The sequence below is a fragment of the Bidens hawaiensis genome, unplaced genomic scaffold (assembly GCF_021521415.1).
Source record: "Bidens hawaiensis isolate Kalapana, Puna unplaced genomic scaffold, B.hawaiensis_p1.1 tig00000888_1, whole genome shotgun sequence".
NCBI lineage: Eukaryota > Viridiplantae > Streptophyta > Magnoliopsida > Asterales > Asteraceae > Bidens > Bidens hawaiensis.
The window spans coordinates 36,536-180,714 of NW_027491051.1; the positions used below are offsets into that span (position 1 = coordinate 36,536).

Sequence of the window (144,179 nt, forward strand, 5' to 3'; positions counted from 1 at the left end):
ATGTAAAGTAACGTAGGTTAACCTACCTGTACAACGGGTCAATGATGCAGGAGGCTTTTTCTTGGGTACCAGTTGGGAAAGGCTGACTCGCAATCGCGTGCCACCAAACGTGCAAATAATCGTCCGGGCCCTCGATGACGCTCGCGGTGTAGATTGGCTGCCGGACCTCCTCCTCGGTGTAAAGGCTGATTGCCACTACGAACTCCTCCAATGAAAAGTATCGGTCAACCCCAAACATCTTGAAGCCAACCTCCCACGCATGATCCTCTGGGCCTGGAACTCTCATCTGCACATCTTGCGTCCCCGCCTCCCGTGGCCTAAAATAAAATAAACAATTTCTTATGAATATATTAAAGTAATGTGTAGGAGTAAACAAAGTTTGACAAAGTAAGTAAAAAGTAAAAAACCTGAAACGGAATGTTGAGTAAACCTCTAGCGTAAGCTCCCGGTGTGCGGGGTAGTTCATTGTAAACATCCTCAACCACGGCGTGTCGTTCCCGGCATACTCTGACAATCTGGTGGTCCCGCCAACTTTGTCCATAAAACTGAGGCTTAAGATGATATTCGACTTAAGCTTCATCAATCTGAGCTAGATGTACCGGTCGTGCTCGAGTGTCCCGAGAACAAACTGCGTGTGTGGGTAACCCACCAAAACATCATCCCCTTCAATTGGTTTTGGCGGCTTTTGTCTCCGCCGCCTCCGTCGTTGCCGCTGCTCCTCCTCATCTTCCTCCTACTGGTAGATGATCTCTTCCTCATGGATGTCCATCTGTTTATTATATATATATTAAAAGGCACATTTCAGTTATCTCAATAAACACCGTTGTTCATGGATATTACATACAAATAAGCACACTGTAAAATAAATCTGTAGAGGCAATATGGGAAATTTGAATTTGTATGATAGTAAAATGTAGACTATTTAACGGGTCAAAGCTACATGTGGTAAATAACAGCTGAAAACTGGTTAGGTCGGCTAATGGATCAAAACTGACTGCATCGGCTAACAGTTCAACATTGGTTGGGTTGCCTAACCAGTATAAGCTCCTTGGGTCCATTAACGGGTTAAAGCTGGTTGAGTTGTGAGTATATAGAAGGTTTGGGTCCACTAGCTGGTTAAAGCTCTTTGGGTCAACACAGTCATTTTGGCTATGGTACAAAATAGGCTCGGTGTAACTAAACCGTAAAATAACCCGATTACTAAACCTATATAACCGATTAACTAAACCATAACCCGATTAACCTAGATAACTTGATTATCAAAACCGATTGACGTACCTGTTGATAATGTGCCGCGGTCTGTTCGTTGTTCACGTCGGTGGTTACTGATGGCCGGGATTGTTCGATGGTACCGAAATCGCTCAATCAGACTCTGTGGTGGTTTGTGTTATAGGAGACGGGGTATGTGTATAAGAGGTTGTATCAAATCGAATTCTAGGGTTTATGAAATAAATTTTGAGATGAACATGTTTTGTATATTAATAATGGAAATTGTCTCCTAACGCACGTCGCCTTATGGCCTACTGGTTAACACTTGAAATTATGGGGGTAGAGGTCGCGGGTTCGAACCCTCTGCACCCCGTTTTTGTTGGAAATATTTTGTGATGAACTTTTGATGTATATTAATTATGGAAACTGTGACCTAAATCACGTCGCCTTATGGCCTGCTGGTTAACACTTGAAACTTTGGGGGTAGAGGTCGCGGGTTCGATTCCTCTGCACCCCGTTTTTTGTTGGAAGGATTTATGAACCAAATAATTAGATGAACTTGTTTTTTAATTTATAATGGAAACCGGTTCTCAACGCACGTCGCCTTATGGCCTGCTGGTTAACACTTGAAACTTTGGGCATTGAGGTCGGGGTTCGATCCCTTTGGACCCCGCTTTTTTGGAAACTTATGTCTTTTTATTTCTTTTAAGCCATAATTAGTTATATTAACAATAATAATAATGACTAAATAAGAATTATGTCACTAAAACCGACTAAATAACAATGATTTTTCTTCACAATGTGTGATTATGTCTTATGATGTTTGATTATGTTTAATGTTATGTGCTTTTTTTAATGTTTAAAATTTTATAGTAATTTTATTTATTTTTAAAACATATATACGATTTTATATTATATATAAATAGTTAATTAGTCTAATATATATATACTAATTTGTTATTGTTTAAGTAGTTGTGGTAAGTAAATCTGTATTTAAGCTATTCGTTATTCTATTAAGAATTAACGTTCGTGAACTTACTATCGTCGGTCGGGGTGTGAAATTTCCGCCGATTTTTGACTAAATTTATTCTAACTATGAGATACAAAAGATCAATTAGAACTATTAAACGAACAATTTCAACAAACAAATCAATTGTCGTTGATGTCCGTCTTGTGTAGATGCTATTTTGGACTACTTTGTTTTGTGTGTGTTTAGTTTGTAAGTACTCGCTCGTTCGATCTAATGTAATCGTAAATTATAACACTTTTATTGTATTTCACATTTTATATATTGCATTATCATTATAGTACTGGCTAAACTTTTGAATTCTAATATAAATTTTACATTACAAAATAACATATACACAACAACTATCTGGCACATTGATATCATCTTATCAAATAAAATTAGGTCATAACATTGCAATCCGTCCGTTGCTGGGTGTTTTATAATAGAAATCACCCAACATATATCCCACTTGTAAGATGGTAGAATTCCATGCGAGGTCACTTCATGCTTGTATTTTTGAGTGGCACCGAATTCATTAAGAGCCTCGGTCCATCTTCGTGAAGTAGTAGGTAGTTTGAGCCGGTCCGTGCGTGGTGTTCCCCACTCCAAGGTAGAATGGAGTTAAATGTGCCTGTAATCGGCACTAATGGGATTTATGAAGGTGGACTAATTAAGAGTTCCACCTTGCCACGGCCACCCCTATGACTACATGTCACCACAAAATAGCGTCTACACAACCACTATATGGTTTTAAGCATAATGGCTTGAATAATTTAAAAAGGGTCGTTGATTTTTGGATAATTTGTAGGTCGAGAAGGAAATATCATTGGTAGGAAACATGTTTGAGGGGGATATGGTAGACTAAAGTGTTTGTGTAAATGGTTGATGGTAGTTATTTTTATAGTCAAAAGTTAAGCGCCGCGTTAAGGGCTTAAGGTGACGGTAAGTGTTACCGACATTATCCTTATACGTCACGTTTGTTACTTAACTCAACGTTTGTCTCCGACATTATTTTTGCAGGCTTTGCAAACTCTTTGCAGTCGTTTCAGTCGTTACAGGCTTTACAGGCTTTGCCGTCCTTATACGCCACGGTAATGCCTCAACGCAACGTGATATACATCTATTTATACATCTCGAATCCCTTGTAAAATTATGTTTATTTAATGTTTTGAGTTCGGTTTAGTTTGTGTTTCGCTTATCTTTTATTAATTTAGGTTCTTGAGTCAAGTATTATATGTTTATCGTGTTTTATATCGTTCGGTGTCTTGAATGTTAAATCCAATTCTTTCTATCATTTTATGCGAAGTTTATGTTCGTTTTGCTCGTTAATGATTACATGATTAGTTCACTTAGAGTTTCGATTTGTTTTCATGTAGATGGTGGCTTGAGAGTTAAGGAAAAAAAGGCCTAGAAGGTTCTTATCGTTTCTTGGAGTTCAAGGAATAAATCTAGCATGATTTAGCAATAAATATAACAAAATAATAAAAAAAATCCGGAATTCCCCTCCTAAAGGGCGCCGCGCCGCGCGACCGGGGGAGGTTATTCCCGTTGTGGGGCGCCTAGGCCTTCTGGTCAACATATTTTTGCAAGTCCAAGCCCGTTTCTCGATATATAAACTTAAGATTGCAAACCTAGACGAATTGAAGCATTGTGGCAGCCGATTTTGAGAGGAGAACCAAGGTTTTGAAGGTGTTTTGAAGCTAGGAATCAAGGAGGATCGAGAGTTCTTTCATACGGGTGTTCAAGGATCAATTGCAAAGGGTTTTATCGCTCTAACTTTCGTTCCTTGTTCATTGTTTTTATCATGTCTTTCCTCTTTGTTTTTAATACTTGTTTAGGATTGTTTTTAATAATGGTTCTAGGCTAGACTTCATGTCTACCTAGGTTTGATGAACATGTTTTGACTTGATTCTTGCTTTGGACATATGTTTTGATTATGGTTTTGTTGATTTAATAGTAAAAGACTTGATTTTGCTTTCTTGATGCATATGAATGTTTATTATCTTGATTGATTATTAATTATTACTTCACATAGATCTTTTATCTTTTGATTGTGTTCTTTAGATTGAAGGTTTATGTTTAATCAATTACTTGGTGTTTTGTTATTATGGTTGAATGGGCCCATTAGATCATAGAAGCTTGTTAATCGTTGATTAGGATTTTAAATGTTTTGCTAAATTCCAAAAGTTGTAAGGTGAGGAGTTGTTCATGTGTCTTGGTCAATCGCATGCTAGGATAGATAGTGACAATATTCTTGCTTATTGTGTTGATCCTTGTTCATGATGTCATGTTTAGTTTATCAAGTTATCTAGGGTTTAGTGTTTCGTGAGATTGCTTGCTTTAGATACTATTAATTAACCTTAATTGATGACTGTAAGGAAATCAATAATACTGATTGCTTAATAATCTAATAACTGTTCTTTGGGATTTCGTTTGATTCAGTCAAAGGTCCTTAGGGTTTGTTAGATGAATATGTTTAGAAATCAGTTTCCATAATCATGTTATTTGTCCATTGCTTGATGATTGTTGATGCATGGGATTCTTACCTAGGTAGATTCCTTCTCTTATTGGTTTCGAACTTGTGTTCAATTGCTTGCTTCTAGTTTACTTGTTTATTTATTTTCTTAGTTTAATATTATTTTAAAAACCCCATTAAAACATTAATAATAAATAGTCGTATCGTAAGTCGAGTCTAATTAGTTAATTTACGTAATTTATAGAGTCCTTTGGGTTCGATATTCCGGACTTACTTAGCTTTAATACAATTGACCGGTTCACTTGCCGGTGTTTTGTGTAGTTGAGTCTTAGGTTTAGTTTTTATTACTTGTTTAATTTAGTTAATATTTAATTGACTGTTTTGAGCACATCACAACGGTAAGACCGACTTTAATTTTGCATGCTTTGCAGAGTCAAAAAATAATAACAGGTTGAATAAACTTTACACACTTTGTAGATTTCTATGTTACCCATATACGCCGAGGAGAGATCTTTACGCAGAGGTTAACACCCCTAGAAACCATCTATAAAGCATTTAATAAACTACAAGCTCGGTGCAAAACTAATCAATCTCCCACATCACCACACCCATACAACACGATTTAATTCCTTATCCTAGACATAATACCATGCCAAAATAATATAGAATATGGTTTCGTTGGTCAATCTAACTCGGTTGGTCCAGCGAGTATTGGTGGCTGTGTAAATGCTATTTTGGAGCCTTTCTTCAAACACATGAATGATGAACATGTTTATTGGTCAAAGATAGTCCCGAGAGAGAGATTGAAGGCATGTTGATAACATTCTCGGTCAGCGAGGAGCGACGATTGGTGTGTACCACGTTACTATTAAAGGAAAAAATCTGGTACACCGATTTCGAAATTGGAGCAGTGGCCGTTGTCTTCAAATTTGTGTAGATGATGTTTTGAAGTTGTTGTTAATTCTCATGTAGTTGTTTACTGTAACACTTTTATTTATATTTTGTAATTTAAAGATTAGATTATGATTATAACACATTACACAGGAACGCATGATGATCGGTTTCGATTACGTAACTGTAATTTTAAATTATTAATAACACCCTAACAATATTACATTCAAAAAATAGCTTTTACACAACAAAATTTCTCCCAAATTTCAAATACATTTGAAAGTTATCTAAAATTGTTGTTGACATCTACGAAAGGTTCTTCTACGCTTTCGGGTGGTTCTTTTGAATGTCGTGTGGAACCCCTCTATTGGAACACTAGTAGATGACGGCTGGCACGACCGAGGAGGAGAAGTATGACAGACAGGTCTCCTCCGTTGACCCGTCTATTGGAACACTAGTAGATGACGACTGGCACGACCGAGGAGGAGAAGTACGATAGACAGGTCTCCTCCGTTGGTAGCATTACTAGCTGAGATCTACGACGTCCTCAATTTGGCTGCTACGTTAGGCCACGACAACCCTCACCACCGCATGTAACTCCAAAATAGCGTCTACACGGCCAATATTTGGCTTTAATAGTAACCAACTTCATGAGTAAAACATGAAGGTGTTCTGAGCAATTCTAGGGTGCTGAGAGAAATGTTGTATAGAGGAAACATGGAGGGTTTTATGATAAACAAGGAGTAAGGGTGTGTTTTATGTTCAATTTTTGTGTTAGAAAAAATGGTGAATCCTAGTGGGGTTTTGTAGACAAAATTTAGGTGTCTCAATACTCCGCGTTAAGAGCTAAAAGCTACGTATTTATGCGCTATTGTGATTCCAATATCGTTATACGCCGCTTTGAAAACTATAGGCGAAGGATGTTCAACTAAAAATTACATTATAAGTTACCTAAGCAACTAGAAGACTCGCCATACCCATCCATATTTTCATCACCACGAATATAATATTTTCAACCGAAAGTCTATAATAGCCTCGCAACCCTACTAAGCAAAATATTGCCCATCCATATGGGTTTATGTTGGTTTGTGAATGTGGATGGGGTTAATCCCCCACACCACTCCACCCATACAACACGATTTAAGTACTTCTACTCAACATAATACCTTGCAACATAATATGACATTTTGCTGTGTTGGATTGGAATCTCCCCTTTATTATGACACTATTTTGTATATTATTTTAAGAACATCACAATAAAAAAAATTAACCATTACCGATTTATATTATACGCCACTTATCAACTTTATATTGGTTTATAAGATTTTTTGTATAGAACTTAAAATCTAAACAATCTAACATCATCTGATTATATAATTCGACATTTTCCTTATAAATATGGTATCATATCACTTTCATATCCATCTCCAATTAAACTCTTTCCATTAGTATTGTCTACTATGGATCCTTCAAATACAAATATTTATTTTAGTCTTGGAGATTCTAAAAATATTTTTATATTATATCTGTATTGTTTATTTTTAAATAAAGAAATTATTTTTTATATTTTTAAACACTTTTATAAAAAAACACAACAAATATTAATAAAAAACAATTAAACACTTTTATAATTGAAGATTGGTTTAGGGTTGGTTTGTGAATGGGGGTGGTAAACATAAGTCAATAAAATGAGAACATAATACAACAATCAAATACAACACCATCTATACAGTTGGTTTGTCATGTGATGACGGTATCTAACACAGGCCGCTTCAACGTCACCTTCTATCAGCATAGATTTGTTTCTAAAAAGGTTTTCCTTCATCATGCAAACAAAAACCCCGGCAGTAGAAACATTACCGTTATCCTGAGGAACATCTACCTCAACCAAACCAACAGACATGTCATACTTCATGTGATGACTAGACCTGGTCCAATAGTGAATAGCATCAAGAAACCACGCGAAAAACAAAGTTATAATCTCAATGTAGTACGCAACATAACGTCGTTTTTCATTCCTCCACCTCGTGTCGGTCCAATATTGGGTAATTACCATGGTCCGCATATCAATATGAACGAGGAGCCAGTCCGATTGTTGAATCCATAACGGGAGATAAACGTAATCAACCTCCCAAAATGGAGGGTATGGTTCTTTATCACCGGCCATCTCCCTAGCGGCTAACGAATTTGCATCTTTCATATGAACGTAGAAATCAGGAGGCAACACCGTCCAATGTTGTTCTTCACTTGGATATTTTAATAGCCTTGACTATCTAACACGCATCATTCTAACTTGTAAGATGGTAGCATTCCATGTGAGATCACTTCACGCTTGTATTTTTGAGGTTGCACGGAATTCATTAAGAGCCTCGGTTCATCTTCGTGAAGTAGTAGGTAGTTTGAGCCGGTCCGTGCATGGTGTTCCCTGCTCCAAGATAGAATGGAGTTTAATGTGCCAGTAATCGGCACTGATGAGATTTATTATGGTGGACTAATTAAGAGTTCCACCTTGACACGGCCACCCCTACGACTACATGTCACCACAAAATAGTGTCTACACAACTAGTATATGGTTTTAAAAATAATGGCTTGAATGATTTAAACACGGTCGTGGATTTTTGAATAATTTGTAGCTCGAGAAGGAATATCGTTGGTAGGAAACATGTTTGAAGGGGATATGGTAGAATAAAGTGTTTTTGTAAATGGTTGATGGTAGTTGCTTTTATAGTCAAATTTATAACACTATTATTATATTTTATATATTAAATATTACATTATCATTATAATACGTTACACAGGAACACTTGGTGATTGGTTTTGAATGCATAATGGTTATGGGTTTGAAATTTGAAATTACCCGGAAAACAATAAAAAGATAACATTAAAAATTTAGCATTCATACAAGAAATATTTCATATAAAAGTGTTGTTGGCAACTACAAAATGGGGCTGCTTGGGTGGTTCTTTTGGATGTCGTTTGTAACCCGTTGTCGAAACACAAGATATTAGCCGAGTATGAAAGGTTGGTTATTAGCCGAGTATGAAAGCTTGGTTAGAAAAAAGAGGTCTAATTCGCACCGGTTCCTCCTCCCCTGGTAGCATTTCAGGTTCCCAAATTTTATGGATAACTTGGCTGTTCCATCGGGGCACGACAACCCCCACCCTTGGATGTCACTCCAAAATAACGTCTACACAGCCAAACCTTTTTCTAATCTTAACCGACGCAATGACTAAAACAGGAAACATGGAATGGAGGAGGGGTGTTTTATGATAAAGTATAACAAGAAACATGGTATGGAGGAGGAGTGCGTTTATAAAAAATGGTGAACCCGAGTGGGTTTTAGTAGACAAAATCGGTGTGTCAGCAGCCGCGACGTTAAATTCTTAACGCGACGGTTATAGACGAGGTATATTTCGACATTTGGCAGATTTTAGTTTGATTTCATTACCTTTATACGCCTCTTAGAAGGCTCTAGGTGGCGGTTTAATGTCATCCAAAAATTATTTATAAACGACCTCAAGCTCAACAACCACCCCGAATCCATCCAAAGTTTTTGATCACCACAACCCTATCTTTCATTCTGTGAGTATTACCGAAGGGTGATGAAGGAAAATCCCAAGTCTGCAAATAGTAACGACATCTTGATTTATCACATTATGGTTATCAGGGAAAAAATTGTTCGGTTAAAGAGATTACGTTGGCTGTGTAGATGTTATTTTGGAGTTCAGATTGTACTCCATTGTTATCAACAGTGGGGTAAAACCCCTATCATAACGGTTATTTGTGGTGGCATTAACTTTGTAGAAGAACAACAACAAAAGAAGCACGAAGAGAGTGCAATGCCACCGCCAATACTATTAATTGTTGAACAAAAGGTTGCAGGCGGATTTCGAAATTAAAGCAATTGTCGTTTGACCCCGTCCTGTGTAGATGCTATTTTTGAATTGTTACCATAATGTGTATGTCATTCTTTTTTGGTTGTGTGTATTTAGTTTGTAGGTAGTCGTTCATTCTCATGTAATTGTTTACTGTAACACTTTTTTTTATATTTTGTAATTTAAATATTAGATTATGATTATAACACATCAAGAAATGGAATAATCGAGAATCCCGAGTAACAGGCCAGGCCGCTAAAGTAGCTAAAGTAGTGATAAATCCTGTTAATAAAATGGGTCCTATAGACAGCTCATCTATTCCTAATTTTCAACGGAAATCAAAAAAATTGATCCATTTATAGTCCTCTACTAGTTGGATTAATGGATCGTCCAATTGAAAATGATAACAGAATGCATAGGTTGTTAGAAGAAGTTCTAACATACATATACATATAGTATACCACTTAATTGCCCTATTTCCTTTATGGGTAAGGAAGAAAATTAAGAAACCTGCAAATATTGGTAAAACTACAATTATTGTTAACCAAGGAAATTTGTTCGTGGTAAAGACAAGATACACTTGGACCAGAAAAACCTGTGCTCAAAAATAATCTTAGATTATAATTTAAATATTAGATTATGATTATGACACATTAATATGTTCTTATGAAATATAAAACACAGAAACACTTTTAATTTAGAACACAGTAAAAATATTACATTCAAAAAATAGCATTTACACAGCAAAATATAAGTTTAACAGTGTTTTTGACATCTACAAAATGTTCTCTTAAAGGAATTCATTCATCTTTACGGCGCTTCTCGGGTGGTTCTTTTAGATGTCCTTTGGAACCCGTCTGTCGAAAGGCCATATATTAGCCTCAACTCTTCCCTCCATCATTCAATGGAGGTCAAAGAGCCCGTAAATAGCATCTAAAATAGCATTTACACAGCCAACAATTAGTTTTAATAGTTACTGACCCCATGAGTAAAAATAATTGTTGTTTTCAGCAATTTGGGTGTCGTGAGAGAAACGTCGTCAATATGGAACACGGTGGTAGGGTTTATGATAAACATGAATGAGGGTGTGGTTTATGAAGAAGTATTGTGTTTGAAAGAACGGGTTTTGTAGGCAAAAATTGGAGGTCGTATACGCTACGTTAGGGTCTTAACAGGGCGGTTTAGGACGACAGTATACTGCAGCTTCCCAGATTTTCAATGGATTTACTTCTCGTTATACGAAAAGTAGAGGACTATACATGGCGTTGTTTCACAAAAAATTCCATTATAAAATTCCCCTGAAACCTCACTAACCCTCTATCCATCCAATACATAGACCATTGTTATCATCACCCCAACTCTAATTTCCACGATTAAGAGGAAAAAAAGTGTCAAGCTAGAGAGATTACCTTGGCCGTGTAGATGTTATTTTGGTTTAGTTATCATTCTTGGGGATAACAAGCTGTCATTAAGATCAACAGTGGGGTGGTGGCGTTAAATTGTTGGAAGAACAACAAGAAAAAAAGAATGCAGAGAGAGCAATGCCACTACCCAGACTTGGCGTGCCATTTGATTATCAAGGAAAAAAGGTGGTGGGACGATGCTGCTTAGATGCTATTTTAAACTATAATATTATTTTATATATTGTTGTACTAGTTTTATCTAATGCAATCGTTTATAAATTTTAAGCAATAGTTGGGTTAATTTTTTAATAAACAATAGTTTATTAAATTTAAACAATATGCTTAACTCTTAAGATAACCTGCCTTTGATGTTTTTGTTGTGCCGACATCATACATTAGTTTTAAACAATATTTTTATCTAATGTAATCGTTGTATAAATTTTAAAAATATGTTTTTGTCGAGCCCGTTATAGTCAATATTATCGTCATCATCATATAATCATCTCCATCATATCATCATCATCATAAACCACTTCAATATACGCCACCTAAACCACTTCAAGTGGCGTATTATAACACGCCCATTTTGCAAGCGTTATCAGATTTACTAGATCTTCGCGAGATCTTTGCATAACCTTTATACGCCACGTTAATCGCGTACCGTTGGGGTTAACACGCTCCTGCTGCAGGCTTTTACAGTCTTAGTAGATTCCCATTTACCCTTATACGCACCTTAAAGCCTTTTACGTGACGGAGAGGGGACCCAGAGACCAACTATATAACAAATGATTATCTATATGCTCCATACAACAATATATTCATTTGTCCCCCACACCACTCTATCCATTCAGCACAATAATACCCTGGAAACTAATAACGATGGAGCCCAAAAATAGCATCTACACAGCCACGGTAATTTCCGTATGAAGTAAACGAGAAAATTGTGGCTGTGTGAATGCTATTTTGGAGTCCATTATTATTAATATATATAATATATAGTCATCGTTCAAAGATTTAAGTCTTTCTCCGAAAGATAACACCCTGGAAACTAATAACGATGGAGCCCGAAAATAGCATATACACAGCCACGAAAAATTCGGTCAGAAATAAAGAAAAAAATTGTGGTTGTGTGAATGCTATTTTGGAGTCCATTATTATTAACATAGAATACGGTCTCATCGTTCAATCTAATGCGGTTGGTCCAGCGGATATTGGTGGCTGTGTAGATGCTATTTTACAGTTTTTATTAAAATCAATATAAAATGAGGGGGGTAAACGTCTAGAGCGGGCCCCATCATAAATCCCAACAGTGCCGAAAAAACCCAATAAGGAAGTAAAAGGCATGATGATAACATCCTCGGTCAGCTAGGAGTAACGACTGGTATGTGCCCGAACTATTAATGGTTGACTAGAAACTTGCAGGCGGATTTCTAACTTAAGGCAATTGTCGCTTGTCTTCGTAATGTGTGAATCTATTTTGTAATTGTTACTACAATGTCTATATCATTGTTTAATTTGTTAACTTTGTATAGACTATTTTTTTCGTTGTGTGTGTTTACTTTGTAGGCAATCATTAATTCTCACGTAGTCTTATGTTATAACACTATTATTACATTTCACATTTTAAAGATTACAGTATCGTTATATATTACGTAAAGGTGGCAACTTGAAACGACGTCATATTCATCACCATTTATTGTTAGAATATATATATATATATATATATATATATTGTAATATCAATGAACGATATTGAAGAAAAATACAAATTTAGGGATTATCTAAATTTGATATATATATATATATATTTATATTGTAATATCAATGAACGATATTGAAGAAAAATACAAATTTAGGGATTATCTAAATTTGATACATCCACCACAATTGAGAAATAAAAAAAAATTAGACCTTTTCAAAGCTTTTCAAGGGGTCAAAATTTTCTTAAATTGTTATTTTACTCCCCGTTTATGTCCATACGCGACGGTTAAGGCCAACATTATTCAGAGTGAATAGACGATTGGCTTTTATAGGCTTTTCAGAGTTTGTAGATATCTACCTTACCTCTATACGCGACGTTAAGTGCTTCAAGTAGCGGTTAAAGATATTTTGTGTCTCAATTTAAATCAGCATCTTAACATATATCCAGCTTCAAATACGATTTATATAAAGTTACGTCGCGTTTACCTTTATACGCAACGTTGAGGCCCGACATTAACAAACCAAACTTCATTACTTTTTATTAAATAAATATAATTTATAATTATTATTTTTATTAATAATTGTTGTTTTATATTAAAAGTGTTTAGAATTATAAAAATAATTACTTTCTTTAAAATAAACTATATATATATATAATATTAAAAAATTTTAAAAAATCTATATTCACCAAACACACTTAATAAAGTAGATAACAAAATTACAATTGTAGCATTAAATATAAAGTGTCGGATAATAAAAATCATTACTGATTAATATTTTTTTTATTATCAAAATATTTTTTTCCAATCTAATGTTTTTTAATAAAATTATACTAGTGTGTTCACAAACAAAAACTAAACAATACTGTATTTTTAGATTTTTTTTTAAAAACTTATTAATTAATAGTTATTAAAGAAAAACATTTTTAGTGTTATAATTAATTAGTATGAAAAGAAAAACAAAAATAAATAAATGGAAACCAATAATATGGTGATGGGAGTAGTTTAACATGTTATAAGCTCAGTGCAACCAAAACAAACTAGTTAAACACACGACCATTCCGATGTGATAGTTTATTATAACTCTATTATTATATTCTAAATTTTAAACATTACATAACCATTATAATACATTATACAAGAACGCACATGGGTTTCAAATTTAAGATTACTTAAAACACAATAACAATATTACATTAAAAAAATAGCATTTACACAGCAAATATTACATTTTAAATTGTTGTTGGCAACTACAAAATGTTGTTCTGAAGGAATTCATCTTTATGGGGCTTCTCGGGTGGTTCTTTTGGAACCCGTCTGTCGAACGGCAAGCTAGTAGCTAAGCAAATCAGCTTGTATGAAGAACGAGGCGTAGTTCCTACTAGTTCCTCCTCTGCTGATAGCATTTCAGGTTCCCAAGTTTATAACCATAACTAACTTGGGTCTCCCTTTGGGCCACGGCAACCCCCACCCCTGCATGTAACTCCAAAATAGCGTCTACACAACCAAACGTTGGTTTTAATAGCAACCGGGTACATGACTAAAACAGGTTGGTGTTTTGAGCAATTTCGGCGGCGTCAGAGAAACGACATCTACAAACATGGTGGAGGGGTATATGATACACATGTGTGTTTTAAGATGAAGTTTGCTGCTATGAAAACAGCTGAAACGGAGTGGCTATTCGTAGACAAAATCAAGGGTTTCTCAAACGCCACGTTAAGTGCTCAACGTCGCGGTATAGACAAGATTTTTTGGCCAGCTTTTACGTTGATTGCATTACCTTTATACAACGGTTAGAGAACTTACGTAACGGTTGACGGTAAACCAAAAATCCTTTAAAAATGAGTTCCGTAGCCACAATAACCCCCTATCCGTCCATATTTTCATCACCGCAATAGATTCGTCAACTTGACATGATTCTAAGATCATCCCTATTCACCGAACAACCCAAACCATTCTTTTATTTTAATACCAATTCCTGTCTCTTTCATCTACCCAACCCAACCAAACCAAACTTTTATCACTCATTAGCAACCCAACCACACTATTTTTTCGTAAATAAATATAATTTATAATATCGGAATGTAATAGCTCTATTTATGTTTTTTAGGGCATTCTCAATACGGTGCATATATCGGAATGTAATAGCTACATGTATGTTTGATTGGGAATATGATGGTTTGTATGTTATTTTGACAGTTTGTGTTTAATGCTTTTAAAACGTGTTGTATGTAGTCAAGTAATGCAACATTACAGCACGTTTAATCATGTCAAATTCAAGTAACACATTACCATACATAAAGCAAGTCAAACCAAGTACAATACTACTTCCAATGACAATCAACATTTGACCAGTCAGAGTCCCACACTAGATCGTTTTCATATGGATCATGATAGTAATCTTCCTCTGGCTCACTGGTGTAGTTGAAAGCTGCTTTCAAAACCTCATGGTCATAATCATCACCCGGATCCATTTCATTCTCTACACTTGGTCTAAATAATTCATCCTCTTGCACCAAATAAGCCATCAACTCATCTTCTCCCAATTGACATTCTTTGTCTTCCATTTGACTTGCTTCATTGTCAAACTTCACTACATTCACAACATTCTCAACATTCTCAATTTGATCCTTCTCATTTTCATCATGGCTGCAACATGACTAATAATGTGGAAAGTAAGTAGATGAAATAAGAAACTCTAAACATTTAACAACAACAACAAAGATTACATTATCCCATACTACAAATACGATGTTAACAACTAATCAATAAACACAAACATAAACAAAGAACAAAAACCAACTAATTCCTAGCAGCATTTTCAAGCTTGTTACTTCTTTAGTTTTCATTCTCGCAAACTCATCTTTCTTGTTCATCATATTCACCATTGCTTGAATTACCTTTTCACAACTAGGGCATGTGGGATCGTCGGCCCATTTTAGCCATCCACAACTCCCCTTCTGTAATGGACTTAATATATCAACAAAAAAAACCCCTAATTCGATTAACAGACTAAGAACAATAACCCCTAAAATTTACCCAAGCCAAATTAAAGGAATCAACGTCGATTAACAGACTAGAACCCTAATTTGTGAGTAATGAAACACTTACACAGCACAAAAATCGACGACCAGGGTTTGCATCGGTCCTGGATATCCGGTAACATGTCGCGGCTCCAAATGGGCGTCTCACACAAAGGTCATCTGCATGGGAAGTCTTGAAAGGTGACCCCGGGGATTGTTGACTAGACTCGGATTGAGACATTCGTCAATCGGTCGTCGGAAGATGGAATAATACGGGGAAGAGGGGAATCGGTCGCCTGAGAGGGAATGATACAGGGAATGAGGGGGAAACAAGATTACTTACATGATGAATAATAATTGAACACTAATGTCAAGTAAAGGATTTTACGTGGGGTTATTGGTACTGCAAGATTCATGACATGTCGGAAAATAATGGAACAAAACCGTCATGGATACCGCTTAACGTGGCGGATATAGATTTTTTTTTATTAAATACACACCACTACATTTAAAGCATCTCAACCCCCTCCCCCCCCCCCCCCCCAACCAGCTAACAAACCATATATCACCAAAAACAACAGCGTATGCCACCTCTCTCCCAAACTCATTCACCAAAAGAAATACCAAACATTTCAAACAAACTAGGTGTGGATGTTATGTAAAAAAAGATTAGACCCGTCGAACATTGTAAGATGGGTGGGAAAGGAACTAATGGTGGATGTGTGGATGCTATTTTGGACAACTCTGTCATCGTCTTCGATTGTTCTTCATATTTAATGATAGTCAAGGCGAGACCGGGTTCATATCTGTCACAGTAGTTTAGCTCGTGGATATTTACGTATATAATCCATATCAACACTACTTGTAGACCCGACAGTTTGTTTATTTCATTCTCAACACGGTGCATATATCTGAATGTAATAGCTTATTGATTGGTGTTACATTAGTACATAAAATTACATATGTTTATGTTAACTTAATCGCAACATGCATATAACATATGGCTATGATACATCGATTTAAATATACAATCAGCCGGTTATATCAACTGTATCACATTCGACTCGCCAACTTGACATGAGTCTAACGTACTCATTTATACGATTTTCATAAAACGACCTCCATCCGTAAGCCTCTTCTTTTGCAAATCTCGCCCAAGTATAAACCGGCAACGGCACCGGGAAATCCCCTTCAAGTTGTATATATATCCAATGAGTATCTGTAACATTAGCAATGGCCAGTACCGGATGATCACGAAACCGATCTGGTCCCTCTCTCATCGGGAAAAAGTTCTGGCTACTATGCAGCTCGAGAAGTATCAGAACGCAATAAAATCCTTGAGCAACAACGTATCCGTGGGCGGGTAACTGAATCCAACGGTTGCGAGGCGCATCTCGAACCGTTTCAAAAAAATCTAACTGGCTACGGGCCCTCTAAAATACTTCGGATGCTCCGTATTTAATCTTACCCTCCACCAATCTGGGTTCCTATTCATCTCATTCTTCATGGCAACCCTAACCTCCCTCCAACTCTTTTGACCGTTTCCTAAACCCTCCGCAATTGCCCTAAAACCGCAGTTACCGTCAGGCTTTACGTCTATAATCCTTGAGATGTACGGATAACTCCAGCTGGGAACAAGGCCCTTATACAGATTTACCGCCGCAACATCTTTCGGATAAACCACTAACGGAAAACCTATGGCAGCTCCAGTCTCCTTTTTCTTAGACGACCATTTTGAAGGTTTAGGAGGGGGCATCTTAAGCTGTGAATGGGACTGAGACCGCGAACGCTCCAAGAATGAAGGGGTTTGCTCAATGTTCTGTGAGGACGAAGTGGGGCACGAGGAAGGGATATACGAGCTGTGCCTCGCGGCCTCGAGCTTTTTTGTTTGCTGGTTTATGTTTGGACGCCCGTGAGGGTCCTCCCGTTTCTATGGCTCTTTTTTATTTGAGTTGCCGGGAAGAACGGACCAAATCTTCGATAAAAGACTTCTTTTCTGTTTTCGATCTTTACGTATCAAAACCGTCTGTTTAAGCTCTTCCATTTCTGCCTCAAAGTCTTCTTCTTCTACCTGTGCGACCACTGGATCGAAGTCAAGCTTCCTCCAGAACGGGTCTATCGATATTAGTGGAATAAGTACGCATGTATTAAGGTGACGTGATGTGCGTGCTGCGTAGCTTGTATAAAATATGATAGATTGGATATTTAGCTTTCGCACAAGATCGCGTTTTAAATTTATAAAAGTGATGTCTACAAAGAATAAACACACACAAAATAGGCAAGTGTACCTATCGTATATGTAGAATAGTATTGGTAAGAACCAAGTATCGATCCGTTGACACAAAGGTTTCTAATAATGAATCATTGTTTTGCTTTAATCGGAGGTTTTAGTCATTTTAGGGTTAATTTTTAACTTTTTATAAAATATAAATACTTATATAATATATAAGTGACCAAGACAAGAAATTTTAAACGAGTTGTTCAATTATGCGAAGGTTACCATCTAAGATCAAGAATCCACTCCATTTTAACATTGATAATTAATATTTGGACATGTGATAAACTTGCCATAGCAATATATGATAGATAGCTCCTTAAACCTTAAGTGAGCATCTTTGGCACTAAGGAGATAGCATGCGCATTTTAAAGTCCACCCTTTCCTAATGTCATACCATCTCAATGATGTCAATGTAAGTTGGCAAGTAGTTTCGTAAAGTAGAAAGATAAGGATTAACTTCGATTTCTCAAATACCAATTCTAACAACTTCGAGTGGTTGTAGTTCATCACACAACCTCCCCTTGGTTGATTTATGTAGGTTATAATTACACATTCCGTTAACATATGATTTCTTTAACTAATTTGATATCCTAAGCAAATCCATTTTCGGATTACCAAGGTTTAGAAAAATACATCATAACTTATATCTCATCATTTCTAAGTACAATATAAGGATCCATGTTTTGATAATGTATCAAAGTATTTCTATCTTTCAAGAACATGAATCGATCATGAACGATTGCCAATGGAATTGACAACCACCAACTTTGAATTAGTGATTTAAGATGGTGAAACATTTCTCATCAAAAGATAATTGTAATATAACCATGTACTTTACTAGACTACATCACATGTCTTGATTGATTATCTAGTAAAACAAAGCTTCTTCATAGATTTTAGATGGTAAAAGGAGTTTAGCTCATAATGAGCATGATGATAGACATTAAGATGATTGATGATAACAAATACATGATTAAACTTGGAACAATCTAACCAATTATAGATGAATCTTCCTTCTTAATGATGGTAATGATGGTTGATGATGATGGTTGATGGTAATGATCTCCAAGCCTTCAAACTCTTCACTAGATCTTCAAAGTGAGTGTTAGTGTGTGTTTTTATAAGAGAGAACCGAATAGATTTCTTTTCAAGGCACACCAAATGAGTGCAACATGAGCCACTATTTATAGGCAATCTGGACAGTGAGGCACGGCCCCGTGCTTGATGAGCACGCCCCCGTGCATTTTTATGACATGTGCCAGATTTGTTTTGTCTTTTTTGTGAGGTGGCAACGGCCCCGTGGTTGGTAGGCACGGCCCCGTGGTTTTTAATGACATGTGCTCAATTCTTCTTTGTCTTTTCTGTGTTCTCGTCCGCAACCCGTGCTTGATGAGCACGGACCCGTGCTTTTGCTTCCAGATTTTGTCTTTTCTTGTGTTTAGAAGCATGGGGGCGTGTTTCTTGAGGCATGGGGACGTGTTTCTTTGTTTTCTTGTGTTTTCTTCTGTTTTTCTTCGTCTTTTTGCTTGTTTCTTCGTTTGGGGCTTGGCTTCTATAAGCTCAAGGGCATAAGCCGCAGGTGCGTGGAGGGTGTTGTTGGCCCCGTTAAGGTGCCTTTTCAAGTTCGCGTGCTGACTCTTGACTCGGTTTGTTGTAGTCTCGGCGAAGTTTAACCGATCGGCCATCCAGCAAGATACAAACTTTTCCTTGTCTCGTAATAGCCAGCTATGATGGATATAGTCTCATACCTCTGAAAAGGAAACAAAAATAAACTTATGAAATGTACTACTAGATTGACACTTATTGTATATTAATAATCAGAAGGACTTACTTTCTTTCCCAATATTGCATAACATTTCTTGCAACTTTAAGCAGTTATATTCGTAATCATCGAACGTGGGAGACTCACACAAGACCGACCATAATAGAGAGAAATCTTCTCTTGCCTCGTTGTCATAGATACCCTTCCACTTTTCTTTATACTCTCACGTATGTGCCACCGGCATAGGTTTCTGGTAGCATTCGGGAATACTTGTTTACAAGAATTCATCAGGGCGGAGTCTCTGTCGGTGACTATGATGCGCGGCTCAATAGAATCCTCGAGCATACCTTTGAGGTACCCGAGGGCCCATGTGAAATCCGTCTGGCGTTCCCTAAGTAGAACCGCGTGCACGATAAAGAATGACTTCGACGTCGACGTCACGCCAATATACTGAACAAACAACCACTTGTACATTTTGGTGTTGTACATGGTGTCAATCAGCAACAAATGGGGGGACACACGCCACATTTTATACGACGTGTCATGACAAAGGAATACGTTCTCTACACGGTTTGTGGCAGGGTTATCCCGTGTGTGATAAACGAACCCGTTATTAATCAGGAAGCTTTCAAATACCTGCAACCGGTTTTATTTGACGTTAATATATTTTTTTAAGCATCCATTGCAACAAATCAAATTCAAAAACGTGAACCTGCATTGGGGTATCGCCAACTCTATTTTCTTTTCTCCACTTCTCTATAAGATTGTGTATGTCCTTGTCAATAACGCAGGCTCCGGGAAACCGTTTGCGTAACAGCGGAGCTATTTTTTGCGTCTTCAAGCCATCCGCGTGTAACCTCGCAACCATATCAACCATCTCGTCGGACATTCTCCTTAGATACGCGTAACCCTCCTTAAAGACGAACGGGTCGTGATTGTGCGTCTCGTTTACGACCTCAAGTTTCCAAAAATTACCAACACGGTTGTGCCTTCCTTTTAGCTTAAACGGACAGCCCTTCTTTATACTGCATGTACGCCTGATTGTGGCGGTGAGTTTTGGTTCGCCGCCGCGATTGCATCCATGATCCACGGCGTTTGCCCTAGACCACTGGACAACAACAACATACCCATGCTCCCGATCACTTTTCTTCGCCCACTCCTCCAGCTCCTCACGGGAAGAAAATAACTGAAACAGTTATAACGTCAAATTTAAAACAAGTTCAAACTACTACTAATTACAAAATATTTTTATTAAACAAAACATATGGTTTCGTACGTTATCCGTTTTATATGACACCCTAGCCTCGCGAATGTAATTATCACCATCGTCGTCATGATCTTTGTAACCAGAATTATGTCTGCCGTAATCTTCGTCACTAGTCACGTGAGGGGTTTCAAGAATATGGTCTGGTATCGGTTGTGACCGATACGAGTCGCCTACTGGTAATAGGTACGAACGTTGACTACATGAATACGGCTCCTCGGTATTAAAATGGTACGAAGGCTGGGCAACGTAATGCGGGTCTCCTGATAAATGGTATGACGGCTGACCGTAATCATGTTCAGGCTGTGACCAGTACGAACTGCTGCTAGGCGCCACATCCCAATGCGGATGGTCGTGCACAAAATATTCCTAACAAAATATATTGTTAAGAAATCCAATTTCAGAAATTAATGACGACGGATAAACCAAATAAACATGTGACGATACCTGGTTCAAATTTGGTAACCCCCCCCCCCCCCCCGGTCATAATCTACAAACCCCGGCGGCACCTGATTCAAATCCGGAATACTGGACTCATCGTTTGTCCTCGACGGGCTCGGAAAATAATCGTCGAACATCCACGACATTTTCTTTAGTTGGGGATTTGGACACTTTGTATATATGCATATTTATTTTTGCATGTTAATATATACTACCACAAGTCTGGGAACCAATCTAAATAATTGAGAGGACTATATACGCCACGTTAAGGTCTTTACGTGGCGTTAATGTGGTCAACGACAGCCTTCGCCAATCAAATCATCCGACGACATCGATCAAATCAGTCACGTCAAATAAACCGTCACGGTTAGTGCTATACGCGGCGTCTGGTGCGGTGTAAGGTGTGGTTAACAAGACCCTAAATTTTTGGCACAATTAAATGCATGTTCGTTGTTTCCTTTGACCCTTTTGAAGTACAATAATTAATTATTGGTGTCAGGTCATTCCATGTTGGGTATGCGTCCATCATGATTACTTTTTTATTTCATGTGCTACGTGTTATCTGTTGGACAAAGTGCTTCTGTGAACATAAATTAGTCATGTGGGTACGGACATTGGACCCATTAATCATTATCATCGGCAAAAAGTTTGAAAAAGCAATGGTGGTTATTTTCTAGATTTTATTATGTTAGTTCTCATTTTTTATTTTTCAGCAATCACTTTACTTGTAACTCCTAAGTTTCGTTTGTTTAATCCTATGTATATGATTAGCTAAGTGTTCAGTCTGTTTTAAAAACCGGTTCAAACCGACCGGTTGAACCGGTTAAACCGGATTTCGAATAACATGCCGGTATTTTGAGTCCGGTATTATTGGCATGTTTGCTATAACATCGTACCGTCGGTTTTTGTCTAAAATACCGGTTTTTACCGGCAAACCGGTTTTATGTCCGAGATATTTTTGATATTTGCGGCCCATATTTTTTCAAATTTATTTTTAACCCAACAATTAACATTCAAACGTGTAACCTTTAGGACTATTTTTTTTAAAATGGAGTGCTTTTGCATTTTTTTTTAATATGAATTAACTTTTTGATTATTTTTTGTTATTGAATCATTTACTTTTGAGTTATTTTTGAATTGAAGTTACATTTATAGGAAATTATAAGATAAAATATTCAACCGGTTGAACCTTCCGGTATAATCCGGTTCAACCGGTTGTATCATTTTTTAGTCGAATCCGATACAAGTAAAATACCGGTTTTTAAAACATTGGTTCGGTCCACTTTGATTTATGAATCTTGACGATACCGATTTGGGCGCTCAATTTTTTTACTTGACTTTTACTTTTTTAGTGCCGATATCATAATGAATTTAACTCATGACAACCGAACGCATGTTGATGCACTGCTGCAACGTAACGACTACAAAACTTGTTTAAAATAAATTGGCTCTTTACCTTATAACAGTACCATATATTTATTACCTATGATACAACCATTACTGTAACAAGCCTTATTATGATTATTTTAAGATGCTAACTTAAAAAAGGGGGTTACGGTCATAGAAGGGTGGTTTGAGTAGAAAAGGCTAATGAAGCCTAACTGCTAGATTGTAGAGAACATGTTATTTTTATAACGTATACAATAAGCATCAACAACTTGTACTTTGATGCATAGTAGACGTGTGCATTGTAATTGATAAGTTGACATTGAGAAAATTTTATATCAAAATGTCGACAAAAATATGTACGTCGCAACATTAAGTTTGTTTTTTTATATCATAATATATTAAAAGATATAGAAAGTATAAGAATTTCAAATAAAGTTGTCACATTAATGGTTAAAAATGAGAGGGCAATCTTGTAAGAATTTTTGAAATTTACAAAAGATAACTGATGCTAAATAGTAAAATTATAACTATTTTAAATACATGAAAAAACACGTGATATTTAATGTCACAATGACTATTTTGTCATTCTTTAAGTTTGTATCATGTGCTTTATAAGTAGTAAAACTCTTAGAATCAACACTCTTACTGTTGACCATTAATCCTGCATTATATGTATGTATGTATATATATATATATAGTGCAGTTACTGTATGCTAATGCCTTAACGTACGATAGGTACGCGAGACGCTCAAAGGAAAAAACCTAAAACGCTCACAAAAAACTAAAATGATTAGCCAAAAACCTAAAACGCTCAAAAACGGTTTTCGTGAAAAAAAAAAGTGAAAAATTGATCGATTAACCATTCAAAACTGTTTTTTTTCGGAATTGGATATGTATTGATGATTCCGAGATGTTTGTATATGATTTCATAGATCGATTTCGTGAATAAATGGATTCGTGTACCTATTGTACGTTAAGGGATTATTGTATCGGATCTTTTCCTTATATATATATATATATATAGAAAAGGGGTTCAAATAAAAAACAATTGTTTTGTGAGAAGTGTGAGAAGACTTTAAAATAAAACACACCACCTAAATAGGACACTATACCATGTAAATAGGAAACTATACGGTTTTTAAAAACTATCAATCTCAGCCACTAAATCTTAGATCCAAGGGCTTAGATTTATTCTTATGTTTTTCACAAAACTATTGTTTTTTACGTGAAGGGTTTAAATAAAAAACATTTGTTTTGTGAGAAGTGTGAGAAGACTTTAAAATAAAATACACCACGTAAATAGGACACTATACTATGTAAATAGGAAACTATACAACTTTTAGAAACTACCAATCTCAACCACTAGATCCTAGATCCAAGGGTCTACATCTATTCTTATGCTTCTCACAAAACTATTGTTTTTTACGTTAACCCTACCCTATATATATATATGGGCATATCTTCATACTTCACCGTTATCTCGTCTATTGTCTAGCACATTGCTTAAAAAACAGTGGCGAAGCTTGGGCTGTGTGACATTCGTCAAATTCGGGTCTCGATTCGTATTCGTTTTGTAATCTTTTATTATGTAAACCGACCCGTTTTGTAAACCAAAGCTTATGTTATAATCAAAATGATGGATTTTATGTTACAATATTGTTTACACGTGTTGGGTCTTGAAAACATTCTTTTCGGTCCTTAAAACTCGTAAAAAATCACTTAAGTTGAACTTCGGGGGCCAAACTCTCATTTTTGAAACTTTGTAAAGTATCATTAGACCAACATGTTCCTTATGTTCCCTTATGTCTCCTTGTTGGTTTTATTGTCCAACGAATCCAAGTTTTAACTCTTAATCACTTGTTTAACCAAAATTAACTCTTCCTATTAATACAAGGTCATCTCTAACATAAATCCTTGTTCATAAACTCTTTCCTCACTCAAATTCAAGAATCGTTCAAGGTTATATTCATGTTTATGTCGGGTTTGACTTTCAAAGTCAAATTTATGTAGCTTTTACGTTTTAACTAACTTACTAACTCTTATTAATCCTTGAAACATATGGCACAACATATATATAATACACACCCCTTGTTACCTTTGGTAGTTATTTATTCGACCCCGGACGGTTAAGTTTCGAACTTCGTAAGGCAAGGCTTCATATAGGACTTTCGTGGTCCTTGATATATATACACTTATATAACTTGTTGCACATACTAACCATGACTAACTTCTACTCATTTTAGTTTGTTTATCATATTTATGAAGTTCCATGGTTATGGGTTTGTAGAGGCTCTCCTCGACTTAACCATAAATAGTCCAAACCGTAAACCGAACTTGTTTACTAGTTTTGTTAAAAATAATTGTTTAAAAATGCTTTTTGTTAGATTTAAATTTATAAAATCATTTTTATAAGTTCCATGATTATGGCATGTGGAAACCATCTATGAACTATATGTTAGGTGAAAACCAAACCATTTAAAGACTTTATTGCTAACTTTTTGGTTGTAAAACTTAAGTATCTTCATTTGTAAATTATTATACAAGTTCTATGATAGTTGGGCATGTGGAAACCATCTATGAACTATATGTGAGATGGAAACCGAACCAAACCGAACTAAACCGACTTTCACTCGCTTAAGACACACAAGTGTGTTTTTAGCTAGCAGTACTTGTATATTTCTTTAAAAATCATTTACAAACTAATTTTAAATATGTTATTAAAGTACTTGGAATGTTGAATCCAACTTGATCTTATAACAAAGTTGGACCGACAAAACCGAACACTCGCTTAACGTGCGTTGTTAGTTCTAAAACAATAGAACTACATACTTGGTTAAGTGTTATTATATTTTTATGAGTTATCTCATAACATTTAATATTTTGGAAAGTTGACTTTGGGTTTGACCATTTGTCAAGACCCGAACCAACAACCCGAACACTCGTTAAAACCCGTTTTAGTATCTTTATTATAAAGGGACTTGCATTCTTGCATTTTTACCCACCTTATTACTAAACATAGGTTGAGTAAATATTAAGGTTAGATACTTTAACCCGGTTTCGAGCAAACTTACGTTTTTAAAGGATTATTTTTATAATTTCTAATAGTTACCTTATAAACCTTAAACTTTAATTGTTTACATTTCTTGTCTTTTATTTTAAAGCTTTCCCAAAACAACCCTTCTAATTCAAGACTTTTATTTTTTATTTAGGCTTTGCTCGTTAGACTCGTTCTTCCATTTTCCCGACTTTTACCGACCAAGTTTTATACTTGAATGTGAGTACTTTCATACCCCGTTTTCCATCTTTCGGTTTGGGGTGACATTTCATCTTATCTAAACTAAATGCTTTACACTTGGGTCTTAAACCACAAACGTTACTGTATACTTTACCTAAATAAATGCTCGATTTTGTGTTCTATGCTTACATAGTTACATGCTTACGTGTTTACCGCTTTTGGTTGGTTGATCTATAAATTCTAGATCATTTGGCATCCCATTATGGCAAGGTGTCGTTATATTTGTATGCTAATAACGATAACTATTAAATCCTAGACTATTCGGCATCCCCTTATAGCTAGGTGTCGCTAACGTAATTCTATTAGAGATATCTATTTATCCAAGTTCATGCTTTTATTTATCGTTTCGTATACAAGTTTTGTGGTTTTTTATCACTATATACTTATATGCTCAAACTTATGAACTGCTCACCAACATTTGTGTTGATAAACTTTATTTTATGAAATGTTACGGGTTTGCATTTAGGTTGATTATGAAGCTTGAAGAAAAACGTCACAAATACCTTTAGGATATTAGCACAAATGAACAATATATTATTTGCTATGTTTTGTTTCGACTATTGTATGAACTTGTTATGTGACATCTTTTGATTTTGTGGAATTTAAATGAGTTGATTAAATATTAAACACTTTAATAGTGTCTTGTGTATTTGTCCAATTGCGTCGCATCCCGACATGTTCCTCCTTTGGTCGGGGTGTGACAGGCTGAGTCATAGGGGTGACCGAAGTCACTGAGCAGTGACCGAACTCAATGCATTTAAAAAATTTCAAATGAAATCAAGAAAATTTACCCCATAAAGCGAAAAACATGGGTAACCAAGGACACTCCCAACTCCTCATAAGCTACGCCCCTATTAAGGAATTAAGTTAATATGAGGTAAGTAAGAAGTCAGCCTTTTTGGATTTAATTATGTTAAGAGTTCAATTTTATTATTAAATTTGATAATTGTTATCATCGATGTGGTATAGTAGTAGAAAGCTTGGGTCTCTAATGAAGACTCATGTTCAATCTCTATAAACAACATTTTGGAAGGAGTATGAGTATATAAAGAAAGACTGAGATCTTTGTGATCTCCAGTTCGATCTCGACGGCGTCCGGCTTTTACAGCCAATAGGCTTTCGGGCGAGTGGATTTTTCCCGAAACTGAGATAATTTGGAGGCTTTTAAGGGCTCCGTACGGCTGGGTTGGACCAGCTGGCGGTGACATTTTGCTATTGAGTCACACCGTACGAGATACTTAGGCAATTTTTTGTTTGTTGACGGTAAAAAATATTTATAAATAGTGTATTGTTAAGCGTGGAATGATTTTCATTGATTACTTGCGCTCACAAGGTACATTTGTGTGATCAAATCAAATGAATGCAACATTTGTGAAGTCAAATCAATGAATTTTTTTTTTTTGAATGTTAATGCTTTCCTCCTACTATTTACATTAAACCGTTATTGCCAGAGATCGAACCCTGGACCTCTCACCCAAAGGCCAAAGCCTTTACCATCCCACCAAAGTGGAGATGGCAAATCAATGAATGCATCTAAATAAAAGATCGGTGGAGTCAAAATCAAATGAACGCATCTTACTAAACCATTGGTGGAGTAAAACCATCTTACAAAACCATGTTCTATGGTTTTCAATGTTGGATCGATCGAGCCGGGTTTAAAGCCAGGCAACATGATAAATAGTTTAAATATTAAAAACAATGTAAAGTTATATTTTAAATTAGTTAAAAGTCGGAGAACATTTCTATAAATTTAAGGATGACAATAAAACCTGAACCTAATGAGAATAGCCGAAATATTTGGGACGGGTAATACTCGCCCCACTAGGGTAGGGGTCGGGTTTCGGATTATTTTGAAGTTTTTCGTGTGTTTAAGACGGGTATGGATTTGTAATATGCTCGTTTACCCGACTCAATTAGCCTCATTTACCTGATTATATACCGGAGTAACCTGACATAACTTTATTTATTTTAAAAATCTAAAGTGTATATATACCCTAAAATCCTAAATACATGTTTCTTTATATCAAACTTAACCTAAAGAAGAATGAAATAGAAAAGAAAAATAATGTAACACGTAGATAAAATTTCCTTCTAATTCGTCAACTTTAATTATTATATATATTAGTTTCAAATCCATCATGTTGTTACATTGGTTTCTAAACCGGTATTCTGTAAACTAAATTTGTAAGGTATACTTTAGATCTCAGTGTTGGAATTTTAATTCTCTCTCATTCTGTTATGCTTTTATTGTGTATAACTTATACAATATAATTGTGTTTATAAAATGTGGTTTATTAATCTTAAGGATCAATCTTTGATAATATATTTTTAATCGATCAATAGTTAACTGATGTGATTGATTAGTTATATTTTGTAAAAACTCAATAGATACCCAAGACCTATCAGGAAAAATAAATATACTTTGATTAGATATATAAGATTTTATTGGAGATTTAAAATCGTTAGGTTTTTTTTGGTATAAACATATATCTAAATATAAAATGATATGATGGTTAAATTGATATAATTTTAGCTTCATGTAGGTTTTGTGTTCCCTCTGGCTTGTGGAGATCTGTTTGGTGTTCTTGGTTTGTGTTTATAAAAGTAAATCGTTCAAAAAAGGAAAGGTTTGATTCATTTTAAAAGGTGAGGTAGTTAAACAAGGTATTTGGAAAACTATACAGTAAAATATGACGTTAATTTTATTTGGAGCTTTTAAATAACTTAAGTTAAATTCATATAAACTTTTATATAACTTAGTTGATGGTTTTCCTTTTTCTAATTTTTTTTTAATTTGGCCCACAAAAAAAGTATTAGGGTTTACTTTATTCTTCTTCTTCTTCTTCCCGGGCATTTTTCACATTTTGTTGTTGGGTTGCCATGGAGTCCTTTAGAGGCAAATACAAAATTTTTTTGTATGATATGTCACAATTTGTGTTGACGCAAATTTTAAGTCATGGGACAGGTTGAAAACTCGTGTCAAATGGATAAGGTAAAAACATTTAATACGCATTTACTTAGAGAAGTTGATCTTGCATGAACTTAATAAAATATTTAAAAAAAATTTGAAAATCTATCAATAAAACCCATTAACTATCAAAACAATTTAACTAGGAATCACTAATATATGGTGAGAAATGTTTAGGTTTAGGATGGTTAAAAATTCAAATCAAATTAAATGGTTTAAATTGTAACATTACACAAATTTTAGGGGTAAATTTAAAAGTTTCAGTTAATACAGAAAGACATAGGTTATTCTCATACCACATAGGTTATTCAAACACGGATGCCCTTATACAAGTTGTATATGTGTTATACGAGCCAAATATGCCAAAATTATGTCATAATGTGTTGGAATGTGTTTCAGTCTATACAGGGTCATATAGACCTTATACGATGATTTATAATTTTCATAAAAACATCCACACAATTTACAATGAAGTGGCAGGTAAGCGGGCAACAAACTGCGCCGCAATATAGACTGAAAATGATGTCATAAAGTCACATTTGTCATTTATGCAGGGGCTATACGAGTAGTATAGCCCCTATACAAGTCGTATACACGTGTTTACCAACGTTGTTTATATTGTAACGAACGCTTGGTCAATATCGTTTATGTTCCTAATAGTACCTTAAATAAAAACAAAAAATAAACTAGTCAAATTAACACATAAAAAAGTAAAATATTTATACTGATGTTGATTCAATTAATAAAAATCGGGCATTTGTAAAACCTGGGCGTTATGATGGCGAGTCTATGCGAATTTCGTAAATAACAATTATGTTCGTTACAATACTAACAACGCTGGTAAAACCAATCGTTAAAACCCAAAAAAATCGTCAAATTAACATATAAAAAACAAAATATTTAAAATGACTATTTGGTCGGTAAAATTGGAGTGTTGCCGGTCCCCGATGTTGCGGCGATGAGTTGGTAAAACATGGGCATTGGTAAAACACAAACGTTGTCGGTCCAAGGCGTTGCAGCGGTAAGTCAACGTAAATTCGGTTGGTTTTTATTACGTTCGTTATATAAAAAAATGTCAATAAACCCGGGCGTTGGTAAAATTCGAACGTTGTCGGCCTCGGACTGTAGCAGTGAGTTATCGCGAATTTGATCAATTTCAGTAAGTTCGTTACGATATCATAACTCAAATAATATTAAAAAAAACATAAAAGTTGGTGTGACCAACGGTGTGGTACCACTTGGACTAATAGAAGAGCTAGCGGAACCAGACTATATGGTATGGATGCATCTTTGCTTCCCACTTCACACTGTCATGTCAGTGTTACCTCACTCAACTCCACTTTCTTTCACAATATCAAGGAAATGATCACCAATTTTTACACTTCTCTATGTTTTTAATTAAAAATAATAATACTTATATAACAAAAATTAAATTAAAATTTAACATAACTAAATTAATAGCACATCAAATATTACCAACTAAAAGCATTGATTAAACTAATAAGTATAAACATTAACTTTAAATAAAAATGAAAAGAAAATAAACAAACAAATATCAAGAATAAGATAGTCAAAATTTATAAAAAGAAAAAGAAATCAGCACATCTCCTACACAACATGATCCAAAATCTGAAAACATTCAATAATTAACCTCCACAGTACACTATAGAATTCTGTCTCTATCTGTCAACCACTCTTTTCCTGGCCGCCTTGCTTGACTGCCATGGACCCCCACCACAAATATTTCTCTCCATGTTTTTTTCATTTTTAACGTCAACAGGTAGGTATGCAAGCAGCGTCCATGGAAGTGATATATATATATAGGGATGGATCATGCGAGAAGTGATATTATAGCGAGAAGTGCGAGAAGTTGATCTAAACCATTGATTATCTTCTAGTTGTTCAAAGTAGGCCTGTTCACGAGCCAAGCTGAGCCCGAGCCAGAAGTTCAATCGAGCTGGCTCAGCTCGAGCTCGAAATTCAATCGAGCTGGAAATATGAGCTCAGGCTCGGCTCGATTTTAACTCGAGCCAGCTCGGCTCGACTCGAATTGGCTCGAACTTAAAAAAAATATGTGGCATTCAAGTAAACTGAACAAACAATCCATTAAAATCAACATCAACCTAATACATAATAAGTTTAATACGTCCAAACAACACCATTTAAAACAAAATAAGTTCAAAATGTTCAAAATAAAATCAAAAACTACATAAGCTCAACAGCATAGCCCGCATCAAGCCATCAACAATATGTTTCCTGTTAAAAAAATGAAAAGAAAAGAAATTTTTAGAATTGATTACAAATGGAAATTACAGCATGTATTTCAATACTAAATTGAATATAAATGTAAATTTTCATAGCGTCACAATCAGAATTCTACAAAACCAATATTAATGTTTTTTTACCTAAATAAAATTAGTAAAACACATAGCATAATCACGATATACCTTTTGTTAATTGGTTGTAAGACCATTCATTAGATAAATTGACAACGGGCCACATGTCGCCTAAGAGATGTCGTAGTATGTCCAACACTATAAAGGTATCTCTGTTTGCAATGTTTGCACATAGATTTCTTCACAATTTTGCCTTTGTACTCTTCTACGACAGCTACAAAATGCTCCCAGACGTCAAATAGAGTCCTACGTCTTGGGCCATCTCGATTGACATCATTTACTTCAAGATCATTAAACTCAAGTCTTACTTCATCAACTGAATCCACACTTTCTCCATCACTTAAAACAACATGATCATGACTTTCAATCCCACCAATTGATTCATTGTAAGAAGACATTCTAAAAATTTAAGCAAAATAAATAGAAGTAGTAAAAAGTTCAATTGATTGCAGGTCAAAACAAATAAATAACCGTATTAAGCAGGAATTATAGATAATCAGCTTACAAACAATAATACATTCCATTTAACAATATCTATCTCTCATATGGTAATTTTTACTAAAATAATTGTCATTGACTGAAATCATAAGTTAGCAAATAAGTTAGCAAAATGTTTAGAGATTGAAACAATTCAGATCGAATGGCAGTTCCAAACTTTGAAATTTTGGCTTATAATTCTTTTGTGTGATTGTTAGAGACCATTTGTTTGCTATCCTTTCCATTTAACAACATGAATGACCAAACCCTAGTAAACTCTTCTAGTAACTTAACCATTAGGCCAATAAGTTAGCAAATAAGCCAATAACTATCAGATTCATATGTTCACTCATGTTTCTCGTGTACATAACCATTAGGCCAAACAAATGTATAACAAATAGAAAATCTAATGAATCAATCAAAACGAATTAAAAGAAAACTAACACTAACACTGTGAGTTTGCTTACCTGTGATCAAATAATTAAGCAACAAACAAGTTCAATCGACGTTATGGTGAATTGGTGATTGAGCGGCGTAGCAGAAGATTGGGATTAGGGTTTGTGGACGATGGAGTGGCAGTAGAGGCGCAGAGCAAAATAGCAGATGTTAAGGCTCAGGGGTGTGGGGGGCTCTAATGGGGGCGCGAGTGGGGGCTCCGGCCAATAATATTGTGACGTGTGGCAGAGAGAGAAACTGGATAAGGGGGGTGTTGGAGCCCCCGTTGGAGCCCCTGGCCCTGGTGTGGAGGGGCTCCAGCAGGGGCTCCAGCGGATTTTTTTTTTATTTTTTTATAAATATATTCAAAAAACGTATTATTAAAAAAACTCATAAATTATTAAAAAAAACACACATTAAAAAAAACACATTAATATCTAAAAATAAAATAAAAATTAAAGTACTAAAAAAACATTATTCTTATTCTTCGGCTTGGTCTTCTTCGATCAACCTCTTTCAGATACGTTCCTTTTGCTTTTCCATCAGCATTTGATCGACCGGATTTAGGTTACTGAAGTCTCTTGTAAGGAAGTCCAAATCTCTCATTCGACTTTTTTCCTTTTTGTCATTAGAGACCACCTCCATGGTTTTGTTGAATTTATTGAGGGATTCAACAAGATCGACGATGTTTACGGCTCCCCCCTCAGCCGGTTTTTTCCCCTTGGTGTCCCTTCCCAATGGCCGCCTCCTCGGCGGTGAAGACGTTTCCTCCCCCGCAATGTTTAGGTCGAATCCAACGCGGCAATCCGACCCGGCGGAAGTGCTATACACTCCAGACGAACTAGTTTTAGTCCGTTTCGGCCCTACTTCCGCATCAAGGTCCGGCGCCACCAGCTCAACCCACTTGGAACACCTTTTCAACCTCTCCCACAACTTTAAATCGTCCCACGTCTTCACCATCACATACCTCCGCAAACACTTCTGCCTCCACTCTTCGACAGTGAAATTGTAAACCGCCAAATCATCACTGCCACTTTGTCTCATACGACCGGCGTTCCTGTTGAAAAGATTAGTAAACAAGCCGACAAATTTTCTGATTTCGGACCACCGACCCGAAATCATATCGGCGTTTCGCTCTGTACTCCCAACGAGCGTATAGAACGTCTCCCTAACCTTTGTCCAAAAAACCTTGCTTTTTTGGTAGTCGGCTGCAAAATGAATAATTAAATTAGATTTCCAGTTAACTTTTTTATTTAACCTTTTTATTAAAAATCATTTTTAAAAACGTTAAAACAATTACCGCAACGCCGATCCTCAGAAATGACTATCCAAGCCCAACACAAGGCTTCCTTCTCATCCGATGACCACGGAGTGGTTTTCCGTTTCGTCCTCGGAGTCGAAGCCGGTCCCGGCCCGTCCGTTGCAAGTTGTTTTTTCCGGTGGACGCGTCTTCTTGCTCCCGTAGCATCACCGTGTGATTCTTGTGTCTCTGGAACAACAAAGTTAGGAGACGGTTGTATGTTGGATGGTTGAAAGCCGGATGTTTCTTGCGGCCCCGAATAAAACATCGGTTGGTCTGGTGACGACCATAAATCGTCGTCAATATAATCTGAATCTAGGTTTGGGTACCAATTTCCAGACATTTTTGGGTATTATATAGGAGTTTGGGATATTATATAAGAGTTTGTAAGGTGAAATTGTGTTTTGATATGGTTGAAATGCGAGTAATTTGGGGTATTATATAGAGGTTTTAAGGTTTTTTTTAAAAAAATTCGGAGCTCCAACGGCTCTTTTGGGCGAGCTCAACGGCTCTTTCTCTCTCTTCTCCCGCGACCACACTCACGCCTGCCTGGGGGCTCGCGCTCGCGCCCCGTTCGCGCCCCGGTGGTGTGGGGTTAGCGCCTGGGGGCGCGAGCGGAGGGGCTCACGCGCCCAGGTTAGCGCCCCACACCCCTCAGCCTAATATGTTATGTTAATGTTTTGCAATTTGGTAGGTTTTCTTTTAAGTGGGTTTGTGTTGGGCTGGTTTCTTTAAATGTGAAAGGAAGCCCATATGTTAAATAATGGATATTTGGAGTTTGGACTAGATAATTCTATGTATACATATAAAAGTATATAATAAATTAAAATAAATAATTCGAGCCTATCGAGCGAGCTCGAGTCGAGCCGGGGCTAGCTCAGGCTCGGCTCGTTTAGATATCGAGTCGAGCTCGGCTCGGCTCGTTTACAGTCGAGTCAATTTCGAGCGAGTTTTCTCCGAGCTTTTTTCGAGCGAGCTTCGAGCCATGAGCTTTTTGAACAGCCCTAGTTTAAAGCATGAATTCCCCTAATTACTCCTAAATTATTCTTCATATTAAATCTTGTAGAAAGTTACAAATTTTAGAAAATATAAATTGACTTTTACATAAAAAATTCCTCTAGAATAATTTTAATGAAATATAATCAAGAGAAAATTTTTTACATTCATGGTTTCATAAGATTTATATGAATTTTCTTTTACGTACCTACATATGAAAATATATGTATATGTAGTTGAATTGTAATTAATTGATCACGTAGGTAAATACAAATGGGTAGGTGATAACATGAAGTAATTAAATTTGTATATATAGGTTAATATTGTGATTTGTGTAGGTTACCATGAACTAGTTATGTGTTTGTATATTAATATTGTGATATGTGTAGGTGATAATATGAACTAGTTTTTTGATGCGTAGGTTAATATTATGATTTGTGTAGGCATTTGTTTTTATGATAGTTTAATGTAATTTTTTTATAGTATGAGTATGGTGGTTTTGTTTTATGTATTTTTTAAAGATTAAATCAAATTAAAAAATAAAAATAAATGTATAGTTATTTGTAACTTAACATTAATTAGTATTAATTACCAAAGAAAACTCATTAAACTTTTTACTAATATACTTCTATAATTAAATAATCCAAAATGAAATAGAAAAATTTTGATTGGGTAAAATCTTTTCTCACACTTCTCACCATAAGAACATTTCTGAAATGAACCAAATCCTATATATATATATATATATATATATATATATGTGTTGGCATGCATGCATGCATGCAGGTGTCACCAAATATTCATTCATTCATACTAGAGCCTTTTATTTTAATTTAATATGAGCTGAGCTGAGCTGGTACATAATAAATCAATCAATCTTTTTGGATTTGATTATATATGTTAGGGCTCAACACTATTATCATATCTGATAAACGTGGCTGTGTATTGATCAGCACAGAAGGATATATAGTAATATTATATAATCCAAGACCGATGATTGAATATTATCCCAACTCGATCATGTTACCTTAATGGTAACTTAATTCTCAAGAAACAGCACCTACCACAACAAAACAATCTTAACATGACCCTTTACTTTAAACCATTCGGGGGATCTTTCAACCGGCTCTTTGTTGAGGAGATTAATAATCCCCCAGGGTAGTAGATCTATGCCCCAACCAAAAAGGGGCAATAATATAATATACTACTGTGATTAGTCTTGGTTAATTGACTAATTACTTCAACCAAGACCTTCACAGATGTACCTTCTCTTAGAAAGTGCACCAAATCCCTTACCATTTTAAACGGTCAAGTGTTGAACCTAAAGTTACAAGTTGGTTGCGTTAGTCTTCCTCCAACTTTTCCACCTAAATCGTCATCATATGTAGTTACAGAATTTACTGATTGCATTTTAGTGCACTCTTCGCTCGAAAGGTCTGGCTTGCATTGCACACTCGCTTATACGGTAGCACCAATCATTGTGCCAATGGCACCAATTATTGGTACAACCATACACGCGCGTGTGCAATGCAAGCCAGACCTTTCGAGCCAAGAGTGCACTAAAGTGCAATCAGTAAATTCTATAACGTACATATGATGACGATTAATTTTGGTGGAAAAGTTGGAGGAATACTAATGCAACCAACTTGTAACTTTAGGTTCAACACTTGACCGTTTTTCATATGCATGCTAGAAGCTTGAAGACGACCAATTAATAGTTGTCATACCGGAATCTCGACAAGGTGGCAAAGAATTTAAGAACGAGTTCTTGCATTGAAGCTTAATCACCGTAATTTCATGGTTATTGCATTGAAAGCATAGAGCACCTTCTAATTTATGACTTCTTGTAGCATGGAGGCTTGAGAGTTTCATCTTTGGTAAATTTAAAGAAAACCGAATTTACACTTGTGTCATAGTTGTTGATTTTTTTTAATTTTTTTTTTTTGGTGTAATAAAGAAAATCTGTCACATGTTTGAGCTTAAATATTGATCTGTTTTTCACATGTATCTCAAGGCATTGGTTTTTGTCTGTTCATTTGATGTAGTAACTAGTAAGTTGTAATTAACATCTCATGTTTTCAATAAAAGCTTTAACATGTTAAAATTAATTATTCAAGATGATTCGAGGCAAACGAAACTTATTCAAAATGATGATATAGCAATCTACGCATTGGTAACTTTTGTCCATGTTGACCTACCTTCGAACCTAAGGAACTTTTGTCCATGTTGACTTACCTTGGAACCTAAGGAACAAGCAACGTTTTGGGTATGTAGGCCTTCTCCTTACGTGTTTTAGCCCATAGCAAAACACATATAAATAATACTTTTTAGTTAGACTCCCACGCATATATAGTCAAACTCGGTAAATGAAGCTTGTGCGAGTTGGTTTACTAAAGGAGATCCAGTTGAGCGTGTATAAACTTCGTTCCATTCACACTGTTTGGCATTAGCAAGTCAATTTGAGTAACTTACAAGCAACTCAACTTGTTAGTTCACACCCATTATCTTTTAATTTTGTGTCACAGTTAACTCAGTAATGAGTGTTATATAAATGTCTGTCATTAACCACATTTCAATATTGTCTACACAAAATTTCACCTATACTCAAAGGATTACAATTAATTTCGACTGATTTAGGGTAATTCTAAATTAACAACTGAAAGCATTAAATAGATTTAAAAAAAACAACGAACTTCCTGTATAACAGGTTTTCCTCTTTTGTCTGGTCAAAGCTGTTCACAACGTTTATCTCCAGTGAAATCGGTCAGCAACAATATCTCATATTTCTTCAGAGCTTGTTGTAATCTTTTGGGAATTCTCGGCATGAGCCATTCAAATCACAGAAACCTCATGAATATATCAGCCTCCGTTTTCACTCTTTTCAACACTGCACGCACGTAAATAGTATAGAAGTTAGATGGCCGATCAACCCGTGTGACAACCTGATTCCTACCCGTCACATTCCGATAAAAGTAAAATATGTTGTTTGTTTTTCACATAAACTGATTATAACCAAAAGACACTTGTGTAGAATATCATGAAGAGTACCATTTGAACCATACTCATAAGCCCACGCTCTTAAACCGCCATCAATGCAAACTGTGTCATCAAGAGCCTTGAAAATGAAAAAGTGTGAGAAAGGGCAGGAGACAAAATCACTAAAACACTTAAGAGTTTTGTATTTTTTTTAAAACTATTTGCTCCTACCCCCGGTACTGATCAAACCCAGACCGAACTGGTTGGTTGGACCGATCTGACAGAACTCGTAAACTCAAGCGGTCCGGTTAGCCATTAATAACCCGTTTTCAATAGGTTGACTGACGTTGTAAGATAGCTCATTATAAAGTATTTAGAGTACATTCAATCGAAGATGACAAGTCATATTCCACTATACTGTATATTACTTGTATCTTAAGTTTAATTCTCATGACTAAACTTTTTTCTTAAATTCAATATAACTCTACTAAGCATTTCAAATTATAGAAAGAGATTCGTTAGTTTTATATATAAGATAAATCCTTATCTTTAGATGTTTTTTTAACTTATTTATACTTTTAAATATTAAGATTTATTTTAGAATCATCCGGTTCGGTCCAACCGATCCACCGGCTTGACCGACGAACCAGTAAGGCATCCAACATCGATATATTTAACCAAATTTTATTTAACCAAATTTTATTTAGCATTAAAAAAGAAAATACAACTTAGCAAAACCATGATGAACTGTTTTTATTTAGCATACCTTAGACTCCAATGTGGCCCATGCTCTCCAGCAATACCACAGGCTAAAAATAAGAAGAGGATCACATCACCAATGCCATTGATAGCACTTGCAACTTGTTAATGGTATTTTATGTATTAGGTTAAAAGCCCATTTATCATGTAACTAGCTAGAAAGCCCATGGGCCCAGTTTGGGTTACAATTAGGGTTTGTAACTTGTATATATAGGTGTACTATCTAGTTGTTTATTATCAATCAATATACACACCATTTCTTTATATGGTATCAGAGCTACGGCTCTCGATCCAAACCCTAGCCGCCACTTAATCTGAACCGAACCAGCCGGCCCTAGATCTGAAACAAACCCGTCTACCTCCTGTCCAGATCTCGTAATCCTTTTTCGAGATATATTCCGCCGTCACCGCCTCTTCCACTGTCACCACCACCCTCCGATTAGCCGACCCTGAAAATCCGACGCCGATCTGCTGCCGCACGCGCCACCCGAAGTCCGCCGCTGCCACCCACGCGCCGCCGCGTGACGGCGCGTGACACCACCTCCGGTCACCGTTTTTCTTCCAGGTTATTTCTTTATTACTTTCCCGACCTTCCTGTGCTGTTGGTTTTTCGATCCGGCAACTTTCTGTTTTCTGTTTCGGTACGACTGTTTGTATTCATTCGGTCAAGAAACTATCAGGTCCAATGGCAGAAAAAAAGGCTTCAGAAAATCAGATTGCTCTAGGTATTATTAATTATTCAGCTGTTCTTCGCATTCCGGTCAAACTTGATTCAAGTAATTGGGGTTCATGGAGCCTCTTTGTTCGGAAGGGTCTTACAAGAGTAGGCAAAGAAGACCATCTCACTAAACGACCCGCTGATCCAATCTCCCAAGAATGGCTCATTGATGATAGCGGAATACAGATGGCATTGTGGAATGCCATGGAGCCACAAATACTCACCATTACCCAAAATTTCCCCACCGTAAAAGATATGTGGGAACACCTTTCCTCATCATTTTCTGATAAGGAATCTCTCTCCCATGCATACTCGGTGGTCCAGTCCTACATCAGGGCTGAACAAGGAGACTCTTCTTTTACTGATTACTTTACCCGTTTTTCAACAATCCGAGATGAACTTCGCTCCATGTTTCCACCCACTACCGATTTGAAGGTCCAGGAGGAGCGAAACGCTAAGATGGATGTCATGACATTCATTGCCGGTATATCACCTAAGTACTCAAGTGCTCGCCCTTTATTGTTGAGTAACCCTGCTGCCACCTCTTCTATTGCATCAATGTACCATCTACTACGTGAGATGTATGGTCCTAATGAAACTCGCCCTTCTACTGATACATCCGCTATGCATACATCCACTGGTAAGGGTATTGGCCGAGGTTCTCATCAAACTCACAAAAGGGGAATCGGACGAGGTAGTGGTCTTATCTGTCACTATTGTAAGGAACCCGGTCATACGAAATGGGATTGTCCTAATCGTCCTCCTGGAAGTCAGCCACCTCCTAGACCCAAAGCTCGCATAGCTACTACCGGTGAGGCTTCTGATCCAAATGCTACCCCAGCCTACACGTTTAGCGAAGAAGATTATTGCCGACTCCAGCATCTTCTAGCTTCTCAGACAACTCCCCCTGCTCCAAGCGCCAAAGCTGCCAATTCAGGTACGTTTCCTAGTCTCTACCCATCTTGGGTTATCGATTCTGGAGCTACTCATCACATAACTGGGAACTCGGGTATCCTTTCCAACCTCCATAACGTTTCCCACCAACCAGTACGCCTCGCTGACGGTTCCTCATGTCCTGTCCTTGGCGTTGGATCCATCAATAATTCCACAAACCTAAACCTCTCATCTGTTTTGTTTGTCCCTAAATTTCCCGATAGCCTCTGTTCAGCTAGCCAACTCACAAAACAAAATAATTGTTCGGCTAAATTTTATCCTACTCACTGTATTTTTCAGGAACTAGGGACGAACCGTCTGATTGGCACAGGTTTTGAATCAGGAGGTCTCTACCGCTTATCTTTTCCGTCACAACCTACAGCAAATATATGTGATTCAAGAATCAAGGAGGAGCACTGTAGGTTGGGACACCCCTCTATAGCGGTTTTGAAGCAAATGAGACCAGATTTACCTTTTTCGTCTTTTAATTTTCATTGTGAGTCATGTCAACTTGGTAAACATACCAGGCATCCCTATCCCTCTAGAGTGTCTAATCGAGTCTGTTTTCCTTTTGAACTTTTGCATTCTGATGTATGGGGCCCTTGCCCTATGAAGACTACTTTGGGTTTTCAGTACTTTATTACCTTTATTGATGATTATTCTCGTGCTACTTGGGTTTATTTGTTAAAATCTCGTAGTGAGGTGTTTTCCACCTTTTGTGAATTTAATGCTTATGTCAATAATCAATTTAATACATCAATTAAGACTTTACGGTCCGATAATGCAAAAGAGTATTTTTCCACAGACTTCTCTTCATATTTAAAATCCCACGGAATTGTTCATGAATCCTCGTGTGCATATACGTCGCAACAATATGGTGATTCTGAACGCAAAAATCGACACCTACCGGATGTTGCTCGCACACTCATGTTCCAGTCCCATGTTCCTCACAGATTCTGGGGGGACGCCGTTCTTACTACCTCTTATCTGATTAACCGCATGCCCACACCTGTCCTTAATGGTAAAACACCATTCTCGATCTTGTTTCCTAATGGCACTCCTTTTCCACTCGAACCTAAAGTTTTTGGTTGTGTTGCCTATGTTCATGACCACTGTCCGAAAGTTACTAAACTCGATCCTAGAGCAATTCGTTGTGTCTTTGTTGGTTATTCTCGAGTTCAAAAGGGGTATCGGTGCTATAGTCCTTCACTTCATCGATACTTTACCTGTGCCGACGTCACTTTTGATGAGTCATGTCCTTACTTTCTTACACAGCCCACTCCCGTTGCTGAGCCATTCCCCGACCCTGATCTACCCACATCTACACTTATTCCCACTCTTCCTATGCCGAGCGTTTCATCTGATCCTCCGGTCTCCACTGCTTCTGATTCTCCCACCATAGACCCACCGACCGGATCTCCACCTTTACTTTTTACATATAATAGGCGAAGGCAGAATCAGACTTTAGACTCTTCTGATTCTCAACCATCCTCTACTTCGCTACCTTCTGGCTCAACCGTCTCTTTACCTACTCCACCTGCCCCCACCATTCCCGAACCCACTACCACCACCACTTCTCATTATGACCCTCCCGGTGCCCCCTTTCCCGATATACCTATTGCCTTACGCAAAGAACCACGACACTGCACCCGTTACCCTATTCAGGATTATGTTGGCTACTCTCACTTATCTCCTGAGGCTCTTTCCTACTCCACTACCCTTGATTCCTACCCGATTCCCAAGAATGTCACAACAGCTCTCGCTCACCCAGGAAGGCGACAGGCTATGGAAGAGGAACTTGGGGCCCTCAGATCTAATCATACATGGGATCTTGTGACACTTCCTGTGGGGAAGCGTATTGTTGGTTGTCGTTGGGTGTTCACGGTTAAGCTACACCCGGATGGTTTGTTACATCGCTTGAAGGCGAGGTTGGTTGCTAAGGGGTATTCTCAGGCATATGGCATTGACTATGAGGAAACTTTCTCCCCGGTTGCTAAAATGCCATCTTGTGGAAACTTACGCAAAGAACCACGACACTGCACCCGTTACCCTATTCAGGATTATGTTGGCTACTCTCACTTATCTCCTGAGGCTCTTGCTTACTCCACTACCCTTGATTCCTACCCGATTCCCAAGAATGTCACAACAGCTCTCGCTCACCCAGGATGGCGACAGGCTATGGAAGAGGAACTTGGGGCCCTCAGATCTAATCATACATGGGATCTTGTGACGCTTCCTGTGGGGAAGCGTATTGTTGGTTGTCGTTGGGTGTTCACGGTTAAGCTACACCCGGATGGTTTATTACATCGCTTGAAGGCGAGGTTGGTTGCTAAGGGGTATTCTCAGGCATATGGCATTGACTATGAGGAAACTTTCTCCCCGGTTGCTAAAATGCCATCTGTTCGTATCTGTATTGCCTTAGATGCCATTAATCAGTGGCCGCTCCATCATCTAGATATAAAGAACGCCTTTCTTAATGGTGTTCTTGAGGAGGAGGTTTATATGGAGCAGCCACCGGGTTTTATCATCGAGGAGGCGGCCTCGAAAGTTTGCAGGTTACGACGTTCCCTGTATGGTCTTAAATAGTCTCCCAGGGCATGGTTTGGTCGATTTTTTAATGTTATGGAACAATTTGGGATGACTCGTAGTGCTTATGATCACTCTGTTTTCTTTAGACACCAAAGAGGCAAACGAATTATTGTTGTTGTTTATGTGGACGATATCATAATCACGGGTGATGATGCTGTTGGGATTACCGAACTCAAACAGTTTCTTCAGACTCAGTTTCAGGTCAGCGACTTAGGTCGACTGAAGTACTTTTTGGGCATAGAGGTATCTCAGTCTTCACAAGGAATACTTCTTTCTCAACGGAAGTATGTCCTTGATATGCTGACTGAATATGGCTTACTAGGTTGCAAGCCAGTTGATACTCCGATGCTTCCTACAAGGAAGCTCCTCCCAGAGGAAGGGGATCCGATGAAGGATCCAGAATGATACAGACGTTTGGTTGGTAAACTAAATTATTTGACTGTCACACGACCGGATATTTCCTTTACTGTCAGTGTTCTGAGTCAATTTATGGCGGCACCACACACCAGTCACTGGGATGCTGCCCTTCGAGTCTTAAGATATCTTAAGACATCACCAGGTTTGGGTATATTATATTCTGATCAGGGTCATTGCCGGGTGGGTGCCTTCACAGAAGAAGGAGATGGTCGGATATCAGGTTTTTCAGACGCAGATTGGGCAGGTTGTCCGATATCTTGACGATCTACTACTGGATATTGTGTGTTTGTTGGAGGAAATCTTGTATCATGGAAAAGTAAGAAGCAACACACGGTATCCCGATCGAGTGCAGAATCAGAGTATAGAGCCATGGCAGATGTGACATCAGAGATGACATGGGTACGTCATCTTCTCATAGAGCTCGGGGTTGTTTCTAATGACTTGATGCGGTTATACTGTGATAGTCAATTAGCCATTCACATAGCCAAGAATCAAGTATTTCATGAGAGGACAAAACATATTGAGGTCGACTGCCACCTTATCAGAGATCGAGTAGTAGGCACTCAAACAGATCCTCCATCCATTCAACCAGTTCATGTGAAGACAAACTTTCAGCTAGCAGACATTCTAACTAAACCACTTCGGAATAATCAGATAGATTTTATTTGTAACAAGTTGGGCATGATTAACATCTATGCTCCAACTTGAGGAGGAGTGTTAATGGTATTTTATGTATTAGGTTAAAAGCCCATTCATCATGTAACTAGCTAGAAATCCCATGGGCCTAGTTTGGGTTAAAATTAGGGTTTGTTACTTGTATATATAGGTGTACTATCTAGTTGTTTATTATCAATCAATATACACACCATTTCTTTACACAACTGCTAGAGCCTTCAAAGGTCCTCATGAATCCTTAGACTAAAAATCACAGCTAGAGATCTGCACGCATCATACTAATTAAATATAAACCAATACGGTCGAAAACAGAAATCAATAAGCAAAATACACAAACAGAATCAGAATGAAGAAATCTACAACCATTGCTAGGGTCTATAGAGCATTTGATAGTCGTCAACTCAACAACCCTAAAAATTGCTATCAATCACTGAATGTTCTAAGTACGATTTTTAAATGAATTTGCAAACATAAACCTCAAGTACTGAACTTGAATCGTGAATCAGAACCAAAACTGAAGCCTTGCTTACTGTCTTTGATTTGGTCAGTTGGTATAACGCACACTACAGCTGCTGCATCTACTCAGGTATCTTGTGGGATATTGCTGGTCGGCCCGCACAGGAGGCAAGTTGTTGACCATGTTTGACTGATAACCCTGATGAAATGTATCGTTGGACAGTTGGGGCTCGTATTCCCGACGATAACCCTAAAGAAGCCAAAGTCGCAATAAGTTCAGGGGTTGAAGGAAGCCCGGTTTGAGGAGTCGGTGTGGAGACAGGTGGCAGAAGGGTAGGGGGAAGAGGAGGGGGACCTGTTGACTTTGGGTTTGACTTTAAGTCATCATGTGGGACCCCACTATAAGCAACTTGCAGCACCTTCTCCCCACCAATATTGTACTCATTTTGAGAAGAAGAAAACAATGTTGAATCCAATAGCATCTGTGTAGTGTTTTGCAAGCATATGAGAGTCCTGTTCTAGTTGAGCAGTACTTAACAATTTCATTGCAGCAGGCTCAATATCACAAACGTTAAACACGTTAGTAACAAGTAACTGTTACTTTCGAAAATGTTATTTTTGTTTCGGCAATCATAAATATTGCATGATTATTTATAAAGGCAATGAAACCGAAGAACTACACCCAACCCAAAACCGACGGTTTGGTTTTATGTTTTTCTTTAAACCGAATTTCCTGTTTGGTTTCAGTTCTGCATGTACAGAAAAACTGACTTTTGTTATTGATTTATGAATAGTAATTCTATTTCTTTTTAAATGTTAAGTAACTTATTAAAAAAATTTTAAAAATGGTAAGCCCAAAAGTTTTAGGTAGGCTTGTAAACGAACCTAATTTTCAGTGAATTATTCGGCGGGAAGTTCGTTTACATTTGTAATATATTCAATTAAATTGTTTAGGCCCATTACAATTTAGTTTCAGCAACTTTTTAGACCCCATACATTGTTTTAGCTCAGTTATGTTCATGTTCGTGAACCGTTTACGGACACGAACATGAACAAGAAAAATTGTACCAATATATTTTGATGAACGATAGAAACTGTGAAATAAACAAAATGAGATCGTACCTACTAGCGTCAGGTAATGTTGCACTTGAAATGAATTTTTTTTACCAGCTAATATACTTGCAGACCATGCTAATAAAAAATTTAACTTGGTCCGTCTAACCCTTTTGTTATGGATCCCACCTGGTATTGTAGTTTGGTTGGAGCCTTGTTATCATGGTCTTCAAAATTTAAATCCTTCATTAATTTTCTCCCCTTTTCTCTCTATCTGGAGAGAATTAAATACTTATGTGAGATTATGTCAAGTTTCAAGATACATAATCCCTGCCAAACAACAAGTTACAATTCATTTCTTCTACAGATTGTTGATTTTCTGAAAAATGAACGCTCTGCGTCATCTGTTTTTTCTCTTTCTTATAATGCTCAAACTCAACAAGTCTCCCACTTTTTTCAAGACCACCCAATAACACATTATAAGTTCCAACAGCCACCGCGATCCCAGCATCCTTCATTTCCTTAAGAACCTGAATCCATTTAGAAGCGTTTCTTGAAGCAAAGCTGGCTGCCATCAAAGCAGTGTAGGTTGTCGTGTTCTTCTCATTATCAGGCAAAAAGTCGAATACTTTTGCAGCTAAAACATGCTTATTAGCAAACCCGAGCTTGTATATCAACAATGCACTTTGACGAACTCCAACAAATATCCCATTCTTAACCATTTCTTCAACAACATCCACAATCTTTGAGAAATAACTCGTCCTGATAAACAAACCAACCAAAGAAACATTCAGAGCCTTCTCATATTTGATCCCCATTTTCTTGCCAAACTCATACGACAAAACAGCTCCCTGAGGTCTCTCATGAGCAGCGCACGCGTCAATAACTGATTAAACAATACCGGGAGTCAAAAAGACGTTTTTGTCCATCATATCTTTCAGTAAAAAGTCAACACCGATAAAGTGTTTTCTTGTCAAAACATACAACACGAGGTGTTGATCTATAGATACTGTGTCGGAAATCGTATCGTTTACTAAGGGTTCCGGATTGTTGTAAAATATAATGATCAGGGAGGGTTTGGACATTTTTTTCTTCAATACATATAAGATATGCTTGCATAACATCCCATTTATTTCAAACTTTTAACATGAGCAAGTAACATCTAACTTACTTATCAGAGAGACGAAACTTAACATTTCTCCAATATATTTTATCAATATTCAGTTGTCCAACCTTATAGCTGACCTCTTCTAACTCTTGCTTATTGTCTCATGAGTTAAACTGGAGGTAGCTTGGGTCCATTCATTCATGAATACTTTAAAGAGTTGTTAGTGTAACGTGAACCTGCTTTTGACTCTATCGGATTCACAGAACAAAAATTCGGCTTAGAATTCATGCATCTGAAGTCTTCATCTTCTTCGGCGGCCCTTCGAGCCTCAACAGCTTTATCATATTGTACTACAAACTCATTCAACATGGTATTTGAATTCACATATCCGTCAAAAAAAAAAAGAATGAATGCTCTCGCTTCTTCCGCTTGATGTCATGCCAGCAAAAAAACAATGTTTCCAGAAGGCTTTAGCCCATAATTTGCGTTGCTTATACATCTCTGTTACCCAACTTCCACTTTCAAAATTATATTTAGCATATAAAGATTCCCAACGAGTTTCAAATTCTTCAATTGTATCACTTTTTTTCCATTGATTGTGATCCTCCTCAAAGTCAATAGACAATATGCAGGATGGGTAGAAAGAGTTGTGATACCTGTCTCGATCCAGGGAAACTACAGGATCTAAAAGAATATCCCAATCCTAAGGATCCATAGGATTCATTGTGGATCCAATACAAAAATAGAAAGATTTGAGTTGTTTAGTCTTCGAGTTTTTATTTGAAATTTTCTATATCTATATAAGTATTTCTATATCTATATAAGTATGTAAAATATATGCATGTTGGATTCAGCCCAATCTTTTTAGAAACTTACTACTTGAAATTCAACAGATCCTCTGTTTTCTTTGTTTTCTTCTTGTTCTTTCAAAAGAATTGAAATAAATGAATTTTTTACCATAAAATAATTTGATACTCCCCTTTTTGCAGATATTGATTTTATTGATCAGTAATAATAATGTCATAAATTTTCATGTAGTATACACAACAATCATAATTTCTTTATATTCATTTTATCAATTAACATTAACTTATTTTTGAGTTCATTTGCCTAGTGATACAAAAAGACGATACCAAATAGTTTATCTTTTTATTTATTTATAGCTTGAATTGATACGCCATTTCCTTATTATTTATCCTAATAGGACAGTACATGTGTGCATCGGGTTACTTGCATATAACATGGATATTTACAGATCACGGACAGCAGAAAAAATGAAAAAAGATGATTGATAGAACAACAGAATATATAGGAAACTCAAAATTTTCTATTATGGATACATATATATCCTTAACATACTAAAGCGGCTCCCATTATTGGTGTCAAACCAATAGCGATTCATACAAGCTAAATCCTCTAATCGATAATTAGGCATGAAATATAAGACCTCGAAGATGTTCGGTTTCATGTTTCTTAATATGCCATGAACAATAACGATGTCGAGTGTTTGGAAAAACTGTTTTGATTGCATTGCAAATAGCTTTATCTTGATATGTAATTATCGCTGATGGATGCTTATCAAACATGCACTTTATGAAAGTTTGAAATAACCATTCAAAAGTATCTTGCTTTTCGTTCTCCAATAGTGCACCACCAAAGAGTATAGACTGGCCATGATGATTAACCCCGACAAATGGTGCAAATGGCATCTTAAATTTGTTAGTCATGTACGTGACATCAAAAACCACAACTTTTCCTATAATATTTATAATATTTGTATAAACACCTTTATCTATATTATTAAAGACCTAGATTGCTCATACGTGTGTAAATGGACACAATTAACCATATGAGAATGTAAAGAAGATATTAAAAACATATGGGATATTGGTTTTTAATGCTCCCAACTTTTCCTCATTGGTATATAACACTCCCAACTTTCGATTTGTCACCCACCACTTCTAACTTTCACCCTATTTTCCTGTACCACTCCCCGTCTAAATGAACACTAACCCCGTTAATGTTTTGGACTAAAAATGTCATTCAAATTAGTTGAGGGGGTAAAACAGAAATTTTATTTTTAACACATAACCTCCATTTCCGGTGACCTCATTTTCCTGGCGACCTCGTTTTTTCCCGCGAATTTGAGTTTTCCGGCTATCTCGTCTTTCAGAACACCATATCCATCATTTCACCGCCCACCGCCCCAAAACCGCAACCCCTGCCCCCCACCACCACCAGTGTCTCACCCAGCCACCTTTTGGGATCGCCTACGTGCCGGAAAATCAAGTTGCAGGTTTCCGGCGAGCACCATCTTCATCCATCGGTGCACAATCTTCATGATCTCCATCACCTTTTTACACCTTTGAACCATCTCCATTTTCTGAAAGACGAGATAGCCGGAAAACTCAAATTCGCCAGAAAAAACGAGGTCGCCGGAAAAACGAGGTCACCGGAAATGGAGGTTATGTGTTAAAATTAAAATTTCTGTTTTACCCCCTCAACTAATTTGAATGACATTTTTAGTTCAAAACATTAACGGGGTTATCATTTAGACGGGGAGTGGTACAGGAAAATAGGGTGAAAGTTGGGAGTGGTGAGTTACAAATCGAAAGTTGGGAGCGTTATCTACCAATGAGGGAAAGTTGGAAGTATTAAAAACCAATATCCCAAAACATATCTAACTATACTAATAAAAGAAAATAATGAGGATGATGTGGCAATCTCACATTTATTCTTAGCCTAATCTCTCTTCTCATTCATCCTACTTATCCATGGGTTATGGAGCAAAACCATATTGACAAATGGGTTATAAATTCCTTTCTAATTCTATAATCTCTCATTTAATTCATCCTAACAATCTATGGGTCATGGGTCAAGATAATTTTGGCAAATGAGTTATAATTTCATTTATAATATTCTAATTTCTCATATTATTTATTCTAACAATCCATGGGTCATAAGACAAAACAATTTTGAGAAATGGGTTATAATTTTCATTCTAATTCTCTAATCTCTCATCTCATTCATCATAGTTATTCACGGGTAATTGGTCAAAACAATTTATGCAAATATTGTATATAAAAAACCGATTTTGTAAATTTGAGATTCTAAACTTCTTATTGTTTGTACTATATATTTTATTTTCACCTTTAATTTTGTTCATTTCTTTCATATAATGAATCTTTTTATTTTTATTATTTGACAAATCCCGTGTAATACACTGGGTTTAAAAGCTAGTTACTAATACTGTACTTTCATATTTGATTTGGGATTGTATTTTTCTTATTTATTTTTCCTAAACCCTATTTAATATTGTAAGAATTCTTCATTATAAATAAGTAATCAAAATGATAAAACTCTCCCAAATTTTATAATAGTAGATACTTCGTGGATTTTTTTTTGTAAAATTAACCAATTTTGGAAAAATGCACATTTATTAAAATAATTTGAAAAAATCGAATATCAGTTAAAAAAATTATACGTTAATGCCAAGGCTTAATGAATATTTTATTCTATAAGTCGATGTATTTTTACTGATCTTTTCTCAAAGCATCCCTTTAAATTTAACAAAAACTAAAATTATATCATAATATTTCAAGCTTTCGTATTTGATTTAGCTCATGTATAACTTCCTGTACTAATCTTTAGTTGGCAACTGAATGCATCAAGTCTCATTCTACATGTAAGGAACATAAGTTATAACTTTCAATAGAGGAAGTAGGTGCATATAGTAGTAAGACCACATTACATGAATGGTAAAATTATACCGAATGGTATCCACATGAATACCAAAAGAGTGATGATGCAACAACAAAATATATGTGTACGAGACGACAGTGGGAGCAACACCTAAAATACATAATAGATAACGATATATAAAATTTTATAATTTATAATCTAAAAACAACATTTAAAGTTATATTTGTAACTTTGTTAGTAATTCTATAAATGGTAATAATATTAGTTGGCATCCTAGTTGTCTACTTTAATTGAATAACATATTGAAGAATGGTTTTGCTTTAATAGTACAGATAGATTAATAAAATACATAATAGATTTGAACTTAAAGACTTTAACGTAATCAGCAAGAAGTGAGAGACTTTGATGATCCACTTGAACGAAAGTATGGATAATAGATTAATCATGAGACGGTTTTGAAACTTTACTCTAAACGAAAACAAAAGTAATCTTGTTAGTGTTGTAGCTCGTTTAATCTCATAGTTATAGCCCATATGTCTTCGTATGTGCCAATCTATCACATAGTCCAAGTTATGGCCAACTTTACAAAAACAATACTGTGGTATGTTGACACGTAAACACCTTTGTATTCTTAATAGTACATTTAATGTTGTTTGTTTAGATTTTGAAACAATTTAAACAAACTAATGATACAACCCACGCTTTGCGACGGAGACTTAAAGAGATGTTGACAGGATGTACTTATTTGTAAATCCATAGGTTCATACAGACCATGTACGTAGTGGGGGAGCCAGAAACTTTTTCTTATGGGTTCGGAATTTTCGATACTTGATTTTTTTTCCTGGAGTCAAAGTTTTCGTGCCTGAATGGGTCGGGTCGGGTCAGGTTGATCATTCGGTTAGATAAATAAAATGCAATATCACTATCATAACAAATATATATCGTTAACGTTCAATAAAATACAAAGTCATTAAATATAAGATATTGCATATTTTAATTTTTTCTTACATGTTTTCATGTTTTGAAAAATATCTTCAATCGCGACTTTGTAAAAGAACTCATTATCAATACAACAAATACAAGCATCATTTATATAATCGTCAGCCAAATGATTATGCAAATCCGACTTTACATGCTTCACTGAAGAAAAACACTTCTCAAACGATAGACCAACAGGTATTGGTTGTTGGCGATGGTTGAAACCTTGAGGCGAATGGTGAAGAAAAAAGTTGATCGGTTGCTGAATCGATGGCTGATGTTTTTATTTATTTTAACTAAACTTTTTATAAGCAATGAGTTCGAATATACTTTTTAAAAACGATAATGGGTTCGCTCGCCGAAAAAGAATGGGTTCACTCGTTAATTCAACACTATAGGTTATATATAAAACCGAAAAAGGACGGGGTTCGGCCTAACCTGGTGGTGATGGTGTGGCTCCGCCATTGCATGTTCGTTTAAGCTAATCGACATTGAAATAATACCAAAAACAGAGGGCCATAATTTTATTCTTATTTAAGTAAAGCATAGTATACTCGTTATAGTAAATGAAAAATAAAACTCAAAAATATAATCGTTTGAGTGAGCTCAATCTTGCACGCTATATGAGCAAAAACTCAGTTTACTATAAATATTTTTATTACTATTGGTATTATACGGATAACTAAGACCGTGTCTTACTCTTCATAAATCACCATTGTTTCTTCCTTATACCCACTTTTATTGGTGAAATTTTTTAAATGTTGGTCGTCACAGTCATTGAATTTCTTATTATTTATAGATGACACATTCTCAAATATGATTGGTTCAATTTTTCTCTTTTTTCTTCTAGCAATTAGTTTTACTTATAAATCCATTTTTTTGTTAATAACTTCTGATATTAATATTTCTAAAAAAATATAACTATACAATTATAACATTTTTTTTGGAAGGTTCTGATTTAACGAATTCTTTTAAAATTATATCTTTAAAATGGGTTCATAAGCTTTTTTTCAAACCTACTTTCAATTCTCTATTTCTAATCTTCATATCTTTTACAATGGATCAATCGTATCTAAATTTGTATTTTTAACATTTCTTACTATACTAATAAAATAAACAAATTGCAAAATGTAAAAAATAGCACATGGTGGTATTATAAGGTTTTTAAAAAAATATATTTTATTAGATTACTCTATATTTATATATTAAAATAAGCATCAACAATATAATAATAAGTTGATTTGGGCTGGGTTGTAAAGTGAGTGAAAATTTAAATTGAGTTGAGTTATAGATGGATGACAAAAAAAAAAGATATTTTTTATTGAGAGGTTGGATTCGTCTAGGTTGTAAGCATTGATAGTCTAAAACCCACTTCATCCTTTTAACCATTTCATGATAATTAGAAAATGATTTCTTTTAACCCTAATTCTTGTTTCATTTCTCAGTGGTGTACTCAAAAGACTATTAAACATACCGGTAGAACAAAACAACCATGCCATATGAAGTTTAATCATGAAAAACCCCAAAATTTTCTTAAATTCAGAAACCAAAATCAACTTCAACTTTAACTTCAATCATAAATCATTGTAGGCAATTTATCCATAACAGTTTACTCATGTTATATGACTACAAACGATCACACCATTCTCTTTCAAGTTCCAACATCACAAAGAAACAATTATATATTTGACTTCGAGCGTTGACCAAATTGAGATATGCCATGAAAGCGCCACGTCAAAAGAAAATGTTCCGGTTTTGACCCTACACTTGCACCTTAATCATGTTAGTTATTTATAAGAACATGAATTGGCTGACAAATATAATTTGTTAATCCACAAGTATTAATTATATTTATAGATTTTTGTAAATTTTAATGAGCACGTAATTTATAGATTATTTAAACTCGTCCTGAAAAGGGGACATAAAATCCAATTTATTTTATGTGAGACGACAATGATAAGAGTAACCAACACACGCCCGTCTTGAGAAACATATTATATTGTTATATATCTTGTCGATAGCCACTTTGTCAAACTTGTTATTACCACTGTCTGCTAAATATATATCTAATAATAAATTCATTACACTGAATAACCCTCAATCTTCCATAGTTGCCATTTGCTTTCTACAAACATATTGTTTATAGGCATAACTGAATCAAATTGCTCGTCGGCTCCTAAAGATCAATTTATTAAAAATTATAATCGAGATTATCTTAAACATGTTCAAACCTAAATTGAAGCCCATTTAATAAACGAGTTGTGATTTAAGCTTGCATGCAAATTTCTTAGATAAATTAATAATGTAAATATATAATTGCATAGCAAATATAATATTCTTAATATCAATTACGAACAAGAGGAAATAAATAATATATATTGCTCATATGTAACTGTTAATAGAATGTAGAGCTTGTAAAATTATTTACAAGTTATGTTCAAGTTTTAGACGGACTCGAAACTGTACAAGCTTGAGCTTTTATAATTATTTAGGCGATCCTAGCTTTAGTTTAGGCTTGGACTCGGCCTGACTCATTAACACCTCTAGTTTAGATGCATTTAAACCACCATTAACCAGCGAGAACAAGTTAGGTTGACCAAAGAAGAGTAAATAAATGCTGTTCTTTTATTCTTTTAATAACATAACAAGGTGTGTTTTTTGTAGCCTGATAACTTTTCAGAATTAAACAAGTAAAAAAGTTTCTTAATTTTAAAACGCACATACGATGACAGACAAATTCAGAAACAGAAGAAAAATAGATAGTAAAAAAGTAACATTGTCAGTCGACTTTCTAAAGCAATAGTTGGGAACGAAGGTGGCGATTTTGATCCTTTTATATACATGAATGATTTGGTTTACATTTTATCACTAACAGATCGATTTATTTTAGCTGGTAAAATTTAACTTAAAAGAAAACAGGTTTAAGTCATGTATTCAAATACAGACAATACCACCTATATCACTTTTCATTAAACAAATTCAGACAATCATTGTAACAAAAACAAAACAAAAAAATGCGTGTGGGCCGATCAAACCCAGCCCGTCTCGACAGTTACCCAACCTGCCTGACCCCCTAAGAGACACCTCTAAATCTACTCTATGCGACTATTATAAGGACCTCTAAATCAACAAAGAAATCAAATCTAAGCTTCTCTATTTAAAAAAGATATTTGCATTTTAATTAAAAAAAAGTTTTTTTTTTTTAAAATACATGGGCTAGGTATAGGTAATAAATACCTCAATGAAGAGAACCAGAACCACTTCCACTCCCCTGTCCTGGTTGCTGCTGATGTATTTGTAGCAAAAGATTAGTAGCAAACTGCAGCGTTGACTGATACCTTTCATTCTTATCAGCATCAAAATCACCCGGTTGCTGCTGACCTGCAGCACCATATAAGGCGGACTGCAGCTGCTGCATCTGCTCTGGTAGATTCTCAGTAGGTCCACCTGGCACCAACCTTTGTGGCTGGTAAACATTAGCACCATAAGCATTAGCCCCAGCCTGTAAACCCGACCCTGCATCTGGTTTTTGTTCAAATCCATATCCCGGGTGCGTGTCCTGTGGAACATTTGGTAGATACTGCTGGTTGACCTGCACGCTTTGTGGGACCACCTCATGATGTGGCATACTAAAAGAATAATCTTGAACAGGAGGTAAGTTGTTGACCATGTTTGACTGATAACCCTGATGCTCGGGTAGGATATGTGGTTGACCATGAAATGCATTGTTGGACTGTTCGGGCTCATATTCCCAATACTGTCTCTCATTAGTGGGGCCCACTGATTGTTGCTGACCATTAACCTTACCCTTGGCTAAAGAAGCCAAAGTTGCAATAAGTTCAGGGGTTAAAGAAAGCCCGGTTTGAGGAGTCGGTGTGGAGACAGGTGGCGGAAGGGTAGGAGGAAGGGGAGGGGGGCCTGTTGACTTTGGGTTTGACTTCAAGTCATCATGTGGGACCCCACTATAATCAACTTGCAGCACCTTCTCACCACCAATATTGTACTCATTTTGAGAAGGAACTTGTTGTTTATCAATAAACTGAGGTTGGGTTGATGAGCTGGCAGAGGCATGTTGAGGGAACTTTAGAACGACTCCGTATAAACGTTCCGGTCCAGATACGTTCAAAACTTTTGAAAGGAAGTCAGAAGGTGGGACCAGGAACAAAGTGGTCCCGTCATCAAATTTAGCAACCCCGGCCCGGTTTCGGTCGCCCAAGTAATGTACAAATTCTGTGTAAGATGCAAAATCTTCTTCACTATCGGGCAAGAAGAAAACAATATCAAATCCAATAGCATCTATGTAGTGTGTTGCCAGCGTATCTAACCCTGTTCTAGCTGAGCAGTTAACAACTTCAGGTCTGCAGGGTCAAATTCATAAATGTTAAGAATATTGATATGGTTTTGGTAATCATAAATATAGCATGATATTTTATAAAGACATTAAAACCAACATAAGTAGAGGTGTGCATTACACCAAAATAATCGACATAACCAAACCAAAACCAACGGCTTGGTTTTATGTTTTTTTTTCAACCGAATTTCCGATTCAGTTTTGCATGTACTGAAAACCGAAAAACTGACTTTTGTTATTAAATTTATAAATTATAACTTTTTATTTTTGAATGTTAACTAACTTATGAAAAAATTAATAAATGGTTAGCCTAGAAATTTTAGGTAGGCTCGTAAACGAATCAAAAGTTCAGTGAACCGTTTGGCAGGAAGTTCATTTATTTAATAAAAGAATAAATATGATTAATTTTTTTTTGTTAATTTAGTTAAACAAACGAACATAAACACACGTCCCGTTCGTTCATTAATGTTCGTGAACGTTCGTGAACGCTTGTTTGTTTAAAGTCCTTTATGTTTGTTAGTTTACATATGTTTAATGTGTTCAATTAGTTTGTTAATATATTGATATTAATTTTAGGCCATTACAACTTCGTCTCAACAAATCTTTAGACCGCGCACATTGTTGTTTACGTGTACTTTTAATTGGTGTTAGCTCACTTATGTTCGTCCATCTATTTTCGATTGTGTTTGTTTACGTTCATGAACCATTCGATTATATTGCGCACGAAGGAACACGAACAATAAACCTCGTTCATTTGATTGTTCACTGATCGTTTGTTGTTAAATGAACGAACATGCTCCGTTTGTGTTCGTTCAATTCGTTTAATTTTAGGCCCAAATATGTAGTAATCAACTAATAATTAACAAACATTTTAAGCCCAAATTTATGATTTTGGGCCACTTTTTGCCCAAAAAATGTCAAGCGCAAATGACAAAATAAAATAAAAAAGGAAACCGACTAATCCAACCTGAACCTGTTTTGACCTGGAATTCAAACGGGTTGACCCTCATTTAATAAAAAGAAAGAAAATCACTTACATATCGTATCCGATCCAATCTTTGATAGGAACACAACGGGCATGACAAACCGGAGCCCCACCCTTAGCAATAACGCCTCGCCAAATATAGTCAGAACCGGGTCGGCCCGTTTCAGTACCACGGTTCGGAAACCTTGTGGACCCACTATACGGATCGGGACCCAACAGACCCTGATCGGTTCTCGGCCTTTTGGGTTCCCTATGCAATTGGCTTCCATCAAAAACCTCCCATGTCCCAGGAGATGTCCTGGTAGGCCCCGGGATTGGTGAAGACCGTCTCCAGTTTGGGAGACCCATTGGATTGATCGAATTAGTGCCGGGTGGCATGTTAAACTCTGAACCGTGAAGCTGAGGATCAAATCCATCTGGAGGACCGAAAGGTCTAGCTGGCATTAACATAGGATGACCATATGGGTCCAGTTGTGGGCCCGGGGGTGGGAACTCGTTAAACATTCCATGAGGATGATGTGCATGCTCGTTGTTTAGAAACATGATTGATATTCTGGGATCGTTAAAAAGACGGCCTCGTAACCCGTCTTTTGCGAGTTGTGCTTCTTCAACGCTTCTGAATTCAACGATTGAGTAATTTCTTGAAGGGAAACTTGTGATGTTGTCAATCTCGCCAAACAATATCATGGCGTTGTGTAACATCTGTTCATCAACGTGAACAATGGGTGGATATGAAATTATTAAAATGTTACTCGGTTGCACTTCATTTCCTTCTAAGGGTATGTTATGCTGTAAAATGAACACAAACAAAGATTACAACAATGCATGAACCTATATAAACATGTAACTGAAATAACTGAACCCGACCCGAACCAACGGTTTGGTTTTATGCTTGTTTCAAAAACTGAATTTCAAGTTCGGTTTCGGTTTTGCATGTACCAAAAAATAAAAAATAAAAAACGAACTGAACCCACAAAAAGACTTTTATAGTAGAATTTATGGATTGTAATTTTAATTTTTGAATTTTGAAGGTCAAGTAGTTTAAAAGAAAATTAATAAACCGTATAAGCCAAAAATTTTGGACCCAAATGTGTTATAATCAATTGATCATTAAGTAACAATAAACTTTAAACCAAATTTTATTATTTTGGGCATTGTTTAGCCAAAAAATTTCAACCACAATTGGTAAACTGAAATACCTAAACCAAACCACACGTGAAAACCAAACCACATGAAAACCAAACCCCCTTTTATAACTGAACCGAACCCGTAAATACCAACTTTTGTTCTTAAACTTATGAATTCTAATTTTTTTCTTTTCTTTTTTTGGAATTTTAAATGTTAAGTAATATATAAAATTAATAAACAGTGTAGGCCAAATTTTTAGACCCAAATGCGCAACAATCAATTAATGATTAACTAAAACAAAATCGGCCCACCATTCGATATTTTGGACCATTTTAGCCCAAAAATTTCAAACCCAGATGGCAAAACCGAAAATCTGAAACTGAACCCATTGCGAAAATTGAAACCCGTAGAAACCAAAATGGAGCAGTTTTCAAAACCCAGAAACCAAATCTTCGGTTTTTGTTTCGGTTTAAGCGCAAAACTAACCTATGCAAACCCCCACTATAAATAAGAACACTAAAAGGAAAAAGAATACTAAATGCCTAAATTATAACATCTTTTTTACCAATATTAAAAACTAATCAGTTTTCAACCCAAACCCGTTTTGACCCATTAGCCAACCCACCCATATTGACACCTCTTAAGCAATTATTCTAGCCTAAGTTCTGTGAAAGAGAGAAAGCATAATTAGAAGTAGGTTATAACCTGTTGCCTTTTGGCACCATTATATGAAGCATCAGGTGGTAACCAAGGCGAATCATGAGGAACCATATTTCTAAAATATTGACCTTCTTTCGCATCACGAAAATCAGGACCCGGGTCCTGTTATACAGAGGGAAGTCAAACAGGAAAAAACGGTTAAAATATGTTGTAATAATTATATTTTATAAACAGTAACTTACTCGTTTTGACTGGGATCTTAGATAGTCCACACGAAGCACACTTCCACCTTTGTACTTTCCGTTCATCATTTTAAGGGCCTTTGATGCATCGTCCAGCCTGGCATAATCAATATATGCAGTATTCTTATCCCTAATAAATTTGAAATCCTCAATTTTCCCAAATTTGGAAAATTCTTGTTCTAGATCTTCTTTGGATGTGGACATGTTGATGCCACTTACCCACAGAGTCTTACAGGGTTTAGCCTGAAAGTTAACAAGTAAACTGAGGACTAATAACATAGAAAAATGTGAACCCTATACAGCTTTTTATAAAAATAAAACCAGGTATCCGTACTGTCACAGTGAACATTTACAAAACTACCCTATATGCAAGTTAACAAGTAAACTAAGGACGAATAACATAGAAAAATGTGAACCCTGTATAGCTTTTTATAAATATAAAACCAGATATACGTACTGTCACAGTGAACATTTACAAAACTACCCGATTTAAGTTTAGATATATGAAACTATCAGCAAACAAACTTTAGTAAATTAAAAAATTAAACTACACTTGCCATGGTATAAACCATTTACAAACCAGTTACCACTGTATTCATTTAAAGAAGTATTGATGTAACAATATCTTATAAGGATGACTGTTGGATCACCAAAAGGAAATATATATATAATAGACAAAATGAATGTAACAAAAATTACAAATAATGAGGTTATTAGCCAAAACCATTTGTGACAATGTGCTCTGTAGACCTTGAATAATTATGTACTAACAAAATTTTCCAACAAATGAGCCATAGATAATATTAAACTAATACACAATGACACAGAACATGTTAGTTAAGAGAAAATGATAGCAAGACTTAACATAGAAGAAAAGGAAAACTATCATGTTTTAAATTAAGAGTTTAATTAAACATTTTGTTCATTTGGGCTTTAGAAATTTGTTTTGTAGCAATCCTCTGTCACCCAACCTTCAGCTATTTACAATAGGCAAAGTCCAACAATAAGCTGAGCTGAAGTTTTTGTATCAAATTTTGATTGTGTTTTATCAATGTAAAGTTTTAAAATTTTATATTGATCAACTGCAACTCTCTGGAACTTGCACCAAATAATAGAAAAAGGGGTGAAATGTTCTTAGTACACATTGGCTGCTGCTTTATCACTTTAATCACATTCGCATACAAAATTATAAAATATCACATGAAGATAATGATGTAATACCATCAGTTCTAATTGTTAATTTGAAATATATACTCGTAGCACGCTCTATCTGAAAATGCACAGACGACTTATAGATGAGTGGTGGTGGCCCATGACCTAGTATTAATAAAGCAATCGGTTCTTACATTATGTCCTTAACAAAATCCATTGATTAGTTAAATAACCTGACAGCTATGTGAGCCAGTGACTTTTATGCAGGCAAGTGATGCGGTTATTTTGATGTATAAATTTATAATTAGTTTCAGAATACATGGCCATTTTAAATTTTAATTTATAGTTTGTAATACTTTAATACAATTGTTTTTCAAAATTGCTAAGTTATATTGTTTTGTGTATATAGCATTACAATTCCACCGATGGGTCTGAGAAAAACTTCATATTGGAGACAATTGGAATGATTAACACAAGCCAACAGGGAAGAAAAGCCGACCAACAATTTGCAGTTTTTTTTTTCACAATTCCAGATCCTAGACGATTCAGAAGACGCCTGTAAGTTTTTTTATTTCTAATTGCAGATTCGCAGAAACCTAATTTGTGTTCATATATTTAGCAATGTTTAACTGTTTTAAAATTAGGCAGGAATTAACAGAATATAGAAGATGGAGCGCTTATTTTGATGTGAAGAGAAATATTTCTGAGTTGGCCTGAATCGAATTTGGCAACCGACTAATTAATAGCATGTGGCATGCTTTCTTTATTAATTACAAGGTTAATCCCAGCTGATCCCCCACCTAAATCAGTTAATCTTGTTTAACTAATTTTTAAATAGTTAATCTGGCAATAACATGTTAACTGGCCATTGAAGGAACTCAAAATCCTAGGTGTCCTATTAATCAGCTGTAACGAGAAACAACAGGCTGTAGTGAACATTGCCTGCAATCTAATCAATCAACTTGATATGAAAAATACAGAGCTGCAGCTTTCCAAAAGATACAAGGAGCTGTAGTGAACATTGCCTGCAATCTAATCAATCAACTTGATATGAAAAATACAGAGCTGCAGCTTTCCAAAAGATACAAGGACGCACTTGTTACACATTTATTTTAAGAAAACTAATTCAAATATTATCCACCCTAAGTGTTTAACTTTCCATCACGACTAAAAACAAAACCATTTAGGGACTGGATACGTTGCAAGTTGTACTTTTGGTTTCGTTGGCCTTAATCCAGTAAGTTTACTTTAAATTCAAACTATATCTTCATTGTATTTTAATCTTTTGTAAATGTTCTATAACTAATCCATCTGCTTAGTTGCTTACCAAAACCTATTTAACAAAAGTGGCCTACTACATTAAACTGATGAAAACTCAAAATCCATAAATGCGTATCTGGAGTGTAAAATTATGTTAACATAAACAAAATCATTCTCTTCCTTCACCTCCAACCACATCGCGTGTATCTCAAAGCCAAACAGGCTTGCTATATAGCTATATATTTGTTTACCCTAGTTTATCAAGATTAGTGAAATGCCGTTGGGAATTACAAACCGTTATTAAATCAGACGCCTACACCATTATTTTCAGTATCATCCAATGTAGTAAAGCTGAGATACTTGAGTAAGAATTATAATAGCTTAACCTTAACGTGTATCATACAATTATATGCTCTGATATGCTCTGTTTATAATGTCAGATAGCAAACAAAGGCAAAATTGTCCTGTTTATAATGTGTTTTCTGCTTTCTAATTAGCAGTATCACAATTTCTAGGTTTCGAAACCTTAAAGTCACTCCATAGTTGTCGAGCGCGCTTCATAGCAAAATTGTACGTTCCCGCTATCTGATGTATAGCACCTCAATAGCGTGATACAGCGATAATTAAGGTTTTTTGTGTTAAATATCAAAAACCGAATTTTTAGACATTAAAATCGATTAAGCAGCGCTGAAAGTCAACCAGTTCCACTGTAAAGACTCAATTTTGTGAATGAAATCCCTATTTAAAAAATATATATATTCTAATACCTTATCGCTAAACATCAAATAGCGCCCACCATTTCATCGCCATCGCTACGTCATGGTTGTAAAGGTCCTGACTAGGCGCTGATTAATCACCAGTTAATGGCTAGTCGATATCCCACCAACTAGTCACCGATTAATTGCTATTTGGTTCAGATCGGTCAAAATTTATATATATATTTGCAAAATTACATATAAAATTCCAATCACTGCCTGACTAGCACCTAGTGATTTCTACAAAACTGGCTGCATAGCTTATTGCCGTCCTGATTTACTTATCTATATGGAGTGTTTAGAGGAATTATTCTGAAACCCTAGGTTTAACCCCCCCAATTTTTGGCGTGAATTAAAATCACTGTGTCGGAATAGCATATCCACAATAAAAACATATAACGAAACTGGATCCAAATAAGAAATTCGTGAATTAAAAAAACCTAATAACAAGAAGAAACATGTACAACAATAATTATAAAAACCTAATAATGAGGCGATACAAACCGGTTTGGCAAAATCAATCTTGAGGGAAGCGCCACGTAGGAGAAGGCCTTGAAGAGAATCCCTAGCCCTCCTGGCATCCTCTGGGCGGTTCATGTTGACGAAGGCGTAACTCCGAGTCGGATAACTGGTGACGGTGTCAACGGGGCCGTGTTTCTCGAAGAGGTTCCGTAAATCGGACTCGGTTACATCGGGCGTCAGATTGCCGACCCACAGCTTGCTGCCATCGGAGGAATTGCTGCTTGATTTCAGAGGCGGCCTCATTTATTGAAGAAGAAGAAGAATTAGGTTTAGAGGTTTTTGTGATTGAATTGAATTGAGGGGTGAATGAAACAAGGAAGCCGATCGAGTGAGTGAGTGAGTGAGTGAGAAAGTATAAGTATATATGTTCGGACGGATGAACGGGCCTGCCTGCCTGCCCTTGACGGGGTACCTTATATATATATATATACGACCCACCCTGCACAAATCTTTTTAATAAAAAACTAATTATCTTTTTCTTTAGAATAATGAATTTCATTTTATTTCAAGTTTCGTTCGTTCAGACTATTATCTTGTCTTGTCTGGGTTTACCATGAATTTAGAGTTTGGATTGGGCGTTCTTTTATGAAATCATACCATCGGCTGTCACTTAACAGTTGTTGCGGTTGGATGGGCTCAAAATCTGAACTGACAATCTTGCAAAGTCTAGCTCAAATTATTCATTGTCAATATCCATCCAAAGTGACACAAGTGGGGATCGAACTTGAGTCTCCACTGAATGACTCAAGTCTTCCTACCATTAGGCCACAAGTGGTAGGTTTATAAAAAAGTTAATAATAATAATAATAATAATTAAGGCTGTTCAAAGGGTAAGACCCTACCCTTTTACCTAATACCTTACCCGGACCCTTTACCATTTTAAAAAGTATCGTGGACCCAAGACCCTACCCTCTAAACAATAAAAGGGTCGGGTATAAATAAAGGTGTTAAGTGTCTAACCTTTTACCCTTTAAGGCAGTAATCACATCTTTTTTTCTGCATTTACTAGTTGCATATATCATATATGAGTTTAATATATAAATCCTAAAACAATTATACTTTGATTTAATAGCATAGTAAAGTCTAACTTTGAACGTTAACCATCCATTTGAATTGATGCATATAACAGTAACATTTACAAATTACATGCAGAGAACAATTTAGTGATACCCATATATATGTTTCCAATCAGTTGTATGCCTTTATTTTTGTTTTTCTTAGTAATTGGGAAATTTCAGATGAATCATATATGAAATACAAATCTCTCATAAATTTCAAATTAATCGCGAATCTCATATATATCTATCTAGAAACTAGTAAACGGGTTAATGGTTTGAAAAAGAGTTAGACCCTTAAAGCCCTTTTACCCTATAAGGTGAAAATTAAATTCCCTTTACCCGACCCATATTATATATTCAGGTCTAATTAAGGGTTTTGCGAGTCGGTAACCGGGTTTCAAGGGTCCGACCCTTATCTTGCTCACCCCTAATAATAATAATAATAATAATTTATTATTATTATTATTATTATTATATTGGTAGGAAAGAGATATATCAGAAATAGTTATACTAAATTTATGAAAAAGCGGGTATCAACTTTATCGGTACGGTACAATTTCCTCTGTACATATGGTATTTCTCAACTTTCATTAAGTTACGCAACTAACCTAACAAATTATTAATATGGTAATACTAAGTTCTATTAAGTTACACAAACAACCTCGCAAGTTTTATATATAGTAACCTAAGTTTTTAATATGATACTAAATTCATACCAACCGAAGTCTCGTTACAACGTGTTTACATGCGGGCTTTCTTTCAATCTACATATACAATATACATGTCATCCACCGCAACACATGGCATACAAGCAGCTAGCAATCATAAATCCCAAGCAAGAACACGAATCACTTAATTGAAAAAGTTATTAAAACAAAGTGTTTATGCATCTATTTGTTTTAAGAAAGATCTACGTATGTATATCCTATTTTGAGAAAGTTATATATATATATTTTTTTTTTGAAAATTGACTTTCATTAAAAACAAACACAACCAACGACTATCACCAAGACGGAGAAAGACGCTGAAATCCAAAAACCAAAACCAACAATCACGTTACATCAAATAAACACCAACTTTTCCAATCCACTACCCCTATCTTAGATCTATTTTTGTACCAAAGAAAACCCAAAGATTTTATATCCGCAACCATTTCTGCCACCTTGGTGTTCTTGCCCGAAAAAATCTTTTCATTCCTAGCCCGCCAAATCCTCCAACAAGTAATGATGACAATTCCATGAATAATCAATCTCTTATTCCCCGTCGCACCACAAACCTTATGCACTTCCACCAAATCATTGACATGAAAAACAAAAGATCTAGGGATGTTGCACCATGAACCAATCGCATTCCAAACGGCCATAGAAATGAAACACCCGGTTAACAAGTGCTCGAGCGATTCCTCATTACTCTCACATAAAGCGCAACTATGATCATCACAATGCAAATGACGTCTAGCTAAAGCCTGCTTGGTTGGAAGACTATCCAGAACGGCCCTCCACATAAAAATATTACATTTTTTCGGGACCCAATCGCTCCATTGGAAACTGGAACTCCCGGCATCCACAACGGACCGCACCATCCATCTTTTAATCGCCGAAACCTCGAACTCTTTGCAGCTACCAACCGCCCAAGACCATGAATCTTCACGGTCAACCATCACCACCCCTTGAAGGAGATCTTCCAACTCCTGCTTCTCGATCACCTCATGTTGGGAGCAAGGAGCTCTAAGCCAATCCCACACAATGCGACGAGAAGATCCAGTGACTACCAACCGATCTGCTAACAAGACATTTTTATGTTTTTCTACCGCATATAAGAACGGATACTTGTCCATAATCGGCGCCGAACCCAACCACAAATCCGTCCAAAACCGAATATGGGATACAAATATGTACTTGTCACCTTGCCCACTTTTACTTTTGTTCATTATCTAATTTGGGGTCGCATGGAACAAATATGGGATACAACAATTTGGGATCTTACCATTAATTTTAACTTTACGTGGCCATTGGCATTGCACTTTTTTCTTTTAACTCATATACAATTGGTATTGCGTGCCATTTTGAGTGAGTTAATATACATGTTTCACGGAATAAACACGTTTAATTCAAACTGAAAAGTGTGTTTCGTAAATCCTTTAGTGAGCTCCATACTATACATTGGATACATATATAGAGACGATACTTTCCTTAAATGATTCTTTCTAGACTTTCAGAACATCCACAAATGATTCGAATTAAACAATTGTGGGTTTCTTGAGAGATCATCATTGGATCTTGTAAAAGACTTGTTTTGTTTTATTACTTAAAGACATATGCAATGATGATATGACACTAGATTAGATAAAAACTCTAATGCATTCCTGTGAAAATATGTTCCGTCAGTTGATGTTATTAAAGTTTTTGAAATACATTTGGTATGAAGTGTGTGACTGAATATTGTTGGGATGAGTTGTTGCTCGCACAGGATTATGTATTGGCCTAGTCCAAGTCCACGTGAGGTGGCATGGTTACACGTACACGCCAGATATAAGCTTCACATAGACAACGAGTCGGGTTTCAAGGTTATTCATTAGTCGACATAGAGTTTGAATTTAAATAATGTTTATATTTAGACTTTAAGCATTGATGTTTTATCATTTATGAGATTTCGTGATGATAAACTGTTGAGATTTTAAGTTTGTAATGAATAAACATGTTACTAGGGAGTAAACTGGCAAATTAATATCAAATTGATGAGTTTCTTTTCATGAGTTAATGAAATGTTTATTTTGATAAAGAGTATGAACACTTTTAAAAAATATACTCGTTTTAGTACATGTATACACGTTTTAATACATGTTTCTAGATGAGTCCATGCGAGTAGTGAAATGACATCTCTCGACTATCTAGCAAGAGTAGAAGACATGACATCCTATACTTTAGTTCTTCAAAATTTTAATCTGTAACAAAATTACGTGACGAGGTTCTAAGTCTTTTAGTATGCGTTTGGCCCCTAAACTCTAATACACTAATTATATGCCCATAAGCTTCTATATTTTTTTTTCTTTCTACCTTTTAAATTTAATAGTGTTATTTAAACCTTTATTATTATTATTAAATGATTTACGTTTCTATCCTTAGTTAGTTTAGCATATTTGTTTTTTAACAAAATATTTTTTCTATTTATACTTTTTATACGCTTAATTAACTTATTAATATGTTTTTATTTAACTTGTTATAATCAAAGCTAACTTTTAAGTCTAGACATATTTAATTAACTGTATGACTTGCTTATTTGTATTGTTGTTTAAACATAACATGACTCTAAACATAATTTATGTTATGTACCAAACCCTCTACTTTTAACACACTAATTAATTCGGCTTAAAACCAATACTTTCACACCGTTTATCTGGTACAACTAAACATCATCGTCCGTTGCCCCACATTTTTTTTGGGCCTATTTTGATAACCTATAACGGCAAATGTTACTCCCATACCGTGAAAATTCCAAACCAAACTTCAACATTATTTAACATGAAAAGCTCAAATCTTTACACGTTCGGTTTAAATGATTCCCCGTTCGACTTTTCCTCTCACTCTCGATCATCTGTTAAGAATAGTTACATGTTATTTCTTTAAAAAGTTGCATGCTTACTAATATAAACTCGCCCCCCTCGTCAATAGGCTCATGAATGGAAGTGCTTCGTTTAACATATATGGTCATAATTCCCTCTATGTTGAAATGGTGTTAAGACTATGTTCAAGTAAATTTCCATACACAAACGTGCTAAAGTCTAACCGGCATACATAGTTTTGTTTTTGTTTGCAAACCTAGTACCATAATGCCTGTCACTGATCGTTTGATTTTGTGGGTTTCGTGGTATTGATACATAACGGAGACGGTGTTGGAATGGGTAGACGACTTGTCACGCATACAATGGACTGCCTCATGATTTCAAATATGATTCCTATAATCCCATCGATCTCAACATCATATTGCTCATATATCAAGCAGAATATAAACGAAAAGGCCAGCCCTGCAGCAAGAGGTCAACCCAAAGTCAAATGAAGGAAATAGTCAAACCAATAGAATTGAAATAAACAAAGTTAGCAAAAAAAGAAAGATGAATGGATCAAACGGGTCAAATACTTTTGAACAGGTCGATTCGGGTTAAGTTTAACTGTAAATAATTAATGAGTCAAACGGGTCACTTAGAAAAGATTTGCTAAAAAAGAAAGCAAGAAAGTCAAACGGCAATAGTCGTGCAAAGTGTATTTTTAAACGTAAAACCTCTAAATGAATTTACTCGGGAGTATATTATTATTATTATAGTACTATAAAACTTGTACTCGTATTGGGCACACTAATTACTAGTTAATTATAAAAACCATACAAAACATGTTTTGTGTCAGCCTACCCATACCAGATTTACCCGTTTTGACCCGTAACACAACCCGCCTGACCCGCCCATATTGCTAGCTTTATCCATGACTAGGGGTGTGCATAGGTCTGTTATGGGCTCAACCAAAACCAAAACCTGAATATTTGGTTTTTTAGTTTTTGAAAGCTGCTCGGCTTTGGTTTTTTCAGTTGGAGTTCGATGTGGTCTCGGTTTTACCATTTGGACTTTAAAATTTGGGGCCAGAAATTTTTTTGGCCCAAGATAATGGAATTTGGGCCTAAATCTTTTTGTTAATTAAAAATTTAACTAATCATTATACATTTGGGCTAATATATTTGGGTTACACTATTTATTAAAATCGTATGAATTACTTAACATTCAGAATGATATTAAAATTTTATATTAAAATTAAAATTGTATTAAATTTTGGTCACACACCAGAATGATATTCTCTTTACATATATATAGTATTATTATTATTACTATTATAATTATTATTAGTATTATTAGTATTTTATATTACTGTTGAACTTTGATTTCCTTTGTATTGCTTTATACATATGCACTTTAGAGCTGAGGGTCTCTCTGGAAGCCACCTCTTTATCCCTTTGGATAGAGGTACAGTGTGCCTACATCCCACCCTCCCAGACCCTACTTATAGCTTTGCTGTTGGTGGGACTTCACTGGATACGATTGATTGATTGATTGACTGACTTAACATTCAAAAAAAAAAAAAAAAACCATACATTTGGTTTACATGCAAAACCTAACTGAAAATTTGGTTTTTACGGAAACATAAAACCAAACCATCCGGTTTTTTGTGTGGGTTCAGTTATTTAAGTTTGTTTTTTTTTCGGTTAGAGATTCTGTTTCTTTGATAACTGGCGGTTTTCCTTAACATGAAGCAATGACGAAAAAACACAAAAAACATACCTAGTCCCATTGATGTGGGAAAGTTGTTCGCCACCAGCAACTTGAAAAGATAAATTGCCACTACTACCTGCAAAGAACCACTAAGTTCATGTACAAATGAAAGACGTGTTAAATATTAAGAAACTGATATCGGTAAACTGGTAAATACCTTAAAAAACAAACTCCAGTCGTTCCCTTCTGCCAAAGATCTAGCTACATGATCTACTTCATTCCATATGTTTACTATGCTTCTAACAAAACTCCTCATACTCATCTCAGACAACTCAAACAATGGTAACATCCTCGAGCTACAAAGCGGGGCCAATCAGATATCCAAAAAATATAAAAATTTCAATGCTATTGTTGACAAAGGGATTATGAATTACGCTTACATTTTAGATGAAAATCTAGCATACCCATAGACTTTAGGAGAGATTCTAGCATATCCGAAAAGTAAGACTACAATAAGCAGCAGAAGCTGAGCAGTAGAGGATACAATCCTTCTTTCACATACACAAAACCAGTAATAGAGAAAAGCTACTCCAAGAAAGCATATGAATGATCTCTTTTCATCTCTCCATAATAAAATATCTGCAACTGCATCCACAAAATAATAATAATAATAAATATGACATTTTTCTGAAGTAACCTTAGTTTCCATCATGAACGTGCCCAACTTGTATTTCATCCACTAAAATATTAATTTAAAAAGAGTAATTTCATATAGAAGAAAATACATGAAACATGATTGTTACCATCCCCACTCCCTAAAAGTTCCTCAATTTTGGATTGTTCAATTATGTCTCCAAATCTTGTAGTAGACCAATCTTTAGCTAAATGTTTGAATGATTTGACAGTCAATGTGATACCATCCTGTACATTATTCATCAATAAATGACAATACACATGCTAGATTTAAAAAAAATAAACATTTGGATTCGCTGAATGTGTAGAACTTACATCAAGTGGCACGATTGGCGAGTACTGAAGATGTCGTTCAGCTGCAGAGCAGTTATAAGTTCTAGTGCGTGACATTAATTGGATTGTATTGTGAACTGAAACGTGTTTAAGGTCTCTTGAACTTAAATTCAAATCCATCCATTTTATGAGTAAAACAATGCCCCGTACAACCGCAGCAGGAAGTTTGATGAAAGGTCTGCAGTCATTTACAAATAAAATAATACAAAATAAATTAAAATCTGTCTGGAAGTGTCTTAAATAAAAACATTTAAGAGTGATTAGCTTTTTCAACCACCATGCTCGTTCTGTTATAAAAAATACCATTTTCCTTAAAAATATACATTTAAAACACTCACAAAAAATTTTCATTAAATACAAATAATACTCTTCTTCTTGTCCTTGCACTTAAACTCTCCTTACCTAAATCTTACACAAGACTGACAAAAGAAGGGTATTTATGTCATAAATATAACCTAAATCTGTCAAAAACCGTGATTTATGACAATCATCATCATCATCATCATCATCGTACTCAGTATATCCCACCAATAGCAATGCTATGGTAGGGTCTGAGGAGGGTAAGATGTAGACAGCCTTACCTATAAATCATAACAAATCATAAATATAACCTAAATCTGTCAAAAACCGTGATTTATGACAATGCTACATATAAAAAGTAGATACCTATCATAACAAATCATCATCGATTACCTGTAATAACCTAAGCCCTCCAGCATACATAAGGCAAACTGCCACGATTTTGTAGGCTGAAAATTAGTGATGAAGAATACCTACAATAATCCGAGCATATCATTCATTCACTAATGTCGCATAAAACAAATATTATTAAGCTTGCAAGAAGATCTAATGATACCTTTCCAGATACAATCAGCATGTGCGAAGTCAAAGCAGCTTCTGCACAGATAAGTGCATGGGCCACATTTTCCACATAAGTGAAGTCAGAAGTCGTCTGATCACTTCCTATAATGAACTGGAATGAGAGACTCTATTACTTATATAATGAATAACCACATAGTTTATGTATAAGAAATAAAAAAATAATCAAGTTTTCAAACCTTAGCCCAACCGGATTTTGCAACTTCAATAAAAGATGGCAAAAGAACCGTGTCTCCGGGTCCAAAAACATTGCTTGGGCGAATAGCACACGTGTGTAGCCCATCAATGTCGTTAGCAAGCAAAACATATGCCTCTGCTTGAGCTTTAAGTTCACTATACAAATCCTTAAACTGCGTAACAACAAAAAATCATACCACTAAGATGTATGATATGCGTTCATAAAGCTTAAAAGATGAGAATATTTAAACACGATCACATACTTTTGAAGAGTATATTAACGTCTCATTTCCACTGCATATATCATGTGAACTATCAAACACTACATCCGCCGTACTGGTGTATATTAAGCGCTTCACTTTGCATCGCCGACAAGAATTGACAACATTTTTGGCACCTAAAGAGCATATTTAAATAAATCAAAAGTCAAAGGACCAAATTATATAATTTGAAGTGAAGTGGTGATTAACCTTGAACAATAACAGAGTAAGCAAAATAGAAATCTTGATTGCAAGAATCAATATCATCCATGTAAAACAGGACTTCGGAACCTTCAATAGCTGCAAAAGTATACACATAGAAGTAAAGGCCGTCATTTCTAGCTGAAACCCACAACCCGAAAAACAAAAAAAAAACGAACATTTATCGTCTATTTCTTATAGAAGCGTTTTGGTTTTGAGTCTTTAATATTTGGTATATAGGGTTTTGGGACTTTTAAACATTATCATATCATATCGCCAAAAACCCGAACAGCCCAAAAAAAACCCAACCCGAAAACTCAAAAAAAAAAAAAATCTGAGCACCCTGACCCGAAAAACTAATTGAAACCTGGAACGCAAAAAACCCGAAAAACTCAAGACAAAAAAAGAGAGAGGGGAAAAAGGCGAAAGAAGGAAGATTAGGTTAGAATGTGAATTAGGGCAGCAAACAATACATAAATAAATAAAATAAAGAGTAGAGTAGTATAATTAGATACCATTAAGAATTGTAGTTTTGTGACGAACATCAACGTGAGCATAGGAAGCACGGCCAGTAGAGATAGCACGGTTGAGAGGCGAGTCGTACTTTGACTCGGCCGGATCGAATTGCAGAGACTGGGCGGAATCGGCGATTCGGACGATCCAATTGCCCAGTGTTAGCAGCCTGACGACGAGGCACCGGCCGATGAAGGTACGCCCCCCGAGAACCACGCAGGTTCTGGAATCGTCGATCGCCATTGATCCAACACACTCTCAGGATCAATCGGCAATTTTTATTTTTAATTACAAATCAACGGAAATTGGCGCCTGGTTGTTTGCAGTGGTGGGGCCCTACTGGTGGGTTGGTTGGGAACTCAAGCTTGGCGTTAACTTTTGCCAAAAATGAGAGAGAGAGAGAGAGAGAGAGTATCTTTTAATATTTTAATAATCAATGAGTGAATGTGATTATTATAATAGTTATAAAACCTTGTGAACAAACTCACAAACCCAAATTCTTATTAAAATGGGTAAGGTTATGGGAATGTGATTATTATAATAGTTATAAAACCTTGTGAACAAACTCACAAACCCAAATTCTTATTAAAATGGGTAAGGTTATGGGTAAGGTTATAAAACCTTACCCATTTTAATAATCAATGGGTAAGGTGCTTCAAACTTAGTGAAAGATTGTAAGATAGTAAGTTGTGTAGTTGTTGTCAAGGGGTTAGGTGGGGCCCGACCGTGCAACGGTTATGACATGTCCCGATTTAAACCGTAAATCAGGAATCAAACTGATTACAAATGGGTTATGCAGGTTCCGACATATTCACTTTAGTTACGTGGTCTTCATTATCGCCATCCCCGTCATGTCTGCAAAACTGAATGCAAGTTGACCAAATTTGAGGCTAATTCTTCAGTCGCAAACTCGTATATTCATAATTCTGTGTGGAAACTTGATGATCCGTTGCATCTGCATCACGTAACATGGTCTACGAAGCTATGCCTGATCTAGTTCTTCCTTTGATTAATCTTCATACTTTATTTTGAAAGTTTTTTCGCATCCACCGATTAAGCTTTACAAGTTTCATGGTTTTGATTTGAATACATACCCGAACCGAACCTCGATTAATGTTGAAGACCAGAACCAGACCCCAATCAGTATTCAGTTATCGGGTCTTATAACTAATTTTAGTAAACTGGTTCAACATGTCTGATCCGTAACCTGCATATTCTAACCCACGGTAGACTCTTAAATATTTAAAAGTGTTGGATTGAAGTCCTAGAAAATAAAAAATAAATAATAAAAATTGACTTTCGTAGATAAGTTGTATAGTGATATCACTTCTATATATGTTTTTTATGTACGTCATGAATGCATATTTGTTTGAAACTCATAATATGATATTATTATATTTGTTGTGAACACTACTTATCAAGCCAAGGTTACAACACTAGCTACCCATTAGTCAAATCTCAACAAGCAAAATGATTGGAATAGAACAAAATAAAAATATGAGTTAAGGGCTTCAATTTATAGCTTACTAATACCATATATTGATGCAACACTCCATGTTTATGGTTGTTTAACCTGTGATTCTACACACAACATTTCTAACATAGAGTTGTTTCACTTAGTGATGAAAACCGACTAAGAAACTAATTGTATGGCGTCCGTCTTAATTTGAATACAAAAATAATAAATTCTTATAAAATGAGACATTCGCAAATACGTTTATGTATTTGGCAAAAACCATGAATGGTAAATTGGTAATATAAGTTTTGGGTATGTGGAGTCGTGGTTACTTATGAGGTACTCCCTCCGTCCCTCTACAAGTGTCATAGTTTAAAAAACACAAAGTTTAAGAAAGTTTGAATGTTGTACTTTTTGATTAACAAATTATTATAATGCCCTTAATATATATAAAAAGACAAAATTTAAGAAAGTTTGAATGATTGATTTGTGTAAGTGTAAACTTTGAAATTAGTTAATAAATTTTGAAAGTGAACATTTGTAATGGGACAAACTAAAAAAGAAATATGGACAGCATGTTTGGGATTGAGTTTGAAAAGTGCTTATGGCTTTTCAAAAAACCATTTTGAAAAGCCAGGATTTGGGGGTTTTAGAAAACTGCTTTTTAATCCTTTCAAAACGCTAAAATAAAAGGTTTTTTTGTGATTGTCAAACACCATTTAACTTATTGGTTTTTTGAAAAAACCAATAAGGTATTTTCAAACTCAATCCCAAACATGCTATAAGGGGGAGTAGTATTTAACAAATTCAGTAATCAACAAAAAGCTACATGACACCACGTGATAAATCATTATTGTGTAGAGGCGTAGAGGTAGCTAGTCAGGGTTGGGGTATTTGTTTTAGGGGTTTTTTAGATACACCATGGAGTGTTTAGGAAACACCCGCCCACTAAGCCACGGATCGGCTGATCCGCCGCTTATGGCTTGGATGTTTTTGAAAGTTGTGTTTTTTTTGTCATGTAGCTGTCTTTTGTGTTATTTTTTTATGATTTTGTCTTTTTGTTGTCTTTTGTTTTATTTAGCCCTTATTTTTCTTTTGTTTGGTTTGTTTTTTTGGCTCGGGTGTAACCGTTTCTTGATCGGTTTTGGAGGTGACAACGAAACAACAATTTTGTATGTCGGGTGAAAAGGAACGATATTTATATAATAATAACGACTTATGTTTGTTTTCTTTTTTTGTATGTCGGGTGTAACAGAATTTTTGTCATTTTAAACTAATAACGAAACAACAATTTTAAAACCAAAAACAAACAAAATAAGCATAACGCATGACCAGATTTATAAAATAATAATAATTAATACATTACGAGTTTGAAAAAAAAAACAAACGAGTTCGGGAAAAAGTAACAGCATACAAAAAACAAATCTAAAATGCGGCACCACCCGCGTCGTCATCGCTTACCTCCTCGTCGAAACGTGGCGCTGGTACCATGTACTGGGCTCCATGCTGCTGGGCAGACAAATAACCAACCATCCAGCTCACCTGAGTCTCTAGTCTCTGTAGCCTGGAGTCAGTGCCCGGATCCAAACGCACCGCGCGATGTGTACGCGGAACGCGCTGCGGGTGCTGATGCGGTGGCTGTTATTAACACGATAAGTTAACGCTAATAAGACGAGGATACAAAAAGGAAAATTAAACGATAAAATATAACGTACCTGATCACCGTCAACCTCGGGGCCCTGAATTTCCACCTCCGGCTCCTCGATTGGGGGAGGCTCAACAAGCGAGACCTCTTCGTATGGGGGAGATTTGAAGTTAGTGACCAGGTGATACTGGCGGTTAATCTTCTTGACGATTTGCATGCCTTGTGCCCGTCCACGTACCAGCTCTTGCGGCGGAAGCGGCGGCTAAATGGGTAGGTGCCGCAGTCGGTTCCCGTAGCCTAAAAAAACGGCAATCCACGTAACGAACGTGCCACCAACCAATTTCCCGCGGCCCTGCCTGTGCGAGTAAATGGCGAAGTAGTTGCCGAAACCCCGAGCTAGGTTGCAGTGCCTCCCCGTAAGCAGGCATCGCAAATAAAGCAGGTCACGGAGGTTGCAGTGTTCTGAACCCCTGTGACGACCCTGTACGGTGTGTGCTATAAGCCTGTGTAGGTACCTATAAAAAACAATAAAATATTATTATAATATAATTTAATATAATATAATAACATATACATATACAAATCTGTGCAACGGGTCCCTGATGGTTGATGTGACATCTGCCCTGATCCGACCCGACCCAGGTACCCGTTTCTCTGACCCGATCTCTTTCTTTTATGACTTAATATTTATTTATACTTATATTTTACTTTTAATAATAATATATATTTCCTTCCCGCCTTTTTCTCTCTCTTTCTTTCCGCCGTCCCCTCCCTCTTCCTTCTCTCATTCCGCCTTCTTTTCCCTCTTGTCGCCGTCCCGCCCTTAAACCTTGTTTCCCTCAACTCTTTGCTTGTCCTTTGGTTCTTCCCGCCTAAGGATGTCTGCAGCTTCACGCGCCAGACTCCTTACATGGAAGCCTGCGTGAAGACATCTTGTTCCTGCGATGCGTGAAGAGAACTCTTCCCGCAGCGCGCTAAGAATGCATGTTCTTCCCGCAATGCGCTAAGGATGTATGTTCTTCCCGCGATGCGCTTAGAATTCTTGTTCTTCACGCAGCACGCTAAGGATTTGTGATTCTTCCCGCAGTACGCTAAGGATTGTTGTGCCAGCCTTCGCGCTCGCGCACTCAGCCTTCCCGCGCTTAACCCTTTGAGTTTTTCTTCTGTTTAATCTAGCCGTTTGCTTTTGTGTTGTCTTATCTTTTGTGTTGTTGACCTAATCTGCTTTATGTCTGAATAGTTACTTTCGGCGCAGCATGCGTACCAACCCCATTGGTTGATAGAAAAAGTGACTGACATAATCTTTTGAGATCTGCTTTTGCCATGCTTGACCAGTACCTTTATCTGACCCGCCCATGCTTTTTACTGTTTTCCTGTCAGCTTTATCTTGCCCCCTGCAGCTGCCATATCTTTTGATATCTTTACTTTTCAGAACTTTTTACCGTTGATATCTTTTCTTTTACTTTTTGAGATCTTTTCCCCTTTTTCTAGGGTTTATGTCTCCTAGGGTTTCTCTATAAATAATAATAATATTTTCCTAACACTTCACACACAAAACACTTAATCTCTCTTATTATCTCTTCCTCCCTTTTTGCTCTCTGCCGTTGTCCTCCTGCCGTCTCCTCTCTTGCCTCCGTCTTCCTCCTTGTTCTTCCTGCTTTTCCGGTAATATATATTATAATTTACTTATTAATTATGCTAACTTATAATCAAGACTTAAAACAAATCATTAAAACAATAATCTTATTTATAGGTTAACTTGTGCTTGTTTAAAGTTGGTTCTTGCTTTATCTTACACCGCATCGTTTATCAAGTGAGTTATCTCGTATCTAATCCCTTTTTGCTTTTAATGTTTTGGGATGTTCATGTGTTCATACAACTTAGAGTCTCAAACTTGTTTATGAACTTTAGTCGCGCAGTATCCCATGTGTTGAGGACGTAGACTTGGCTGTTTATTTGTATGTGTGGATCATTAACCGTATGGACGGTCTATTCCGCAGTTTTCATGGTACCATTAGATGAACACGGGAGAACATTCGTTTATGATTTCTCTTTTGTTACACTTGCACAGTTAGTCTTGTTTGTGAGCTCAATTGTGAGCACTGGCAGTCTTGTCTCTTAGAGTTGGTCCCGATCAGATTACACCCTTGTTGAAAACCAGACATACACATGTTGCGCGCAGATTTATTGTTATCTATGTATTGTATTAAACTTGATTTCTCACCAACACGCAAGTGTTTGACGTTTATTTTAACACATGTTCAGGTTTGCAGTAGCTGTTTTGGAGCTTGTGGACACGTAGGACGTTTTTACTTTTGGACCTAGAATTAAAATGTATCAAGACAAGTTAATGTTGTTTGAATGTTATAATTTATAATATATTGATTTATGTTTGATTTATGTTCTTTATTTTCCCCGCTGCGCGTGCGCGATAAAATGTGTATTAATAAATATTGACACCAATAGTGTCACGAGTAATGAAACAATATGTGGCGCCCCGATGTATAATCCGCCTTTGGTCGGGGTGTTACAGATTGGTATCAGAGCTCGTTGACTTTAGGATAGGTGGTTAGACGTAACGGCCTAGAATACCTAAGAGTCCCTTCTCGCGCATGAGAGAAATCTCATGTTTGCGCGCTTATTGTTAATTACTCGTTATTTATGAATATGCTCGCACTTGCGCAGTATATGATTTTATGTTTTATTCCGCGATATTTCGATTTTTGTGAATTTCGATTTTTATTGATTTTACTTACATATTCGTTTGTTGGGATTGAAAATCCGAAAAGTCATGGTGATACATGAATAGTTGATTTTCAATTTCCATTTACGATTATGTTCTGAGGTTGGAGACTTGAAAAGTCATGGTGATACATGAATTGTCAACCTCCAATACTCATTTTCTTGTATATTTTATATTGAAGATTGGAAAGTCATGGTGATACATGAATCGTCAATCTCCAATACTCGTTTACTCGTATATTTTAAATTGGGAATTCGGAAAGTCATGGTGATACATGAATTGTCGATTTCTGATTCGAATTTGTTACCTTTATTAAGTCTGCATTTAGGGTCATTTATTTTACTTTAACTTTTGATAGTATCTAACTCCGTGAAACCAAGCTTTTCGAGGTTAAACTTTGTGCTAAAACTAAGATATTAACTAAAATTAAAATTTTTATAGAATGCCTCCGCTATCTCGCCGATTTCAGAGAAGAGAAGCCTCGCGCATGCGTAGACAGCAACGTTCCCAGGAAATGGCCGCCGCAATAGCCCAAGCCTTGAGCCAAAACAATACCAATACCTCCAGTTATAACATTAAATCCTTCAACGCGGGTAACCCTCCAAAGTTCACAGGTCTCGAAGGAGCCACCGTGATGCTCCAGTGGCTCGAGAAGATAGAAAACACTTTCCTTCACACCCAATGCCCCTCAGAAAGACGAACCCTATATGCTTCCAGTGTCCTGGAATCCAGAGCGCTTACATGGTGGAATGGAGTAGCCCATGCGCGTGGCGCAGAAGCTGCTTCTAGCATGACATGGGAGGAATTCAAGGAAATTCTTACGCGAGAATTCTGCCCTCCCAACGAAATTAAGCGCCTGGAGGAAGAATTCTGGAACTTGAAGCAGTACAGCGGTGAAGCGCGCGAGTACGCGACGCGCTTCCACGAACTAAGTTTGCTTGTCCCTCACCTTGTTACCCCTTCCCGCCGAGCCATAGAGAAATTCCTTGGGGGTCTCCCCATGGAAATTCAAGATTCTGTATGGGCCAGAAACCCAGTTACCCTCTCTGACGCCATTGAGTTGGCCGCTGTGCTCAGCGACAACCATGTCAGAGCAGGAACCCTGTTCCTGCGGGGAACTGAGAAGACCAAACTCACCAAAACTGCCCCTGAACCCGCAGAAACCAAACCTGAACCCTCAAACCGTAACAACCTCAAGCGCAGGCGCAAGGCCTATGCGCTTACCAACCCGCCCATTGTCCAGCAACCCGCATACCAACCCCCAGTTTACGCGCCTAACCCTCTGTCAGCCTACCCAACTCCCCCTGTAGTTCACAACTATGCCCTAACCAATCCAGCACTCCCTGCCCCGCCTCCTAAGAAACCTTACACAGGAAACCATCCCTTTTGCCCAACCTGTAGATTTCACCACCCAACCCAAACCCCGTGTCGACTTTGTAACCGATGTGGCCGTACTGGTCACACTGCTGAGAACTGTAGAGTCCTTCTCGCCAATCCGATTGCGCCAACACCACCAGTCTACCCGCAGAACCCACAACCAACCTACCAAAACCCACGACCCAGATCGTGCTTTAACTGCGGTGATCCCAGTCATTTCCGGAACGCGTGCCCGAGACTGCAAGTGCAAATCACACAAGCGAATCCGGTGAACCAGATTTCGAACCAAGTGGCACGCGGACGAGCTTTTAACATAACCGCGCACCAAGCGCAAGCGAATAATGACGTAGTTAATGGTACATTTTTGCTTAACGGATTTTATGCTTCTATGCTTTTTGATACTGGCGCCGATCGAAGCTTTATCTCTCGCGCCTTCGAGCAGAAGCTTGCGCGACCGCGCAACGATTTAAAAGAAGATTTTTCAGTTGAATTGGCTAACGGTGAAACTGTTTTAATTAACTCGGTGATTAAAGATTGTACGCTTAATCTTAACGAAAACGATTTTCTGATCGACCTCATCCCTATGCCTCTTGGAAGCTTTGATGTTATTATTGGTATGGACTGGCTCTCGCATAATCGCGCCGAAGTTATTTGCGCCAAGAAGTTGATTCGCATTCCTCGAGAAAATGGTGACCTTCACATCTACGGCGAAAAACCCTCCAGTGGTCTTAAACTTATGTCTTGCGCCGAAGCCCAAAGACTCTTGCGGAAGAAGTGTATTGCATTTCTAGCCCATGTGGTTAAACCCGATGAAGGAAAGAAGCTTCGCGATATCCCTGTTGTGCGTGATTTCCCTGAAGTTTTTCCTGATGATCTTCCTGGTATCCCTCCCGCTCGTGAAGTCGAGTTCCGTATTGATCTTGTCCCTGGCGCTTCCCCCGTGGCTAAATCTCCTTACCGTCTTGCGCCCGCTGAGATGCAAGAATTGGCAAGCCAACTTCAAGAGTTGACTGCTAAAGGATTCATTCGCCCTAGCTCTTCGCCCTGGGGTGCTCCGGTGTTGTTCGTTAAAAAGAAAGATGGATCGTTTCGCATGTGTATTGATTACCGCGAGTTGAACAAACTCACCATTAAAAACCGGTATCCCTTACCGCGTATTGACGACCTCTTTGATCAACTCCAAGGTGCCTCTTGTTTCTCGAAGATTGATCTCCGCTCTGGCTATCACCAGTTGCGCATCCGCGATGAAGATGTTCCGAAGACTGCTTTTCGAACTCGTTATGGCCATTTTGAATTCTTGGTCATGTCCTTCGGTCTAACCAACGCACCCGCCGTTTTCATGGATCTAATGAATCGGGTGTGTAGGCCTTTCTTGGATAAATTCGTGATCGTGTTTATCGATGATGTTCTGGTGTATTCTAAGACCAAGGCCGAGCATGAGCAACATCTTCGGTTAGTGTTGCAGAAGCTTCGAACCGAGCAGCTCTATGCTAAGCTTTCCAAGTGTGAATTCTGGTCTGATGAAGTACAGTTTCTTGGTCATGTTGTAAACAAGATGGGTATTCATGTCGACCCATCCAAGATTGAAGCAATCAAGAACTGGATTACGCCATCCTCTCCTTCTGAGATCCGTTCCTTTCTAGGCTTAGCTGGTTATTACCGGCGCTTTATTTCGAACTTTTCAAAGATCGCTTTGCCTTTAACAGCTCTGACGCACAAAGGTAAACCGTATATTTGGGGCTCGAAGCAAGAAGCCTTTCTGACGCTCAAGCGTTTGTTGTGTGAAGCTCCTGTTCTTGCGCTACCTGAGGGTAATGATGATTTTGTCGTGTACTGCGATGCCTCCAACCAAGGTCTCGGTTGTGTTCTTATGCAACGAGGCAAGGTTATCGCTTACGCATCGAGGCAACTCAAGGTTCACGAGAAGAATTATACAACTCACGATCTCGAGCTTGGTGCAGTTGTTTTTGCCTTGAAGATCTGGAGACACTACCTTTATGGTACTAAGTGTATCCTTTACACTGACCATAAAAGCCTTCAGCATATCTTTGATCAAAAGGAACTTAACATGAGGCAACGCCGATGGAACGAACTCATCAGCGATTACGATTGTGAGATCCGGTATCATCCTGGTAAGGCTAATGTGGTAGCCGATGCGCTCAGCCGAAAACCCTGCCAGCTTAACTGTATTTTGCCGCGCACGCATCTTCACTTCGCGCCGATTCAAAGCAACCTTGAATCGCGTATTCGTGACGCGCAGCGCGCATCCATCAGTAATGGTAATCTTCGCGCCGAGTTAGCGTGTGGCGCGGAAGCACTCTTTGTCCCTAATCTGAGTGGAATTCTCTGCTATCTTAATCGCATCTGGATTCCCTTTGATGAGAATCTTCGCGCTGATATCCTGTGTGAAGCGCACAAATCTCGGTATTCTATTCATCCCGGCGCTGATAAGATGTACAAGGATTTGCGCATAACTTATTGGTGGCCCGGTATGAAAAAGGATATTGCTGTGTTCGTAGCTAGGTGCCTGACTTGTTCTAAAGTGAAAGCTGAACACCAACGCCCATCTGGTTTGCTCGAACAACCAGAAATTCCTACGTGGAAATGGGAATGTGTAGCGATGGACTTTATTACCAAGTTACCTTTGACAGCAAGCAAACATGATAGCATTTGGGTAATAGTGGATCGTTTGACTAAGTCTGCTCACTTTCTGCCCATTCGTGAAAACTACCGTGTTGAGCAGCTCGCGCAGCTTTATGTCAAGGAAATTGTCTGCCGCCATGGTACTCCTTTGAGCATCATATCCGATCGCGATGGCCGTTTTATATCTCGCTTTTGGAAATCTCTCCAATCTGCGCTAGGAACTCGCTTGGACATGAGTACGGCATATCATCCTCAGACTGACGGTCAGTCTGAGCGAACTATTCAAACTCTTGAGGATATGCTCCGATCTTGTGTTCTTGATTTTGGAGGTAATTGGGATTCGCACCTGCCTTTGATTGAGTTCTCTTATAATAACAGCTATCATTCCAGTATCGGTATGGCCCCATTTGAAGCACTTTACGGTCGTAAGTGCCGCTCCCCGATTTGTTGGAGCGAAGTGGGTGAAGCTCAAATCACAGGACCCGAACTTGTTCAAGAGACAACCGATAAAATCGCCAAGATCCGTGATCATCTGCTGACTGCCAGAAGCCGACAGAAGAGTTACGCAGATCGTAGGCGAAAGCCTCTCGAATTTCAAGTTGGTGATCTTGTTCTCCTCAAAGTGTCGCCTTGGAAAGGTGTTGTCCGCTTTGGGAAGAAGGGTAAGCTTGCTCCTCGTTATGTTGGTCCATTCAAGATTCTCGCGCGTGTGGGAAAAGTTGCCTACAGACTTGACCTGCCGCCCGCGCTCAGTAATGTGCATCCAACGTTCCATGTATCCAATCTCAAGAAGTGTTTAGCTGACGAGAACCTTCACATTCCACTTGATGAAGTTCAAATTGATGAATCTATGCATTTCGTTGAGAAGCCTGTTGAGATTATGGATCGCGAGGTTAAGCAAACTAAGCGCAGTCGTATCCCTATCGTGAAAGTTCGTTGGGAGTCCAAGCGCGGAGCCGAGTTTACATGGGAAAGGGAAGATCAAATGAAGATCAAGTACCCGCACCTGTTCTCTGCGCAACCTACTTCGAGATAAATTTCGGGACGAAATTTCTTAAAGTAGGGGAGACTGTGACATCTGCCCTGATCCGACCCGACCCAGGTACCCGTTTCTCTGACCCGATCTCTTTCTTTTATGACTTAATATTTATTTATACTTATATTTTACTTTTAATAATAATATATATTTCCTTCCCGCCTTTTTCTCTCTCTTTCTTTCCGCCGTCCCCTCCCTCTTCCTTCTCTCATTCCGCCTTCTTTTCCCTCTTGTCGCCGTCCCGCCCTTAAACCTTGTTTCCCTCAACTCTTTGCTTGTCCTTTGGTTCTTCCCGCCTAAGGATGTCTGCAGCTTCACGCGCCAGACTCCTTACATGGAAGCCTGCGTGAAGACATCTTGTTCCTGCGATGCGTGAAGAGAACTCTTCCCGCAGCGCGCTAAGAATGCATGTTCTTCCCGCAATGCGCTAAGGATGTATGTTCTTCCCGCGATGCGCTTAGAATTCTTGTTCTTCACGCAGCACGCTAAGGATTTGTGATTCTTCCCGCAGTACGCTAAGGATTGTTGTGCCAGCCTTCGCGCTCGCGCACTCAGCCTTCCCGCGCTTAACCCTTTGAGTTTTTCTTCTGTTTAATCTAGCCGTTTGCTTTTGTGTTGTCTTATCTTTTGTGTTGTTGACCTAATCTGCTTTATGTCTGAATAGTTACTTTCGGCGCAGCATGCGTACCAACCCCATTGGTTGATAGAAAAAGTGACTGACATAATCTTTTGAGATCTGCTTTTGCCATGCTTGACCAGTACCTTTATCTGACCCGCCCATGCTTTTTACTGTTTTCCTGTCAGCTTTATCTTGCCCCCTGCAGCTGCCATATCTTTTGATATCTTTACTTTTCAGAACTTTTTACCGTTGATATATTTTCTTTTACTTTTTGAGATCTTTTCCCCTTTTTCTAGGGTTTATGTCTCCTAGGGTTTCTCTATAAATAATAATAATATTTTCCTAACACTTCACACACAAAACACTTAATCTCTCTTATTATCTCTTCCTCCCTTTTTGCTCTCTGCCGTTGTCCTCCTGCCGTCTCCTCTCTTGCCTCCGTCTTCCTCCTTGTTCTTCCTGCTTTTCCGGTAATATATATTATAATTTACTTATTAATTATGCTAACTTATAATCAAGACTTAAAACAAATCATTAAAACAATAATCTTATTTATAGGTTAACTTGTGCTTGTTTAAAGTTGGTTCTTGCTTTATCTTACACCGCATCGTTTATCAAGTGAGTTATCTCGTATCTAATCCCTTTTTGCTTTTAATGTTTTGGGATGTTCATGTGTTCATACAACTTAGAGTCTCAAACTTGTTTATGAACTTTAGTCGCGCAGTATCCCATGTGTTGAGGACGTAGACTTGGCTGTTTATTTGTATGTGTGGATCATTAACCGTATGGACGGTCTATTCCGCAGTTTTCATGGTACCATTAGATGAACACGGGAGAACATTCGTTTATGATTTCTCTTTTGTTACACTTGCACAGTTAGTCTTGTTTGTGAGCTCAATTGTGAGCACTGGCAGTCTTGTCTCTTAGAGTTGGTCCCGATCAGATTACACCCTTGTTGAAAACCAGACATACACATGTTGCGCGCAGATTTATTGTTATCTATGTATTGTATTAAACTTGATTTCTCACCAACACGCAAGTGTTTGACGTTTATTTTAACACATGTTCAGGTTTGCAGTAGCTGTTTTGGAGCTTGTGGACACGTAGGACGTTTTTACTTTTGGACCTAGAATTAAAATGTATCAAGACAAGTTAATGTTGTTTGAATGTTATAATTTATAATATATTGATTTATGTTTGATTTATGTTCTTTATTTTCCCCGCTGCGCGTGCGCGATAAAATGTGTATTAATAAATATTGACACCAATAGTGTCACGAGTAATGAAACAATATGTGGCGCCCCGATGTATAATCCGCCTTTGGTCGGGGTGTTACAGTTGAGGCTTTGGTGTCTGGCTCGAATTCTCCGTCTTTTATAGGCCAAGGTGTATCGCTAATCGCCGTCCAAAAACGTCTCAACACGTCATCTGGTGCTTCATGTATGCTCTCCGTGTAAACAGGGGCGGTTATATCCTCAATTGTGTACAAGCCTAGCGCTCTAGCAAACTCCTTCATCGACAGATGACGCCAAATCCCGAAAATACGGAACCGAACCTCCGCCTGGTATCCGCATCCTCAACCAGCATCGGGACCTGCAAATCTCCCTCCGGGCGTGGCCTGAAACAATATTTACATGTTTGTTAAATAATAAATTGTTACTTTATTTATAAGTTAATTGAAAACGAAAAAAATACCTGAAAACGAACGTTGAGTAAAACTCTAGCGTGAGGACCCGGTAAGCTGGCTCCTCTGCAGTAAACAATCTCTCCCACGGTGTATCATTTCTTACAATTCTTTCCAGCCTGTTTTCCGCCCGAACCAATTTTATAAACTCTCTATACAAGAACGAGTTAGGTTTTGGCTCCATTCTCCGAAGCTGCGTAAACTTAATTTGATAATCGGAGTCCGGGTCAAACCTCAAATGCGGGTAAATATCAAGTAGTTCGTCCCCTTCAATGTATCTATCCGCCATCTATGTTTAACACATAAATATAAACCGGTTATTGTCAAACCCGTAACCCAAACCCGTTTTCGGGTCAAACCGTAACCCAAACCCGATTATTATCAAACCCAATTAAGCCAAAACCATTCCTCTTTTTCGGCTAAATCCAAATCCAAACCACAATCCACACAAACAGTATCCAATTATCAATTCATATCATAGTCAAATTCACTCTAAATTTGATCTGAACTCAAACCGAAACCAAAATTATAAAAATAAACAATAACATAGTCTCTAATTACGGATCTACTAATTAAATCAAGAGCAATCGAACAAGGTAACCCAAACCCGTTTATCACAAACCCAAACCCGTTAAACATCATACCCGTAACCCAAACCCGTTTTCTATCTAGCCCTTAATCCAAACCCTTAAATCAACCAGTTTGATTAACAAACCCGTAAACCCTTAATATAAATGAACACCTATATCAAAATAGAGCAAAACATAGTTACCTTATTGTTGCCGGGTCGGAGTTGGTGACGAAGTTCGGGACTATTGGGGGACGGAGAATTAGGGTTTTAGTCTCAAAGGTGGTGTTTGTTTGAGATGGAATGTGTAAACTGATAGGGGGCGGCGGGTTGGTGTTGTGTTTAACTTCGATCCGTGGCTTATCGCCCGATCCGCCGCTTAGTAGTATATATATATATTTTTTTTAATTTAACTATCTAAGGTATAAATAAATTTTATATAAAATAATTTTATATATTCATAATATATAAACGTATTTATACTAATAAAAACACAAATTTGATATGGAACCAATACTAAATTACAAATTTGAATATATAAACGAATTGAAACTAGTAACAATTAACAACACAAATTTTATATTAAACCAATAATAAATTACAAATTTGAATAAATACGTCAAAAGACACTAGATATTACATCAAATTCTATACATGAAATTCTATACATCAAATTTGAATAAATACAAGTTCAAAATAGCATCAACACAGCAGCTCTTTGCCGGCCCACGGCTACAGGTTTGCCCCACTAGAAATGGAGAATAATCAATCATTACTCCCGGGTATCTTGGCCGACAGCAGCTCCCCAGCCACCCGGAAATCCGGAACTAGTACCTAGATACACCGGAACTAGTACCGTATACAGGTACCGTTATGCCCGCACATTTCCTCCATCAGCTGGCCCTTGCGATCTATCATGCAAGTCGACTGTTTGTGGGGACACCGAATTCATCAAAGATCGGTGCCATCTTCCTTATTACATTGGAAACCCACCCCATGGAGGTTGATACGGGACTTTATTATTACAGAGCTACCAGTGCTTCCCGACGCAGTCACCAAAATCCCAAGTAAAGGACACTGTCGGGATATATGAAGGGGGACTACTAAAGTGTTCCGCCTGCTCACGGCAGTTGCACTGGTAGCTCAAAAGTTCAAAATAACATCTACACAGTCACCACTATTATTTTTAAAATATATGTAAACAACCGAATGCAAAAAAACAAGGTTAAAAAATATATTTTTTTAAATTGTATTTTATATATATTATTAATGTATATATATATTTATATATATATTTTTAAAATATATTTTATATATATTGTTAATAAATATATATTTATATATATATTTTTAAAATCTATTTTATATATATTATTGTTATTTTGTAATAATAACAGACTCCAAAATAACATCTATGCAGCCACCACTATTTCAGAACGAAATTATTATGGCTGCATGGAAGCTATTTTTGGTCTCCGTCGTCATTATTTTCCGCCAACGTATGGTTTTATCTGGGCCTTTATTTTGTAATAATAACGGACTCCAAAATAACATTCACACAGCCACCACTATTCTTGAACGAAATTATTATGGCTGTGTAGATGCTATTTTCGGACCCCGTCGTCATTATTTTCTGGTGGTGGTGGTGGTGGTGGTTTTGGTGGTATAATCTAGGGGATGTTTTGAACGAAAGGTTGAGGGTTTGTTTTGATTTTGGCGATTTGAACGGTTAGAACCCGTGGGTATTTAACATCTTCAAAAATTAAAGTCTATAAGTCGCGTATCGACCCTTAAGCCGCTGATCCGATTTACAGCAGAATCCGCCGTGGATCGACCCCTAAGCAGCGGATCCGATCTACTTTTTGAAGATATTCATTAATATTTTAATATTTATGGTTCTGTTATATTTTTTTTAATGAAAATTTTTAATTTTTCATAAAAGAAATATTTTATAAGTTAGAATTTTAAAAAAATAAATTATTTATATGTTAGATTTTTTATCATGTTATATATTTTAAATATCATGTTTTATATTTTGAAATAATTTTTTATTTAAAATTTATTCTCGAAAATATTATTTTAAAAAATATATTATATTTAAGTTATACATTATATCATGTTTTATATTTTTAAACAAATATATCATCAAATATATTTGTTTAAAAAATATACTATTTTATTTATATATTTTAAATATCATTTCTTATATTTTTAAATAATATTTTATCATGTTTTATCTACCTTTTGAAGATATTTATTAATATTTTAATAGTAATGGTATTATAAATATCAAGTTTTATATTTTTAAATTTATAAAAACACAAAAATTATTTTAAAAATTAAATTAGTTTAAAGTTATATATTTTATCAAGTTATTTTTATTTAATAACACAAATATTTTAACCCTAATTATTGATAATAATACAAAACATCTCAAACATTTTACAAATCATCCTAAATAAACTGGCTCTTCAGTTTGCACTCGCCAAGTTTCCCTTATTTACATATACCCTTTTATACGATCTTCGTACAAAGACCTCCATTCGTGCGCCGCTTCGTTGGCGTATCCTTCCCATTGACGTGCTGGTAGCGGCACGGGGAAATTCCCTTCTAATTGTATGTTGAGCCAATGATTATCCTTAACATTTAACACTACTATTACCGGAGTCTGAGATAGTGGTTCCGGACTCATTCTCATTGGGAAGTAACTCTCACTGTAGGTCAGATGTAGGTTGATTAAAACACAGTCATACGTCTGAGCAACTACGTGTCCGTGCCCAGGTAACTTAAACCACCTACTCTTTTGCTGGAATAAAGCAGACGTTGAGTAGTCCAGCGAATCACGAACCGTGTCATAATTACCGGTTACCTCTTAGTTCAACCTTTCGCTCCACCAGGATTTGTTAGTGACCATCTCATTCCTCATGCTTGCTTTGACCTCCTTCCAGTTCTGTTGACGCATGCCTAAGCCGACAACGATTGCTCTGAAACCGCAATTACCATCTGGCTTTACATCTTTTATTCCTGAAATGAACGGGTATGCCCAGGTGGGGATGAGGTGCCTATAACTTTCTATGATTAGGACACCCTTAGGGTCACGCAGTAATGGAAAACGAAGGTCGGCTGGAGTCTCATGCTTTTTAGATGAGCGTTTCGGTGGTTTAGGTATCTTAAATCGGGCATGTGACTGAGACTGTGAACGCGACAATGATTGGGTGGGGGCTTCGGGTGTTGGTTGCCGTGACATAGAGGGGGCGTAGGAGCTGTGTCTGTGGGGATCAAATGACGGGGAGGTCGCGTAGGAGGAGTGCCTGTGGGGATCAAATGACGGGGAGGTAGCGTAGGAGCTGTGCCTGTGGGGATCAAATGACGAGGAGGTAGCGTAGGAGCTGTGCCTGTGGGGATCAAATGACGGGGAGGGGGCGTAGGAGCTGTGTCTGTGGGGATCAGTTGACGGGGACGGGGAGTACGACCTGTGTCTGTGGGTATCAGTTGACGGGGACGGGGAGTACGAGCTTTGTCTAGGGGTATCTCTTTTCTTGGCTTGTTGGTTTAGATTTGGACGCCCCCTAGGGTCGTCTCGTTTCTCAGGGTCCTCCTTGTTTGATTTCCCAGGAAGAACAGACATTAACTTTGAGAATAGACTTTTTTTTTGCATTCGGTTTTTTAGTCCTAGAACTTGTTTTTTCACATGTTCCAGTTCCGCTTCATAGTCTGGTTCTTCGTGTCCAACAGACGCCGGACTGAAATCGAGTTTCCTCCAAAAGGGGTCTATGTATTTTAATGGAATGCGTATATTGTTAATAGTGTGCCAGTTAAGCTTACAAGCACACGGCAAGCCCCATGATGTTTGCAACCGGTGGTCGCACTCCGCCCCCGTATCTAGCAATGTGTCAAGCAATGTCAGCTCTTTGTCAAGTTTAGCGATAGCAAAAAGTGACACCCTGTTATATAGCTTTTCAAACAAAGTCAACTTATGGTACTTCTTGATCCTAACACGGGAGTCTTCAAGGGTCGCACTGATTTCTTCCATTTGGGAATTCACGACCTCAAGGGCAAACGCCGTAATAGAGTCTAGCGAATTGTTCGGCCCCGAAAGGTGTCTCTTCAAGTTTGCGTGCTGGCCCTCTATTCTGTTTGTTGTATGCTCGCCGAAGTTTAGTCGGTCGTCAATCCAGCACGACACGAACTTCTCTTTGTAGGGTACCAACCAGTTGTCGCGAATAAAATACCAAGCCTCTACAAACAAATAATAAAAAAAAACAATTTAGGCAATGTACAACTAGAATCTAAAATCATGTTTACATAAAGGACAAAGACTTACCACGTCTGCCGTGTCCAGCTAACGCGGCTTCCATTTAACTGCAGTTGTAGTCGTACATAGATTTTTTTGACGACTCATACAGTACTTTCCACCAGTAATTGAATGATTTAGAGATATCATCCTGGAAAAGACTCTTATGTTTTCTCTGTATGTTCTGCATGATGTGCCACCTACAAAGGTTTTTGGTAGCATTGGGAAAGACTGTTTCACATGCATTCATTAAGGCTTGGTCCCTGTCAGTCAAGTTGACACGCGGCTCCCTGCAGTCGACGAGCATGTCTTTAAGGCGTTCAAGGGCCCATGTGAAGTTACACTCTTGCTCCCTAAAGATAACTGCGTGCGCAATACAGAAAGACTTTGATGTTGACGTCACACCAACAAACTGAACGAATGGCCACTTGTACATGTTGGTGTTGTACGTCGTGTCAATCAGCAACAAATCTGGGAACGCACACCACATGGTATGCGACTTCTCGTGAGAAAAGAAAACATTCTCCGTCCTATTGGTGGAAGGATTCTCCTATGTGTAAAAGGTAAACCCATGGGTTTGAAGAAAGTTTTCAAGTACCTACATTGGGTTTAACAAAAAATTAATAAATATTACAAATATTCTTATTAAACATGATTATTATAATAAAATGATATTATTAATAATATTCTTATTAAATCTTACAGAATATATATATTTTTATATATGATAAAACAAAACAATATATATTCAAAATAATATATATTAAAAAGACACTTACAAAATAATAATATTCTGATAACAAGTACCTGCATGGGGGTGTCATCAATTTTATCTTCGTCACGAAGAACCTTCACGACGTTGTTTATATCCCTAGTAATACATTTGTTACCGGGAAAGCTTTTCTTTAGGGCTGACTTAATTTTAGCAGGCCTCAGACCCTGCCTATACAACGTCGCAACCATATCAATTTCCTCGTCAGTCAGTTTCCTTAGTGTCGGGTGCCCCTCCTCAAACAAAACGGGATCGTGGTTGTGCGTCTCGTAGACAACCTCTACCTTCTAACAACCACCTGGCGCGTTGTACCTCCCGACAAGTTTAAATGGACAGCCCCTTTTAATACTCCCGGTATGCCTCACCGTTCCCTTGAGTTTTGGTTCCCCACCTCGATTGCATACAAGTTCAACACTTCTCTTCGTTGAACGTTGGACTGAGATAACACAACCATGCTCACGTCCTGTCTTCTTAACCCAATCCACCAACTCAGCAACATAATCAAAATACTGATATCAAGCAATGTAAATAAAGTAATATTTAGTAACGTGTTGAAAAAGAATAATAATATTTTTTTTTTAAAAAATAGGTCATACTTTATTAGTTACATAAGAAAATGACGTCTCCCGTATGAAACGATCACCATCATCATCATCATCATCATCATCATCATCATCAACATCAACATCAACATCGTCATCGCCTTCTTCGCGGTGACCCTCTTGAATGCCATCAACGACGTTGCTCGTGACTGGTCTTGACATGTATGGTTGCTCTCCTAAAGGTAACTGGTACGAATTCTGAGTTCCGTAATACGGACCGTCTACATGTAACTACTGCGAAGACTGACCATAAGACTCCTCGACTCTGGCCTCATATGTATTAGACGATGTCCTATTATCCTCCGGCCACAAAGGGTGACTTCCGCCGTATATGATATACCCCTGATAAAAAATATTTTGGCAAGAGAACATATAATATTTAAAAAATAACTAACGCGTTGTTGTACTATATAAAGTTTATATAAACACACTAAATAACCTGGTCAGGATTTGGTAAATCGTACTACTCGATATTCCCATACCCCGGCTCATGGTTCAAGTCGGGAAGTTCATTCAAATCTGGCAAGCCCGACTGCTCCGGCTGATCGTTGTATGCGTAGCCCGCCTGCTCGTCGTTCCCGTCACCAAACAAAATATCATATAAATCCATTATAGTTTAACAAACACAAAACACAAATACTTTCTATATCTAATCAACGAAAAATATTGTCTACAATGAAAAATGAGAAATGAGCATGATATATGTAGAGAAAGGGAGACGGATGTGCCAAAATTAAATTATTGACTTGATCAGCGGTGGATCGATCGATCCTCGGCGTATTACATACGGGTTATGACGGATTTGATTTGCTGATGTTGACGTGTACTCGATCAGCGGCGGATCGATCACTAAGCCGCGTATTTGGTACAAACATAGTAAGACAAAAGCAGTTGACATAATAAGACAAAAGGGGGTGATCCGCGCGACGGATCGGAAGATAAGCCACATAGTGGGTGAGTGTTTTCATTTTTGGGTGGTGTCTCTAACATCACCCTTATTTTACTCTTTGGGTCCAATAACAGAAAGTCTGAAGGTCAACCGAGCTGCTGTTTCTGATTTTGATTTTGATTTTGATTTTGATTTTGATTTGTTGGTGGGTCCTCTTCTTCTTCTTCTTCAGGTTAGTTGTCGTTGTTTTATAAAAATCCCATCATTCTAATCTAACCCTAGTCCAGTCCAATGAAATTAGGGTTCTTATTACTTGCCCACAATCTAATCTACCTCAAATGTTTATTATTATTAAAATATTCTTCGATGCTATATTTTTATTGATATTGATAATAAACATATTGGGATTGTTACAGGTAAGGTAGATTACCCATTCTCATTTGGGGGTTCACTTGTGTATCTGTGTGTGTGTAGGTCAACTATGCCATTATTTGCAGCTTCATTTTCATGTTTTTCACACTATCATTATTTTCAACTTTGATGTGGCTTGAGTTGTTCTACCCGTATTTAATTTCTTGTAAATAACCTCAACCCGTTTATCTAGAGCTGATATCATCATTTGGGATTGAGTTTCAGAAATGGTGTTTGTTTTCAAAAAGCCAACAAGCATAGTTGTCAATAGCATAGCACTTCCCCACTATATTATGCTTAGCCAACAAATAGCGAATGTTCTCTTTTTTTTTTTTCATTTTTTTTGTTTTTGGCTGACCTGGGGATTAGAAGTGCTGCATCTATCTCATAATCTCAGGCTTGATTTGCATCTGATTAGGCCGTAACTTAATTTTTTAATTTCATTTCAACTGTCGTCTCTATTAAAGGGGGTATTCTCTTTACATTTTAATCTTAATCATAGTTGTTAAAATGTTTCTTGCGGTTAAGCGCATTTAAAGCGCGAAGCGAATTAATTGCGAGTTGCGTGCCTAAGATATTTAAAGCGGCATTAATCTGTTCCCAACCTTCCCATGCGTATTAAATGTCAGTTAAACAACCTGCTCCTATTCTCTAGCAATACCGAAAACTCCGGTATTAAAGCACCATAATCTGTTCCCAACCTTCTCATGCGTATTAAATATCATTTGACTTTAGTTACTAAATGATTACAATATTCAGCATTTGTGATTAGGTTTTAGTTTTTTAATTTTTGGAAATCTGGATGTTATGATAGACGTGTTAATGCTTCAATTGTGGATGGATCAAATTGTTGTTCTTGACAGTTAAAATGAATGCTTATAGAGTTGTTGAATTACTGGATATTATGATAGATGTGCTAATGATTAGGTTTTTCTAATTATTAAGATGTACTTGATACTTGATGTTTTGGATTTTGGTTTTTGGTTGCTCTATGAACTATTTCAAGAATGAATGTATGTTTTCTTATTAAGATGTTCTATTTTAGTTAAAAATTTTTTTAATTCGGGCGCTTTTTTTGCGCTTATCGTCTGGGCTCTAGGCCCAGCCTCAACGCTTTCGAGCGCTTATCGCATTTGATAACTATGATCTTAATTGTCCAATTAGTGGGCCTAAATAATTGGAAATTTCAATTCCAAATATTCGTAAGTTCATTTTTGAGTTTTTAATTGTTTGTGCCTTTTATTATTTCTCTTTTAATTCTCATAATATTTTTATTTTGGTACTCAGGTAGATTTTAAATGGTATTATTTTTGAACTTTTGCTACTATGTTATTAGCATAATGCCATAATGTTGAATACTTGAATTTTAGCATAATGCTAATGCTGATAAGAACATGCATATATTTAGGCATGCTTTCGTGTTTCCTTTCTCGCTAAACATGAAATAGCGGGCGCTATTTACCGCTATTCGCTACGTAGCATATAGATAGCTTGTCGTTATCTACCGCTATTTGCTATTGACAACTATGCCAATAAGTTACAATGCAGTGTTTGGCAATCACAAAAATTCTTTTTATTTTAGCTTTTTAAAAAGGTTAAAAAACAGTTTCTAAGGCCCCAAATCCTGGCTTTTCAAAATGGCTTTTTGAAAAAGCCAATAAGCCTTTTTCAAACTCAATCCCAAACATGCTCCTAAACGTGTCAAACGGGTTGGTGGGTGATATCCAAGCTGTAAACGTGCTAATTCGTGATTTGAAAAAAAGGGTTAAGCGGGTTATTAGGCCAATCTTTTAACTAAAAGATTGGCGGGCTGACCTGTTTAACTAAACAGGCTAAACATGTCAACCTGAACATGACCGGCATTGGTCAACCTGAACGCGGCCCTTAAAATTTTATACGTATTAGAATTTAGATATGCCAACCCCAAACCTTATTCGTGTCGGTAAATGCCACCCGTTTCTTAAACCGCCTATTTTGTTTCGTTAGCCAACCTAACCGAAACATTCTGTATCTTGTCATCAAGTTTCTCATCACAATGTATCCTCATTTTCAAAGCCTTTTCGATCCGAGCAGTTACCGCTTTAACTATTACAGTTATTTCTTCATTTTTTGTTGTCAGGGGTTAAGTCGTAAGAATGCTCTGCTGTGGTTTCCTGTTCTTACTAGAAGTTTTCTGTTATGAAGTTGATCACTACTTGTAATTGTAACAAATATGGAGTTATTACATGGAAGCAGCTTAATCCCACATTTCAAAATTAAACAACCAATTTCGGTTTTCAGTAACCAAATCAAGAAACAAGATTCTTTTATCATCATAAACCTCTTTAGGTACGCGCGTTCTCTTTTCTCATCTTACTTTTTTATCTATTCACGCATTAACATTTGTTAAATCATCGTCAATGGTTTTGGTTCAAATCATTTCAGAGAAAATTTTCCAATTTCATACACGCGATGTAGAACTCTTGAGACACATTGGGATAACACTCAAAGCATTCGACGGCTAATTGTTCCAAGTAATGACGACTCAAAGCAGCCCGAGTTGGTTTTCGATCGGTTGCAGCTCAGTGATGAGGAAGACACTGACATGATGTGTAGCTTTGGCCATTACATTGCTCGTTTAGCAATATTAAATGAAGAATATTGGGTTGGTTTTAAACTTTTTTTTTCCATTTATAAACTAATATACATGGGTGTAAAGTGTAAACAAGCCTAGCCGCTCGTGAGCTATTCGATATCGGCCTGCTAAATGCTCGAAATGAGCCGAGCTTTTATGGGCTCGAACCCGAATTCGAGCCTAAAACTAAACTTGTTTAATGAAAGAGCCTGAGCCTGAGTTTCACTTATCGAGCTCGAGATGGCTCGTGAGTCTAAACGAGTCGATTAATAATATATTTTTATTTAATAGCTAGATATATACTTATATAATAGTTACTATAAGACATAAAATTATGATAGAAGTAACCAAGCAATCTATATTATGTTATATATAAAAATTATAATTAGTATATATATAACAAGCCAGGCTCGAGCTTGGGCTTGGCTCGTTTACACTCCTAGTAATATAGTCTCTTTCTTTTGAGTTAGGGGGTGCTTGGGATTGCTTATTTTCACCAACTTATAACTTATAAACTTTTTGAAAAGTAAAAAGGTGTTTGGGATTGCTTATATTGTGAGAGGAGAAGTTATATAAGTTACAATGTTGTAACTTATTAACTTAATATAAAGTTATAAGAAGGCAAAATAAGGAATCCCAAACACCCCCTTAATTTTAAAAAAGTTTTATGTGACAGATGGCAGCATGGTTGCGCGCAGAAGCCCATTGGGAAGCCTCAGCTTACAAGCGGTCAGTTAATATATACATACTTTAATAAGAAAACTGAGATTTATTCGGTTGATCTTGACATGTTCATTTTGTAATTTCAGGCATGCTGAGACTTTTAAAATGAAGTATGCTGACCAGGTAACAAAATTAAGACCAAAAATACTTATTTGATATGTTAAAGACATAAAAAAGTAACAATTAGATGAAATAATAATACTGAGAGGGAATGCGCATCAGCTACTTAATAAAATCTCATATAGATGATTATATCTTATGTCTATTCGAATGCTGAAAAAGTGTGTTTATTTAATCCTGAATGTCATATCTTAACTGATATCTAGTCTTTAAAAGCTCAAAGTGATATTGAAAACGATAATGGTTTGTTTTGAAATCCCTTTAACAATTAATGGTTGTTGATTGGTTGGGCAGGAGTTCAAAGCTTTGAAGAAAAGATGTTCAGGACAAGATGGGAACTTGTTGCAGTGTTTCTGTCTTGTTGCTGTAAGTCTCAGTTGATGTGTGTGTGTCTATAACTCTATATACATATATAGATAGGTTTTTACAATTTTTTTTGTGACTTTACAGGTTAAGAAGGAAGTCAAAAATATGAAAAGAACCGTCTTAAACAATGTAGTTGGAACTATGGATTTGAGCATCTGTCAATATTTGCAAGGAGAAACATATCCTGGGGTAAATGTGGTGTAGTTTACACTTTACAGTGAGATGTTGCAATGTCTCTTTAACATCTCAAAAATCATATATGTTGGCCAGCAAGGCTGAATAAAAAAGTCGAATTTTGACTTTTGGCTAGTAAATAATCTTTTGATGTACATAAGTGTACTGTCTGCATAAATCACCTTAAATTGTATTTTTTGAAAAGGTTATATTATTGTTATGAATAAACATGTTTGATGCCATTCAATCATATTTCGCCTGTAACAACATATGAAATGTAATCATACTTGTGCACATCTAACGATTGTTTAGCCTTACCTTCTCTTTACTGTTATTGCTATATTGCTGATCTGATGTTGTATTATCGTGTGTTGATTAAAGGAGATAAAGAAGCAGTCGTGTGTTTTGGCAAGTAAACAACCTTTTGATGCACACAAGTATGCCTACATTTCAAATGTTGTTGTCGCCAAATATGCCCGGCGTCGTGGAATTGCAATTAACATGTTAGGGCTAGCCACTCACATTGCAGCCTCTGCAGGTTAGTTTTGCAACATCATTTATACTATTATTTATGTTTTTATCTCTGTAGTTTATAAACTAAGACAATACTTTATAAGAAGATGAGTCAAACGGGTCAGACATGTTAGTCGGTTAAATTGTGTTGTTCGTGCGCAAGTCCTACCAAAAGGTTTGGTTATTACTGAAGTAATATTTTTTTTTTTTGAATCACACTCAAAATGGTAGCTGTTTATAAATATGGATAAAAATAGTAAAATCCCATTCGGACCTGCACAAATAGGGTAGCTCAAAAAGCTCGTGGCTCACTCGTAAAAAGCTCGTTTGTAGCGGAGCTGAGCTTGAGCCATGGTCGGCTCGCTCGTTTAGATTAAACTCCTAATAGTAGCAATAACAACAAATAACATATAAAAAAAGTTGAGAAAAAACAATAATAATACATATACCACTTTTTTGTATCACGATTTACGTGTATGATAAAAAGTTATTTATATTTTCTTTTATTTATTAATCTGCAATAAACAGTTTAAAAAAAACTGAACAAGCTGGCTCAAACTTTTTATGAGCCCAACCTGGTTCGGCTTGGCTCGTTTACATTCGCAGACATAACAAAATTATCGGGCATAACCCGCTTGACCTGTTTTAACTCGTTATATGTCTGCATGATTTACTTGGATTGTAATATTCGCTTGTTTTTTTACTATGCAAATAGGTATGAAGAAACTATATGTTCATGTAACCGCAGGCAACAAGCCCGGCCAGGAATTGTATAAGAAGGGGGGCTTTGAGGTTTGTACTTGACCCATTATTCTGGGTAGAATATGGATACACACACACATACATACATTCGCAGAAGTGAAATGGGACAATCACATAACATCCCAAATCCGTTTATTAAAATGGTTTTTTATGTTATATTCTCAAGTGACAGATTCTATGATCATATTTATTAAGTGTGTTTTTCTCATTGTGGGTGGCATGTTTTTGCAGTTTGTTACAACTAACGCATCAAGTAGTGGGCAGCTACTAATGCGGATGGAATTGTAAGCCATGTTTCACCATACTTTTGGCGCTGTGGGCACGCCTACATTGTAAATTTGCTTGTGAAGGATGTAACTATAGTATATGTGAGTAGATTTTCTTGTATAACAAGTAACGTAGAATATAAAAATACTACAAAAGTAAGGAACTAATTCACATACGAGTTAAGAGAATATATACATTTTGGCCCTTGTACGTGTTTGTATACGGTATGTTTAATAGGGTCATCAAAGAAAAGATGGATGTCATGACGACACACGGGTGGGGCGGATATGGATTACTGGTAAACTCATTTTTAAGTGATAGATGTGTTTATTTTTATTCTAGTGACAGTATGTTTTTGAAACGGTTAAAATACAAAAAGAAGCAATGCATTCAGGAAACTCCAATGTAATATTAGAGCATTCTTAATGGGTTCTTCATCCCCATCTTTAAAATTTAACCAAAAACCACAATTTCTCAAATTTGTACACCATCTTTTAAAAACCTCCCCCAACCCATTCTCCATTTATATCTTTATATATTTTTTTTTATTATTTATTTCTCTTTCTTCCATTTATATCTTAACTACTAAGGAGGGAGTTGAAAATGGAGTGCTTTGACATTGCTCTAAATTTGGAGATAGAGTTTGGAGGTGGGGAATGGATTGGAGCCATTTTTTTAGATGTTTTCTTTAAATTTTAGAGATGTAGATAGAAATAGGGAACCTAATGGGAATGCTCTTAGGAAACAGAATTTAAGCTATAAATTTGACTATTTTAGTTTATATTAGGTTAGAAGAAACAGAATAGTATAAGTTATAAATTCAACTATTTTATTTTATACTGTATTAGGTTACAAGAAACATGAAATTTCCAACATTAACAGTATAGTCAGTGATATTACAAAATACCTAAGCTTACATTTTTCAGATAAGCTCGGTTAGTACACCTTTTTAACGAAGCATGCCTAACAACTTTGTGAAGTTAGGACATCCTTCATAAAGGGGTTTCTTAGTGTCTGCTAGTAGTTCTTCAAACTTCTCATGGTCCTATATACTCGAATTCAAACTTGATCCGGATTTGTAGAGATGATTTGATGTTGATCTTAGCATTTATAATTATGGCATGGTTTAAGCCCAAAACCAAGCCCATTGTCTAAGCCCATAATTAACTCTTAGATAATGCAAATAATAAATAAATCTCTTTTTTATTATTAACGACTCGTAAAACCAGATGTTACATGACCATATCAGAATGTTAACAACTATAATTCGCAGCATTGTTTCAAACTTTTAAATCCAACAAGGATACTTAATATTGTGAAAATTACTCGTATCATGTCAGTTTTAATTTTAAGATGATCTATTGAGTTTATAAAATATTAGTGGTTATTTGTTTCATTGAAAAACCAGTTTTCTCAAGTGTGTAATGTGTTCAACATTAGTATGCACATGAACTTTTATGTGCAACAAATAGTTGAAGGACTTTTATAAAAAAAACAAAAATCATATTGGTTTTCTATGATATTTACCAATTTATTTTCACATAATAACTACTCTTAAATCTAGAAACTTATGCCCAAACACACAAGTGAACTCAGAAACATAACGTAAGACTATAGTATTGAAGAATAGGTTGACAGTGACAATTCTGGACTATGTTTTTGAATAAAAATACTGGGTTCCTAAGACAGTTGGGTTTGCGGCGTGGTGAGCTTTGCTCGATCGGCTGCCAACACGTGTCTCTTTGGCGATTAAATACACTCCCATTAATTGGGTATTATGCCTTGTTTATGGGGAGTTCGAGGAGTTGCTTGAAGATGTGTTTGTTTGTTGTAGCTTGGCCCAAACGACGTGGAGCTTGATTTCCCGACGGTGTAAGGTACCCGCAATTTATGCTTTTTGTTTTTGGGATTGGGTTGAGTTACATAAGTTTTGTAATTTTCAATATTCGAGTAAAAATCGTTTTTCTAAAACAAAAAGTGAACACAGTAGTGACATTTCATCAACGATTAAAGAATTGACTTAACTTGAGAAAAGGAGGAGGTTAATTGATGTTGGAACACAAATGAGTCTTCCTCAGATATTACTTTCTTAGCCATAACCCGCACCCTTACATGCGTGCACAAGTGGGCGATGGACATGCTTTGGGATTCTAATTACGCACTTTGCATACCCGTCTTTGTATATTTGGAGATTGGTACCACAGTGACTACATGTGGATAACTTGGCTTTGCAGAAGCTCAGTTCCTGCTGATGCCTTTTTTTGACTTGGTTTCTGTTGATGAGCGGCTACATTTGATATTGATGTCGATTGCTGCTAATGGTTCCACCAGTGCTGAGATGAATCGATGAGAGTTAGTTAACGAAAGCTCATAAAAGTCATCCCATCTTGAGTAAATTTATTTATAAGAGAGAAAGAATCACATATATAATATAGAATTTTACAACTTGCGTTTTTTAGTAGACTCCTTATCAAACAAACAATTGACAACATGTCTCTTCTATCTACAGGTGACATCGTTCAAAAATACAAACGAAACGATCGACAAGTAACATAATACGCAGCATGGTTTTCTCCATCTACAAAATCTTAACCAGTATACTATGATGCAGGTTCTTGCATTTCCTCTTCTGTTTTCCAAACCACATTTTTTAGGCTACTGGAAAGTCTTTTATAGAACTGTAGCAAAACAAACAAAAAACATTCAAAGCCAAGTCAAATGCTGTCTTTATATCACTTACTTAACATAACTGTTTACTCAATTTACACTTGTATTTTAATACTAGCGTGGTGATTTCGACCCGTTTATAGTACATGGGCCAGGGTATATTTAGTCTCTTAACAAGTCAAATAAGTTAAATTTAAAAAACCAGTTAAAATGAAAATGGGTGAATGTCGCCCAAAATGTAAATTTAACACAAAAAACTCCTAAATTGCTGGAGTGTTAATTACACGAATGGTTTATGCGGCATACCCATATTGCAAGTTTGGTCCTAAGAAATTACATCTATGGACCTGAGTAGTTTGAAAGTGTAACACGGATGGTCCTTGAGATGGATCAGCATTAGTTATCCAGTTATATTCACGTGAATGACTAAAATGCCCTTAATGGAATTCGAGCCACACATCTAACTATTTAGAACGATCCAAGCACGAGCTCAACTCATTCAACTTGACGGAGTTCGAGCTCGAGCTCAGCTCGTTTCAAGCTCTACATGTTATACTCAAGCCTCACATCATGATTAACTTTGCAAGTTCAAGTTTAATTCGGGCTCGACTCATTTATTATTTTAAAATACACACACATACATATATAGATATGTACACACACACACACATATATATATAGATACACTTTTATTATATATTGTATTTTATTATATTATAATATCAATTAGTTATTTTGTCAATAGTTATATATATACAATAATACTTATTATGTAATATATTTATTACATTAACATACTTTTAGAAATAACAGGATCGTTTATGTAATGTATACCAACTTAAGCTTGAGTTGTAATCATATTTTACACATTATAATTTATAAAACTCCAAAGAATAAAATATCATACGCGTTTCATGCCACGTTGACCTTTTGAGACCGTTTTCCAACCCGCCCAACCAAAGTGAAGTCGTAACGTAAATGACAAATGGAACCAAACATCATAATAATAAAAATAATCATACCTTATGAAATTCCAAAGTATCTCCCTTTGCTTTTCTTACTTCAACCATGTGAAGTGATGGTGCTACTTGAAACACCTAATAAATGGTACAAATTGTAAGACACCGTGTGAAAATTATTTTTAATTTTATTTTTGTCAAAATAATTCATATTCCGGTACCTCGGTAGCAATATTGAGGTTTCCTTTTCTCCCAGCTTTGAGATTTTCAAGCCTTAACTGAGGTGAAAACAGAGAATTATTAATCATCCAAAAACCTATTAAATAAGAGTCTACAATAATAAAGTAACGAACCTTGTAGTTTTTCTTGTGCACATCAAAACCGAGAGGTTTTGCAGCTTCTTCAATTTTACTAACGATTTCATTTGCCGGGCATCTTGATGTAAATCTCGTCTCCCTTTTGAATCCCTGCAGCCATATATAAATGTTATTCACAAAGTAAAAGATATAATCCACGGTATTAATAATAACTAAAGGTTGCTAATATCAAAGAACCAAAGTATTAACCTGTTCCATCTCAAAAAGATTGCCGAGGTTGAGCCCTTTAGACATTGAAATTAACTCAAAAGCATTCATGGCAGCCGGATGTTCTTCTTTCTTTTCTGTCACATGATACTCCTGTTGCAAACAAATATGTTGGACTTTCAGAAACTTAATTAGGCATTTTGAAATATAATGTATGATTTTATCTCTCGCTTATACATTATGCAATAAAAGTTACTGTATCTTTTGAAGATTATATTAGTATAATAAAGTTGACAAACTCACTTCTGAATCTTGAAAAGCTGCTTCCACATCATCAAAATTTGTCTCTTCTTTATCATTGAATTCAGGTCGTTTATAATCTTTTTTAAACCACTCATCGTTCAAAAGCTCGGGTATTGTTATACGCTGCCACAGAGAGAGGGATTTGAGATAGGTATAAATATTCATAATTACATAAGACTGATAAATAATAAAATGTTGCAAGGGACTCTAGATACACTTGTTAATATGATCTAGTAATAACAGAAAGTAACTCATATACGTGTGTGTGCATACGCGCACGTGTGCGTCAGAGGACAAAGATACATATGTGCAACATTTATTCATCTCTCCTAAACTTTATAAAACAATATGATCAATTTTCGTTTATATATAAAACATACATATGTGCAAGTTACATATAGGTAAACGGTTTAAAACTTGAAAAAAACTAGCAAGATTGTTACGAACCCGTCATAAGTTGAAGGGTCCAAGGGAGAGAAACGGGCGATGATGCTGAATGGTCTACATAACCACAACATTTATTAATAAAATTGTGTCTATATAAGTGTTCATGTTTTAGTTTATGGATATCCATGTTTATGTTTTTCAAAGATAAGGTATTTATACCTTTTTTAATCGGATATCTAATCCTTCTCGAATCGGATTAACTGGAGACTAGCCCCTCTAGAATCGGGCTAACTATCCTTGTTCTTGTTTATTTATATCAATTTAATATTTTATTTTCGGGGTTCTATCAAAGATCCATGGAGGATAAAGACTTACGGTCATGGGATTCGGATCCAATATGCGAGTTATTAATTTTATGGCACTAAACGAGATCCATGGAGGACACGTGAACTCCGCAGCTGAAATCTACACAAAAAACACCCAAAGTAAGATATTATAACAAGGAATCAAATGTAGAACTCAATTTTGTTTTATATAACACTCACTTTTTTATATAAGTTGATAAGATTAGAATCATCAAATGGCAAGTAACCTGCAAGCAGCACAAAGAGTATGACTCCACACGACCATAAATCCGCAGTCGCACCATCATATCCTCTATCATTCAACACCTAAAAAGAATTTAATATCATCAATACATGAACAAACATTAGCTTTAACTAATATTTTGATTCTTGATAGGATTAAGAGTTGTTTGTACCTCAGGAGCAACATAATTTGGAGTTCCGCATGTCGTATGAAGCAAGCCATCATCCTGTTACATGAAGTTTAGCATTCAATACAAGATTAACACAAAGAACAATTAAAAGTTAAAAAAAATCTTGTATTTACCCTAACTTGTTGAGAAAGGGCACTCAATCCAAAATCTGAAACTTTGAGGTTCCCGGACGCATCTAGAAGCAAATTTTCTGGCTTTAGATCTCTGTGATAGACACCTCTGCTATGGCAGTAATCAACTGCGTTAATAAGCTGTTGAAAGTATTTTCTTGCCTCATCTTCTTGCATTCGTCCATGGTTCACCTTCATAATCAAACAGTAACTTTTGAGCATGAACATTTTAAATAATTAGAAAACGACACAATATGATATATATAAAGATAAGAAAATTACAATCTTATCAAAAAGCTCTCCTCCCGTGACAAACTCAAGTACAATGAAGATCTTGGTCTTGCTCCCCATAACCTGAATAAACACAAACATAACTTTTTTACATATATATACATGAATCACCATGGAATGAAGTATTGGAACATGATTTAGACAAGGATAGAAGACCTCGTATAAGCGGACGACATTGGGATGCTTAATCAACTTCATAGTTGCTATTTCCATCTTTATCTGCATGACCAATTAATGTAATAACACATAAGAATGAATGAGAGTAAATATTAAATTAAATTATATCTAGTGAGTGAGAAATAAAATGAAGGCAAGCAGGTAGCTACCTACCTGTTCAGCCATCTTATGTTTGACAACTTTTTCTTTATCCAGAATCTTAAGAGCCACAGGCTCCCCTGTTTGACTGTTCCTAGCAAACTTCACTTTTGCAAAAGTCCCTTCACCAATTGTCCTTCCAACCTCATATTTACCCACTCGACGCTTGATTTTAGGAGGATTCATCCTTAATTATCTATCTGTTTATATTATATCATAATCAGACAACCAATTAACACTCTAAATCAGAATAAATTACTCTGTTTTGCAGATAAGTTCACATCAATAAAATCAATCAGTAATACTAATAGAACTAATCAAATCAGATCCAGTGATGAGATTTGTTGGTTTTTGAATAAAGATTAAAACCCAAATCAGATAATAAAGATTTAACCCATTTTTTTAGAAATAACAAAAAAAAAAAAAATAAAATCTTGAATTTAAACAAACCCTTTTAAGTACAAATGAAGAGGAAGGTAGAGAATTATACCTTGAGATTTGGTGATGAAACAGTAGTAGAGCAGATGATGATAGTAGGGTATGTGTAAAAGGAGAAGAAGAAGAAGAAGAAGAAGAAATGAAATGATGAAATATATGTGGTGTGGCATGTGATTTTGGGTGGTATTTATGAATGATTTGATATTATTTTAATAATAATAATAATAATTATTATTATTATTATGAAATGAGACTTGAGTCATCAGGCGGTCCAACATGTTCTGCTCCACAGATTCAACGACACTCGCCACGTTCTACTCTGCTCTGCTTGGTTGGATCATGGATATGTACGGATCTCAATTCCCTTCCAATTAATTAATTTATTATATCTTTATATATTATCACTACTTTTTGTTTTTTTCTTTTATAAATATCCAGACTCGGTTTTTGTTGTAAACATTTTTTTTACTGTGCCATTGGCGGGGAAAATAAGAGTTTGGTTGAGACCGTCTCATATGAGCTTTCGGACTGTTGGTTTTCTTCAAAACTGAAGATGTTGAATTTGGGCTACCAACGTTGTTTACAATCACAAGTGCATATGATCGTCTTTTGCCGTCGGGTTACCTTAAATAGCCGGTCTTTATTCGTCGGATATTCGATAATAATTTTATAACCGATTTAATATAAAATAAGATAACTTTACATTTGGGGGCAATCATCCCCTTAAAAAATTAGTGTTATACGCACTCTAGCCCTCTATAAAAGCCCCCATTAAACTTTCGAAAGCGAAATGAATGAAATTACAAAACCAAGCCCTAACAAAAAAACAAATTATATTTATATAAATTTTCAAATATAAATTAACAATTCCCTATAAATGTTAACTCATAGACCCAATAACCAATGTCTAAATATTTAACTTGTATATAGACTTTAATGCTTAGGCCCAATGTACAAATAATTTCCGTATGTTATGCTTTAGCCCGTGATTTTAAACCTTATTTAAAAAATAATAAAAAAAAGAAAATATTGAAAAGTGTGGCAAACATGATGCTATAGAAAACCGATCTCCATCATCAGACACCAATCAACCCAAATCAGACATAATGTTGACTGACTACCACAGGTTAGAACATAAGGTGTGGTATTCCACCACTGGATCATTGATTTTTTATTTAATTAATTAGTTTGATTTGTATGATTTGGGTTTAGGATTTGAAATTTACATGTTAGGTTGTGTGTGTTGAGGCGATAAAGTCTCCAATTTGAGGCGATAAGTGTAAACAATCCCCCCGTGCGATAAGTTGGGGGGGGGGGGGGGGTTGTTTGACTCTTAAAAATTAGTAACTTATTATATAAACGAGCCGTTGACTCCGAAGTGTTAAAATCATAAAATTTGTCCGTCGCGTAGTGTGACGGATTTGGTTCCAAAATCCGTCACACTACATTTATGAAATAGTAAAATCATAAAATTTGTCCGTCGCGTAGTGTGACGGATTTTGGAACCAAACCGTTGCGTAGCATGACGGTTGATGAGTTGACTCGGGTCAGTTGATCATCTCTCTCGCACTGGAGGTGCCTATTGTTGAACTCTGCTAAAGATTAGCACGTGTCTAGATTTGTAGTCCTTTAATATTACCAGGTGTGTCCAGATTTGCACACATTTTATATTAGCAGGTGTCCAGTTTTACACCCTTCTTATATTAGCAGATGTCTAGTTTTACACTCTTGTTATATTAGCAAACGTCCATTTTTACACCCCTATTATATTAGCATGTGTCCAGTTTTATACTCCTCTTATATTAGCAGGTATCCAGTTTTAAACCCCTCTTATATTAGCAAGTTCTTGTTTTCTTTCCTTTTATAATTCCGGTTTCTAACCCAATTATTTGACCCGTTAAGGGTATTTCTGTCATTAATGTATTCTATGCACTTCAAGTAAAAACAATACTAGCAGGTGTCCAGATTTGCATCCTTTAATATTAACAAATTATTGTCTTCTTTCCATTCTTAATTCCGGTTTCTAACCCGAATATTTGGCCCGTTAAGGGTAATTCTGTCATTAATATATTCTATTTACTTTAAGTAAAAACTCTTATTTTCATCCAAGCATAAACTACTTTATGGTTGGTATATAACCACACCTTGACTTCTACGACGCCATGGTCGTTTATACCTTGGCTTCATTGTCAATGTTGGTTTAGGGCCATATAGACCATAAACGACTTGTTCGATTCGTTCTTGTGATATCCATCACTTGTGAATAAATTTAATGTCAAAATTTAATTCCTCCATGGTCTTAACCATGTTTCATACACTTAGGATGTCACCTTCGTCTCTATGACTTTATAAGTCATTTACACGTCGGTTTTGACAAGTTCTTATTTAAATCTTAAAAACTTATTTTTTTATTATTCAAAAAAAATAATGACACTTCTTTCAATCATTATGTCAAGATATCTAAATCGATATAATTTTGTAACATAATAAAACGCAACATCTAGTCACGTACCTTAAAGCTTCCCTTTTTGTTTCGCCGTCCGGTTCGATCTTCCGGATTGCCACTCGAGTTGCCTATAAATCACAACCTGGTTAATCATAAGGATACTTTTCTTTTTATATCCTATTTATTAACATATGCCAACATTATCCAAATAGTTCATATCAACCTCCTTATGGCACGCTAGACATCATATTTCTCATTCAAGCATTTCATCAAACACCTTGTAGGCATGATTCTAAGTTGTACATTCAGTTAAATTTCATAACTTTCTGCCACTTCATAAACCTAGTTCCATTCAAATCTCACAAACAATCAATTTATATGTAAAAGCCAATCAAATCAAAGCTAACACAATACATATTGTTCATGAAATTGGGGTTCTTCACCAAATGGTTAAAACCCACTTCATAGTTGTGACACCCGGTAATTTCCCAACCCTATAAACTAAGTAATCAACCTAATAATTAGGTGATTGTGAATATTATGCGCGCTATATTAGAATCAGCGCGGGCATGTTATGTGCGCCCTGCGCGAGCGCGCTATGTTAGAATCAGCGCGGGCATGTTATGTGCGCCCTGCGCGAGCGCGCTATGTTAGAATCAGCGCGGGCATGTTATGTGCGCCATGCGCGAGCGCGCTATGTTAGAATCAGCGCGGGCAATTGTTATGTGCGCCATGCGCGAATGTTTTGGCTTTATGTTTTCATGTAACTTAACTTTATGTTGTCTGATGGGTTGACCGTCCCGCATGATGCTAAGGCGGGTGCATCCCAAATCGTTTATGCGCGTGCGGAAGGGGAACTAACCTCCCCGCATGGCGGGAACATTGAGAGTTAGTTTGTCTGAAGCTCCAAGATGGAATTGACTTCAACATAACTGATCACTATGTTGAAATACCAAGACCACCTGGAGAATCTACAAATGAAACTCAATGTCCCTGACTGCGAGAAGGTTACGTACCTACCCGCAGCAAAGAAATGTCCTTCACGCAGAAAGCTATGCGCACAAAGCTATACGCGCAGAACACTTAGCCTAATCTCCAGATATAAGGGGATTATTCCCGCCCAAACAGGAAACAGTTGCGTGTTTCAGAGATTTCTACTTTTTTTAACTGTACACTGATAAAAGCACCTGAAAAAGCATACTGTAACATGAAAAGTCAACTGTCAGCCACCCTACTCTCACCAACCACAGACCTGCATGTCCTGTCCAAATCAAATCAAAATCTTTTATCCACTCCTCCACTTTTAAATAAATAATAATAATTTCCATACTTTATCATCATTACACCTAGATATGAAAAGATTACAATCCCCTAAAGCAAGGGATTGTGTTCCCTTGAGTTTTCCTATAAATATGTAACCTAAATTATCACCCAAAACACACTTCAAACTTCTCTCTTAAGAACTGCAAACTTGCACTAATCATCTCCTAAGCATCCGTTATTTTCAATTCCATTCCTGTTACTAGGTAAGCCGAGATTATAACCTTGAGATCTACTTTCCAACCCTTATATTCTCCTATTTCTTATATACTTCTTGTTATTTAATCGTATTCTAGACCTTCAATTCAAAGGCCAACACCAAGAAAACCCGAATCTCGATTAATTCCTTAACAAGAACCACAGGTGAGTCTCACAGCCCCTATTTTCACTGTTTTCACTATTTTTAAACTGTTTTCGGGGCGAGGGACATGTACCTAAATTATGTTTTATCATGATACTCTTACAAGCAATGCAAGCAATTATGTGTTTAAATAATGTTTCATTATGGTATATTTACGAGCTATGCAAGCGGTTATCTATGGTCTTCGATGTTAGTGCACCAGATTCGAGTAAGTGATCACTTTACCATTGGAATCTAAGGATAGGGACTGCTGGTTTGATCAACCCACTCGTAGGGGTCGCACCTCTTTGCATGGACGAGTGCCTAGTATGGTCATGGGGCAGTACTATGGGATTGAGCCCGCTCGTAGGGGTCGCACCTCTTTGCATGGACGAGCGCCTTGTTTTCCGGCACAACGTCCGCGCGTAACCCGCGGGACGGTACTATTCGCTCGTAGTGGCAGCGCCACTTACATAGACGAGCACGGTTCTCAGAAATGTTCGCGCGTAACTCGCGGGACGGTATTACATTATTTTAGCTCGTAGTGGCAGCGCCACTTTGCATGGACGAGCACGTTTTCCAGAAACGTTCGCGCGTAACCCGCGGAACGGTCCTATCAGAAATATGTTGTCAGATCTATGTTTTCATACGGTTTATCAAGCATATGTTTAGACATGAAATCAGAAATGTGTTTTAATATGATTTTCGCCAAGACTATGACGCGATACGATTTATCAAGTTACTAAAACTTGTGAACTCACTCAGTTTATACTGATTCAAATGTTTTACGTGTCTTTCAGGAGATAACTAGGTAGCGCATGGAGTCACACTTAGAGCACCTCACGCTGAACATCTAAAACTAGCTTTTTGGAAGATTTTAGTTCTATCCCTTCGATGCGCGCGGTTGTTCCCGCCACGCAAAAGGGATATGGCGTGGAAATCTTCAACAGTTTTTATACTTGGATGTTTTTATGTAATCTTTAAACAATGTAATGTATTTGTATTAAACATTTCATGCGCAATGAAAATCTTACTTTGAATGTTTGCAATGGCCCGTGCTTAATTATCAATCCCCACTCGCGCGCGCCCGGCTGTTTCCGCCGTTCAAGGCCGGGTGTGACAGATTGGTATCAGAGCACTGGTTATAGCGAACTAGGAAAAGAAGTTTTAACCTAGACTATAACCGTTGGGGAATCGCATGAAATATTTTTCAAAGAAAATATTTTCAAAAGAAACTATACACACACTTAGGAACACGGGTCACACATTGTCTAGTGAATAAAGATAAGAACATTATGTGCTCAGAGTACATGCGCTAAGTTTGATATATTCTTTTTTTTTAAGAAAAGCAAGAATGCCTCCAACCAGAGCCAAGGGAATTACCATGACACCCGAGGAACTCGCGGAAATAATCGCGCAGGCGATCGCGACACATGAGGCCAGCAAGGCCGAATCTAGTCAGGGTCGTCAGAACGAGACCCCAGAACCCGAATCAGGAGCCTTGGACAAAGGGTGCTCCTATAAGACATTTATGGCCTGTAGGCCTTGGCCATTCAAGGGTACCGAAGGGGCCATTGGGCTCTACAACTGGATTGACAAGATGGAGACAGTTCTCTCCATTAGCGGATGTAGTGAGAACCAGAAGGTCCTTTACGCGACCTGCATGTTCCAAGAAGCAGCTTCGTCTTGGTGGAAGCTTCAAGTGAAGACTTTGGGGCGAGAAATTGCTCTTCACAAGACCTGGGAAGAGCTGAAGGAAATGATGATGAGAAAGTTCTGCTCTCGCGCAGAAATTCAGAGTCTGCAGCAGGAATTCTGGAACCACACCATGGTAGGAACGGATATCGACGCCTACAACAACCGGTTCAACGAGCTTTGCCAGTTGGTGCCAGACATGGCAAACACGGAGGAAAAGAAGATCGAGAGATATATCTTTGGGTTACCTCCTGTTGTTGGGGTTCCGCTCAACGCCGCAGCGCCTCCAACCATTGATGAGGCGGTAGCGCGGGCCATCACCCTTACAAGGGATACGGTCCATGCGGGTATGTTGACTACGCGCGGAAACGAGCAGCGAACCTCTGACTCCAAGAGGAAATGGAACTCTCACCACCGAGGGTCCGACTCCAAGCAGCCACCGTTTAAGAAGCAGGAAAGCGCAAGGGTTTACGCGATCCAAGCCGCGGAGCCATCAAGGAGAGGATACAGCGGGCCTCGCCCATGGTGCAGCAAATGCAAGTATCACCACGAGGGTGAATGCGCAAGAATCGAATGCGCCAAATGTGGCAGACCAGGGTACAAGGCGATGAATTGCCGTATCAGAGAAGCTGGAGCGAGCGACAACTGCTACGCATGCGGGAAGCCAGGGCATTTTAGTCGGGATTGCCCGCAAAAGGGAAACCAAGCTCGCGGGAGAGCTTTTGTGATCGGCGCGGGTGAAGCAAAAGAAGAGCCGAATGTGGTAACCGGTACGTTTTTACTAAACGGCCATTTTGCATCTGTCTTATTTGATACTGGCGCTGACCTAAGTTTTATATCCGCTGAGTTTAAAAACTCCCTAGGCCTAGCAACCAGTAGGCTAGACACACCTTATACTATAGAACTAGCCAATGGTAGGCAGTTATGCGCGAACGAAAGAACTGAACAATGTGTAATAGTCATGGGAGGTCACGGGTTCAATATTAACTTGTTGCCAATAGACTTGGGAAGTTTTGACATTGTGGTAGGTATGGATTGGTTAGTCGAGAACCACGCGGAGGTTATTTGCCATGAGAAGCAGGTTCGGATCCCACTGTTGAACGAAAAAACCTTGGTGATTCAAGGGGAAAGAAGGGGAGTTGCGACGAAACTGATTTCGTGCCTAAAGGCGCGCAAGTGCCTAAGGAAAGGGTGCTACGCCTTCCTGGCGCATGTAGTAGAGAAGGAAGGAGATGAGCGAAGAATTGAAGACTTACCAGTAGTGCGCGAATTTCCAGAAGTTTTTCCTGAAGATTTGCCCGGATTACCGCCGCCGCGACAAGTCGAATTTCGTATTGACTTAGTCCCAGGAGCTGCGCCAGTAGCTCGAGCGCCTTATCGATTAGCTCCATCTGAGATGCAAGAGCTATCCAATCAGCTACAGGAACTATTGGATAAGGGTTTCATACGTCCAAGCTTCTCACCTTGGGGAGCTCCAGTACTGTTTGTTAAGAAGAAGGATGGTTCGTTCAGAATGTGTATTGACTATAGGGAGCTGAACAAGCTGACAGTCAAGAATCGGTACCCCTTACCGAGGATTGACGACTTATTTGACCAGTTGCAGGGATCCAGTTATTATTCGAAGATAGATCTACGGTCAGGATACCACCAACTTAGGGTCCATGAGGAAGATGTGCCGAAAACAGCCTTCCGAACTAGATACGGCCATTATGAGTTCTTAGTGATGCCTTTCGGGCTAACTAATGCGCCGGCTGTATTCATGGATCTGATGAACCGCGTGTGCAAACCATACTTGGACAAGTTTGTGATTGTGTTTATAGATGATATTCTGATTTACTCTCGGACCAAGGCCGAGCATGAGCAACACCTGAGATTGATTTTGGAATTGTTGAGGAAAGAAAAGTTGTATGCGAAGTTTTCCAAGTGTGAGTTTTGGCTTAGAGAAGTTCACTTTCTCGGTCACGTTGTAAACGAGAAAGGAATACACGTCGATCCTTCCAAGGTCAAGGCCATCGAAAACTGGGAAGCGCCAAAAACCCCAACTGAGGTGAGGCAATTCCTAGGACTAGCTGGCTACTATCGACGCTTCATTGAGAACTTCTCCAAGATAGCTCTACCTCTGACCGCGCTAACTCAGAAAGACAAGAAGTTTGTTTGGGGCGAAAATCAGGAAGCGGCATTTCAAATGTTGAAACAGAAGTTATGTAGTGCGCCAATTTTGTCTCTGCCTGAGGGGACGGATGACATCGTCGTTTACTGCGACGCTTCACATCAGGGACTCGGATGTGTCCTTATGCAGCGAGACAAGGTCATAGCGTATGCCTCGCGCCAACTCAAGGCCAATGAAAAGAACTACACAACGCATGATCTGGAACTTGGAGCGGTTGTCTTCGCGTTAAAGATTTGGCGCCATTACCTCTATGGTACAAAGTGTATAATCTTTACGGATCATAAGAGCCTTCAACATATATTTGATCAAAAGGATTTAAACATGAGGCAACGAAAATGGGTGGAGTTGTTGAATGATTATGATTGTGAAATTAAGTACCACCCTGGAAAGGCGAACGTAGTAGCAGACGCGCTAAGTAGGAAGGAGCGAATAAAAACGCTACGAGTCAAGGCTCTAAGGTTGACCATTCGCGTAGATCTCTCTACCCGCATCAGAGACGCTCAGCAAGAAGCCTTGAAACCAGAGTTTGTTAAAAACGAATCCCTTGGGGGTATGATTAAGGATTTGGAGCTCAAAGAGAACGGCAATCTATATTTCGCTAACCGCATATGGGTCCCTCTCAAGGGAGGATTGCGCGAGCAAGTATTAAACGAAGCTCACAAGACGCGGTATTCCGTACATCCTGGCGCAGACAAGATGTACCAAGATGTTAAAGTGCTGTATTGGTGGCCCGATCTTAAAGGCGCCATCGCGACGTATGTCAGTAAGTGCCTGACGTGTTCGAAGGTAAAGGCTGAATACCAGAAACCATCAGGGTTGCTTCAACAGCCAGAAATTCCCATGTGGAAGTGGGAACAAATCTCTATGGACTTCATTACCAAACTGCCAAGGACACCTGGGGGTTACGACACGATCTGGGTTATTGTAGATCGGCTAACTAAGTCAGCGCACTTCCTGCCGATCAAGGAAACCGATAAGATGGAAAAGTTAGCCCGATTGTATATTCGAGAAGTAGTTTCAAAACATGGAGTCCCAGTGTCCATCATTTCTGATAGAGATAGTCGGTTCACCTCAAGGTTTTGGAGATCGTTACAAGGGGCTTTAGGTACTCGTCTTGACATGAGTACGGCATATCATCCCCAAACGGATGGGCAAAGCGAGCGAACAATCCAGACATTGGAAGATATGCTGCGCGCGTGCGCAATCGATTTCGGAGGTAGCTGGGATACTCACCTCCCATTGGTTGAATTTTCTTACAACAACAGTTATCACACAAGCCTCAAGGCTGCGCCGTTTGAAGCTTTGTATGGGCGCAAGTGTAGATCCCCACTGTGCTGGGCTGAAGTGGGTGACAAGCAAATGACTGGTCCAGAATTGATCCAGGAAACAACAGACAAGATTTTTCAGATACGGGATCGCCTTAAGACAGCGCGCGACAGACAGAAGAGCTACGCAGATGTGCGAAGGAAACCGTTGGAGTTTCAAGTAGGGGATAGAGTACTTTTGAAAGTCTCTCCATGGAAAGGAGTCCCCCGTTTCGGCAAGCGAGGAAAGTTGAATCCGCGCTACATTGGACCATTTGAGATCCTGGAAAGGATCGGTCCGGTTGCTTATAAACTCCGTTTACCCGCCGAACTCAGTGGAGTTCATGATACGTTCCATGTATCCAACCTCAAAAAGTGCTTATCTGACGAAACGTTGATTTTGCCGTTGGAAGAGATTCACATCGACAAACAACTGCACTTCGTAGAAGAACCTCTAGCCGTAACCGATTGGAAAGAACAAAAGTTGCGCAGAAGCAGAATCAAGTTAGTAAAGGTTCAATGGAACTCAAGGCGTGGGCCTGAATTCACTTGGGAAAGAGAAGATCAAATGCGCAAGAAATACCCACACCTCTTTCAGAGCATGGCTTCTGCCAGCGACGTCTCCTAAATTTCGGGACGAAATTCTCTTAAAAGGGGGAAAATGTGACACCCGGTAATTTCCCAACCCTATAAACTAAGTAATCAACCTAAGAATTAGGTGATTGTGAATATTATGCGCGCTATATTAGAATCAGCGCGGGCATGTTATGTGCGCCCTGCGCGAGCGCGCTATGTTAGAATCAGCGCGGGCATGTTATGTGCGCCCTGCGCGAGCGCGCTATGTTAGAATCAGCGCGGGCAATTGTTATGTGCGCCATGCGCGAATGTTTTGGCTTTATGTTTTCATGTAACTTAACTTTATGTTGTCTGATGGGTTGACCGTCCCGCATGATGCTAAGGCGGGTGCATCCCAAATCGTTTATGCGCGTGCGGAAGGGGAACTAACCTCCCCGCATGGCGGGAACATTGAGAGTTAGTTTGTCTGAAGCTCCAAGATGGAATTGACTTCAACATAACTGATCACTATGTTGAAATACCAAGACCACCTGGAGAATCTACAAATGAAACTCAATGTCCCTGACTGCGAGAAGGTTACGTACCTACCCGCAGCAAAGAAATGTCCTTCACGCAGAAAGCTATGCGCACAAAGCTATACGCGCAGAACACTTAGCCTAATCTCCAGATATAAGGGGATTATTCCCGCCCAAACAGGAAACAGTTGCGTGTTTCAGAGATTTCTACTTTTTTTAACTGTACACTGACAAAAGCACCTGAAAAAGCATACTGTAACATGAAAAGTCAACTGTCAGCCACCCTACTCTCACCAACCACAGACCTGCATGTCCTGTCCAAATCAAATCAAAATCTTTTATCCACTCCTCCACTTTTAAATAAATAATAATAATTTCCATACTTTATCATCATTACACCTAGATATGAAAAGATTACAATCCCCTAAAGCAAGGGATTGTGTTCCCTTGAGTTTGCCTATAAATATGTAACCTAAATTATCACCCAAAACACACTTCAAACTTCTCTCTTAAGAACTGCAAACTTGCACTAATCATCTCCCAAGCATCCGTTATTTTCAATTCCATTCCTGTTACTAGGTAAGCCGAGATTATAACCTTGAGATCTACTTTCCAACCCTTATATTCTCCTATTTCTTATATACTTCTTGTTATTTAATCGTATTCTAGACCTTCAATTCAAAGGCCAACACCAAGAAAACCCGAATCTCGATTAATTCCTTAACAAGAACCACAGGTGAGTCTCACAGCCCCTATTTTCACTGTTTTCACTATTTTTAAACTGTTTTCGGGGCGAGGGACACGTACCTAAATTATGTTTTATCATGATACTCTTACAAGCAATGCAAGCAATTATGTGTTTAAATAATGTTTCATTATGGTATATTTACGAGCTATGCAAGCGGTTATCTATGGTCTTCGATGTTAGTGCACCAGATTCGAGTAAGTGATCACTTTACCATTGGAACTCTAAGGATAGGGACTGCTGGTTTGATCAACCCACTCGTAGGGGTCGCACCTCTTTGCATGGACGAGTGCCTAGTATGGTCATGGGGCAGTACTATGGGATTGAGCCCGCTCGTAGGGGTCGCACCTCTTTGCATGGACGAGCGCCTTGTTTTCCGGCACAACGTCCGCGCGTAACCCGCGGGACGGTACTATTCGCTCGTAGTGGCAGCGCCGCTTACATAGACGAGCACGGTTCTCAGAAATGTTCGCGCGTAACCCGCGGGACGGTATTACATTATTTTAGCTCGTAGTGGCAGCGCCACTTTGCATGGACGAGCACGTTTTCCAGAAACGTTCGCGCGTAACCCGCGGAACGGTCCTATCAGAAATATGTTGTCAGATCTATGTTTTCATACGGTTTATCAAGCATATGTTTAGACATGAAATCAGAAATGTGTTTTAACATGATTTTCGCCAAGACTATGACGCGATACGATTTATCAAGTTACTAAAACTTGTGAACTCACTCAGTTTATACTGATTCAAATGTTTTACGTGTCTTTCAGGAGATAACTAGGTAGCGCATGGAGTCACACTTAGAGCACCTCACGCTGAACATCTAAAACTAGCTTTTTGGAAGATTTTAGTTCTATCCCTTCGATGCGCGCGGTTGTTCCCGCCACGCAAAAGGGATATGGCGTGGAAATCTTCAACAGTTTTTATACTTGGATGTTTTTATGTAATCTTTAAACAATGTAATGTATTTGTATTAAACATTTCATGCGCAATGAAAATCTTACTTTGAATGTTTGCAATGGCCCGTGCTTAATTATCAATCCCCACTCGCGCGCGCCCGGCTGTTTCCGCCGTTCAGGGCCGGGTGTGACAATAGTAGACTTGAACACTAACAAACAAGTGATTTATGCCAAGTACTTCAAAATTTCAACATTCATGATGAATTTAAGCATTCATGTACTATCAATTTCACCATATGATCATAATCCATTTACTAATTGCAAGTATTCTACTTGTCAACTTTTAATACTATCATCAAAGATGATTTCAAGACATACCTTATGGTCCACATGAAAGGGTTCTATTGCTTTGGCCTTTCAATTTTGGGAAATTGGAAGAACAGGGCCGTCTTTGAGGCATGGCAGGGTAGTCGACGGTCACAGACCCGACACCCCTCTAGGCCCGAAATTTTTTTTTATTAAAAAAATATGTATTTTTATTAAAAACATGTGTATAATCAATGTTTCAACACAATTACATAACCACTAGCTTAGTATAATGGTAAAGGGGTATGACATCTAACCAAAAGATTGTGGGTTCTAGTCTTATTTGAGACAATTTTAAGCTTATTTTTATACAAAAGTTTTTTACACAACTTAAATCATAATCAAATAAGCCCATTTATAATTAAATTGTTTAAACCCAACAAAATGTTTCTTTTACTTAAGGCCCAAAAAAAAGTTCGTCTTCGGCCCAAAATTTTTTTCGTCTTTTCGGAGCTGGCCCTGACAAGACGCTTCCCCTCTTTCTTTGTTCCTGATGTAGAACAACTCATACACACATGTGTGTGTTTTTCTCAAACTTTATATTTTATTAAGTCTATTTTGTTTTTGCACATAATCTGCCCCTATACTTTAGTTAGTTATTTAAAAGGTCACATTTAACCCCTTTTACAAGCCTTACACTTTCTTGTTAACTAGGTTAAATTTCATTATTATCATCATTCTTTTTGCCATTAACACGAGTAAACAGTTATGTTTGATAACGTATAATATTTTGGGGTGACATAGATTTGTCGACTGGTTGTGTTTGCTGGTTAAATATTATTATAATAGTATGTGTGTGTAACACACACACAAACGCACGCGCGCGCGCGCACACACACACACATATATATATGTATATATATACTAGGTTAGGTACATGTGTAGAATACGGGTTAGAATTAATAAATTTATTTAAATAATAAAACAATGTGAAATATAAAAAAATATGTTCAACATATATAAAGATATAATATATGATAGAATAAATTACACAATATGAAAATAAAAAGTTGAAAATTTGTAAATTTCTAAATGTTTCTTTGTAGACAATATTTGTAATTTTATCCTCCATATTAAAATTAGTAGTTTCACTTTGTTTTTGGTTTCAACTCTAGATAATGGAACACATAACTGACCATGTGTTAAAACATGTTGTCTTAAAAACAAACCGTCTAAAGTTATTGACCTTAACTTTTACTAATCTTCACTGCAAAACAAACATAAAGTGAACATTTTTTATTTTTGGAATTTGACATTAACTATTTTATCTAAATCAACATGAAAATTTGTTACTTACAAAAGCTTAATATTATATTTAATAAAATATATTTATATCTAACAAAATAATATATTTATGTTGGCATTTAATTTTTAAGCCATGAAATAATTATTAAAAGGAGAAAATAATAGATAAAAAAAGAATAAAATATAAATTATTATAAAGAAAAAGAAATATATATTGAATATGAGAGAGGTGGGAAAATTTTGTAAGTATCACTCGTCCGTGATGACATATGACATTAAGAAACCCGTGTAGAACACGAGATACAATAAATAAATATATATTTAAATCATAACACATTGTGAAATACAAAAAAATATGTTCAAAAGATATAAAGATATAATATCTGGTAGAATAAATTACACATTATACGTATGGAAATAAAAAGTTGTTGAAAATTCGTAAATCTCAAAATTTCTTTTTGTATACTATATTTGTAATTTTAATCTCCATATCAAAATTAGTAGTAGGTTGTCTAAAAAACAAATCAACCATCTATAGTGATTGATCTTAGATTTATTAATCTTCATTGCAAACAAAAATAAAGTGAAAATTTCTTTTTTTCTTGTAAATTTGAAATTAATTAGTTTATCTAAAACAACGTGCAAAATCGTTAGTTACAAAAGCTTAATAATAATAAATAATTAAATATATTTATATAAAACTAAATAATACATTTTGGTATTAAAATTTTTAAATTAAAAAATAATTATTAAAAATAGAAAAGGATAGACTAAAAAGAAAAAAAAAGTTAAATATAAAAGTATTAATAAGAAAGAGAAATGTATTTAATAAGAGAGAGATGAGAAAATTTTGTGAAATCTTCCTTGTGTCATTGAGAAACCTTTATTTATTATACCTTTATTTGTTATATAGTATAGATATGTGATATGATTAGGCTACAACACAACTACACCTCAAAAATGAAAATCATTTATTTGCTGACGTGACGTTACGTGTCGAAAATTGCCCACATTTTATAGCCATCCACTACACATAGCCATATGAACTATACACTCAATATATATTTGAGTGAGTAGTTAGGCTAAGGGACATACACCACCTGACTCATTCTCCGTTGACTATTTTTTAATTTAATACAATTTTTATATTTAAAATATATCTTTAAAACTATTATATTTAATATAATAAATTAGAATGCATAAATTAAAAAAAATTGAAAATGATTACATTAATCTTAAATTTTAAATATATATAAGTGGAACCTCCCTACATTCTCTCAAGTCATCAGATTGCTTTATTTGTAAATGAAGGTTTCACATGTGTTTGACCCGAATTCACTGGTATGGGTTTTACCAAACACAGACAACCCTTAAACAGGTTATAACATCTCATAAAATAGAGATATACTAAAAATTAATATCCAATTAAAAAAAAGATAATATTTATAATTAAGAAACAATTTATAGTAAAAAAATTAACGGGTTATAGGTCTTACCAAACCCATACAACTTTTAAACGAGCTATAATATCACATTTATTTGTGAAACTATTTCATTATCAAATCCTAAGTATATTATTAACTTCTTTACAATAAATAAAACTAAAATCCAAAAAAATATATAAATATTAGAAACGAATAATATAAAACAACCCGGTAATACGGGGGATAAAAGCTAGCTAATATATTGGTTCATGCGAGAAGTGATATTATAACGAGACGTGCGAGAAGTCAATCTCAACCGTTGATTATCTCTGAGTTGTTCAAAGCATTAGTTCCCCTAATTACTCCTAAAATATTCTCCACATTAATTCTTGTAGAAAGTTACAATTTTTAGAAAATATAAACTGTCTTTTACATAAAACATCCTCTAGAATAGTTTAATGAAATATCATTGAGGGAAAATTTTTTACATTTATGGTTTTATAAGATTTATTTAAATGATCTTTTATCTATATATAAAAAAATGTATATGTAGGTGAATTGTAATAAATTTATTACCTACACAAGTAACATATAATCTACACATAGCTCATATTCTATTATACAAATTGTTATTCATTTTTATTTCATCAAAATGTAACTCGTATTTACCAACACAACTTATTTTCTCCTACACTAATTTTGTTTCTTTCATTTTCACCAACACATAAGTAATATTTACATATAACTCGTATTCATCTACACGAATTGCTAGTTCGTTTTATTTTCACCTACATATAAATAATATTAACCTACACATAACTCGTATTTACCTACACATAAAAGATATATTATTAAATAACTAAAATTAAAAGGAAAAACATGATGTGTTCCTACATTGCAAATATTTTACAAGTTTAGGTTAATACTATTAATTGTATGTGATATCATGAACAAGTTTTGTTTGTGTAATTATGATTTCTGTAGGTAAATACAAATGGGTAGACTATATCATGAAGTAAATTTGTATATGTAGGTTAATATTGTGATTTGTGTAAGTTAACATGAACTACTTATGTGCATGTATATTAATCATGTGATATGTGTATGTGATAACATGAACTAGTTTTTGTATGTGTAGGTTAATATTATGATTTGCATAGGTATTTGTTTTTTATGATGGTTAATATATATTTTTTACTAGCTTTTGAACCCGTGTATAACACGGGATTAGTCAAATAATAAAAATAAATTATATCTGTTATTTCAATTGTGGTTCTCAAATTACATATAAATTAATTTAATGTAGATTTAATGGCATAAAAACAAACGGGTGGTTAACAAAAAGTACTAAAATAGCATGGTTTTAATGGAAACGTCAGGTGCTAATATGCAAGAAATATATAAAAAAAGTACTAAAGTTGCGTAATTGGTCAAACCTCAGGTATGAAAATGAAACTTAATTCAAAATGAATTAAGTCCACACTATGTTATAACCCACTTGACAAAATGGTTTTGATCCATGACCCATGAATATCTAGAATGAATGAGATGAGTGATTAGGAATTAGGAGAAATGTAAGTTTGACACCTAAGCTTCAACATTTTCTTTTATTAGTATTGTAAGATATAGTATGAGTATAAGGTTTTGTTTTATGAATTGTTGGAAGATTAAATCAAATTATAAAATAATAATAAATGTATAATCATTTGTAACTTAACATTAATTAGTATTAATTACTAAAAGAAACTCCTACATTTTTTTTACTAATATACTTCTACAATTAAACAATTTGAAATTAAAAAGAGAACTTGTTATTGGTTAGAATATCTTCTCGCACTTCTCACACTAAGAAACACTTCTAAAATGAACCCAATTACACACGCGCGCGCGCAAACACACACAATAAACTAAAAATCAAGTAAAAAAGACTAATAAAAAGTAAACATAATAACTAAAAAATAAAACTATAAAACGAGAAAGTTAAGTTATATTTTTGGCCAATTTTTCATTTCAATGCCAATGCCAAGTCAAGCTCTTGTCCATGAAGATGGCTAAGATCTCATGTTAATAGATCAAAATCTTTCTTCTCAGACTCGTCTTTCCGCTCGTCCTCCATTAAACGAAGTTTTTTCCGTTCTATCTCAGACGCATGTTCGCTTATTTTTTTTTTTGCCTCTTTTTCATCTTCTCTATTTGAAACTCTTTAAAACATGTAAACTCATCCTTTACATAATCTAATTTCGGGTCGTCGGTTGAAGATGATCCCGCTCCCTTGATTACAACATGCATCCGAACCACTCGTGCTAAACTCTCTATTTCGGACGTGTTTGTCCGCTTCACCGACTCAACCTCATTCGGCAACGGATGCCACTTCGAACACAACCGGATAATTTCCCAAACTTGTGGGTAGGGAAAAAAATTCTTACGTTTGGCATCATATCGTTGGTTTGCCAACTTGTAAATATCGACGTCATTACTACCACCGTTTTTGGATTACTACGGGCGTTGACGTAAATATAGTTAAGTCATCCTTCCTTTCTAATCATCTCCCTCCACTTTCATGTTATCGAACTAGGGGACCGATAGGCCATGAGTTGTAAAATTTCATGATACTTCTTCGTTACCGCCTTCCAAAATTCAGCCTTGTTTGTGCGTTACCTAAAAACATATACATAAAATGTAAAACCTAAACAAATTTAAACTATAAATTTACATAATGAAAAAAAAATACCCTTTGACGCATTCTCGCTTTCGCTAACCCAAGCTCTTGCCAAAGCGACTTCTTCGGTTAACCTTTTCTCTAAGAGGAGGTTCAATGGTTTCGAGTTGGGTTTCTTTAGTGGCCCGCTGTTGGAGGTATGCGGTTTTCTTGAGCCATTCGTTGGAAGGTGAAAGCGAACCTTACATTATCTCCAGGGACGGGTTGAAGTTAGACCCATTTTGGGTTGTATAGAAAAGTTGTAGAAGAGAATGGTTTGAAATTGGTTTGTTCTTGGTTGATTTTGGTTTGTCTTTGATTGATTTTGGTTGAAATGGGTTGTATGTATGTATTTATATAATATAAAACAATATTTTAAAAAATTGGACTATTTGCCAACAATAAAAAAGGAGGAGGCATGGCATGCGTGAGTTGCGTGACCATGATCACCAAGAGCAGGTCATGCATGACCATCAAGGGTGGGGGGGGGGGGGGGGTGTTGTAAGGCCCCGTTACCGGTAGCCCTACTTGGTGTTGGATTTACTCATAAACACAGTTCTACAAATCAGAGTTAATTAAAACTTTACGCGGAATATAAAACTTCAACCATATTATCTTACATAACCTCCAAATCTTGTCTTATAAAACATTCATAGTCATTTAAAACAAAACATAGTCATTAAAACATCACAACATTTCTTCGAGATGCCAGTATCTTCGATTCCATGCCATGTGTCTTCAATCACGCGAGCTGCCTCAACCTATTTGCCTGCGTGCATACTAAAAGTCAGCTACGCTGAGTGAGTTCTAGTTATTCACATAACTTATTTACACACACATATACGTGCCCGAAGGTACGCATTACATACTTAACCTGCCCATCAATCTTTCATACACATAAATAACTAACCTCACGTTATAAAGAGCATTCACTCTACATACCTCGGATATTATTAGGGTCCGGTACCCTCCATCCTCGGATATTATTAGGGTCCGGCCACCCTTCATCCTCGGATATTATTAGGGTCCGGTCACCCTTCATCCTCGGATATTATTAGGGTCCGGTACCCTCCATCCTCGGATATTATTAGGGTCCGGTACCCTTTCTTCCATGCCTCCTTAACATACTTTCTATATACATAATCGTAAGTTTCGCACATACATACATCATTCACTCTTCATCTTAAAACATACATATAACATCAACCATTTCCTGGCAGTACATGCAATTCCGAAGATCGTTCATGTACCGGCAAGAAATCATTCATACATTTCACGTAATACATATATGGCATACACTGATCACTTAGGATAAGTGTATTAACTAATCACATCGAGTATGCACACAGCCCCGAAAACATAACAAGGAATGGGGCTAGAAACTCACCTGAAGTCGGTTATGTTCGCCGTTAATAGTTATTCCCTTCTTTAGCTGTGCGTGACTAGCTGTATAACAATTTCTCGTATCAATTATCTATCACTAGCCATATCACGTTTCTATTCTAATTATAACCCTCAACGGACGGGGGTCCGGGGACAGTTCCCCTGGCAGCGGGGTCTAGGGGCGGCATCCCCTAGCAGGGTCCAAGGGGCAGAGCCCCTGGCTGGGGTCGAGCTGCCAGGTCAGCTTGGAAAAATTTTATTTCCACTAACTGTCGTAACACATTTTCCATTAAAATTTTGAATTATTACTTAATTTGATAATTCAAAAGTTCAAGGGCTTAATTGCAATTAATTCATTATTTTTTCTAAGTTCAGGGACCATTCTGTCATTTTATTAAACTTTAGTTCGTTATCTAGTTATTAGATTCGTTATTCAGTCTTTTAACGAATTAGAATTCTATAACGAATGGAGTTCTGATTCGTTATACCATAACGAATCACCACTTATGGACCTTCTTAACTGATTGAACTTTATAGCGAAGTGATCTTTCATAGTGAACTGGAAATCATAACGAATCGCTCAACTGGTTCGTTATTCTTCCTTAGAGAACTAGCCTAACGAACCAGGGTTCTTCCGTAGCGAACCACATAACGAATTGAAGCTCATTCGTTATTAACCCGTAGCGAATTAGGGTTAGGGTTTGTCATAGAATGTTAGGAACATTCCCTGACATTCCTTACATACATGCGCTGCCTTTCCGGCGCCGTCTTTCCAGCGCCGCCGTGCCGGAAAACCGGGTGGTGGCCGGAAAAACGCGGTTTACCCCATTTTACACCGTTTTTCATCGTTTTTCGTCCCGTTCGATCCAGATCTGAGCTAGGGTGATCCCTAAGCTCATCTTAGGTTCGGTTTATACCCGATTCCATCCGGATCTCGTGACTTAAACGGTTTAACGGTGTCGGCTCGTCGTTTCGTGACTAAATCTAACGGGTTTAAGTAAATAAAACATCATACTAGCATTACCTCGGGTCGGTGCTCGGTTTCCTTCTTGGTTTCGGCTAGAGAGAAAAGAGAGAACTAGAGAGAAGCTTAAGTGTGTGTTTTGGGTGGTGTATGGAATATGTGTAAATGAATTAAATGGGTGATTAATGGTTTATATATTTAGGGATCATGGGCTCAAGCCCATGGACTCTCTTTCTTTCTTTCATAACCCAAGTCCATAACCCATACCCATTTACCCAACACTAGCCCAACTCATATTCTATTTACCTAAACCGATAACGACCCACTATAAAATAGACGAAATTTACTTTATTAATATAACCAAAAGTAGGATGTTACAGGGGTTCCAAAGTTCATCACGCATGACCATATGCCACATCAGACTTCATGTGGGACGTCCTAATATCCATTTCACCTTACGCGTGAGAAAAATGGGGCATACCACCCGACCTTAATGTGGATTAGAATATTTAATGTTTTTAAGTTGATGTGGATTAGAATATTGAATGCCCATGAGTTATGATTAAGTCCAATGCAATTATATGAAATCCATGGTAAATTGGGAATTTGGTAAATTGCCATATGTTTGAATGAGAAATTGTTATATGTTTATTGTCTTGAATGAGAATCATGGTAAATTGGTAAGATTTTAATGATTTAATTTACTTGAAGCATGATAATGGAATGATTCCTCAAATGTAATGAGTTGATCTGAACCAACCTAAAAAAGTTCTTATATAACGTTTAAACAAACAACCTTTAAAACTTCCGGCCCGTATAAATAAATATTGAGTCTGACACCAATTCAAGTATGAGGATTCAAATCATGTACTTGACAAAATCAAATATTATAAACTCCATAAAAAATGTAGCAGGAAATTTAAGTATACAATACACACACCCCCATGAAAAGTACCTATTCTTAAAATGTAAGGCTATGTGTAGTGGAGGGTTACAAAATGAGGACGATTTTCGACACGTGGCGCCACACCAGCAGCGGGGTGATTTTCATTGAGGGGTTTAGTGATGTTGTAGCATATATATATATATATATATATATATATATATATATATCACAAGCATAATAATAAAATAATAATATTTCCAAACAACATCATAGGCGACAAATCCATGTCGCCCCCTCCCCATTGTCGACCCACATATGGCCGGGGGTGGTGTTGCCGCCAAAATCGCCTAAAATGTTCATATTTTTCTGTTAGTGCATGATTTGTTGTCCGCAATTGATCAAATAAGTTAAGGGTAGTTTAGTCATTAGGCTATAATGTAATATGTCCCATTCGCTATGGATTGTATAGCGAATGGGGTCCATTCGTTAGACTAGCTAGCCCATTCGTTAAAGTATGAGCACATTCACTAAGGATGTAGCGAATGTGACTCATTCGTTATTCAAGGATGTCCATTCGTTATGTAATGTAACGAACGAAAGCTCTTTCGTTAATGGGATCACCCCATTTGTTAGTGATGTTCACGAATGGGGGTCTGGGCCTATAAATAGGCAGATCCTATTCATATTGAGTAGCAGAGATCCGTGTTTAATGTATTCATGCCGTTACCATGTCGGATTCTCTCCATGACGTATTCATAATGTATGACAGTAACTTATCAATAAAATATTCGTTAATGTATTCGTCTCGTGTATCGTATTGATGTATTGTGTTAGAGACTAGATCTTGGCTAGTATAACATCATATAACGTATTTACAACTGGTATCATAGTAGACAATTGCTCGTGATACATCAATTCGTTGCTAAAATCTGATTAGAGACGTGTTGTTCGTGTTTATCGGGTTTTGGTACTGTTTGATCAGATTTGGATCAAATCAGTGGATGTTTAATGTAATTGAAGATAGATTCGTGTTTGTTGATGAAATCCAATTCTTTATAATGTATTATGGTGAATTAATTTGATGATTTGGTTAATTAATTGATTAAATCAACCATTAAAGGCCATGTTTGAGCTGCTACTGTATTGATATGAATTGATGGTGATTCATAGTGTTATTGATGGAATGGATGATTGCATCAAGTTCATAATGTATATTTGAAGCTTCGTTGAAGATCTGGGTTGATTATTTGAAGACCTGATGTAGTTTTGAGTTTTCCGGTGAGACAACCGTTTCTCCGGCTACCATAACTGTATTTTTCGGTGAAACTCGCTTTTCCGAGCTACAGTAACTGCTCCAACGGTTCATTCGTTAATTTAAAGCCTATTCATGATCGTACTTCATTCGTTTGGTCATTCGTGTGATAATTTGTTAAAGTATCATTCGTATACACAGTATACACTCATTCCTCATCATTCGTTAACCATTCATGATTCATACAAGCCCATTCGTTACCAAAACAAAAGTCCATTCGTTATCAAAACAATTGTTTCATTCGTTAGAGTATCATTTGACAGTTTTTAACCCAAAACTTTACAAATATGACTGTTTGAACCCTACACTTTCGAAAATGGCAAATTTCTATGCATTAGCGTCTCTGTACATTATAAAGAAACAAATGTTCATTTGGATGCTGAGATCGGGTCTCATTCAAAGTGTCCAAGGATGATGAAGCTGAGTGATTTCGCTAAATGGTAACCGAGTTTTAGAGCTCATTTGAGATCCGTACATCCTGACAGTGCTCGTAGTCTCGATAATGTATATAGTCCTCCAATGATTGGTGATCCGAGTACAAACTATGAAGAAAAACCTTTTGATACTTACTCGGTGGATGAGAAGAAAGCTTTGGAAATCGAGACACAAGCTTATACTACCTTCACGATGACATTACCCGATAACGTATTTCACCAAGTTGCTAGTATCAAGATTTGTGCTCCTATATTTCAACACTTGATATTGGAAGTATGGGTAATACTTGGAAAGCAATAAAGTTATCTTGAAGTTTCAGTACATAAACTTTTATTTATTAAAAGGTGAAACCGTCGAGGAGATGTTGACGAGATTTTGTCATCTTATTGCTTAAATTACCAAGTTGAAAATGGAACCTACTCAACTTGATCAAATTGACACAGTTAAGAATTCATTTGCAAGTTCATATTCTACTTTCTTACTGGTATTGAAAGATAATAACTTCTTCAAGAATAATGATCTTACTGCGTTGGAATTTACGCAAAAGATTGAAGAGAGAGAGAGAGAGAGTATGACTTGAAGTGTCATTATTCATCCAAAGATAACCAAGATCCTACTCTTTATGGTGGTTCTCTTCCCTTGAGTAGCAGCACAGTTCCTATTTCTGCTTTCTACTCACAAAATAATCAAGAAGTTCCACAAGTTAGTGATTCCATACATAATGTTTGTTTTATGGCATCTGGTTCAAACAATTCATCTGGTGGGTCAAGTATTCCATTTGCGGGTGCAAGTAATTCTTCTACTTCTTAACCACCACAAGTCAATATGAAAAAACCAAAAAAACATTTTGCTTTTTAATTGCGTTCATGATGTCCTATGAACAATTAGTGGGTGGAAAGATTGCTTCTAGAGAATGGACCGATGAAGATTATGACCAGATTGATTCAGATGATTTGGATTTGATGGATCTAAAGTGGAATACGGCAATGATAGTGAGGAAAGTGAAGAAATTCATGCAGAAAACAGGGAAAGATTTACCTACTTTGAACAAGAGGGTAGGGTTTGATAAATTAAAGGTTCGGTGTTACAATTGTCAAGATTATGGTCATTTTGATAAAGAGTGACAAGCCGAAGAAAGAATATTTGGGGACCCCGTAATCAAGATAGAAGTTGTGTAAAAAGTATTCTAAATCAAAGGAGAAGACTTCTGGGGGTGAACAAGTGAAAACTGGTGGGTCACAAGCTTTAGTTGCTGCTAAGGGTATCAACTGGAATCAAAAGCTATTAGGAAACTCTCGTAATAGTAATCAGGCGAACCTTGCCATGTTTGAGACTGAACAGTTTCAAGATGTAAGTGGAGATGGATTAACTGAGGAAATCGATGATTCAGAAGCTGAGACTGATTATGATGTTTCTAGCCAAAATCCTCAAAATTCTTTTGCTTGTATGACAAAGATCGAGGAGGTTAGTCCTAATCCTACTTGTTTTGAATCTGTTAATGTAAAATCTAAACTTGTAAATGAATCTAAGAGTTATCATGTTCTAAATGTGATGAATATAAGTCTAAACTTGACTTGATTCATATTCACAATGAGTCTTTAATGAAAGATTTAGCTATAGTTCATTACAAGTATCGGCAAGCCTCTGATATTGAATAAAGATCTAAAGTGAAAATTGAGGGGTTGTCAAATAGTAATCATGATCCGAAGGCTGAACTTTCAGGAAAGTTGATAATCATTGATTGACAGTTTAGGAAATCTTGAAATCAAGAACCAAGAGTACTGAACTCGAAAATGAGATACTTGAGTTGAAAAACAAACTTGGAAAGTTTAGAAATTCTTCATTTTTACTTAATGAGATAATCGTAGTATCTGGTAAACAGAAAGGATCTAAAAATGGTCCAGGATTTGTTGAGGTTCCTCCACCATTTCATAATGATTATTCAAACAATCTATTTTGGGGAGAAAAAGCAAAATTTGTAATTGATAGTCCTTTGACTGTTGATCCTCCCAAAATGGTTAAACCTATTATCAATGTGGAGAAACCAAGACAAATTAAACTAGAAAAACCAGGTTTTCAAGTCTTAACTCAAGAAACTCATGTTCGAAGCAACAAAGTTTTTGTTGAATCTATTGATGAAGTGGTTATTGAAGATGTTTTTGAACCCGAGGAGGTACACAAAGAACATAACATTCCTCTTTCTAGCCTCATTCTTTGTGAACCTCATGAATTCGAGGAAGCTGTGTACGGGTCAAACATATCTAATGTAAGCAATAATAAATCAAAAAAACCGAGTAGTTCTGATGAGGATTTGATGAACTTCATTAATCCGTCTATGGGAAAAGTGAAAACTGGAAGAGTTTTTAAATTAAAAGATGTGAATAAGGTTTTTGATGAAAAAGGCATTCCATTGCACTTAATCAAACTTGAGTTGATTGAGAGTGTCTTTCAGAATGAAACATCAAGCTTAAATGATATTGAAAAAGCCTTTGCAAAATCCATGTCGTTGAAAAAAAGAGTTTCTAAACCCAAAGTAAAACCGCAAGTGAAATTTGTGGAACATGCTAAGCTTGTCAGTTCAACTGAAACTGATACTTTACAAAGTTATTCAAATTGTTCAAATATTGAATTTTATAAGAAAAAGCTTTATGTTCATTTGGATGATGTTAAAGTATCGGCTGAATCTTTTCATCCTGAAGTTCCATATACTAGTGTTAACCTACCACACACCTTTGTGGACATGATAACTTGTTTGTCATGTGGTGAAGTGGTCATGCTGCACGTCAATGTGGAACTAGGGTAAACAAGACTGAAAAGCCACTAGCCAAGGAACAATCACCTAAGGTTCCTTTGGTTAAAAAAATCTTGAAAAGACAACCATCACAAATTAAGCTTGATGATACATAAATCATGTTTCATGACGTGAACCCACGTAAGGTGGTTCATGTTAATGTAAAAAAAGATGGCACTACACGATTCTTCATGGGTTGTGGCAATGCAAGAAGAGTTGCAACAGTTTGTGCCACCGGGTGTTCAATGATAAACCGGAACGGGTTAAGAAGACTATCTCGACAAAATCGGTGTTTAAGTGTAAAAAGGATGATCGTGGGGTTATCGTCACAAATAAGGCACTGTTGGTTGTGCAAGGATTCAAACAACAAGAAGGCATGAATTATACCGAAGTATATGCTCCTGTTGTAAGATTGGAGGCTATACGTATTTTTCTAGCTTATGCAGCCTTTAAGAATTTCAAAGTTTATTAAAAGGATGATAAGAGTGCATTTCTTATTGGGAAACTTCATGAAGAGGTGTATGTGAAGCAACCTCCTGGTTTTGAAGATTCGGACTATCCTGAACGCGTATATCGTTTAAACAAGGCTCTATATGGTATTCACCAATCCCAGAGTGCTTGATATAGCACACTTGCTGACCATCTGATTGATAGCGGCTTAAAACGAGGGACTGTGGATTATACTCTCTTTTACAAGACCGTCGAAGAAGATTTTCTCATTGTCCATATTTATGTCGATGACATCATATTTGGCTAAAAAAATGACACGTTATGTAAGGACTTCGAGAAGTCGATGCAGACCAAGTTCGTGATGAGCTCGATGGGATAAATGAGTTTTTTTTTGGGGTTGCAAGTTCATCAGTCTGTAGACGGGATCTTTATTCATCAGACGGAATATGTGAATGGTGTCTTGAGCTGATTCAAGATAACTGCCAGAAAAGTCCATTCTACTCCTCTTCCCGTGGGTCACAATTTGTCACCGGACAGATTAGAGGATACCGTTGACCCGACCCATTACCGAGAAATGATTGGTTCGTTAATGTATTTAACAACATCATGCCCATATATAATGTTTGATGTTTGTTTGTGCGCCAGGTATCAAGCGAGTCCCCGAGTCACTCATTTTGTTTCTTTAAAGCGTGTCTTTCATTATCTAAGGGTAATCATGACATCGGGTTATGGTATCCCCAAGGATGATAATTTTGATCACCTGCCTTCTTAGATTCTGACTATGGAGGATGCAAGATCAACTTCAAGTCAACAACGTTGGGTTGTCAGTTCGTAGGAAAACGACTTATCTCCTGGCAGTGTAAGACGCAGACAACGGTCTCTACTTCAACCACTGAAACCGAATATGTGGCAGCCTCGAGTTGCTGTTCACAGGTTTTGTGGATCCACCAACATTTGCGGGATTACGGTTTGAAGTTTCTTACTACTCCTATTTTTATTGATAAGTCTGCTACCATATGCTTAATGAAGAACCCCGTGCACCACTCTAAAACAAAACATATTGAAATTTGTTATCATTTTATTCGTGAATATTGAAAAAGTGCACACGGATCATCAAAATGTAGACCTTTTTACCAAAGCTTTTGATTAAACAAGATTCAAATTTTTGCTTGGTTTAAATGCTTTAAAATCACTTGTTGATATCCCAAAGCTAGGGTAATCATTTTTATGTTTTTTTGTACAGTTTTTGTTTGATATTTTCTTTCTTTAAATATTTTGGTGTTTAGGAGGAGAAAAATGGGAAAAATACAAAATCATTGTGCTTTCTGTTTATACAGATAAAATCCAAAAACATTCAGATATTTTGAAAATCCAAAAACATTAAAAAATGTGCTCCTCAGAATGAGTTTTAAAGCAAAAAGGGAAAATGGTAGTACATTGATCATATGTATTCTAAATTTCAGTATAAAAATAGGTGGCTTAATTGTATTGGTGCATTGGTAGGTCTTAAACAAACGAGTAAGGTAGAGTATGTGATAAAAACATACTGTTGTCAAATTGAAAGATGTGTTAGTCTCTTACAAAAGTCTTGGGATGAAGACAAAAAAGTAATAGCGTGTGTCACACCCCGACTAGGTAGTTGCGGAAGCGTAATACGGGAATGTAACAGATAACACTGGTATCAACCACATTGTTTATAAAGAAATTCAACAGCTAAATTACATCATATTACATTGGTAGGTACTATGTTTACAAACTAGGTGAAAAACACATAACCGGTTTACGAGCTTCTTATTCAGTATTATATCAGCGTCTATTCACAGCTATTCAACTTTCCTTCTAACACCAAGCATGTAAGCAAATCATTCCACTTTTGCTTTACCTGAAAAGCATGTTAAAACGGGTCAACTACGTCTAGTTGGTGAGTTTCAAGTTTGACGAGTGTCAATGAAATTAGTACACGAGTTCGTAAAGTTTAAAGTGTGTATGTATATATGTATGTGTATGATGTATTATACTAAGCCACAAGTGAAACCGAAACGAGCTAAAACACATGGCCTCCACTGCCCATGCACTCCCGTTGGCATTTAACAGCCACCTTGCCCCAAGTATGTACTATGTCTAACACCACATAGCAGTATGTAAAAATATAATGACAATGTGCAACTGGGTTTACATATGTTCCGGCATACCCCTCCGGCTCTGTCAGTTGGGTTTGTCAAACCGATAGTACTATCCACACGTCACCGGCACGAAGTTAATCACTTGTGTTTGTGGGGACTTGTCAAGTGTTAGTACTTAGATAATCCACATCATCACACGTTTTCAAGTATATCAGTATATGTAAACATGCTTTTCACCCCAAAAGTTCGTAAAACAGTTTAGAAAGTGGGGGTCGTGAAACTCACCTTATCGTAGTTCGCACGGAAATTACGTATCAATAAGTCAGATGCCTCGTTTATAGCCTGATTCCTATAAACGGTATCGTATCGTTAATACTAGTACAGTGTTCAAGCTAAGTCGGGCTGTATAGATAATCTGGGTATAGCTGTTAGGCCCAGAACATGACCATAGTCTTAGATTGTGACGTTGTATACTATGAAATGTTTAAAACTGGATTTGGCTCAGTTTCACCGTTTCCCGAGCCTAGCCCAGTTGATTGTTTATACGCTTCGGGATTAGGTAAGATCACATAAACTTAAGTAAATATATTGATTGATAAAATGATTTGATTTATGAAAGAATTTTAAGGTTTCGGTGTCTGGTTTGATTGCAGGGTTCGTTTCCGTTTTCACACGGGTTTGATTATACAAAACGCGCACAATCCACCCGAATTGTCCGGAATTTTCGTAAAAAGTTCGTTTTTATCAATATCATTCAAAAATATGATATTTGACCACTTTTGACATTTTGACATACCAGTCAGTCCGTTAAACACAAAGCTGCCGGTTTCGTTAAAACAATTATAATTTAAATCCTTGATTAATCATAACTAAATATGTACTTACATATAAATTATGTAAATTTTTGTAAAAATACATTAAGACATGGAGAATTTTATAAAAATATTTTCAGAAATTTTATGATTAATTATTTATTTATAAAAATTCATTTAATAGGTTATAATCGTGTAATAAATGGCCCGTTTATATCAAACGACCTCCGAAAAATCCGATAATTTTTACAAGTGGCCTCAATGTTATTACATAGCCCCTGAAAAATCTCCAGAACCTAACTCTTTTGACAACATGCCTTTTTGTGCGTTTTTTGGCTGTTAAAATTCGGTTAAACCATGATTGCACAAACCATACTTAGACATTTCCAATGATTCCCAAACTTTACCAGTGATCTTACCATCACATATTAAACTCCAAAACCAAGTTTCATAATTTTTCAATATTTTTATCTATTTTTCCCAAATAAACGCTCATAAACGGAAATAAATTCACCAAATATTCTCCGTTTATCGAAAAATTACCAAATTTGAACAGGGACTCATTAATATGATCCCTAATGTCCCTACAAGTTTTCACAAGCTAACAACAAGCACGTCATAATCTAATACTAAACAGCCCCTAAACGAGTGTTACGGGTTTACCTTGTCGGTTTTCGATGAATTTTGCTAGCTTAAACGACTCTCCGGGTCTCGGGTTGCAAACTCAGTATATCTACATATCATATAACATCAAACCAAGCATAAATCATCCATGTAACAGCCTTGATAATTAGGGTTTCGGTTTTGGGTTCAAACCGAACTTTCTAACCGTAAAAACGTTGTATTCATGTTCTAATCCGCGTTTTTGACCAAAAAAGTATATGTTCCTGGTTTGTAAACATGTTTAACATCAAAACATGGTTTTACTTGATTTTTAGGGTTTTTGTATGGTTAAACATGTTTAATACTAATCAAAACACTTTTATAAGATTATAACTTAGTTAAAAGATAGTTAAAAGTTCATGGAAATGAAACTCACATGTGGGTTTAGGGCAAGGGTTTGGAAGAACAGCTGAAGGGAAGTCTGGTCTTTAAGTTTATTGCATAAAATTATGTAGCTTATTCAAGAAGTCTTGTAAATAAATATCTTTGGTGGGTAATAGTGTATGTCGGCCGCAAGCTTCTAAGGGCCCATTGGGCCTCTTTTTGGCCCAATGGTGCCTCGTTTTTCGTGCCACACGTAAAAGTAGGTCCAAAATTTAGTTCGGGTTCGGTTTTTCGCAAGAAAACTAGTTTGAGTGCGAAAACCAGCGCGAAAACGAGTGTTTTTCAGCTTATTTTTGTAAAATAAGAAAAACGTACTGACTCGTTGTAAAATTCCAAAATATTTTCACGGGTTGCTTAGAACATGTCATATAAGTGTTTTATAAATCTTTTTCGGCTTAACGGATGCTACAATGCTCGTTTTGATATTAACGATTGCGTTTAAGCTTATAGCGTATCGATAAACGAAACCTTTTTCGTTTAAAGAGTTTTAAACGTACTGGGGCCTAAATATCAATATGTTAGCCTCTATAACATATATATAACTCGTATATGACCCCTCAGTATGTATACGGGTCATAATTAGTATCGGTCGGTTACTCGTTTAAGCACTACGAATTAACCGATTTATCGTTTACTTGTTACGTAATGAATATAGTGTACCTCGTTTTGTCGCGAATGTCACATTCTCCCCCCGTTAAGAAATTTCGTCCTCGAAATTTAATGTGTCATCGGTTTTCTTTTTAGGGAACAGGTGTGGGTATTTCTTTCGAAATTCGTTCTTTCGTTCCCAAGTATATTCGGGTCCTTGTTTTGAATTCCACCGAACTTTTACCAATGAAATTTTGTTGTGTCGTAACTGTTTGGTTTTCCCGTCTACTATTTCTACCGGTTCCTCTACGAAGTTGAGCTTTTCGTTGATCTGAACATCTTCCAGTGGTACTATTGTCGTTTCATCAGTCAAACACTTTTTCAGATTCGATACATGAAACACGTCATGAATAGTGCTCAGTTCTAAGGGTAGTTTTAATCGGTAAGCTACGGGACCAATTTTTGCGACAATCTCAAAAGGTCCGATGTATCTCGGGGCTAGTTTACCAGTCTTTCCAAATCTTATAACACCCTTCCATGGCGATACTTTTAAAAACACCTTATCACCTATTTCAAAAGATAACGGTTTTCTACAAACATTGGCATAACTCTTTTGTCGGTCACGGGCAGCTTTCAATTTTTGCTTAATCTGGTGAATTTTATCGGTGGTTTCCTGAATTAAATCGGATCTTGAAATTTGAGTATCACCCACTTCTGTCCAACATAGTGGTGATCTACATTTTCGCCCGTATAGAGCTTCATAAGGTGCTGCTTGTATACTACTGTGATAACTGTTATTGTAAGAGAATTCAATGAGCGGGAGGTGTTGATCCCAATTCCCTTTGAAGTCCAGTACACAAGCACGAAGTAAATCTTCTAAGGTTTGGATGGTTCGTTCGGATTGACCATCAGTTTGGGGATGGTAAGCCGTACTTAGGTCGATTCGGGTTCCCAAGGCTTCTTGTACTGCTTGCCAGAAATGTGAAGTAAAGTGACTGTCTCGATCGGAAATAATCGAAAGAGGTACTTCGTGTCGAGATACTATTTCATCAATGTAAATTTGAGCGAGTTTTTCGGTGGTGTAGTTGTTACGGATGGGAATAAAGTGTGCGGATTTGGTTAATCGGTCCACAATTACCCAAATTGCGTTGTGTCATCGAGAGGTTTTAGGAAGGTGTGTCACAAAGTCCATGGTAATTTGTTCCCATTTCCATTGTGGGATTTCGGGTTGTTGTAACATTCCAGAAGGTTTTTGATATTCCGCCTTTACCCTTGCACATGTTGCACATTTACTTACATACACGGCTATATCCTTTTTCATACCAGGCCACCAGTAAAATTCTTTAACATCCTTATACATCTTATCAGTACCTGGATGAATAGAATATTTGGATTTGTGTGCTTCATCAAGAATCAACTTTCGGAGTTTATGAAGTGTTGGAATCCAGACCCGGTTTTTGTAATAATATACTTCATCAATTTTCTTCTCAAAATTCCTTTCATTTCCATGTAGTTCTTCTTTTTCTAGCTGATCTGCCTTCAAGGCCTCATCTTGTGCAATGCGAACTTGTTCGGTTAGGCTACTTTGAACAATCATTCCAAGTGCTCGTACCCTTAATGGTCTGATTCTGTCTTTTCGGCTTAAAGCATCAGCTACTATGTTGGCCTTACCCGGATGGTATTTAATCTCACAATCATAATCATTTAACAGTTCTACCCATCTCCTTTGTCTCATGTTTAGCTCTTTCTGATCGAATATGTGTTGTAGGCTTTTGTGATCAGTATAGATGGTACATTTAGTGCCAAACAAGTAATGTCTCCAAATCTTCAATGCAAAGATAACTGCTCCCAATTCCAAATCATGGGTCGTATAATTCTTTTCATGTACTTTTAATTGTCGGGAAGCATATGCTATTACTTTCTTTCTTTGCATCAGTACGCATCCTAAACCTTTACGAGATGCGTCACAATATACCACCAATTCATTAGTTCCATCTGGAAGGCTTAATATTGGAGCCTCACATAACTTCTGTTTTAACGTTTGGAAGGCCATTTCTTGTTCTTCTCCCCATTCATATGCTCGATCTTTTTGAGTTAGGAGGGTTAGAGGTTGTGCAATACTTGAAAAGTTTTCAATGAATCTTCTATAATACCCGGCTAGTCCTAAGAATTGACGAATTTCTCTTGGTGACTTAGGCACTTGCCAATTCTTAATGGCCTCAATTTTACTTGGGTCTACTTGGATCCCTTGATGGTTCACAATGTGTCCCAAAAACTGTACTTCTTGTAGCCAAAACTCACATTTGGACAACTTTGCGTATAACTTCTCTTGCCTCAATAATTTTAAGATTTCCCGCAAATGTTGTTCGTGTTCCTCCTTACTTCTCGAATATATCAAAATGTCATCGATAAACACTATCACGAACTTGTCAAGGTAAGGTTTGCAAACTCGGTTCATGAGGTCCATAAACACTGCAGGTGCATTTGTCAACCCAAACGGCATAACCAAAAATTCATAGTGACCATACCGAGTTCGGAAGGCTGTTTTTGGTACGTCTTCTTCCTGAATTCTTACTTGATGATAACCAGATCTAAGATCAATTTTTGAAAAATACTTCGCACCTTGGAGCTGATCAAACAAGTCATCAATTCGAGGTAAGGGGTATCTATTCTTTATAGTCACTTTATTCAATTCCCGGTAATCAATACACATTCGAAAACTCCCATCTTTCTTCTTTACAAATAACACTGGTGCTCCCCACGGTGAGTAACTAGGGCGAATAAAACCCCTGTCCAGTAATTCTTGTAACTGGTTGGACAGTTCTTGCATTTCAGAAGGTGCAAGTCGATAAGGTGCCTTAGCAATGGGTGCTGCTCCCGGTATCAAGTCAATACGGAATTCAACTTGTCGGGTCGGTGGTAAACCAGGCAACTCATCGGGGAATACATCTGAATACTCGTGTACCACTGGGATGTCTTCCATTCATTTTTCCTCGGGTTCCTTAACTGTTACACTCGCCAAGTATAAAGTACAACCTTGGCGTAAATATCTCAATGCCTTAAGTTGAGATATGAGAGGCAGTACCGTACCAGATTTCTCACCTTGAACAATCATAGCTTCATCATTCGAAAGAGGTATCCTAACGGTCTTATCCTTACAGACAATTTCAGCTTTATACTTAGATAGCCAGTCCATACCGACTATAACATCGAAACTTCCCAATTCCACTGGAAGTAAATCAATAAGGAATGGGTGGTCGTTTAGGATAAGGGAACTGTTTCGGGCTATTCGGTTAACAAGTATAGACTTACCGTTAGCGAGTTCTATAGTATATGGTTTTGTTAGTTCACTAACCGGCATATTTTCTAAAGGTAAGAAATTAACAGATACGAAACTTCTATCGGCGCCCGTATCAAACAAAACTGAAGCATACTGACCCGAAACTAAGAATGTACCTGTCACCACATTCGGATCATGACGCGCTTCACCCAGTCCTAATACAAACGCGCGTCCCCTAGCTGCGTTGGAGGTTGATGCTTGTGCTTGGTTCTGCCTTCTCACTGTACCCGGGTTCAAATTGGGGCAGTATCTCCGAAAGTGTTCCGTACTGCCACATTCATAGCAGGCACGGAGGTTCGTGGTAGGTGGGGTTTGTTGGTTGAGTTGTGGGCGGGTTGGTTGAGGTCGAGGTAGTTGAGTTGATTGCGGTGGACGGTTAACAGTGTTGGTGGGGGTTCTACAGTTGGGGGCATAGTGTCCCGTTCTTCCACACTTTTGACAAATGATCAGTTTGCAATCACCCACATGATGAAAGTTACATCTTCTGCACTTCGGTAACGTCCCTTTATAGGTCTCTTGTTTTACATTAGAACTGGTCATGGCATAACTTCGGGTATTCGGACGAGCCCGCTTGTTTTGAGGGTTTCCTTGCATTCTTGTCCCATAATCAGTTCGTTTTAAACTTGTTGTTTCACCTGGCATCCTTATCATTCCACTTCTCATCAGATCAAAAGTAACGACACCCGTTTGAGATACAGCACTTTCTAATGTCGGGTGGGCAACTGAATTCACTATACTTCTCACGGCAGGGGTCAGTCCCCAGATATAACGTTCAATTCGCTTCGCTTCCGGTGTAACTAACCATGGAACTAAGCGGGACAGTTCGTTAAAATGATTCGTGTATCCCACATGGTCCGCTCCTTTCATTTCCAGATTCCATAACTCGTGTTCCAACCTCTGAATCTCACTTTTAGGACAAAAATGCTCTAGCATGAGGGTTTTTAATTCAGTCCATGACATACGATTAATAGCATCTTGTCCCCTTATTTGGACTACCGTGTTCCACCACATCAGCGCTTGGTCTAGAAACATACTGGTAGCAAATTTGACCACGCGGTTCGGTGGACACTCACTGATATTAATTACTGATTCGGTCTTTTCTATCCATTTGACCAGCCCGCTAGGTCCTTCAATACCCTTAAAATCAACCGGTTTACATGATGTAAATTGTTTGTATGAGTACTCCTGACGCGGGGGTTCTCGGTTATTATTATTGTTATTATCGGTATTGGTACGAGTATTATCATTATTAGTTGTGTTAACAACCGGTACAGGGTTTGGGTTCGGGATATTATCAGGGTGCACAACAGGTTCTGGGTTCCTAGTGACATTCATAGTTGGGAGAGTGTTATTACTATTTATGACATTATCAGTATTCACCGGGGTAGTAACACCCGGGGCTACATTAGTGTCCGGCGGAGTTGTATTAACAGTGGCCGTGGTGGTGCTCGTAGGTTGATTAACAGTATTGTTAGCACGTATGCCTGCAGTGACTTGTGCTACAATTGTTGGTATCACTGCTTGTAGTTGACGAGCAATCATTGCGGTCACTTCCGCCTCAGACAAAGGGTTTGCTTTCTTCGGGGCCATTCTATAAAATAATCAATTATATAATAATCAATATCGTTTCACTATGATCAACACAACTTTACAATATTACAATTTCACAACACATAACTATGCCAAAGAAAACACGTTTGTATTAATTATAATCATTACTGTACATATGCATCCAAAATTAGCGCATAGGCTTAACCTGGTATAGGCCAGCGCTTGTATATGCGTATCAAAATTTGTCACTAAGTGACATGTAGACTTAACCCGATAAGGGCCAGTGCTTGAAATAGTACTAAACCACAAACAACTCCCAAGTCAGCCCAACACGCTGTAACAAAATGCTGCTTGGGATATCAAAAGACTATATACATAAGACTAGACTACTATGTCCTATCCATTCTTTGTAACATGAAGCCACAACCAAACAACAGCAGCCACTAGGGCCGCATTAACCGCTAAGCATACCCCCAGTAGTATCATTGCTCGATCCTGACGCCCGTGGCTGTGAGCACTGGATCTTTGCACAATTCTGATTTCTTGCTGCATGTACCGCATGTGATCTTGCATATCATGTCTATGCTGGTTTAGGTTATTTATCGAATGTGATTGTTCTAAAAGCTGATCAGTTGCTAAACCAAACCATGCTGAATCAGAATGACGAGGTGGCTCGTGACCTGGGGCGGGTAAACCCCAAGTAGGAATAGGTATCTCAGTGACCTGGACACGTGATGTTTCTCCCCTATGGTATGTAGATCGAGGTGGGGAAGAGGTGTGCTCAGGTGGACGCACTGAAATGCGAGCGGTCTGACGGTTTCTAATAGTGGGTGGGGGTACTGGTGTATGCTGTACAGGTGGAGTAGGGGATCTGGGTGCTCTAACAGGTGAATGATAAGCACTAGTAGCTCCCTGTCCTGCAACATTCCTAGGGGATTCCCTAGGGGGGTAGGTGTCACAACGGTAACCCGATAAGTCGGGTTGATCTGAGGGTACCTCGTGAGGAATTACCGCATCTGCACCTTCTTCCATTTCCTCTGATTCCTTCCCAGTTTCCTCTTCCGGATCCTCCTCCTCCTCCTCAGACCCTGTTGGTAGGGTATTAGATAAACGATCAGTAGATCTTGACATATTCCTGCACAATGGTTAGTAATAAGAATAATATCCTTCTATATTAATCATAGTAAAATACATGTCATAAGCACAAAGAATCGTTTATATACACAGATATTTATCTATTATTATATTTTATACACATATGTTGCTGTTTTTACCTATTCGATTGTTTATCGACTTCTTCTTGAATTTCCTCGTACAAACAAGTCTGTTATTACGTTCCGGACTATAATAACCCACTTGTCCATTCGCGTTCATCACGAGAATCATTCGTGTATATTATTTAATATTATTTTATTCCCAGAGTTAATCGAGCCTACGGTTATCTTAGGGTATCCTAAGAGACATCCTAATTCTTTATAACCAATGGCTCTGATACCAACTTCTGTCACACCCCGACTAGGTAGTTGCGGAAGCGTAATACGGGAATGTAACAGATAACACTGGTATCAACCACATTGTTTATAAAGAAATTCAACAGCTAAATTACATCATATTACATTGGTAGGTACTATGTTTACAAACTAGGTGAAAAACACATAACCGGTTTACGAGCTTCTTATTCAGTATTATATCAGCGTCTATTCACAGCTATTCAACTTTCCTTCTAACACCAAGCATGTAAGCAAATCATTCCACTTTTGCTTTACCTGAAAAGCATGTTAAAACGGGTCAACTACGTCTAGTTGGTGAGTTTCAAGTTTCACGAGTGTCAATGAAATTAGTACACGAGTTCGTAAAGTTTAAAGTGTGTATGTATATATGTATGTGTATGATGTATTATACTAAGCCACAAGTGAAACCGAAACGAGCTAAAACACATGGCCTCCACTGCCCATGCACTCCCGTTGGCATTTAACAGCCACCTTGCCCCAAGTATGTACTATGTCTAACACCACATAGCAGTATGTAAAAATATAATGACAATGTGCAACTGGGTTTACATATGTTCCGGCATACCCCTCCGGCTCTGTCAGTTGGGTTTGTCAAACCGATAGTACTATCCACACGTCACCGGCACGAAGTTAATCACTTGTGTTTGTGGGGACTTGTCAAGTGTTAGTACTTAGATAATCCACATCATCACACGTTTTCAAGTATATCAGTATATGTAAACATGCTTTTCACCCCAAAAGTTCGTAAAACAGTTTAGAAAGTGGGGGTCGTGAAACTCACCTTATCGTAGTTCGCACGGAAATTACGTATCAATAAGTCAGATGCCTCGTTTATAGCCTGATTCCTATAAACGGTATCGTATCGTTAATACTAGTACAGTGTTCAAGCTAAGTCGGGCTGTATAGATAATCTGGGTATAGCTGTTAGGCCCAGAACATGACCATAGTCTTAGATTGTGACGTTGTATACTATGAAATGTTTAAAACTGGATTTGGCTCAGTTTCACCGTTTCCCGAGCCTAGCCCAGTTGATTGTTTATACGCTTCGGGATTAGGTAAGATCACATAAACTTAAGTAAATATATTGATTGATAAAATGATTTGATTTATGAAAGAATTTTAAGGTTTCGGTGTCTGGTTTGATTGCAGGGTTCGTTTCCGTTTTCACACGGGTTTGATTATACAAAACGCGCACAATCCACCCGAATTGTCCGGAATTTTCGTAAAAAGTTCGTTTTTATCAATATCATTCAAAAATATGATATTTGACCACTTTTGACATTTTGACATACCAGTCAGTCCGTTAAACACAAAGCTGCCGGTTTCGTTAAAACAATTATAATTTAAATCCTTGATTAATCATAACTAAATATGTACTTACATATAAATTATGTAAATTTTTGTAAAAATACATTAAGACATGGAGAATTTTATAAAAATATTTTCAGAAATTTTATGATTAATTATTTATTTATAAAAATTCATTTAATAGGTTATAATCGTGTAATAAATGGCCCGTTTATATCAAACGACCTCCGAAAAATCCGATAATTTTTACAAGTGGCCTCAATGTTATTACATAGCCCCTGAAAAATCTCCAGAACCTAACTCTTTTGACAACATGCCTTTTTGTGCGTTTTTTGGCTGTTAAAATTCGGTTAAACCATGATTGCACAAACCATACTTAGACATTTCCAATGATTCCCAAACTTTACCAGTGATCTTACCATCACATATTAAACTCCAAAACCAAGTTTCATAATTTTTCAATATGTTTATCTATTTTTCCCAAATAAACGCTCATAAACGGAAATAAATTCACCAAATATTCTCCGTTTATCGAAAAATTACCAAATTTGAACAGGGACTCATTAATATGATCCCTAATGTCCCTGCAAGTTTTCACAAGCTAACAACAAGCACGTCACAATCTAATACTAAACAGCCCCTAAACGAGTGTTACGGGTTTACCTTGTCGGTTTTCGATGAATTTTGCTAGCTTAAACGACTCTCCGGGTCTCGGGTTGCAAACTCAGTATATCTACATATCATATAACATCAAACCAAGCATAAATCATCCATGTAACAGCCTTGATAATTAGGGTTTCGGATTTGGGTTCAAACCGAACTTTCTAACCGTAAAAACGTTGTATTCATGTTCTAATCCGCGTTTTTGACCAAAAAAGTATATGTTCCTGGTTTGTAAATATGTTTAACATCAAAACATGGTTTTACTTGATTTTTAGGGTTTTTGGATGGTTAAACATGTTTAATACTAATCAAAACACTTTTATAAGATTATAACTTAGTTAAAAGATAGTTAAAAGTTCATGGAAATGAAACTTACATGTGGGTTTAGGGCAAGGGTTTGGAAGAACAGCTGAAGGGAAGTCTGGTCTTTAAGTTTATTGCATAAAATTATGTAGCTTATTCAAGAAGTCTTGTAAATAAATATCTTTGGTGGGTAATAGTATATGGCGGCCGCAAGCTTCTAAGGGCCCATTGGGCCTCTTTTTGGCCCAATGGTGCCTCGTTTTTCGTGCCACACGTAAAAGTCGGTCCAAAATTTAGTTCGGGTTCGGTTTTTCGCAAGAAAACTAGTTCGAGTGCGAAAACCAGCGCGAAAACGAGTGTTTTTCAGCTTATTTTTGTAAAATAAGAAAAACGTACTGACTCGTTGTAAAATTCCAAAATATTTTCACGGGTTGCTTAGAACATGTCATATAAGTGTTTTATAAATCTTTTTCGGCTTAACGGATGCTACAATGCTCGTTTTGATATTAACGATTGCGTTTAAGCTTATAGCGTATCGATAAACGA

At 36.9% G+C, this 144,179-nt stretch overlaps 5 protein-coding genes across 8 annotated transcripts; 1 reads left to right on the plus strand and 4 right to left on the minus strand.

Annotated features, from left to right (window-relative positions):
- Positions 1-43,870: 43,870 nt before the first annotated feature.
- LOC143544209 (pentatricopeptide repeat-containing protein At2g01360-like) lies at positions 43,871-46,219 on the minus strand. 2 transcript variants are annotated; one of them, XM_077036366.1, is made up of 3 exons: positions 45,233-46,219; positions 44,131-44,859; positions 43,871-43,918 (listed from the first exon to the last, which is right to left on the minus strand). In XM_077036366.1, the coding sequence occupies exon 1, from the start codon at positions 45,979-45,981 to the stop codon at positions 45,478-45,480; it is 504 nt and encodes a 167-aa protein (XP_076892481.1). In that variant the 5' UTR covers positions 45,982-46,219; the 3' UTR covers positions 43,871-43,918; positions 44,131-44,859; positions 45,233-45,477. The 2 variants fall into 2 exon arrangements, with proteins under 2 accessions (XP_076892481.1, XP_076892474.1); XM_077036359.1 differs by having other exon boundaries at positions 44,131-46,219.
- A 6,248-nt stretch (positions 46,220-52,467) lies between these two features.
- Positions 52,468-62,312, minus strand: LOC143544220 (flowering time control protein FPA-like). Its single transcript, XM_077036370.1, has 6 exons — positions 61,989-62,312; positions 58,318-58,560; positions 58,121-58,237; positions 56,340-57,076; positions 54,189-55,309; positions 52,468-52,712 (listed from the first exon to the last, which is right to left on the minus strand). The coding sequence occupies exons 1-5, from the start codon at positions 62,247-62,249 to the stop codon at positions 54,190-54,192; spliced, it is 2,478 nt and encodes an 825-aa protein (XP_076892485.1). The 5' UTR covers positions 62,250-62,312; the 3' UTR covers positions 52,468-52,712; position 54,189.
- A 4,441-nt stretch (positions 62,313-66,753) lies between these two features.
- Positions 66,754-71,683, minus strand: LOC143544227 (3beta-hydroxysteroid-dehydrogenase/decarboxylase-like). The gene is made up of 12 exons (XM_077036377.1): positions 71,377-71,683; positions 70,871-70,960; positions 70,664-70,797; positions 70,403-70,573; positions 70,201-70,317; positions 70,038-70,117; positions 69,327-69,522; positions 69,122-69,239; positions 68,759-68,963; positions 68,536-68,674; positions 68,388-68,454; positions 66,754-67,088 (listed from the first exon to the last, which is right to left on the minus strand). The coding sequence occupies exons 1-12, from the start codon at positions 71,615-71,617 to the stop codon at positions 66,901-66,903; spliced, it is 1,746 nt and encodes a 581-aa protein (XP_076892492.1). The 5' UTR covers positions 71,618-71,683; the 3' UTR covers positions 66,754-66,900.
- Positions 71,684-91,982: 20,299 nt separating this feature from the next.
- LOC143544238 (GCN5-related N-acetyltransferase 6, chloroplastic-like) lies at positions 91,983-97,893 on the plus strand. 3 transcript variants are annotated; one of them, XM_077036390.1, is made up of 10 exons: positions 91,983-92,118; positions 94,233-94,441; positions 94,538-94,757; positions 95,404-95,456; positions 95,537-95,573; positions 95,865-95,936; positions 96,021-96,125; positions 96,492-96,648; positions 97,339-97,415; positions 97,617-97,892. In XM_077036390.1, the coding sequence occupies exons 2-10, from the start codon at positions 94,326-94,328 to the stop codon at positions 97,671-97,673; spliced, it is 894 nt and encodes a 297-aa protein (XP_076892505.1). In that variant the 5' UTR covers positions 91,983-92,118; positions 94,233-94,325; the 3' UTR covers positions 97,674-97,892. The 3 variants fall into 3 exon arrangements, with proteins under 3 accessions (XP_076892505.1, XP_076892510.1, XP_076892498.1); XM_077036395.1 differs by lacking the exon at positions 91,983-92,118 and having other exon boundaries at positions 94,149-94,441; positions 96,495-96,648; positions 97,617-97,893; XM_077036383.1 differs by lacking the exon at positions 91,983-92,118 and having other exon boundaries at positions 94,151-94,441.
- Positions 97,894-100,039: 2,146 nt separating this feature from the next.
- Positions 100,040-104,217, minus strand: LOC143544261 (CBL-interacting protein kinase 32-like). Its single transcript, XM_077036400.1, has 13 exons — positions 104,002-104,217; positions 103,828-103,890; positions 103,663-103,734; positions 103,384-103,572; positions 103,253-103,306; positions 103,038-103,163; positions 102,868-102,957; positions 102,106-102,228; positions 101,845-101,955; positions 101,632-101,745; positions 101,500-101,556; positions 101,342-101,416; positions 100,040-100,330 (listed from the first exon to the last, which is right to left on the minus strand). The coding sequence occupies exons 1-13, from the start codon at positions 104,170-104,172 to the stop codon at positions 100,253-100,255; spliced, it is 1,323 nt and encodes a 440-aa protein (XP_076892515.1). The 5' UTR covers positions 104,173-104,217; the 3' UTR covers positions 100,040-100,252.
- Between the last annotated feature and the right edge of the window lie 39,962 nt (positions 104,218-144,179).

What these genes read in the sequence shown, in the direction of transcription:
- LOC143544227 (XM_077036377.1), bottom strand. Translation starts at nt 71,617, where the DNA reads ATGGCGATCGACGATTCCAGAACCTGCGTGGTTCTCGGGGGGCGTACC. An exon ending in CAAAACTACAATTCTTAATG is followed by an intron (nt 70,961 to 71,376) that starts GTATCTAATTAT and finishes ATACTTTTGCAG; the next exon opens with CTATTGAAGGTTCCGAAGTC. An exon ending in TCCCACATCAATGGGACTAG is followed by an intron (nt 67,089 to 68,387) that starts GTATGTTTTTTG and finishes CTCTTGCTGCAG; the next exon opens with GGCTGGCCTTTTCGTTTATA.
- LOC143544209 (XM_077036366.1), bottom strand. Translation starts at nt 45,981, where the DNA reads ATGGGGATCAAATATGAGAAGGCTCTGAATGTTTCTTTGGTTGGTTTG.
- LOC143544261 (XM_077036400.1), bottom strand. Translation starts at nt 104,172, where the DNA reads ATGAATCCTCCTAAAATCAAGCGTCGAGTGGGTAAATATGAGGTTGGA. An exon ending in CCCTTTCTCAACAAGTTAGG is followed by an intron (nt 103,307 to 103,383) that starts GTAAATACAAGA and finishes TTCATGTAACAG; the next exon opens with GATGATGGCTTGCTTCATAC. An exon ending in CAGCTTTTCAAGATTCAGAA is followed by an intron (nt 101,956 to 102,105) that starts GTGAGTTTGTCA and finishes TGTTTGCAACAG; the next exon opens with GAGTATCATGTGACAGAAAA.
- LOC143544238 (XM_077036390.1), top strand. Translation starts at nt 94,326, where the DNA reads ATGGAGTTATTACATGGAAGCAGCTTAATCCCACATTTCAAAATTAAA. An exon ending in TATTAAATGAAGAATATTGG is followed by an intron (nt 94,758 to 95,403) that starts GTTGGTTTTAAA and finishes TTTATGTGACAG; the next exon opens with ATGGCAGCATGGTTGCGCGC. An exon ending in AAGGAGAAACATATCCTGGG is followed by an intron (nt 96,126 to 96,491) that starts GTAAATGTGGTG and finishes TGTTGATTAAAG; the next exon opens with GAGATAAAGAAGCAGTCGTG.
- LOC143544220 (XM_077036370.1), bottom strand. Translation starts at nt 62,249, where the DNA reads ATGAGGCCGCCTCTGAAATCAAGCAGCAATTCCTCCGATGGCAGCAAG. An exon ending in TAAGATCCCAGTCAAAACGA is followed by an intron (nt 58,238 to 58,317) that starts GTAAGTTACTGT and finishes TCTGTATAACAG; the next exon opens with GACCCGGGTCCTGATTTTCG. An exon ending in GATTGGATCGGATACGATAT is followed by an intron (nt 55,310 to 56,339) that starts GTAAGTGATTTT and finishes TTGACCCTGCAG; the next exon opens with ACCTGAAGTTGTTAACTGCT.